General features: G+C 47.6%; 10 protein-coding genes across 19 annotated transcripts; 6 read left to right on the top strand and 4 right to left on the bottom strand.

Annotated features, from left to right (window-relative positions):
* Positions 1–8,117: 8,117 nt before the first annotated feature.
* LOC120846837 lies at positions 8,118–9,227 on the top strand. The gene has a single exon (XM_040218723.1). It carries the CDS (start codon positions 8,118–8,120, stop codon positions 9,225–9,227), a length of 1,110 nt encoding a protein of 369 aa, XP_040074657.1.
* Positions 9,228–45,925: 36,698 nt separating this feature from the next.
* On the top strand, positions 45,926–46,627 carry LOC120846835 (mitochondrial enolase superfamily member 1-like). The gene has a single exon (XM_040218721.3). The coding sequence runs from the start codon at positions 45,926–45,928 to the stop codon at positions 46,517–46,519; it is 594 nt and encodes a 197-aa protein (XP_040074655.1). The 3' UTR covers positions 46,520–46,627.
* A 5,216-nt stretch (positions 46,628–51,843) lies between these two features.
* LOC8051411 (RNA polymerase-associated protein RTF1 homolog) lies at positions 51,844–55,113 on the bottom strand. Its single transcript, XM_029971299.3, has one exon. The coding sequence runs from the start codon at positions 54,924–54,926 to the stop codon at positions 52,836–52,838; it is 2,091 nt and encodes a 696-aa protein (XP_029827159.2). The 5' UTR covers positions 54,927–55,113; the 3' UTR covers positions 51,844–52,835.
* A 168-nt stretch (positions 55,114–55,281) lies between these two features.
* Positions 55,282–67,319, top strand: LOC8051410 (V-type proton ATPase 21 kDa proteolipid subunit). Its single transcript, XM_029971297.3, has 6 exons — positions 55,282–55,483; positions 55,618–55,666; positions 59,606–59,689; positions 62,526–62,728; positions 62,842–63,032; positions 66,202–67,319. Exons 1-6 carry the CDS (start codon positions 55,417–55,419, stop codon positions 66,238–66,240), a joined length of 633 nt encoding a protein of 210 aa, XP_029827157.1. The 5' UTR covers positions 55,282–55,416; the 3' UTR covers positions 66,241–67,319.
* On the bottom strand, positions 62,943–113,557 carry LOC8051407 (NADH dehydrogenase [ubiquinone] 1 alpha subcomplex assembly factor 2). 2 transcript variants are annotated; one of them, XM_042289570.1, is made up of 7 exons: positions 113,113–113,396; positions 112,421–112,510; positions 112,264–112,304; positions 111,670–111,744; positions 109,754–109,799; positions 108,655–108,763; positions 62,943–63,049 (listed from the first exon to the last, which is right to left on the bottom strand). In XM_042289570.1, the coding sequence occupies exons 1-6, from the start codon at positions 113,249–113,251 to the stop codon at positions 108,669–108,671; spliced, it is 486 nt and encodes a 161-aa protein (XP_042145504.1). In that variant the 5' UTR covers positions 113,252–113,396; the 3' UTR covers positions 62,943–63,049; positions 108,655–108,668. The 2 variants fall into 2 exon arrangements, with proteins under 2 accessions (XP_042145504.1, XP_002435046.3); XM_002435001.5 differs by lacking the exon at positions 62,943–63,049 and having other exon boundaries at positions 106,446–108,763; positions 113,113–113,557.
* LOC8051409 (guanine nucleotide-binding protein G(q) subunit alpha-like) lies at positions 74,831–76,529 on the bottom strand. The gene is made up of 2 exons (XM_002435003.4): positions 75,450–76,529; positions 74,831–74,863 (listed from the first exon to the last, which is right to left on the bottom strand). Exons 1-2 carry the CDS (start codon positions 76,515–76,517, stop codon positions 74,831–74,833), a joined length of 1,101 nt encoding a protein of 366 aa, XP_002435048.4. The 5' UTR covers positions 76,518–76,529.
* LOC120846844 lies at positions 77,485–87,188 on the top strand. 8 transcript variants are annotated; one of them, XM_042289567.1, is made up of 6 exons: positions 77,518–77,685; positions 78,602–78,797; positions 79,876–80,089; positions 80,878–80,947; positions 81,240–81,425; positions 87,054–87,188. In XM_042289567.1, exons 2-6 carry the CDS (start codon positions 78,752–78,754, stop codon positions 87,165–87,167), a joined length of 630 nt encoding a protein of 209 aa, XP_042145501.1. In that variant the 5' UTR covers positions 77,518–77,685; positions 78,602–78,751; the 3' UTR covers positions 87,168–87,188. The 8 variants fall into 8 exon arrangements, 4 of the variants coding, with proteins under 4 accessions (XP_042145501.1, XP_042145503.1, XP_042145500.1 ...); XM_042289569.1 differs by lacking the exon at positions 77,518–77,685 and adding an exon at positions 77,729–78,138 and having other exon boundaries at positions 79,963–80,089; XM_042289566.1 differs by lacking the exon at positions 77,518–77,685 and adding an exon at positions 77,733–78,138.
* LOC120846845 lies at positions 94,306–101,793 on the bottom strand. 2 transcript variants are annotated; one of them, XM_042289565.1, is made up of 6 exons: positions 101,583–101,793; positions 100,471–100,666; positions 99,179–99,392; positions 98,321–98,390; positions 97,843–98,028; positions 94,306–94,400 (listed from the first exon to the last, which is right to left on the bottom strand). In XM_042289565.1, exons 2-6 carry the CDS (start codon positions 100,514–100,516, stop codon positions 94,329–94,331), a joined length of 588 nt encoding a protein of 195 aa, XP_042145499.1. In that variant the 5' UTR covers positions 100,517–100,666; positions 101,583–101,793; the 3' UTR covers positions 94,306–94,328. The 2 variants fall into 2 exon arrangements, with proteins under 2 accessions (XP_042145499.1, XP_042145498.1); XM_042289564.1 differs by lacking the exon at positions 94,306–94,400 and having other exon boundaries at positions 96,270–98,028.
* LOC8051408 (small integral membrane protein 15) lies at positions 102,110–105,974 on the top strand. The gene is made up of 2 exons (XM_040218738.2): positions 102,110–102,201; positions 104,790–105,974. The coding sequence occupies exons 1-2, from the start codon at positions 102,199–102,201 to the stop codon at positions 105,021–105,023; spliced, it is 237 nt and encodes a 78-aa protein (XP_040074672.1). The 5' UTR covers positions 102,110–102,198; the 3' UTR covers positions 105,024–105,974.
* An 86-nt stretch (positions 113,558–113,643) lies between the features above and the next one.
* LOC8051414 (telomerase RNA component interacting RNase) lies at positions 113,644–121,505 on the top strand. The gene is made up of 3 exons (XM_002435000.5): positions 113,644–113,989; positions 118,351–118,419; positions 120,259–121,505. The coding sequence occupies exons 1-3, from the start codon at positions 113,660–113,662 to the stop codon at positions 120,361–120,363; spliced, it is 504 nt and encodes a 167-aa protein (XP_002435045.2). The 5' UTR covers positions 113,644–113,659; the 3' UTR covers positions 120,364–121,505.
* The last annotated feature ends 391 nt before the right edge of the window (positions 121,506–121,896 follow it).

A 121,896-nucleotide genomic window follows, 5' to 3' on the forward strand; every position in this document is an offset into this window, starting at 1 on the left:
ATCGATTTGTAGAAGTGACAAAGAGTTTCTGTAGTTCTCTTACAGTCACATGTTGCCAAGTGCCTTTGTCTTATACCATTACCCGGAATGAACTGCCTTCCTTGTGCGTTTTTACTGCAAAAAAAAAAGGATTCAGACATAGTTCACGGCTGCCTTTGACTTCCTTCGCTATCTTGGTGATGCCTAGTTCTTAACACTGTCGACCCAATTGTGCTCTGGCGTTTTTCATACATCTTTCGTTGATGTCTTTCCGTTCCTCAAAGTTTTTTAGCATAGATTTTTTGGCTTTGTGCTTGTACATTTCTTGTTCTACGATGACAAACTCTCCTGTCTTGTCAGCAGGCAGGAGGCTGCAGTTGTTTCTTCTAAGCCAACGTACCATGTGGTTAGTGTTCAAACCTGGTTGCCTGGTTGTTTTTAGTCTGTCGGAAAAGTCTTCAATGCCGGCAGCTATGCATGCGGAAACCTTCCTCGCAACGTCATGCACCCTACCGATCAGGTCCACAGTTTTGGCCTTCGGCTCTGCTGCATATTTGGGCCTTTTCCCTTATGTCTTGGAGACGTTTTCTGGGATCATTAGATTGGTCATGTTGACGAAGCGTTTATTTTCGTCCTTCATCCTCTTTTTCTTTTTCGGCATGTGGTTTATACATGCCGTTCACTCTCTCTTGCCCTAGTTCTCCGCTAAATCAATGAAGTAGTTGTACATAAACTTGACTTGGGTCAGTGATAAAAATGCATCGCATACGTTCCTGATGTCGAGCTTGAAGAAGCGTACTTGCCTCCAAGTCTCGGAGCGTAGCATTTCGCAGCATCGCGTTGCTGTGGCTCAGCAGTCGACGCATCCTCATGAAGATATTTTTGATTATTTCTCAAATTTTCATTTTTTTCTTTTCAAACTCAGGCATGGGAAAACTCATACAAGGAAAAGGAGAAAAAAGAAAAGAATAAGCAGTTGTTAGGATTGCGCTCTCTTACAACGAGAAGACACCAAGTTGGCGTCATCTCTAAGGTGGCCCCCGGAACCGCATTTCATTGGAGTGAAGTTTCTGCACTATTCGCGAGATGAAATTTCCGCACTATCTATAAGAAATGGCGGTTGTCACATTAATAAAAGCTTTACAAGCCCATAGTAAAAAAAAAAAAAAAAAAACGATGCGCAAAAAAAAGCAAAAACAAAAAAAAACATACGGAAATTGCGAGTCTTCCACGTGTGGGGATTCCTGTGGTCTCCCTTCCCCGATGGCTGTAATAACAGCCGCGGGTCGGAACACTCGGCCTTCTTCGCCATTAGCTCCGACCTGTTCGTGAGGTGGAGGGCCGCCTGGCTTGGGGGGCCCTCCTCTCACTCTCTCCCAGGGGGACCTCTTTCCGTCCCCCCCTCGGATGCGAATCACTGCTGACAGTCGAGGAGGTTTCGCCTCTTGTTTTCCCACTTTCGGGAAACGGACTCGTTCGGGTGACCGCGAAAGAGATAGGACGTGTGTCGGCAACTTCTCCGATGCTTCCACGGTCTTGGCTCTCCGGAACCCCGCGTCTGGCCAAGTAAGGACGTTTTCTTACCTTGCCGGCGCGGGGGTCATTTTGGATGGGGACATTGTAGTTTGTTTTAAGAGTGTTCCAATAAATGCTCTTGGACTTTGTCCTTACTCTGGTACGTGTGTCTTCTCTTCCGCTATATTCGAGAGAGTGAGACAAGGTAGTCGATCATTGGCACCGACGGAGGTAATTTATCGAACCGACCCGCGGTAATGTGGCCCTAAACGCTCGTCGATATTGCCGCGGAGATGTGGGGACCGCGCTACTAGGTTTGACGTCTCCTTTGAGATCGCCACCGCTGTTGAAATAATCCTTTGGTTCCTCTATCGGTACCCGTGTTGGTAGCAATATCCCACACACGGTAGTCCGAAAGATGGCGCCAGGATGTTCGCTCGTCGTAAGAGATCACAAGACTGCACAACACACTCGGTTGTAACCCAAACGCAAGTGTGTGAACCAGCCTTTACTGGTTTACTTACCTGTACGGTTGTACGCCTTTACAGTGTCCGGGCTCGTCTGGACCTCGTCCAACTGGTACTCTGTTTGGCTAAAATCATATGACATTGATGAGAATGCGAATGCTCAAATATAGCGTGAAGCAACGCGGGAATTTGGGCAAATGGATTCATCGTTAGAGTTTGAAAGTAGCGGCAAATGACAAGTTCGGCGACAGGACGCCAGAGAAGCATGGGATGTTTTGTTGCTTTGGGTCAGTTCAAGACTTGTACGGTACTAATTACAAGTAATCAAATGACCTTTAATCAATCACTTTTTGGATCAATTTCGGATCTACCGTTACCAGTATTTCCTTCCCCTCCTAATGGTACCCTTTGTTTGTTAATGATTCCTACAAAGGAATCCTTGAAAACAATTTTCGACCGGAGAACAGTTTACCAAAGTTGGTGAATTAAAAAGATGAGTTTTTCATAATTCGTTGATTATAATCCAATAATGAACAGTAGGAAAGACCCGTGTTCAAACGGGCAGAAAAATCTGTTGTTTTGAAATTCTGAAGTAACCTAAAAGGTAACAGTTAGGTTGCCAAGTAACGGCCAATTACTTTTCTTCGCAAGTAATCTAATTAAATACTTTTTAACTAGGGTTAATTATAATTGTAGTTGGTTACATTTTTCGAGTAACGCGTAAAGACTGGTCAATTCACCTGTATTGAAATAGGTTGCTTCTGAAATAAGAAATATACATGTGAAAGATTGCCGTTTTATTGTTTTCCCCAATTGTAGGGTTCTCGTCCGATTCCCCAAGCCCCGGTCTACGAATGAACGTGACACAGCAAACGCACAGCTCTCGGCAGAAGGGGTTTATTCCACTCACATTCTGCTGGGGGTTTCGGGATCGGGAGAAGTGATCGAAGAGGCCTGGAAGGGGTGCGCCGCCACTGTATGCTGCATGCCGATCGTCCCTGCGGTGCTACTCCACACCGCATCCTGGGAACACCGTCGTCGAGGGTCGAATCCGGGGTCTAAGTCCGGACCATGTCACCGGGCCTCGCCCGAGCCGGCGGCGCGGTCACCACCAGCGCGAACGTCCGTCGTGGCCCGTTTCCCGCGCAAGAGTCCCCTTTGCCAATCTCCCATCGTCCCAGCTTCCCCCGCTGTTCTCGCCGTCATCCCGTACCAGACCCGGCCGGAGCCTCTTTTCCATCTTGGGCGGTCTCTCGCTGGAGCTCCCCGTCTGGCTCTGCCGTAGCACGTGCAGGGCCTCGGGCGCCGACGCTGTCCGGGAGGGGGGGTCCTGGATGTCCACCGCCAACGCCGCCAACGTCTTCAAGACGGGCCCCAAGCTGACAAGACCCCACACCCTTTATCTCATGATCCGATTACTCTAGTGTTATCAGCAGAAATAAGACTTTTGTTAGTATCATATTTCTTTTACAAAAAGAACGCATAAGTAGTATATCTGCAAGAATGGAGTGCAGCCCGAACGTCAAAAACATAACTTGGGACACCCTATTTAGTGTGTTTATTAAGTGCAATTATTTCTTTCGTAATACTCTAGCTACAATTTTACATAAAAAATGCAACAGGACGTTAATTACATTCTAATATTTATGGCTAGGAAGTAGTCATGCCGAAGATGAAGTTTGGCTCTAGATTACGAATATTCAATGCGGCGTGATTGCGACGGTACAGGTTATGGGCATAAATCTTTGTCAATGCCACAAGGTGGTGTTTAAATACATTTCGGAACCATTATAATGACGTGGTTTACGATTCTGAAGCTGATTCTGAAGGTTTCCAGCTGAACGTAGAAGTATAACAAACCTGCTACTGGAGCACGTGGTGGACGATGTCTACACCACATTCGGGTGTTAACGATCGAATTCGAACCTTTCAGCAGGAGACCCACAAACGAGTACGTTTGCAAAAGGCCACGCTGGTGGACGGAATGAAGCTAACTACAAGAATAAAGAAAGATCCATTGATGGATCCTGAGGAAATGCGTTAGCATGTCCCTTGGAAAACGCTATCGATGGCCCCTTCACCTTTCTGTTTGGCTTTCTTTTCTCCTTTTTTTGGCTTCGTTACGGGGTCAGTGTTAACGTTTCCCGAAAAGGGACGGACGTGTATGGCATTTCCCAACGGTCGTGCTAACGCATTCCCTAATGATTCACCAATGGATCTTCCTTTAATTTTTTGCCGCCTACTTGGACCAGTGCTAGTACTTGATTCAGACTCCATTTGGTGGCACAAACCAACCCGCACACCTGCAAGTTCAGACTCGGCCCAGCATCCGCGCGCGCATTGCCTTCTGCCCCATGACGTCGTCTCTCTCTCTCGCCTTTGTCCTTCACAGTTCTCCTCCTCCTCTCTATACGGCGCGATTGCCTTTCTACTGTTGGGTCCACAGAGGGACGCCGTCAGCTTTTCCCTGTCATGTGGCTACTAATGCTATTGCATTAATAATACTTTACAACAATGAAACATTTATTTTTATTGAAGTCAGTTTAAGAGTTCGTATTTTTCATGAATTCAAGATTATTAACTCTTGAAGCGGATTTCAATAAATGCTTTAAGGAGATCTGTCCACGGCTACAAATAGCAACTATTTGTAGCCGTGAACAGATATCTTTACAACATTTACTGAAAGCATACCGCGGATGTTTGAGAAGTAGTGCGCCTACCTTGGATTGAGTTGGGGCATTATAGTATCTGATAGAGCGAGAACGGCAGGGCGTTTCTTTCCAACGCCCTGCCTCTAGCAAGTTCTCCATGCCTTCCGCCGTGCTTTGGCTGCGCGCGTGCGCTCGGGATGGACGAGATGTCGAAGCGTTGTCGAAGGCAGGAAGCTCGCGCTGGAGGCGGTACAAGTGAAGCTCCTCCCTGCCGTTCTCACCTTCTCAGAGACTACACGGGCAGAAACTGAGGGAGAGGAGGAGGCGAGAGGGGACGTCAGAACACCGAGCTCTGGTTGGAACGATTAGGGGGTAGACGAAAAGCCGGCTGCCTTTGTCTCTATTCCCTGTTCGACCGCGTTCTAACAGTGAATGAAGACAGTCAGCTGGTTTTCCGTTTACCCTCTAAACATTCCAACCAGAGCTCGGGGGTCTAACGTCCCTTCGCGCCTCTCGCCTCCTTTTCTCCCTCAGATTCGGTTCGCGTGGACTGAAACTTTACCAGCTATTTAATTTTATTCGGAATGCGATCAACTTGGGGCATTACTTCGGCCGAGGGAAATAGCAACCTTCCCCGCTGTACTTAGCGGGCAAATATTTCCGCTAAATTTCGCGGAGATATTTTCCCGCAAAACTTAGCGAGGAAGTTTTTTCTGCTAAACTTAGCGGGAACACTTTTAGCCAAATTTAGCGGAAAATTTTTCTGCTAAATTTAGCGCGGAAATATAGCACAAACCTTTTTCTGCTAAATGTAGTGGGGAAATATTCCGCTAAATTGAGCGGGGAAATTTTCCTTCTAAATTTAGTGGGGACATATTCCCTAAATTTAGGGGGAAATTTTCTCGCTAAATTTAGCGGAGAAATATTTCCGATAAATTTTTCGGGGGCATTTTTCAGCTAGTTAGGATTTTTTTGGGGCTATATTTAGCGGGCAAATTTTTTGCTAAATTTAGCGGAGAACTTTTTACGATAAATTTTGCGGGGAAAGTTTTCCGATACATTCAGGATTAATCTTTCCACTAAATTTAGAAGGGGAAATTTCCCTGCTAAATTTAGCGGGAAACTTTTTCCGCTAAATTTAGGGGGATACGTTTTTGCAAAATTTAGGGGCAAATTTTTCTGCTTAATTTAGCGGGGATACTTTTCCGCTAAGTACAGCGGGGAAGGTTTTCCACAAACTTAGCGGTAAAATTTTCCCGCTAAATTTAGCGGAGAAATTTTTGTGGGAAAACATTTCCGCTAAACTTTGCAAAGAAATTTTCCGTTAAATTTAGTGGAGAAATGAGGAAGTTTTCGTAGATCGTTTTCGCCGTCCCACAATGCCCTTCGCAACCCGCTACGCCACCCGAAACTCTACAGTCACGGCTATCGGCGCGCAGGCGCAGTAGCGGCTTCTTCGTTGCGGAGGTCTACGAAAACTCCCTATTGTTTTGCTAAATTTAGCGGGGAGATTCTTCCGCTAAAAATTGTGGGGAATTGTTTCCGCTAATTGTAGCGATGAACGTTTTCCACTAAATTTAGCCGGTAAGTTTGCCGCTTAATTAAGCATGAAGAATTTTTTCCACCAAATTTGGCGGGGAAATTTTTCCGCTAAATTTAGGGGGTAATTCAGAGGGTTTTCACAGAGCGGTGATTGCGTTTTTGTACGGAGTACAGGTTGGTCTTTGCAGCACATTCTCCCCAAAAGTCGGCTGGAAAGTACTTCATGAAATATTGGTGAGGAGAGAGCCTATTCACCTTGGTGAAACGGCTCCGCTCGATCGTCATTGTCTGGAGTTTCCTTTGCTTGAATCCTGAAAGAAAAGATAGTGTCCCAAATTTATACCTAATATTATTAATAGTAACAAAAGTATGAATTTACGTAGCCTCCCTTCCAGGAACATCTCTTCTTTTCCGGAGGGCTGTGTGTCTCGTGTTAATCTTCGTCATCCATGTTAACTTCTTATTATAATGCAATTAAATGCGAAGGTGCAAGCGAGCTGGACAAGAATGACAAAAATAAACCCTTACAGCCTTAAATCGCAAGCTTCACCCTTGTTGGTGTTAGACTGGTGGCAGCTGATAAAACCGGTTTGCTCTACCGACGTCTAACCCCTGGTTAGCTCAGTTGGTAGAGCGCTCCACCGGTAGTGGAGAAGTCCCGGGTTCGATACCCGAACCCGGGACTTCTCGCTCACCAGTCACCTAGCTGTGTTTGGGGATTTCTGTTTGTCCTTTGTCCCTCTTGTTCCCCTTCTCCAGGGTTTATTTTCGTTAACTTCTTGATCGCTTGTATCACTGTGGACGCCAGATTCGTATTGGGCAGAAATACAAAACTCAGGGTCCTCTGCATCCAACAGATCCCCATCGCTTTCGTCCAGCATTGCTGCAATTTCTGCGTCTGTGAGAACCTCGCTGTAGAAAACCAAGATAAAAAAAAAAAGCTTTACACCACTCCCAACTTTTGTCCACGAACGTGGAGACGGAAATGAGAACACCATTATTTCGTCACAAAACATTCCCTCACCTTCAACTTATATTTCAGGCAGCTCCTTGGGGTATCAGATTTATGTACACTCAATCACACTTATACCAAAAACGGTAAAAGTAGATAGAAATGCTAAAAACTTACCACGTGGAAGCTTCACACCGCTCGAGGTAGAAGTCGCCATTTTGTATACATGGCATTCCGGGCACTTCCGGTCGCCATGACAGTGGGCAGAAATCTTTTCCGGTTCGGGTTTTGTTTACATGTTTTGCAATGGCAACGCGTTTAGCAGGTTGTGTTCGTTCGGTTATTCTGCCCACATATTTTGCGTTTTCTGGGTGTTTACCATTTACGAGGATGCCGCAGAGTTTAACAGTCGGCTTCACAATTTTGTTTCTGTATATTTCTGCGAAATGACGCCGCTGGACGTAAGTGCGTCGATTGCCTGACACAGGCAACTATGGGAGGGAGCTCTTGCGAGTAGCTCCCTGTGCTTCAGCATTTTATATTACCGTTTAGTCAGTTTAGTCTTCTGAACATCAGGTCACAGGGAAGATGCCACAGTGTTGTGCAGTTGGCTGCACAATGCAGGCCGGGACCAACAGACTGTCAAAAGTTAAATTATTTAGATTTCCGAGGAACGAGGGACGCCGCCAAGCTTGGGCCGTCGCTGTTAAACGCGTTGGGTTTGTGCCCAATAACGATACAAGGATTTGCAGCAAGCCTTTCACAACTGGTAAGTACGAGTGCTATGTATACTTGTAGAGAAGATTACCGCTTTATTTTGTAAAGCTGCCACGTCCTCAGGCCTTCGCGAGCAGCGCAGCCATAAGTTTCGTTTTGTTTCAACTTCCTCTAGGATCACCATCTGACGATCCCAATCACCCAGACTGGGTGCCACACATCTTTGCTCATAGGGCTTCTTCATCACGGCGGAGCCCTGCTGCACTGCGGCGGTATCATCGTGCGTCGTCACGGATGCGACCCGAAGTGGCCGACGCGCCTGACGCGGCCGGTGCCCCCGACGCGCCCGATGCACCAATGGATGAGGAAGAGATAACAGGTGTGTCGTGCGAAACAGATTTGTCTAGCGCTGACATTGACACTCTTCTGGAAGAAAATAGGAGGCTGCAAATGGAAAATCAAGCTCTCAAAGAAGAAACAAAAACTGTGTATGGTAACGTCGACCTCAAGAATGACTCGGAGGTGGAGTTCTTTACAGGATTACCAAGCAGCGGAATGTTCTGGGCTCTGCTCCATTACATTCTGGCACTCTACACTCCAAACTTCAGTGCCAAGATACCGCACTGGAGCCAACTCCTGATGGTGTTGATGAAGCTCCGCCTCGGCCTCCTCAACAAGGACCTATCGTCCAGGTTTGGAATTTCTCCTGGAACTGTATCAAAAGTCTTCCATGCCTGGATTAACATCCTCAGTGTTGAGCTGTCTCCATGCATTCTCTGGCCTAAAGCGGACACAGTTAGACAGCGGCTCCCAAAGCTGTGCACGGTACCAATGCTACGGAACCTTCGGTGCATCATTGATTGCTCGGAAATCTTCATAGAGCGACCATGCACCTTTAAGGCAAGGACGCAAACGTTCTCGTCTTACAAACATCATAACACGGTAAAGTTCTTAATCGCCATTTGTCCAAGTGGAGGGATCTGTTTCATTTCTAAATGCTGGGGTGGGAAGGTGAGCGATCTGGAGCTCACAAGACACTGTGGGTTTTTGGACTTCATTCAGAGCGGGGACCTCGTGATGGCCGATAGGGGATTTCCCATTGAAGAACTTCTAGCTATTCGTGGGGCTTCCCTGATAGTCCCGGCCTATACACGAGGGAAGACTCAGCTAACACGCCAAGAAGTTGAAGTGTCCCGAAGGATCTCCAGTGTTCGGATACAAGTCGAGAGAACCATTGGTCAGCTGAAGAAGTTCCACCTCCTGCAGCGCATCATTCCTGTCTCACTTCTGAAAAAAAAGGGGGACAGGGGCATGGCAACGATTGACAAAATCGTCGTTATATGTGCTGCCCTTGTAAATATGCGCAGTTCAATTTTTGGCAAGAAGAAGGATGGTGGTTCTTGATCTGTTCTTCAAAAAGCATGCAGGATCTTACAAATGCAAACAGCAATAAACAACTTTTTTATTCACATGAACACACAAAGAGCAGAATGCGTAACTGACAGAAGAGAATATTGCAAAAGAATTGGAACATGCAGTGAGAAGTGAGAGTTGCTAGTTAATGGTGGCTAAAAGGGGCCTCCAGATTGAAAAAATTGTGCAGTGACAATTCTTCTGTAGTAGGAAAAGTCACATGCTATCATGCGACCCTTCTCTGGCTTCTTACAAGTGCAGTACACTGTCACAGCAGAACGTCCGCCATCTGGATCTAGCCGCCGCGTGACCAGCTCGGGCAGAATGTGTCTTAAGAAAAAGGATTCCAGCTTTGTCAGAAGCTCCTCCTACAGCTGCTCATCTCTTTGTATCCTTATGGTCACCAGAGAGCACTCCGTCCACACTACAAAATACCCCATCTGAAGCCCAGTGAGAACCATCTGGCCTTGTAACTGGAAATAATGTGCATGGTTTTCCTTGAGTGTCATGTCTGCGTCAAGATAGAAATCTTTGTCCTTCACTGTGCTTAGATGCACGTGTCTGTATTTGTACGAGCACTTGATCTCGAGCGTAGCCTGGGGGCAACATGCACAGCTGACTATCCCATCTGGGCTAGCTCCCAGGTACGGCCACTGTGGATTAACTACGAGTCCCGCCTTTGCAACACTAAAGTCGGGTCCATATCACAAGAGCGAATGACATTTTAGCGAACAGCGACATTTGAGCGAATGGTCGTTTTAGCGAATAACGGGGGCGCGCGTTAACCCATCCGTCGCGCTGCGCTTTACGCCGCTTCGCGGCGACAGTCTGCGGCAACTCATTACAAAAATATGAACTCACTTGGCCCACCCGAAAACGCCGCTTCGCGGCGTCCGACTATTCGCTAAAGTGTCGTTCGATGAAACGTGGGCGTTCGCTAAAATGTCATTCGATCAAGTGAGTGCCTCCCGGCCACGTAACTTTCGGCAAAAGCACCAAATCGGATGAGAAAAGAGTCGCGTTCTTGGTGTCATATAGGGTCAGGGAGGCATACTGACATGGGCGTACCAACCGGGGGGGCAAGGGGGCACTTGCCCCCCCAGTTCTCAGAGTGGGGGGGGCAAGGCATGCGTTTTGCCCCCCCCCCCCCCCCTGAAACGGCCGCCACTGGGCAGAGCAGACACAGGCCGGCGGCGCCCAAGGAATACCAAGGGCACTGCCCCCCGACCCGCGCGGGCATATTTTTGACGCGCAGGCGATACAAACCCTAGCAACGGTGCTCACGCACGCCGGATTGGCTGGTTCGTAAAGCCTTGCTCCACGAACAAGGCTACACGGTAACCTTACGGAATCCATCCGCGAGACATGGGCCGGACGGGCCGTCCAGACCAGGACGTAGGCCCTTACACAAAATGAAGTTTTGCTTGCTTGCTTGGAGATAGGCGCTGCCGCCGTCAACATAGGCAGCGGATGCAATGCGAGTTTCCGAAGAGGTAGCGTAAAAAAAAGCGTGCCAACTAGGACCTTTTAGGGTTCTTTCGCTTGTCCAATGGGCGGCACCCTTAAAGGTGCAGAAAAGAACCCACAAAAAGGGTTCTTTCTAATGAACCCTATTTCGGGGTTCTTTTCGGATCGTTTATTGGTTCTTCTTAATGAACCCTATTTTTGGTTCTTTTCAGAACGCTTCTGGGTTCTATTTAACGAACCCTATTTAGGGGTTCTTCTAGGATCCTTTTTTGGTTCTTCCTAATCAACCCTATTTCGGGTTCTTTCCCGAACCCTTTTTGGTGCTCTTGATGAACCCCATTTCGGGTTCTTTCCAGAACCCTTTCTGGTGCTCTTAATGAACCCTATTTCAGGTTCGTTCCAGAACCCTTTTTGGTGCTCTTAATATACCCTATTTCAGGGTTCTTTTCGTATCCTTTATTGGTTCTTCTTAATGAACCCCATTTGGGTTCTTTCGAGAACCCTTCTTCGTGCTCTTAATGAACCTTATTTCGAGGTTCTTTACGGAACCTTCTTTGGTTTTTCTTTATGAACCCTATTTTATGTTTTATTCGGAACCCTCCTTGGTTCTTTCAATAAATGCCGAGTTCTTTAGATTATGTTGGCGTTATTTTAGTAAACCATATTTTGTACTTCTAACCCTCTCTTATGACAAATGAGTTTTTTTTACATTCCTAGTTAGTTTTTAGTAAATCGTATTTTGTATTTCTTGCTCCACAAGGTACATTTTTTTCTACCAACCAAAGTGTATTTAGATTGTTCATTAATCGCTAGCACTGGGCCTTTTCGACAGGTTGACAAACATCAGTCTGGCCAGAGTCAACACACTTCATTCCTGTACGTAATTAACTAGGTGACAGGCAGAACAGTAAACATCATGTCCAATCATATACTTTATTGGAGTAGCAAAAATTGATTCTTCTGTTCGCAGTAAAAAAGCTAACAAAATTCGAAACAGTTTCAAGACGAGACGGGTATCACTGCCAGCAATGTGCACACAGCTTCTACTGTCGTTCTGATGTCGCTCACTGTCAGGACACCGTCCAAAAAGATGTCAAATTCATTTTCCTGGAGATGGATGAGTGGCATCAGTGTCCGGACTTCCTACAACAAGAAAACAAGAATATGAACACATGTGTTTTCCTCTGTATTATTATGCTGCAAGTTGCTCATTCGCCGCGCTTTCAGAACAATTATAATTGTATAGGTTTCACTAAGCATTTTATTTCTCATTTAGCCTTACGCTCTAAAACATACCCGCAGATATGATTTCCTTCAAAACATTTAGTGGGTCAATCAGTGCGATCTAGAGAGCGCGACCAGCGGAAGACGAAGCGTCCCCTTCGAAGCCCCCTTCGCTACAACAATGTGTAAAAGCGAAAAATGGTACGCAGCATCAAGCGTTCCCTTTCCATCCAAGAAGTAGTAAAGGAAGAAAATCGGAAGTCAATGAATTACAATATATGTGCAGTACACACGTAAAACAATGCCCAACGTGCCACCGCATTTTCTCTGCTTTTAAAAATGCCCGTGCGTCCACTTCCCTTGAGAATACTCGAGGGGCCGATCAATGCAATCTACGAAGAAAACTCGGCCAATGGAGAAGCTGAAAATATGTTTGACTTAAAAATGAAGTCTGTAACGTGACACTGAGCATGAAGTCAGTACGTGAACCGTCATGCTCAGTGACATCTCTCGCTCATTCATATGTCTAAACATGCTTTGGCCTTTTTATTCGCCGAGCTCTCTTCGTGGATTGGTGTGATTGGCTTCTCGAGTGTTCTGCGGGAAGTAGATGCACAGGAATTTTAAGCATGTTTCAAGAAACGTTGGTTCTACCCATATTTAATCCTTCTTGCCCTACAGTCAGTAACAGGTTAAGAAAAAATCTACGAGCTGGAGAGGAGGAAGCGGACAGAAGCTTGTAGCGGAGAGGAGAAACCTTCTCTCCATTTCAAGCGTCCATCGGCTTTCTTCTTTTAGATTTTTCTTAACCTGTCATTGACTTTAGTCGCGTATATTTCCTCTATTTTATTTTTAGAAAATAAAGCAAGGATATGTTTTATATTACTAGCTCGTATATTGAAGATATAACCCTGACAAGTTTGCATTACCATCTGTGACAATGCACTATACTCGGGGGTGACTTGGGCAACTTTTTTGGCAATGTAGTCGAAGTTAAAAACGCCCGCGCATCTTAAGCGCCAATCAAGGCTATGCACACGCACTCTTCACTTCAGAAACGCCACAGAAAGTTGTTTCTGAGTATAAGTTAACCCTGTCTTAAACGAATGGCCCCGATAAGCGGTCATCAGTTCGTAATGAGGTAGTAAGTTAACCCAGCATATTTATGGTGGACGAAGGTAAACCTCTGCGTCGTCGCAGTCTGAAACTTGTGATAGATTACAAAAACACCAACTAAAGTATACCTTCAAGCAGCTCTTCGAGGTTCAGAGTGACGTTCTTTTCCTTTGAGGAACACCTGTGTAGAAGCTGTAAATGCCTCAATCTAGGCTCCCATGTCCTCCGGATGTCTTTGCCGAACGGCAGTTTAACGTCTTGTAGTAACTGAAAAATAAACGAATGGACAGTGTTGCTGGTTTACAAAAGTACATTTATACGCTATGAATTTGTACACACGGATTGTTTACACACACACACACACACACATATATATATATATATATATATATATATATATATATATATATATATATATATATATATATATATATATTAACTAAATGACCACTTACTGTCACTATAGTGGAGTAGGGCTTGGCGTCAATTAAAATAATTTCGATTTACGTTCTCTTTTATATTGACTAGTTAATCAATTTATAGGTCGCGCTGATCTCGAGGCAAGATATTGTGCCCAGAAAAGGCCTAGAACAACCGATTTTTTCTTTGACAAGTTTTTACTACGTCTTATAAGGCTTAGTACATAACAACTTGCCGTTGTGCTCATACACAAGAAAAGCATGGAAAACATTTAAAATAAAATATTCGTACGTTATTATTTAAACTTCAAAACCACTCTAGATAATAATCATATAAAACACTTAAGTAGCCATGAGAGACAATTGTGTTATAAACACACAAAAAGAATTAAATGAATATTCTTTTTACTTTTTTGTTTATAAGACTTTTCGTAACTCTAAATCCAACCAATATGCCAGTTAAACTCACTTGATTCAGAGTAAAACAATAGTTAATTAATCGGAATGTTAACTAATTGATTGCCTAGCCTTATTACGAGGTAAAATTATTTAATTTAGCACGTATCAAAAGCCCCTATCTCATTCACAGGCGATAAAACGGGTAGTAAGAAACTTTTGAAGTCCTGATGACCTGTAAAAATCGCGAAACTTCAAGTCTAAATATAAAGAAGACAATATTGAATTACCATTCCGGGAATCGTCATTGCTGGAAATTCAAGGACTGTGAGGACTCCAGCCTCGCTGAGGATCAATCAATTCTTGGCAAGACTGAAACGTCCGCATCATGCGGTCTTGTATCAGGTCGACGTTCAGGGGCACTTTAGTTATCTCTTCTTTCATGAGCAAGACATGACGGCGAACGCTCACGGCGTCTTCACATTTGTCCGTATCAACGAATCCCTAAAACAAAAGCAATTTGTTACGTTTATGCGCCGTTTACGCATGTAAGCTATTGACATAATAGTTGCAGCACTGAATATAGGACCAGGTAAAACAATTATTTTTATCAAAAATACATCCACATTTGTGCCAACACAAAAAGTTCGCGCCTGTCGATTTCCGCACAACACTCCGAGAGCCAATCGTTGCAACCTGCGAAGTCCCCTCAGCGAATGACGACGCGGAACATACGTTTAGACCAAGAAATGCAATCTGCGCTGTTACATTAAGCAAAGCAAGCGGGACGTTTTGCATTCCCTGATGTCGCAGACAGCATCTTTGGGTCTAATCAAATGTTCGGCATCCTCATTAGTTGAGCGGTGCCGTAAATTGCAGTGATTGGCTCTCAGAGTGCCATGTCCCTGGCCGGTCAAAAAACAAAAACGTTTACAGCACCTATTCGCTCACGTTTATTGGGGCCATAAATACGGATACATTAGCTAATTAAAGCCCGGTAACATACGTTTTTACATTTACGAAGAGATATCATTGCTCATTTCATTCGCGCTGTAAATTCGAAGTTCTGTTCTTGAGATCTTTCTGACGGAAAGCTTGAACTCAGTATTTTGTCATATTATATATAGTCAGTATTGTACTAATGAAATCAGTGTTCGCTTCAAAAACGTTTTTTTCTTGTGTAGTTCAACATACAAGACTGTAAAATAATGTTTTTTTTTTTTTTTGCAACGTGCTTGTTTGGACAACTCCAAGTTAAAATAGCATAAAAACAAATTTCAAACGACAAGTAGCTTAATTAATAAGAAGCCGCCCCCTGTCCTACTTATTCTACCTATGCATCAAACAATTTCCGGCCATATTGAGCACTACTGTACTTATAGCAATTTTCAAGATAAATTATAAATATTGCCTGATTAGAAGAAGTTTTACCTTGAAATGGTGAACAGGCCGATTGCAGTTCGTTTTCAAAAGCCACCAGCAGACGTCTCCAATCGTTCATGTGCTCACGTCCGCTGACATGTTGCAAGTGATGGCTAAGAGGAAAGGGAGGAAGGTGCTTCCTTCTATAGTCAGTTACAGGTTAAGAAGGTAGCGGCAAATGCCCCTCAAAGGGAATCAGATATCCCTCCGCCACCTTTGCATCCAATAGCGTCCCACCGTTTCCGTGACGTCGCAGACAACGCGCGAGGAGGGTCTTGCCTTTCTGTACATATTTGCTTTATCTTTCGACTTTGACTTAGCATTGTGGAAGCCACGAGAGGGAGATTAGAGTTCTCCCCCACCGACGGAAACAAATACGACTTTCGGGGATTAGCTTCCCCCCCGATGGATACAAAGGCTGCTTTCAGGGGCTCGGCTCCCTCTCCGATGAATACAAAGGTCGCTTTCTTAAAAAGTGGGATCGGAGACAAGTGGGAATCCATTGAAGCGGAACAAGGAGCGTTTCCAGTGAACTCTTCTTTCGACTGCGGAGAGATTTGAAACGGGCGCATCACACTTGTGGGAGGAGCTTCTCCTACCTTCTTGACTTGTAACCGACTATAGAGCTTCAAACCCAAAGGGAGAGGAGGTCAAACATTGTTCCGATCCGCCACTCGTACGAGCGAGTGTGGCACTCCCTCGAGCAACGAAACTAGATCCTGTTGGCTCTAGTGACCTTCAGCGACCCATTCCTGTTCACCGCTAAGCTGACAGCGCGGTGGAAGCTACGTGCTTGCCGGACCAATTAGTCGCCTGGTTTTTATCACCTGACACCTTTCTCTGCGGTTGTGATCACAGGGTGCAAGGCAGAAGGTTCACTGGTCAAACGAGCATGACGTTCCCAACGAACTGTCAGCCTAGTGGTGAGCAGATGAGCCCCCGAAACGTCGCTTTTGAACACATTACGGCTTATCTTCTGGGGTGCCGTTGAGCTGCCTGAACCATGGTTCGCTGGCGAAGATAATATGCAGATGTCATCGCTTTTCCGTCCTTGTCTGCCAGGAAACACGGCGATCACGTCACCAAGCATGTCCGTCAGCCGCCGGTAAAATTGTTGGCAGTTCACTCTCTTGCCAAAAATAAACACAAAATAAACAAGAGCGAAATTCTCGATTCGGCGTGACACCTTCCGGCAACGGAAACAATCAACACACTGTGTTGAGCAACGCGTGTAGGCCTATTTGGTGGCTGAGCGACTTTTGTGCCGGCAGTACGACAACGCACCTAGATTCGATGATTCCGTGTCCGGTCAGTGACGTGTTTTCTATAGGAATTTATCAAAATAGAGGGCCTGGAAACAAGATTGAATGATAATCGAGCCTATTTTGGAACTCGAAGGAGAAGTGATAACAAATCAATCAGAGAGAGCGAATTGATGTCGCTGACAAAGAATTTTTCTTCCAATCGGAGCCACCTCCGAACCGTCGATTGCCATTTCTGAACAAATATTAGCTCAGTTAAGCGCCACGTCACGAAAATGCTGGGCGTGCAGGCGGCGCTTATCCCTTTTACACTAGAAATGGGAATCGAAAACAAAATGGTTCAAATCAATTTTTTTCGTATTTTTTCTTGCTCCTTATTTTTATTAGCTTTAATTGGTACAATCCCAACATATAAAAAGATAAATATTCGTATAATGCAATACCTTTTTTTTTTTTCGTGAAATAAACATTTCATTACACAAAGAAACTAGTTGTGAATGTGTGCTACGTTTGGCTTCACTCAAAATCAAGAGGGAACTCCTTTAAAGTAAAACATTAAGTTCACAAAATGTAACTGTACCGCATCAATTTAAAGCTTCGAGCGGGAGATCGGAAAGAGTTGTATCAAGCAGTAAAATAGATTGTTGGGCTGTTGGTTGATCGGCATAATGAAAAAGAGTGCAAAATAAACGGTACAAAGTCGAAGAAAACACACACGAGACAGGTGCCTGCCCTGTGTGTGTGTGTTTCTCCAACATTGTCGCGTCTATATTGAGCTTCTTTTTATTTTTTTTTATAGTCTCTACAAAGGTTGCATTATAAGAGCATTGAATGTACTTAACAGAAGTTCAGAGTAGCACTTTATTAAAAGATGAGTGTCTAAAAATCACTTGGGACCATTCTCTCCGGGATTGCACTTGGGACCATTTTGTCCGGGGCCGTTTCGTCCAGGGCCATTTCGTCCGAGGCCATTTGTTCTGCATCCTGTCATGCCATATTGCTCGCGAAAACTACGAGAACAGCAACGACCACGTTTCTGTGTTGTTTTTTTTTTTTCCTCATGCCATCCCATTCTCCTAACTCTTGGTGGGCGACCTCAAAGTAGCGAGCGGGGTTCAACGGCGGACGGAGCACTCATTTCTTACACTGCACATAAATTTGAACGCACAACATATCGAAGTTTAGTTTTGCTTCACTCAAAACGCACTTATAGAATATGCCTATGGGATTATTTCGGGGTATCCTTCTAGACATAACTGCTCCTTGAAATCGAAAAACCACCATTTACAGACTGATTTATTTTTGAAGATAAAGATGACTGCAACACATCACTTGAACCTTCCGCGCAGCAGGATTTTTGATGCCCCTCGCGGATGGGTCCCAACTCTATTTTTGCGGCTTGACGCGTGCCGCGAACGGGTGGTGTCATGACTCATGACCACAAGCTAGGACAACTTCATTCTATACTAGAACAAAAAAACAAAAAAACGTTCCTCTGTTCTATTTTTTTTTCATTCATACGCGCAGTTATACGTATATTGTTTAAACACGAAAGCAAGTTAAAAAATAGCTTTTGTTACTAAAAAACACGACGCCGCTTAATCACCGTATCACTCATTCATCGCAACATGCACTTTTTTGTGTGTGTTGCTCATTCATCGAAGTTTTGCACCTTTGAAAATTTGTATGCATTTTGGGGGGTTGGGGGAAATAAACTACACAATCGATTTCCGGAGGTACAGATTTCTTCAAATAAACTTTAATTCAATGACCCGTTTGGTTTATACAAATGAGTACCTAAGAGTAGCTTTATACTAACATTTCTTACTAAATAAAACACGGCGAGCAGTTACGCTTGCAAACGAACGCCAGTGTTCAAACCGCTGAAGCAGGTGGCCCGGGAGTCAAAGGCATCGAAGCCTGTTTCATCTGTGGTCCGAGGCGAAGATTATCTCGGTTTGGTAAATAACACAACGCGACTTAGTAAATAACTACGACATTCCACCTCTCTAAGCTTTCAAGGACTTGACAGCTCGCACGGGCAGCTTTGTTTCCACAGAATGGCACACCCGATTTCTCGCGTGCAAAGCCTTTCGAGCCTGGTCATTGTGTCCCTCTATCCGGTAGAAGACTTAAGTGACCTCCTTTTTCCAAAGATCGCTTTATCTCTTTCCTGGCTGCAACAAGAACCCTTTTCGCTCTCTCCAGGCCGGAAACTAGCTCTGCATTTCTTTTTTTACTTTGCGAGGGGTGCTTTTGGTTGAGAAAGCACGCTTCTAAAGGATTACAATTGAAAACGAGCGTGTTGGTTAATAGATACAAAACTTGAAAGTATAAAACAAAGAGGACGAGGACGAGAACAGGACATCTTTTTTGAAAGATGTCCTGTTCTCGTCCTCGTCCTCTTTGTTTTATACTTTCAAGTTTTGTATTTGTTTCTAAAGGATCTTCCCCGAAATCGGTTCTTGTTTAGCGAAAAGAACCCTTTTTTGCTCATTTGGCTCCTTTTTTTCTGAGAGTGTAGTGGTGAGATGTCTGCCTCATACGTGTCAGACCCGGGTTCTATTTATGGTGTGGGCCGGCTTACTTCTTTTTATTTTTTTTTTCTCGAACATTTTGTTTTGTCGAGGCATTTGGCGATATTTACATTTCTTTTTTACCATTAACACTAAAAAAACGAATGTTGTTGACGAAACATCGCTAAACTAAATCGTATCGACTCTATTTACGGAAGTGCATGGGGGGCAGCGGGGCTTGGGTTGCCGACCGGACGCCGCAAAGCGGCGTGTACGGGGGGTGGGGGGGGCTAGGTGGGTTAATAGATTTGTAATTAGCAGCCGCACACCGTCACCGCGAAGCGGCGTGAACGCAGGCGCGGGGGTGGGTTAACGCGCTTCGAGTGATACACGAGCAGCCCATCCGGCGTGAGCGTCATTGTTAGGGGTTCTATCGCCTGCACCGTAAAAGGAGCAGTGTGTGCACCTCCTGTAGTGGGCAAGAATTCCTACATTGGAGAGAAGCGGGGACAAGCCCTTTCTTCAAATGCGTCAAGTCTCCTTGAGCTTCGGAATACAAAGAAACGCCACTATTCGGAGCTAATCCCACAGTTACTCGACCTCTCTTGCGTCGTGTCTGTTCGCTCCCCGCGCCTCGTAGCAGTGTTGTTGCAGTGGGGGGGCTCGTTAAAATTTTGGGGTTTTTTGGACTATCTAAATCACTTTCTTCCTTCCCATCCCCCCCTTTTCTACTCCGCATGCTTCCCCCTCTGCAAATATCAGCTGACCTTCCGACCTCTGTTCTCTGTTGATAGGCAAAACAACCACTAAAATTAGAAAGTAATTTGTAATTTGAGTGGAAGTCACTCGGAAAAGTAGTTAAAAAAAACTACTGATTACTAGAATAGAAATGTAATTAAAAGTTACTAAACTACCCAGAAAAGTAGTTAAACTACAGTAACTTGAGTAAAGTAGTTGAACTACGTACAAGTCTGGCCTGGCAAGCGCTCTGCGTAAGTGTTTTCACTGATCTGCCTAGCCCCGCACACCATCACATGGGCCAAGAAAGGTGTAGTTTTACTGCAGAGGAGAAATCAGCAGGGTCCAAGATGGTGACAATGGAGGATGGGGGACTGTTCCAGTGGCTGATGGCTTGAGAAAGGAATGACCAATTGAAAGCGTTCGTAGAGCCAGAAGTGTGTTTGATGGTGCAGACGTTGTTGAGGCGAGATGTTCGGTCGAGGGTTAATAACAAAGTGGTTTTGAGGTCGGGAATGTGGTAGTAGATTTTGTGAATAAGGCACAGCTGAGAGACTTTCCTGCGAAGCTGCAAAGAGGACATGGTTAGTTCAGTTTTTAGCGCCGAGACACTGAAAGAAAAGTCATAAGTGGATGAAATGAAGCGAGCAGCTCTGTTCTGAACTGCCTCTACAGCGTATTGATGAGGTACAGTCGATGGGTATTCCAGATGGTTGAAGCTTATTCTATTTTTGGTCTGACGTACGTGTTAAAGGTTAGCTTAGGGACAAAGGGTGGAGCGATTTTTTAAGTTACGTCTGCTTAGTCCAAGAGTTCCAGATGAATCGGCGGTAATGACTTCAATGTGGTTATTCCAGGGAAGGTCAGATGTTAGTCTTACACCAAGGTATTTATACACAGTAGCGGTCTCAATCAGATCGGAGTCCAAGAAGTAATTAAATGACAGAGTGTTTTTTTTCTTGGTGAAGTGGATTAGTTTGCGTTTATACTTGTTCGGTGACATAATCCACTCTTTGCACCAATTGTTAATTTTATCTAGATCTTCCTGAAGCTGGTTATTATTTTGCACACAAGTTACTTTGTTATGGATGACGCAGTCGTCGGCGAAAAAGCGTTTTTTTGAAGAAATCCCAATGGGAATGTCATTAATAAATATTAAAAAGAGTAAGGGCCCAAGTACGAACCCCAGGGGAACACCAGGAGATACATTTATTAAGGAAGATTCATGATCATCATGGACGTGACCTGTACACGGGAAAAAAGAAAGTCACGAATCCATGCAAACGGTTATTGGTCGAGGCAAAAAGATGATAGCTTAGAAAGAAGGCGTTGATGGAAGACACGGCCAAACGCTTTGGAAAAAAAAAAAAAAAAAAAACTGCGTCAGTTTGGACGTGACATTTAAGGTTAGTGTGCAAGTCATGGATGAAGTCGCAGAGTTGCGTTTCGCAGGAAAGTACCTTTTGAAAACCGTGCTGCTGTTTAAAGAAAAGAAATGGGATGATAGGTGCCTCATGATATTGGAGTAGAGGATATGCTCAAGTAGTTTGCAAGAAATTGAAGTCAATGAATTAGGGCGATAATTAGATGCGGAAGAGCGGCTGCCCTGTTTAAAGACTGGGAATTACCCTTCCCACTTTTTGGTCAGATGGAAGGCAGCTTTGAGATGAGGACTGAATGAAGATGAGTTTCAAATACTCACTAGAAATAACACGGGTGTTTCTTTTAAATTTTAGGGTTGATGTTATCGGTTCCAGCGGACGAAGTAGGTTTTAGTTTATCAATCAATGTTTTAATACCAGCGGAGTTAACGTTAATAGGATGCATGCGCTCGTAAAGCTCTTCAGGGAGAGTGGGGACGAAGTCCAAGCACTCGTTAGTAAACACTGATGAAAAGTATTCGTTAAACACAGAACTATCATGCTCGACGTTGCACATCCGACATTCCTAACTCTCCCCATCTTCCTAAACGTCCGTGTGTGTCCTAACACCACAAACCGGAATTTTAAAGGTTAAAAACGGCACGTTGCGAATATGGAACGCGCACTTTCATGCAAAGCTGACGTCAAGTGACTCAAATCGAAAAACATGCATATTTACAGTATTGTTATCTCTTCTGGTGAAGGCTAAACAACCGTTGTATCCGTTTTCGCGCACGAAACGGTGACTCCCAGAGAAAGTAAGAACGCAGTGATTGTCTTTATTTTAACAATGTAAACACACTTGCAGGCGTGCGCTGATGAAGCCTCAAAATCAAAACTCTCGTAGTGTGATTCGTGACTGCTCCGGCTACTACCCAACCTCATTGTCACGCCACTTTCTGCAAGCAAACACTAAAATTGCCAGTAAACACACAAAAGCGACATCGATACAATTATCTTGTAGAATATCACCTTATTTAATCATAACTGTTTCAATAGGCACTACAAGTTGTATTTATTTTAAGAAGAAGAAGCAAAATTTTTTTCGTTAGAAAAAACAAAATATCAATGTTAAGTCTGGTAACGTTGTAATTTTGCCGAATCATTGCCACATCTTTAGAAAACTTCGACAAAAGTTGCGCCGAATTTTCGATTAAGGGGGGGGGGGGGGGGGGGAAGAGGGTCGGGTTTGCCCCCCCCCCACTCAAAAACAAGTTGGTACGCCACTGCATACTGACCCATGGTAGGTTAGCTTCTCGATATACCGCCTCTTATTTTCTTCTGAAAGGCACTTAAAATATCCGCTGCTCATCTTCGCCCATCAAAACACACAGCGAGAGCGCCAGACCGGATGAGACGACTGCCCGCCGGAAGTTCCGCCATGTTTGTTATTGTTTACCTAGGAATACCATGTATTCCGACCGCTCCGGGCAGAGCTCCGGGGTACAGGCTGCGCCATCTCTCGGAGGGCGTGTAAAACAGGACGTCCACAAACTGGGACAGATGTTTTGGATGTCGACGAAGATTTTTTCGACAAGTTCGCGCTCATCTTAACATATCCACCTATGTGTACACGGGTAATGAAGAGGCTCAAACGAGACAAAAGCATTACCGTCAAACTGCACAAAACTTTTCATCCTCCACATTTTGATAGTGTTAACTATAAAATATAAAATATAGTTTATTTTACATTTTAACACAATAACTAAACCACCGGCCCTACAACGCTGCGAAATTATCAAATTCCAACAAGTATTGTTTGAAATTGGTGGCTGCTCGACGCGACCTCCCCTACACAACAGAGGCTGCGCGGTGCCTCCCATTAGCCCGCTTGGACAGGTGGCTCCGTTAAGTGCGCTTCGAGTCGGACAGCGGTGCAAAGCCGGAAAGCCACACCAGCGGAGTAGGCGCCGCCCGAGCGGGATGAATGAAGGTTTCCCTCGGGCAGAGGGCTGTGTAGTAGCCGTATCATGGGGTTATTGTAATGTACGCTAGAGGTTCAACTGGCGCTATACTCCGCGACAACTTTTCTTGGCAATGCAGTGGAAGGTACAGGCCGGCGTCCCCTCTCCCATTTTGAGTGTGCGCGGGCTCTCCTCCTCTCCCCGGAAATGGGGAGAGGAGGAGAGCCTGCGTACACTCAAAATGGGAGAGGGAACGCGGGCCTATACCTTCCACTGCATTGCCAAGAAAAGTTGTCGCGGAGTATAGTGTCTACGGGTTTTCCGGCTTCAAATTGAAGCATCTGGCGAACAGTCTACGTTTGCAGCACTCCGGTACATTCCTATGGGGAAAATGCGCGTGCCTTTTGTTTCTTCGCCAAAGAATAACAAAAATTAACTCTGTTACTTGAGTCTGAATAGTAGGTAACTTCATTAACATTATAAAAATGCAATTTTTTCAGTTAATATTTTTCTTTTTTAAGTCAGTGGGCGATAACTTGGAAGCAGGGATGGGCAAAATAATGCAAATATGTATCGAATACAAATACAAAATACTTCATCAAAAATGTATTTAATTACAAATCTAATTACATTTCCAAAAAAGCATTTAATTACAAGATAGAAATACAACCGAATGTATTTGGTCTCTTTCAAATACTTTTCCAAATACATTCCTCAAAATTTACGTCAGCGACTTCAGGGCACCTGCAACGGGTTTCTGGGTATCTCATTTTAATTTTGCATCGCACACTCGGGAGTTAGTGTGCGAGGCTCTAGTAGCGTAATAGAAATATAATCACAAAAAAATGTAACCAGCTTGGACGTAATAGGTGAAGAAAGTACAGAGCTTCAAGCAGCTCTTTTTGTCGATTACATTTTGGTATAGGCCAACAAAGAACCGAGACGACCAAGACGCGCAGCACTAGCTAGAGAATTTTTGTATTGTCGCAACTCGCACCAGTTACGAAAATCTGGACGACCCGCGCATTTAGAATGTTCCAGGCAAAAATATGCATGGAAATCAGGCTGGAAAGCATCACAAGTTGTCACAGGCACTTATTTAGCCAGTCTGGCTGTGAACGTCGATTTCGTCACTATTCATTCCCTAGACTGGCACCGTAATCAAAAAGTCACTAAACGCTTGTGCTTGATTGAGAGACACTGCATTCGGTGCAAAACGTAGTTTTCTTCCTGCTCTGGACAGTGACAATAAATTTGAGGAATGTATTTTCGCCCACAAAATTGTATTTAATTACAATTGTATTTGAAATACCTACGTTTCAGTATTTAAATACACACGTCAAATACATTACCCGATTTGTAATTAAATACAAATGCAAAATACACAAAGTATTTAAGATACGTATTTCAATTACTTGTATTTGAAATACTGCCCATCCCTGCTTGGAAGTATTTCAGGTTCAGGCCTACGTGAGGAGCAGGTGTGAAATGACAAACGACGAATCTAAGCAACATTAACAGTTGAAAGAAACAGACTTGCTCAAGGAGCGCCAACATCACGATGGCGCTAATATTGATTATTTGCGAGATTTATGTCATATGAAAATAAACCCGTCTTGCAATTCTAGGAGCGGTAAGAAACCACCGTAAAAATACGTCAACTATGAACTTTTTTTTATATATATATATATATATATATACGCAAACTACAAGCGTTTTGTGGCTTTCCCCTTTTTTGAAAGTTTTCGAGCAAGCGGACATGTTTTGAACTCTATGGAACGTCAGCAGAAAAAATAAACGAACATTATTTTTTTGTAAATTGCACAACTTACTTGCACATGCACAGATAGTTACTCATCCTGTGCTAACACGTAGTTCTAGACAGCTCTCGTAATTTTCTAGATGTCCTCGTTGCTTTGGGATATGTAATTTCCATCAACTCTAGATGGAAATATTTCCAAATATTTTCATCAACTTTTGATGGAAATAAACAATATTATTACTATTATTAAACCCTCCTGCAGAAAAGCGCCGATGCCGTGTTTGCGCTAACAGTGCCGGAAATTGTACATAAATACTTGTAGTGAATTTCTCTGCGTAAAATAAAAACGCCGTAACTAAGGAATAGTTTCGTCTATGTGCCTGAGAATGGTGTTCTGAGCTATTTAGTAATTAAGAACTAGTTGTAATATTTGCAACCAACGCAGATGTGTCAGCAGGGTAAAATTCAGCGACGGTAAAACGACTCGGTAATCACTTGACTGTATCCAACATTCGTCGCCATTAGTGAAAACAACTGATGCACCACCGATTAACCCTGGGATAATCCACACGAGTTTAAAAAGAAAACACTTTAGGGGAAAAAAAGGGCATCATGAAAAATTGTGTTAAAAAGTACTCGGGCTTTACTTTGAAAGTACATTCAAGTACGTTGCCGCTGGTGTACTTACTACTTTACTTGAAGTACATAATCCCTCATTTACTTTGCACGTTTACTTCCAGAACCTTTTAGATGTGCTTTACCCAATGTGACGACCCCAGTAGGGGTAGCACAAATACTTTGTGGTGGGTCCACGCTGAGGAGAAGAGGAGCGAGAAGACGATATTTAGTCTCTCAACAGAATAATCTTAATGTTAATATCCGTGCTGGGGCCGCCTGTTGCTCACCTCTCGCCCTGAGTGTTCTGGGTGTTCCGTCGCAGGGGTTCCTTGGGAGAAGGGACCTGGAAGGACCGGTCATCAACGTGGCTCTGGTTCGACGGGCAGGTTGAACCGAGGAGGCTCAGGATGCGGCGAATCGGGCTTGCTCGGATGTCCGTCGATGCACGCCGTCCTCTTGTGCTCTTGCGCTGGCTCTCACGTCTCACCGCGCACGTCGCGATCACTTTCACTTCTTCCTCGCTGCCCGCATCCCAAAAACCCGTCCTCCGCCTTCGACTCGCTTCCCTCCAAACTCCTCGTCTTTTCCCACGTTCCGCCTGGCTCGCCTCCCTCTCTCCCCGTCCCTCATCTGTTTCCAGTTTTCCCTGGCCCCCTCTGTCCATTTCCTGTCCGTGCCTTCCCCGCTCCCATGTGTCACCCCCAACCGCGCGCGTCCGAACTTGCTCGCGCCGCGCCGGCGTCTCCAACCATCACCCCGGACGACGTCACAACCGCTCCAACTTCAAAAAAATTTTCTTCCGCTTAGAAAAAATTCCGAAGTTCAGCAGCCAAGTAAATTGGCGGAAAAGAAGAGTACACACAGCAAAAATAACGAAGAGAGACGAACAGCAACGTAAGCCACCCCAGCACCGATAAGACCAAAAGAGCGAGGCGTTAAAGCGTTAAAATGGCGCACTAAGACACAGGTGGCTCAAGAAAAGGAAGAAAATTTTGCAAAAATGACATCAATTAAATTATATCTATACCCCCTACGACTGCTCGCTGCTGGCGATGACCGGAGACTCCCACCTATTCGCGGCTCCTGAGTGAGTACCCATGCGTCGCAATGGGCATCGGCATGCCAAATACCGCAGAGAACGGGTCGACGCCGGCCCCCAGTGTCGCATCAGCCTGCGATTCACGGAGAGTCACGTCTGCAGGGTTCGGCGCCCGCTGTCTCTCTGCTGCGGAAGGGGGGTCGTCTACCGGAGGAGTGCTCGCACTTTCGCTGGGAAAGGAAAGGTGCGCGGGTTTGAGCCTATTTACATGAACGATCTTTTCCTCTCGTTCCCCGATTCTCCGGATTCTACAGGTGATGTCGGAAAGCACCTCCACTATTCGGAAGGGCCCACACCAACTGGGGGCGAGCTTCCGCGCGGTTCCCCGCCTATGCGCTGCCACCTGTAGGTAGACTGGATCTCCTAATTTGTACTGAGGGTCCCTGCTCGTTTTGTCATGCCGAGTTTTTCTTGTTTGCGCCGCCTGAACAAGCGCGTCCGATGCCAGCTGGTGCGATATCGCCAGTCACTGTACGAGCTCGGATCTGTAGTTCTCCAGGGTCCCGTAGTTCGCTGCGGGTGCTGTGCGAGCCAGGCTGGGCACAACCGCATCTCTACCGTAGAGCAAGAAAAAAGGCGATTCCCTGGTTCCCTCGTGGGCGGCAGAGTTGTAAGCGAACAGCGCGAAGGGGAGCCAGAGGTCCCAATCACGCTGGTCATGCGCCACGAAGTGTCACAACATCCTGATAACGGTTTGATTCAGTCTTTCGACGGCACCGTTGCACTCAGGATGGTAGGCGGTCGTCTGCAGCTTGGAGATTCCCAATGACTCATACACCTCTTTCATTAGGCGCGAGGTGAAATTTGCACCCTGATCGGTTAAGAGTTGGTCCGGCACTCCGTGTCGTAACACTACGCCCTCGACGAACATTCTAGCCACAGTGTCGGCCTTTTGATCAGGCATGGGGAAAGCTTCTGCGAATCGAGTTAAGTGGTCCACAAAGACCAGGATGTATTTGCTCCCGGCAGTGGTGACGGGCAACGGCCCGACAATGTCCATAGCAGTGCGCTCGAACGGGCTGCTGAGCTGCCCGAATTCTTGAAAAGGTGCCGGCCTTCGACCCTTGGGTGTCTTCCGTAGACTGCACGACTTGCATGCTTTGCAGTACTCCACAATGTCTCGCCTCATGCCGCGCCAAAAGTACTGCTTTGCAACTCTTTGTCTCGTTTTCCTGGCGCCCGGGTGACCGGCGCAAGGGGCATCGTGGTGCACTCTGAGCAGTTCGCCAACCATCGATTTGGGGATCACCATCCTCCCAGTCACTCCTGGTTTGTCTGTTTGCAGTCTGAGCAGCCCACCCTGGTCGAGATAGAACTGCCCGTTGCTGTTCTCCTCTGAGGCCTCGCAGGCGGCAATCGCAGCGCGGAGGCAGGCGTCTTTCCGCTGCTCTTCCCTCACTCTCCACCCATCGGTTGACGGGAGGAACACGTTCACCTCTCTCACCACTGCCCGGCTCAACGCGTCAGCGTTCTGGTTTGTCTTCCCCGAACGGTGCACGATTTCGAAGTCGTACTCCTGTAGACGCAGGTTCCAACGCGCAAGCCGTGAGTTCTGGTCTCTCGTGCTCATAAGCCACTTCAGTGGCTGGCAGTCGGTCAAGATACGGAAACGGCGTCCATACAAATAACAGCGAAAGTGCTTCACGGCCCACACGACAGCGAGACACTCCTGTTCCGTAGCCCCGTAGGCCTGCTCCGCCCCGTTCAACTGCCGACTCGCGTATGCTACGGGGTGTTCTTGGCCGCCGAATTCTTGGGATAACACCGCTCCCACGGCGAACTTGGAGGCGTCCGTGGCCAGTGTGAACGGTCGCGAGAAGTCCGGGAATCGAAGGATAGGCGCCTCCGTCAACTTCTGTTTCATGACCTCGAAGGCCGCTCCGGCATCTGTTCCCCATGCGAACGGCTTCTTGCCGGTGAGCTGCGTTAAGGGCCGTGCCACCTCGGCGAAGTGCGGCACGTGTCGGCGGTAGTAGGTCATGAGGCCTAGGAACCGACGCACCCCCGTCTTGTTTTGGGGTGCAGGAAAATCACGAACGCACGCGATTTTAGCTGGGTCCGGCCGTACGCCTTCTGCTGACACAATGTGACCCAGGTATTTGACCTCGGGTTTCAGGAACTGGCACTTCGACGGCTTGAGCTTGAGACCAGCGGCCCTTACCCTTTGGAAAACAGTCTTTAAGTCCTCCAGATGCTCCTCTAGGCTGTTGCTGTAGATGATGATATCATCTAGATATACATAGCATATCTTACCTAGCAGGCCTGCGAGCACGACATCGGCTGTGCGTTGCCATACAGCCGCGCTGTTCACCAGCCCCATCGGCATCCTGGTCCAATGGTAATGTCCCGACGGCGTGTTGAAGGCCGTTTTTTCACGGTCACGAGGGTCCATCTCGATTTGCCAGTAGCCCGAGGTCATGTCAACTACCGTGAAACGTCGCGCAGATCCAAGCTGGGACAGGGTCTCCTGTATGTTCGGCAATGGATAAGGATCCACACGGGTGACCTTGTTTAGGTCGCGGTAGTCAACAACAAAACGATAAGAGCCATCGGGTTTCTCAACCAGCAAGGCAGGCGCACGCCAAGGAGACGTGGAATGTTCGATAATCCCTTTCGCGAGCAGTTGATCGACTTGGCCCTCCATCTCCTCTCTTTTCGAGTACGGGATTCTGTAGGCTCTCCGGTAAACGGGTGTTGCCTCCCCTGTCGAAATCCTGTGTTTCACGGCCTCACAACGACCCAGGTCTGACCGATTCGAGGAGAACACGTCTCGGTGCTGGTCGATGAGTCCGAGCAGGCGGGCCTTCTCCTCTGTCGTAATATGTGAGAAGTCGAAATCATCCAATAAGTCTACTTGTTCTATCCGGTTGCATGCCCAAGCATCTGGGCCGACAGGACCAGCCTCGTAAGCGTCTACGAGCGTCCCCACGACCTTATTTTGTGGGAGGCGTATCTCCTGACACGTGACGTTCACCAGTCGCACCGGAACCGTCGCGTCCTCCCACGTCTTCACGAGTGCGTGAGCGCCGACAACGCCATTTACCCCTAGGTCGTGAGTCTCGAGCACACCGAGTCTTCCCGCTACACCACCCAAACTTACTTTCCCCTGAAAAAGGCATTCGCTCAGAGGGGGCAGGACACAGGGCTTCAAAAGAGTCACTGTCGCCTGGGCCCCTCCTACCTCCTCCGGCTTTGGCTCGACCGCGTGCACCTGGTGGGCCCAGTTAGTGATCTCCACTCTTGCATTCCCAATGCGCAAGACGCCTTCACTGAGAAGCAAGTCGATGTCCTCTCCGCGGAGGCCGATGATTCCCGCGACAGGCAACACGAGCCCGTCTGTACAAACGAAGCACGCGGGTCTAATCTCATGACCGCCCAACGTGAGCGGGATCTCAAAACATCCGACCGTATCTAGTGCGTCGCCCGTGATTCCCACCAGCTTGCCCGCTCTGTCCCTTTTCGGAAGGACATTCTCCCAGTCCTTTAGAATGGCGTCTAGGGTTCCCTTCTTTACCAGGCTTACCCTTGACCCGGTGTCAATAAGGCAATGGACCGTGGCGCCACCGATTTTGCACGCAACAATGGGGCTCGTTTCTCCACAAACATTTACCACGAGCTCCTCTACTGCCCCTTCTCTGCGGTTTTCAGAGAGGGGCCGCTCTAGTTTCCCGGCTGATGGGCAGCCCGTGATCCCAGAGGTCTGTGATCTCCTGCTTCTCCCTGGTCCCCATTCTCAATCTGCCTTATGTCGGCTCGGCCGTCGCGGTGCCGATGTGGGCACGACCGCGCGAAGTGGCCAAACGTCCCACATACGAAACAACCTGAATTGGTCTTTCGCGGTGTTCTCGGTGGAGAACGCCTCTGACTGGTTCCAGCGGCACCACGAAGTGACAAGCTCTGTTCAAATAGCCTCTCGAGCCTGTCCAAGCGTTCGCGCACTTCGTCCTGAGCCTTATTGGGCTCTTCAACCCGCCGTACCGGCTGTGTGCCACCGTTAACGATGCGTTCGTTGCGTTCTTCTTTCACCGCGATCTCGATTGCCCCGTCAAACGTCTCGGGGTCCCGCGAAAGGGTGAACCTCCTAATAGGGTCTCGAAGTCCTCCGACGAACTGCGATAGCATCTGTTCACTGAGCAGTTGTCTCCGCATTTCCCGTTTTTCTTGGGCACCCTCTAACGCGTTCGTTCCCAGGGTGACATTTCCCAGTACGCGCAATCGACCGGCAAACGCGCGCACGTCCTCCCCCGCATTCTGCTTGGCCGCTAAGAATTTCGAGAGCTTCACGTTCTCGGGCTCAGTGTCGAACCGTTCAAAAGCCAAAGCTTTGAATGCCGTAAAGGTCGTGACCGCGGCCACACACTCATCTTGCCATGCGAAGGCGTACGCGGACCCGACCATCTTGCAGCGAGCAATCCCAATGAGTTGGCTATCTTGCCATCCCCCCATGCTACCTACTTGCTCTAGAATTTGAAAGAATTCCCTGACGCATACCGTGGTCCCGTCGCCCGTAAACGAGGGAACAAGACCCCCCAGAGCCAACATCCCTGCACCCAGGGCATTCGGCGGAGCCACCGGTGTCTGAGACATCGTCTCGCCTCTCCTCTCGGGTGAGGGCAAAAAGGTCTCACCGTTTTCCTCAGCGATTTAAGTTACGGGATCCCACCGCTGCCACCAATTGTGACGACCCCAGTAGGGGTAGCACAAATACTTTGTGGTGGGTCCACGCTGAGGAGAAGAGGAGCGAGAAGACGATATTTAGTCTCTCAACAGAATAATCTTAATGTTAATATCCGTGCTGGGGCCGCCTGTTGCTCACCTCTCGCCCGGAGTGTTCTGGGTGTTCCGTCGCAGGGGTTCCTTGGGAGAAGGGACCTGGAAGGACCGGTCATCAACGTGGCTCTGGTTCGACGGGCAGGTTGAACCGAGGAGGCTCAGGATGCGGCGAATCGGGCTTGCTCGGATGTCCGTCGATGCACGCCGTCCTCTTGTGCTCTTGCGCTGGCTCTCACGTCTCACCGCGCACGTCGCGATCACTTTCACTTCTTCCTCGCTGCCCGCATCCCAAAAACCCGTCCTCCGCCTTCGACTCGCTTCCCTCCAAACTCCTCGTCTTTTCCCACGTTCCGCCTGGCTCGCCTCCCTCTCTCCCCGTCCCTCATCTGTTTCCAGTTTTCCCTGGCCCCCTCTGTCCATTTCCTGTCCGTGCCTTCCCCGCTCCCATGTGTCACCCCCAACCGCGCGCGTCCGAACTTGCTCGCGCCGCGCCGGCGTCTCCAACCATCACCCCGGACGACGTCACACCAACACTGCCCATGAGCACTTGATCAGCCCTGATCGATGGTCTCTGTGCGCCGAAAATTCAAATTTGGTGCAAAGAACACGTTGCGCCCTCTTGTGGATAGTAAAAGAACTACTGTTTTGGTGGCAATAACAACACTGAAGAAGAAGAATGCAACGATACTCCTGCGTTGGATCCCGGGACACACGGGGATTAAGGGAAATGAGATTGCCAACAAAGTCGCGAAAGAGTATAGTCGTTCCCTCCTTTCCGACAGACCAGGCCAATCTCAACGAGATCACCCGTACTCTACTGTATTAAAAAGTTTGAGTAAAGAATATGATCCTATAGCTACCATAAATAAGGCAAAAAAACAACTACAGCAACAACTACGAAACAGGCATCCCGAAGAACAGGATCCTATCCCTTCTGGGCTCAAAAGATACCAAACAGTTCTTTTGAGAAGGGTAAGGACAGGAAGTGCTATAACCCCGCACCTCCTCAAGAAATGGGAAACACAAGAAAAGTTGAGACAGGACCCGAAATTCATACCAAAACCACCAGAGTGCAACTTTTGTAGAGAAAAGATCCCACCAAATATCGATCATCTCCTGTGGAACTGCAAACACTTCAGAAGAGAAAGGGAGGATGCACATGCGACAATAGATCCCGAAGATAAGCCCGAAAACCTTAATGAATGGATAAAACCAACAGGGAATTCCGGAAGAAGACTTCAACTGCTCAGATCCGTCATTTCCTACCTGGAGAAAACGGGCCTCAGTAAAACTTTTTGAATTTTTTTAGGCCATGCCGTAGAGCAATTGCCTGAGCCTTAATTAGGAAAGAAAATAAACGTATTTCATCATCATCATCATCATTCCGTTTTGCGCTTTTTTCCAGGCTGGTGACCACAGGTGACCTATCAGAAATAAATTACTTCGCGGTGGTGCTACATGTCAAAGATGGCGTCCTGATAGCATAAGGGACCGCTACAAATACGGCCTCAATCGCCGTATTTGTAGCGGAACAACGAAAACAAAATAATTGTTTTCGTTGTTCTTTTTTTGTATGTGTGTGTTTTTTAGGTGTGAGGATTGTGGATGTTGGGTCATTTTATTTGAGCTTCAAGGAGGAATATCGACAACAGGTGCTCGTTGGAGAGCTTCGTTCCAGCTTTCTGGGCTGTCCTGAGCCGGGGCACACATTTATTGTGCCACAAGCCATAAAAACAACTGCAGAGGAGATCTATATTTGCAAAAAAAAAAAAGTTGTATTTCTTTTTTTTTTTTTTTTTGTGTGTGTGTGTGGGGGGGGGGGGGGGGGGGGCACACGCATTTTCGCGAGCCACAACTTCTCTGAATTGTTTAATGCCACAAAAATACACTTGCCGATGGATAAGAAAAAAAGAAAAAAAAGTCATTGGCTTCGGTGGGTATACGCCTCGCAAGCGGGCTCATTTTCGTCTTCTGCGCATGAGAAAGGAAGTAGCGGTGACGTCAGAACGCCAAGCCCTGATTGGCTGATCGCGACCCCCTATCCGAACGTCGTCTGCTCCTTTGCAACGTCGTCTGCTCGCAACGTCGTCCGCGTCTGTCTTACCTTTCCTGCGACTTTCGGAAGTGCAGGTCTTTACGAGCGAGCTCGACTTCGCCTCTCAGAGAGGGCAGACGAAATAACTCGAGCGGTACGTTGTTTTTGTCTAACAACTAGCAGATGCGCATCAAGAAGGGAAGTCGAAGGGCTTACTGGCGAGGTGTCCCGAGGCGCCGAGGTTTGTTTGCTAAGAACCGAGAGGTGAGCGTGTTAGTGTCCGCAAGTTCCCTCCTAAATACGTTTTCCCTCCTTTCGTGTGCGGCGAGACCCCTCATTCTTTAACGGCGCCGGCGGGTTGGCGCAGTTAACGTCGTCTGCTCTACGTCTGCTAGTCAAAGCGATGGCTGCTTTACCTTTCCTGCGCCTGTCGGAGGTTCACTGCCTTTTCACCGGCGAGAGTCACCGTTGCCTCGGGAAACAAGGAGATAACAAGAGGAAGAAATTGACCTCTTAATCTAAAATTGAAGTCAGCGATCAAAGTATAATACGGGAAGGGTTCACAAGGGTCGCGCGGGCATATTCCATTCAGCACGCCAGCCGGTCGTAAGCAGACGGTCGCCGAGTCGCGGAGTGCCTGCTAGGCCTAACTGCTGTGCTCGTTTGGTCGCGTTCGGTGGAATCGTAGCCGTTGGAGCTTTTCCCGGGTGTTTGTGGATCCAGCGTTCTTGCTCGTCGTGGTCTGTTTAAAGTACTTTTTACTTTTTTCTTGCTACTTGAAGTCGGGACGCGTGAGAAGCGCACGTAGAAAAATAAACGTCCGTGGGTCGTCGCGAGTCGCCACCGCGACGCTGTCGGCCATGCTGATTTGATCGTAAGAAGTGCGTAGACAGCTTCGGAGCTCTCGTAGGATTTTGTCGTAACCTGCGCAAAATTTACGAACATTTTGTCTCGTGAATACGAATTTGTTCTTAACTTATGTATTACACACATTTTGGCGTAAGATCGTTTCGGGCCAGATTCACGAAACGATCTTACGCCAAAAATGTGCGTAAGACAAAACTTAAGAACAAATCCGTATTCACGAAACGAAATTTTCGTAAGTTTTGCGCAGGTTACGACGAAATCCTACGACAGCTCCGAAGCTGTCTTACGCACTTCTTACGATCAAATCAGCATGGCCGACAGCGTCGCTCAGTTGGTCGCGACAACCAGCGGATGTTTATTTTTCTACGTGCGCTCCTCACGCGTCCCGACTTCAAGCAGCAAGAAACAAGTAAAAAGTGCTTGAAACAGACCACGACGAACGAACAAGAACGCTGGATCCACAGACACCCGGGAAAGACTCCAAGGGCCACGAGTACGGACTCCGACCGATCGGCGGATAGGCCTAGCAGGCACTCCGACTCGGCGCAGCGATGATCTGACGGTCCTTGGCGAAGACCGTCTGCCCACGACCGGCTGGCGTGCTGAATGGAATATGCCCGCGCGACCCTTGTGAACCCTTCCCGTATTAGTTTGATCGCTGACCTCAATTCTAGATTAAGAGGTCAATCTCTTCCTCTTGTCATCTCCTTGTTTTCCGAGGCAACGGTGACGAACGCTGTCGTCGAAAAGGGGCTCTCATCGATTCTATCGCTGTTTTGTGTGATATCAAGCTCAAATAAACGCCGTATGGATTACCTTCGCAACATGGTATGTACATTTTGTTATTAGTATTTCATTTTATTCTGACACGACTGCATTTCACTGTCGATCGCTGTAAGAGTTCGTGGGTCGCAATGCCTGTCCAACCTTTCTTCGCCGGGTGTCACGTCAGCATCGAGTTGCAATTGTAAAGGATCGGTCCCGAAGCGCTTATCAATTCGCGGTCCAACAGCGCAAATCCAGCACTTCGATCAAACGCGCGCGTCCGCTCCGTAGTGTGAACGGGCATTTACGTGGCTCTTGCTTACACTGTCGTAGTTCAAACGTATCTTTTTTAACGTCGGCTCGCTCCTGCATCTCCGAGGCCGCAAAAAACGCCGCGGCAATTTGTTCCCACCTACGTCACTTTGCAAACGACTGCGGGCCGTCTTTTACAAACGATGACAGTTGTGTTGACTTGGTAGCGATCGAGTTCGTAGCAGTCAATGCGGGTGGTTACGCATCCCGGCCTCGGCATTCGGGCGAGTTTAAATCGTGTTAGCGTATAGAGTTGGTCGTGGTTAGCGTCGACATATCACTGCACGGATACGAACCCCAGACAAGCGGTGGCAGAAAGGCCGCCTGTGTTTGTTATGAAAAATCCACGTGCTCCGAACGGCTCCGAAGGGCTCCGGACAAATGCCGAGCTCTCCGATTGGTTGTTCGTGCTGCCGAAGACGCCGTCGCCATAGCAACAGCACCGGTAAGTTTTAGTTTTTCCGTACGACAACGTCGCTTTCCTCCTCTCACTTAAGAAAGCGTTCGTGAATACCGATTTCTCCTCTTCTTACGATGTTCTTAACTTAAGAACTTCTTAGCTAAGTTGTCGTAAACTAAGAAGCTCTTCGTGAAGATCAGAGGCCAGAGGCCGGATTCTCAAAGCGAACTTACGACGAAAAAAATGCGTACGACAAATTTGAGAGAAAATCCGTATTCTCGAAACGAAATTGTCGTAACTTTTGCGCAGGTTACGACAAAATCCTACGACAGCTCCGAAGCTGTCTTACGCACTTTCTACGATCAAATTTAACATGGCCGGCAACGTCGCTCAGTTGCTCGGTCGCGACGACCCATCGGACATTTATTTTTCTACCTGCTCTTCTTGCGCGTCCCGACTTCAAGCAGCAAGAAAAAAAATGAAGTGCTTGAAACCGACCACGACGAACGTGAACGCTGGATCCACAGGCACCCGGAAAAGGCAACAAAGGCGACGATCCCACCGACCAAGCGAGCTCGGCAGAATATATAGGCCTAGCAGGCACTCCGACCCGTTCCGGCGCAGCATTGCTCAGACGGTCCTTGGCCAAGACCGTCTGCCCGCGACCGGCTGGCTTGCTGAATGGAATATGCCCGCGCGATCCTTGTGGACCCTCCCCGTATGAATAGTTTGATAGCTGAACTAAATTTCAGAGGTCAACCGATTCCCCTTATCATCTCGATCACCTTGTTTTCTGAGGCAGCGGTGACGAACGCTGTCGTCGAAAAGGGACTCCTCGATTCTATCTCCTTGTTTTGTGTGATTTAGAGCTCAAATAAACGCCGTATGGATTACCTTCGCAACACGGTATGTACACTTTGTTATTAGTATGGCATTTTTAACTGTCGAGCTGTATCAGTTTGTGGGAGCTACGTGATGCCGGTCCAACCTTTCTTTGCCGAGTGTCACGTCAGTATCGAGTTGCAATCGTAGAAGATCGGTCCCGAAGCGCTTACCGAAACGCAGTCTGAATCCAGCACTTCGATCAAACGCACGCGTCCGCTCCGAGTGTGAACAGGTATTTGCGTGACTCTTGTTGACACTCTCGTAGTTCAAACGTATCTTTTTTAACGTCGGCTCACTCCTGCATTTCCGAGGCCGCGAGAAACGCCGCGGCGGTTTGTTTCCTTCTACGTCGCTTTGCAAACGACTGGCACGGGGCTTTTACCAACGATGACAGTCGTGTTGACTTCGTAGCGATCGAGTTTGTAGCAGTCAACGAAGCGTTTAAATCCTGTTAGCGTCGATATACCACTGCACGGACACGAACCCCAGACAAGCGGTGGTGGAAAGGTCGCCCGCGTTTATGAGAATCAGCTTGAACACTACACATTTACACACAGACAGGACAGGACATAAACGGAGCTGTCTATCAACGAGTGGTTAGCCTGTGTTTGTTATTAAAAATCCACGTGCTCCGAACTATGCCTAGCTCTCTAATTGGTTGTTCGTTTTGCCGAAGACGCCGTTGCCATAGCAACAGCACCGGAAGTCATCGTTTCTCCGTAGGAGGTCGTAACTTTCCTCCTCTCACTTAAGAACGCGTTTGTGAATACCGTTCTCGCCTCATCTTACGATGATCGTAACTTTACGAACTTCGTAGCTAAGTTGTCGTAGGTAAGAGGTTCTTTATGAATCTGGTCTCAGATTCATAAAGAACCTCTTACCTACGACAACTTAGCTACGAAGTTCGTAAAGTCACGATCATCGTAAGATGAGGTGAGAACGGTATTCACAAACGCATTCTTAAGTGAGTGGAGGAAAGTTACGACCTCTTACGGAGAAACGATGACTTCCGGTGCTGTTGCTATGGCAACGGCGTCTTCGGCAAAACGAACAACCAATTAGAGAGCTAGGCATAGTTCGGAGCACGTGGATTTTTAATAACAAACACAGGCTAACCACTCGTTGATAGACAGCTCCGTGTATGTCCTGTCCTGTCTGTGTGTAAATGTGTAGTGTTCAAGCTGATTCTCATAACACGGGCGACCTTTCCACCACCGCTTGTCTGGGGTTCGTGTCCGTGCAGTGGTATATCGACGCTAACAGGATTTAAACGCTTCGTTGACTGCTACAAACTCGATCGCTACGAAGTCAACACAACTGTCATCGTTGGTAAAAGCCCCGTGCCAGTCGTTTGCAAAGCGACGTAGAAGGAAACAAACCGCCGCGGCGTTTCTCGCAGGCTTGGAAATGCAGGAGTGAGCCGACGTTAAAAAAGATACGTTTGAACTACGAGAGTGTCAGCAAGAGCCACGCAAATACCTGTTCACACTCGGAGCGGACGCGTGCGTTTGATCGAAGTGCTGGATTCAGACTGCGTTTCGGTAAGCGCTTCGGGACCGATCTTCTACGATTGCAACTCGATACTGACGTGACACTCGGCAAAGAAAGGTTGGACCGGCATCGCGTAGCTCCCACAAACTGATACAGCTCGACAGTTAAAAATGGCATACTAATAACAAAGTGTACATACCGTGTTGCGAAGGTAATCCATACGGCGTTTATTTGAGCTCTATATCACACAAAACAAGGAAATAGAATCGAGGAGTCCCTTTTCGACGACAGCGTTCGTCACCGCTGCCTCGGAAAACAAGGTGATCGAGATGATAAGGGGAATCGGTTGACCTCTGAAATTTAGTTCAGCTATCAAACTATTCATACGGGGAGGGTCCACAAGGGTCGCGCGGGCATATTCCATTCAGCAAGCCAGCCGGCCGTGGGCAGACGGTCTTGGCCAAGGACCGTCTGAGCAATGCTGCGCCGGAACGGGTCGGAGTGCCTGCTAGGCCTATATATTCTGCCGAGCTCGCTTGGTCGGTGGGATCGTCGCCTTTGTTGCCTTTTCCGGGTGTCTGGATCCAGCGTTCATGTTCGTCGTGGTCGGTTTCAAGTACTTCTTCATTTTTTTCTTGCTGCTTGAAGTCGGGACGCGCAAGAAGAGCAGGTAGAAAAATAAATGTCCGTTGGGTCGTCGCGACCGAGCAACCGAGCGACGTTGTCGGCCATGTTAATTTGATCGTAGAAAGTGCGTAAGACAGCTTCGGAGCTGTCGTAGGATTTTGTCGTAACCTGCGCAAAAGTTACGACAATTTCGTTTCGAGAATACGGATTTTCTCTCAAATTTGTCGTACGCATTTTTTTCGTCGTAAGTTCGCTTTGAGAATCTGGCCTCTGCACTTCCGAAAGCCGCAGGAAAGGTAAGACAGACGCAGACTACGTTGCGAGCAGACGACGTTGCAAAGGAGCAGACGACGCTCAGATAGGGGGGTCGCGATCAGCCAATCAGAGCTCGGCGTTCTGACGTCACCGCTACCCCCTGCGCGAGAAGCAGACGAACTTGCCCTCCGCATAAAACATGCTTTGTATTTTTAGGCTTTTTTTTTTTTTAGTCACAGAATGAGCTGCAAATAGTTAAAATGTATGTTATCATTTTTGCACAAATTATAAGTTTAGCATTTAAATTTGACAAAAATTTTTTCAGACACGAGTGCAAACCTTTTTTTCTTACAAAGACCAGTTTATTGGCTATATTTTGAGATACCAGGCTAGCAGTCATAGTGAACTGCACTGCTAAATTTCTTATCTGGGTAACAATGTCGCCATACCCTGGCAGACTAAACTCCTCCTGTCTGAACAACTAACGACTAAGTTGTTTATTTGCTTTAAATGCATGTGCTGCTTTTTTTATATATAAATAACATATTTTGCCCATTTTTCAAGGGTCATTGCTTTTTTTCCATGGTTTCGGAAGGGCTTACGTCTGCTGAGCGTGATCGGCTGCAACGAGCCGACTGATGTTAGAGATGGTACTTCCTCCCCACAGAGCCGGTCACGTGACCTAAACATCTATCTTGCGGTTATTGTAATCCCCGGGGAAAATATCCAAATTCCAGCAATGTACTTTTTTTTTTTTTTTTTTTTAACATGCGCCACCATTTAGACAGGGCCAAGAAGCTCATCTGTTGCGCGCGGTATATTTCGAGAATAAAAGCGGACTCTTCAAGTCTCCCCTTCGAAAACTTGGTGGAGTAAACACAAGCTCAGATTTTACTATTGCCACCTCGTGGTGTTGGTAGTCAAATATAGCACGAGCACTGCGTCGTATGCACTCGAGCTGGACTCGAGTAAGCAGATGAGTGCTTACACGACTCGGGCATTCGTGTCCCTCTCGCGTCTACTCACTGCAGAATAACTCAACCTGCCAACTACTACAGTTTAAGCCTACCTCGTTGGTTTAAACCAACGTTACTAAAACACTCAGTTGGGAAACTCGCCGTCGAAACCTGGGCCGCTGGCGTCCACCGAGACCGAGCTAAATGCAACAACTGCGCCACTCTTTATCGCTTGTCTGTACTGTGGTCCCCTTGAGCTTTTTGAAAGCCTGTTTTTGCGTAAAAACAAACGGAAAAGACCCTTTTTGTATGGAATTTATTGGAGTTTAGTACCAAATGATGGGCGCGTGATGTTTTTATCATCGTTAGTTCGCAAGGTTTTGCGGAACAATTAATATTGTTTTCATACAACCATGCCTCAGCGGGCCTTACAGGTATAGTCAGTTACAGGTTAAGCGGCAAATGCCCCTCAAAGGGAATCGGATATCCCTCCGCCACCTCCGCATCCAATAGCGTCCCACCGTTTCCGTGACGTCGCGGCCAACGCGCGAGGAGGGTCTTGCCTTTCTGTACATATTTGCTTTATCTCTCGACTTTGACTTAGCATTGTGAAAGCCACGAGAGGGAGATTAGAGTTCCCCCCACCGACGGCAACAAATACGACCTTCGGGAATTAGCTTCCCCCCCAATGGATACAAAGGCAACTTTCAGGGGCTCGGTTCCCTCGCCGATGAATACAAAGGTCGCTTTCTTAAAAAGTGGGATCAGAGACAAGTGGGAATCCATTGAAGCGGAACAAGGAGCGTTTCCAGTGAACTCTTCTTTCGACTGCGGAGAGATTTGAAACGGGCGCATCACACTTGTGGGAGGAGCTTCTCCTACCTTCTTGACTTGTAACAGACTATAGCACGTCCTGACCTAGGTGCATTTTAACGTCAGTAGGTGAACGCGGCGCGTCCGCCGGGGAGACGGGGGTGGCACCCCTGTAACCTCTACCGCAGTATCTGTTCTTAAGCCAAAATAGAAGTCACGTGCAGTTCTTCGAGAGGCCGCTGCGGGAGAAATGGTGGCGTTGTGTTCGTCATTAGCTCGGTGCTCGGAGACAGATTGGGGCCACTTTTTCAAAGCTGTCTCTATGGGAGTTCCCGAACTGAGTGTTTTAGTAACGTTGGTTTAAACATTGGAGGCCATTTTGCGATCCCCAGGGTCTCGTCATCGAAAAGCTCGATGGCGAAACCCTGCGGATCGAACTGCTGACAACGCCAACAATATGATCCCCACAGCTTCGTCATCGAGTTTTGCGAAGGAGGGACTGAAAGAAAACATTTGCATTTATCCTCGAAATTATGCGGCGACGAAGAAGCTTTTTGGTCGGTGGCATTGAGTTTTAGCATAATTGGGTTACATTTCAGCCAGTAAGTTTGTTTCAAGTAAGAAATATTCCTGCTCAACATCGTAGCACTTAACTCAAGTTGAGGATCTCTAGAGGCCTGCGCGGATAACAGTGTGACCATCCGCATCCGATCAGCATCCGCAGATTTTGTATCCGCAAAATTCGGAACCGCATCCGACTCTCAATCCACGCATGCATTTTACATCATAAAATCAAGCATAAATAAAAATTAAAAAAAAAAAGTGAAAGCCGTTTACAACTCCCTGTAACGCCGAATTTGAGCGCAGCTCTTGAGGAGGAGGAGGGAAGGATACTGGGGGGAGGATATATTCCTCCTCCTCCCTCGTGATCCTGCCAGCTGCTTCTCCTCCCCTCATCCTCCTCCTCCACCCCCTCCTTCTCCTTCACCTCCTCCTCATCCTTGCTGGGGGGTTAAGTGACCTGGGGGGGTGACCTTACGGTTACGCCGACGGCGATGCCGCTCAAGCCGGAAACGGGCGCCAATGAAAGACGTTTACAAATCTTTGTAACGCAAAATTAAAGAGCAGCTCTTGACGAGGAAGAGGAGAGGGGACAGAAGGGAGGGTATGCCCCCTCCCCTCCTCCTTTCTCCCCTTCCTCTTCCTCCTGCTCCTCATCCGTACCTTCCCCTCCTCCCATGTACCCTGCCCTCCTCCCAGTTTCCCTGCTATATTAAGCTGAAAAACTGACGCCACGTGACCTCCACATCAATTTAATTCCCCGCTAAATTTGGCGGGGAATGGAATGTCTGCTCAGGTTACATGACGTCAATTTTCCCTTTAAATCTAGCGGAGACACTGGTTTTGTTCGTAGGTGACGTGACACCAAGTTATGTGACGTCATTTTCCCCGCTAACTTTAGCGGGGAAACTGAATTGTTGCTGAAGTCATGTGACATAAATTTTCCCACTAAATTTAGCGGGGAACGGAATTGCTGTCCAGGTCACGTAACGTCAATTTTTCCGCTAAATCTGGCGGAGAAACTGAATTTGTTCATAGGTGACATGACACTAAGTCATGTGACTTCATTTTTCCCGCTAAATTTAGGAGGGAAACTAAATTGGTGTTGAGGTCACGTGACGTCAATTTTGCCGCTAAATCTAGAAAAAAACTGAATGTGTTCATAGGTGACATGACGTACACAAAGTCATCTGACGTCAATTCCCCCTAAATTTAGCGGGGAAACTGAATTGTTGTTGAGGTCACGCAACGTCAATATTCCCGCTAAATTTAGCGCGGTTAGGCCAACGCCGACGTCGAAAACATGGAAACGGGCGCCTAAGAGCTGCACTCTAAAAACTCTGGATGGTATTTGCTCGTTACCTTTCTAAAAAGAACTTTATCGTATTCTGTTCATAAAATAAGCGATCAACCTTCCAGAGGATCTTCGCATTGCTCGAAAGATGATCGCAGTTATTAGATCGTCCTTGGGAGTCTGTGACACGCTCAAAAGAAAGGAAATTTATATTTATATTCCTTTTTGTTTTGTAAAACCCACTTCAAGGAGAGACTAATAACATTGTATCACTATTTTTAAACCAAACAATAAAAAAGTGGTAGAGGAAAGGTGCACACTTGTAGCAGCAAAATAATCGTGTATATGTTGTAAGGCACAAGTACACCACTCGTCACAATATTAAATAATGGCAACATCTCCTATCGGTTACAGTTTTAAACACGAACCCTCAACTACATGCTTGGAACTATATACTTAAAAACAAGACACTGGCCAACCAGGGTGATTTCACCCTGGTTGGCAGTGTCTTCACTGCAAACAAGTTGGCAGTGTCAAACAAGACACTGCCAACCACACCTAAACATGCTTGTATCAAGGCCTGGTCACACTGTCCACAAACTCGAATCGGTCGAATCTGGTTCAAAGTTCGAAGGTTCGTCGAACTGGTTCGACCCAGTCGGACCCCGAAAATACAACCTAAAAATGTGGTTTGACAAAAGTTTGCGACATCCTTCGACTTTGTGTACAGTGTGGCCAGACCTTGATGCAAGCATGTCTATGTTTGGAGAATTTTTTTTTATGCAAAGGATTATTTCCATTTTTTAACAATTCTAATCACTAAAGAAGTAGTAATAACTTAATTTTTGTAATAACCAAACAGTGCTGCCCTTAAAGGGCAACTCCGCTTCATTTTTGGTTTTGAAAAAACAATGCAGTCCTCTTCAGTATCGCCTAGGAAGACCACACGTGAAATGTTACGACGCAGTTCTGTCTAAATGTTTCTTAAACGGTCCGGCAAACTTTGCAACTCGCCAAGTTGCCGAGATCGGCTGACTTGAGCGGGCGAATTCAGGCGCAACCAACAGCGCAGTCAAGGCTACGGCATGGGCGGAGCCAACATTGAGCTAAACGTCATTATCATGGCCCCCTTTTGCTTGTTTCCACTTCTCCGGGCGAGCGTAGCGCATGACGTCAGCAACGTTGACTCTCGGCGCTCAGCGGTGTCCACGTGATTGGTGTAACGCGCCTGCGCAGCGCGTTTCTTGAGTGCCGTCCGGCCGCCCGCCGTGGTCCCGCCGTTACCGCCGTCTTCCGTGTCACAACCGCCGTCGTCGTCTCACCGATTGTGATTATTGTCTCTTGGAGTTTCGCCCACACTGCGGACACCACGTGCGCAGACTTATGCCGCAGTTGTGCAAACGTCGTCGAATGCCGTAGACACCAAAACGTGGCGAAGAGTGCGGTGCAGACGACACTCGTGCCTGCCACACGCCCGCCCCAATCCCACCCGTCGTTGGGCCGAGGATCACGTGACATCTCGTACCACGTTATGGCCATGTACTTGGCGACCCGAGGCCAATGTTGCCGGGCGGAGCCGAATTTTCGGTTTCGATTTCCGCTTGTGTTTAAAATTAGATTTAAAAATATATATCCCATTTTTCGCGAAGCAAACAACGTAGTGTGTTTTACTAGGGCTTTTTAATTCGAAATCAATCATTATCCTGAAATCTTCGGAATTGAGCGGAGTTGCCCTTTAATACATCGCTTAGCCATCACCATCCAATCCGAAGCCAACTGGCCAGCCTGTCGTGCATGTGCATAACAGTCGAACCTGAGTCGAACCTTCGTCGAATTTTCCGCAAGAAGGTCGAAAACGTTGAACCTGGTCCAGCTCGAACCTCGACCAAATCGCGACACCTTTAATTCGGACCCGTGGATATCCACATCTGATCCGCAATCCGTCAAATCTTATCCATCTTTACCCAAATCTGCCAGTTTACTGCGGATATCCATGGATAATTCGCGGATGCGCATTAATTGCTCTTAAGATCTAGTTAGGTACGGGTAGAGCGACTAAATAAACTCCACTTCAGAGTAATGACAGCCACCTTGTTGTTTTAAAATCATTTTTGTGCAGTTACCAATGTTACTAGAACCACTCAGTTGGGAAACTGCCATAGAGTCTGCTCTAAAAAAGTGGTCCCAATCTGTCCACCAGGACCGAGCTAATGGCGAACACAACGCCGCCATTTCTCCCGCAGCAGCCACTCGAGGAACTGCACATTACTTCTATTTTGGCTTTCATCGCCATTTTGGCGCCGAAACAGATACAGCGGAAGAGGTTACAGGGGTGCCACCCCCATCTCCCCAGCGGACGCGCCGCGAATTACTACCGAAGTTAAAATGCACCTAGGTCGGGGCGCGCTACCTGAAAGTACCGCTGAGGCATGGTTGTATAAAAACAATATTAATTGTTCCGCAAAACCTTGCAAACTAAAGATTATAGAAACATCATGCGCCCTTCATTTTGTACTAATCTCCAAAAAATTTCATACAAAAAGAGTATTTTCCGATTGTTTTTACGCAAAAACATGCTTTGTAAAAGCTCAAGGTGACCAGAGTACAGACAAATGATAAAGAGTGGCACTGTTGTCGTATTTAGCTCGGTCTCGGTGGACGCCAGCGACCCAAGTTTCGACGGCGAGTTTACTAACTGAGTGTTCTAGTAACGTTGGCAGTTACGTAAAGCTTCAACTGATACTACAAAAGAATGCTTTTCTGGCACTCAAGGAACATTAAAACAATCTGCGACAGAGCAAAATGAAATCACCAGAGGTTTCCGACACCGCATAACGATGTCGGGAAGTCACGTTTTCAAATCAAACTATCGCCAGTCCCATTCATTCTTCACAAGCACTGGCATCGCGTGGAAGAGGATGAAGAATGCAGTGTCGATACTCTAAAGCCGCAGCCACGCCACTAATGCATCATACAAAAGACAGTCAGCAGGCACTGTCTGAGACATGTTTCCTCCTTTTCTGTCGCATTGGTAAAAAAAAACTGTCTGCCGACATATTCAAAGCATACATATATGTCCGAAGCTAACGTGCTTGAAGCGTGTGTGCAGATACTTCTGTGAGCTTGATAAGTGTTGCCCATCTATTGTTACATAGTACAAATACTTATAACTCAGTGCTCACTCATGTGACAACAATTGGAGGCCACAGGAGAGAACAACTCACCTTTCCCTTTGCATTGTGTTCCACAGTACTCTGCCTTTGTCATGACGAGAGTGGCCAAGAAGAGAAGATGGTTGACGCCAATCAGTGCTGGGACGTCAAGGAGGCGATTTACTGGATGAAGGAGCTATCCGACTACCGAATCCACTGGATCGAGGAACCAACGTCGCCGGACGACATTCTGGGTCACGCCACCATTTCGAAGGCGCTCGCTCCGTTGGGCATCGGAGTGGCTACGGGGGAGCAGTGCCAGAACCGGGTCATGTTCAAGCAGTTCCTCCAGGCGGGGGCTCTGCAGTTCTGCCAGATCGACAGCTGTCGCCTCGGAGGCGTCAACGAGAACCTCGCCGTTATCCTCATGGCCGAAAAGTGCAAAGTTCCCGTGTGCCCGCACGCCGGAGGCGTCGGCCTGTGCGAGCTTGTGCAGCACCTTTCCTTCTGGGACTACATTTCTGTGTCTGGCACGATGGACAACAGGGAAATGGAATATGTCAACCAGCTGCACGAGCACTTCAAGACACCAGTGATCGTGAAGAATGGCCGATATATGCCACCCCATGCTCCTGGGTACAGTTGCGAGATGCTCCCTTCGTCCATCGAAAAGTTCAGGTTTCCTGACGGCTCCTTCTGGAAGGAGTCTGCAAACTTTAAGGGTGTCTTTTAGGTCCCTGTCCTAGACACCCTTAGGGCCAGCTGCTTGAGCAAACATTGGTGATTGAAGAACTTGAGAGCATGCCAGCATCGAAGTTCAAGGATAAATTTTCTGGGTTTTGCCATCTGAACAGTGAGAAAACGCTCGAACGAGTACGCTCGAGGTACTGGTGGTCAACACAACGCAAAGACATCGGAGTTTAAGTTCGGGGCTGTGAAGTATGTCAACAAACAAACCAAACCGTCGAACCATACTCGCGAATGGAAAATTAGAAGCCCTTCCGATTCCCTCAACACCATGGGAATGCGTCTCAGGCATCATGTAGTCTCACTGCCCCAAACGCTTATTCGTACAGATTGATCACGCCACTCGCTACCTTCTGGCAAGAGCCACATGCTCGTTGTAGGCAGCAGATGTCATCGAAAGCATCGAACAAGATGTCATTCAACGTTTTGGACCGCCATGCATGTACGTTTCCTACGATGGTCTATTGGCGCTAGGTAGAGATGCCGCAAACTTTTTGCGAACCTGAGGTTTGAAGATCGAACCAAAGGGTTCAAAAGGTACGCAAACTTTCGAGACGTCTAACCTATTACCTAAAAAATTAGACAATTTTTTAATTTTCAAATTTTTCACGCCGGGAAATTTGATTGTTCCAGAACTTCAGATTTTTCACGCCACAAAATTCAACATTTTCAAACTTTCAACGTTTTCTAACTTTCGAACCTGTTGAGTTCAAAAGGTCGACGAACTTCGAACTTCAGAATAAAAAGTTTCACGAAGTTCAAACCAATTTAACCCCCATAGGTTCCAGGCAACAAATAGAAATAACACAAGATGTCAATGTGTGAAGTGGAGTTGAACTCACACTCAGAGTTTTACCGTTAGCAGATTGGTTGCATGAAATCAGGGAGCATGAGCACCACGTGGTTTTGCCTTCTGGCACACTGAGCAGCTACGAGAGTATCGGAGCACATCCTGCCTCATGCCTGGCCAGGTAACAATTTGGGATAACTTTTCGTAAGTTGCTCCCACTGTTGTGTCCTACCAAGGCAGAGTCATGCATGTATTGAATGAAAAGCTTACATAGCTTGCAGGGTATCGCGATCTGGAACGCCAAGCCATCCGGATCGTCGTCGGCCTGGGGGATGTAGCGCAGCAGGACGTCGTCGCTCATCAAGTAGGAGTCAAACTTCTTGTCACTTGGGCGGTCGACTGGACATTTTGCTGCCAGCCAAGCAATCACGCGTTGGCACAGTATGTCATCCAGCTGCGTCTTGTGAAGCTCCTCGCGGATCACCAATGTACCCCACCGTGAATCTGGGGATCCTCGTGCCGTGGCCACGACGGTCACCAAGCCATGGGTATCCTGCGAGTGTCCCTCGGGAAGTGGAGCACGAGAGAGCGCATCAGCAACTTTGTCGGTTGACCCCGGGTGGTACACGATGGAGTTGTCATACTGTTGTAGTGTTAACGCCCAACAAGCAAGACATACAGCTGGATTCTTAAGTCCCCTAAGACATGAGAGCGTTAATTGATCAGATTTAATCTGGAACGTTGCGCCATCTAGGTACATGTTGAAGCGCTTCAAAGCATGAATAATGGCGAGACATTCACATTCTGCGATACTGTAGTTGTGCTCGGCCGGAGTTAGCGTGTGGCTCGTGAAAGCAACCGGCCGAAACACACAGTCACACTCCTGCAGCAAGACAGCACCCAGGACACAGTACAGCTTCCTGGCTTGCTCGAGCCTGGGAGCTGTAAACAAGCGTTGTCAGTAACGGCTTTTGAAAGGGCTGCGAATGCACATTGTTGTTGCCCGGCCCAACACCACTTGACGCCTTTTTTTAGAAGGTGGTAGTGCAGGTGAGATATCCCGGAACAGTGAGGGATGAAATCCCTGTAGAATGCAATAATTCCGAGGTATCTTTGGAGGCTCTTTACGTCACGTGGATTTGGGTATTCCGTTAACGCGCGCAACTTATCTTCGTTGGGGCGGAGCGTGCCATTATCCACAACGAATCCATGGAGGTTAACCTTGGCCACGGCCAACTGAACTTTTCTGGGGTGAATCGTGAGGCCAGCATTACGCATTCACTCAAGTATGATTCAAAGGTGTTTGGTATGATCCTTAATAGTTCTCGAGAAAATAACCACATCATCCATGTATGCCGTGGCAAATTCATACTTCGAGCTGCAGAGTACAACATTTATCAGGCGCTGAAAACTGGCTGGAGAGTTACACAAGCCAATTGGCAGTCAGGTGAACTCAAACAACTCTCTGTGGCAGATGAAAGCAGTTTTTAAAACGTCTGATGAGTGAATCTCAATCTAAGAAACCCGCGACTGCAATCCAGCTTCGTGAACATGGATGCATTACCGAGTGCGTGCCTCACAGAGGAAATGCTGGGGAAAGGGTAGCTGTCTCGTACGGACACATCCCCAAGCCGCCTGTAATTGACACAGAGTCTGGCTGTTCCATCTTTTTTCGAAGCGAGAACAACGGGGAACGCCCGAGGGCTCTTCGACTCACGTACTAAACCGGTGTCGATCAACTCCTCAAGCGCCACGTCTAGGAGTAACCTTTGGCGGACGCTGATGAGTCGAGGGTTGCACCTCTGAGGCCGCGCGTCACTGGTTTCAATGCAGTGCACCAAGATGTCAGTCTTTCCAGGCGTTTCGTAAACATTGGTGAGAAAGACTGCAGGACAGCTTGCAGCTCCTGCTTCTGCTGGCTGCTTGCAGGTCATTTTCGCAACGATTCTTGAACGCCGGCAGACAAGACGTTCGGCACCATTTTCGCAACGATTCTTGAACGCCGGCAGACAAGACGTTCGGCACCATTTTCGCAACGATTCTTGAACGCCGGCAGACAAGACGTTCGGCACCGTGGTGAAGTGGGCTGCAATGGGCGGGTTACGGGTGCAGTCCTCCTGTCTGGTAAACAGAGTCAGCTCGGGTTGTTGTCCCAGCCGGTATATGCCACCAAAAAAGTCAAGTGTCATGTTTTTGCCTGTAATGAAATCTTGGCCCAAAATCACGTGTACCACAAGTCTTGGCAGATAAAGAAATCACTGAAGCCACTTCTTTCCATTAAACAGTCTGCAGCCTTAAGGCTCCTCCAGCTATTATCGCTGCACCAGAAGCTAGCTGCAAACGTGTTTCGCATTCCCGGAGGCTTATCTTTTTTGCTTTGCGGTGTTCAAAAACGAAATCCTCTATAAGCGAGATAGCGGCCCCAGTATCCAAAAGTTTGGCAATGGGAACATCAAGCAGTGAAATCGTCATGCGCGGTTCAATGATGTTAAGCTCATTGGAACATACCAATGGAATCCGTGCCGGAGCCTCACTGCTCCCAGGGACTGTAACGGCCGTCGGCGAGTGGCTGTCTGGTTTCAGCATCGCTGGCCATAGTAGTTTCCTTGGTTGTTCTGGTTCCAGCCCTATGCCACCATCTCGTGCCACCTCTTGTTTGTAGTGTCCAGAAGTCTTGGACATTGGTTTCGGTAATGGCCGGACTGCTTGCACTCGTAACAGCAGTCCAACGACAGTTGCCTGCTTAGGCCACCCACACCGAGGTGTCTTTCGGACTGCCTCCAGTGATCGGATAAGGAACCACTATGGGAGGGCCTCCACCGGGCTTGCAACTGGCTATTGTAGGGAGGGCTTCTTCCGTTGTGGCGGCGGTCAATGCTGCATGGCTGCGGGATTCCGACTGCAGCGTGCCAGTTTTACCCAGCCCTTGCAGGAGCAGACTGACAAAGATGGCTAGCTTGAATGGTGATCTCTGTTGGACCCCAGCTTTCGACAGGCTGTGGCAAACAACCTCCCACATGTCGTGGCGACCCCCTCACGGGCCCCGCTGTGACTTTAGTTAGACAAACATCTGCTTATCCTGCACGGGAGAATGCCATGCATGCCATGCCAACTCTCCTGGTTAACGTGGTGGAGAAAAGAGGTCTCGTTTGGGCAGTCCACTTGCGTGGAGGCCTTGGGGCCCCACCATGCGCATGCCAGTTCGAGCGCATACTTGGCTGGTGGCACCGGCACGTAGTTCCGCTCGGCATGAAGAGCTTCCTCGATGAGGCGGCCACCACGGGTTAGCTCTTCAAGGGTCTCAAAATTGTGGTTGATGAGGTAGACATGGTATCTTGGGTGGCACTGTCTTCTGACCCAAGCTACTCTCTCCGACTCCGAGGTATTTGGATCCACCCTCTTGAAGAGCTTGTGCATGACCCAAACGTACTGGACCAGACTTTCGTTTGGGTGCTGCGTCCTTGCCTCAAGCTCTCGGAGAATCTGAGGAACTATTCTTGAAACCTTGTCTGGAAGTCAGCCAGGCTGGTGAAGGGCCCTGCGACTTCAACCAGCACCTGGCGCTGGCTTGCCCTGCAAGCGGCACGATGCAGTCCACAATGAAGGCTTCTGAGGCACCAGAGGCAAGGTGGTACGTCTGCAGCTCGTCAAGGAAGTCTGCCACGGACTTGACGTCATTGCACCCCGTGTAGACTGGAACAGTCAAGTGTGGCTGGGGCTCTCACAGTGGGGTCTCCTGGTGGCCAGGCATAAAGGCCAGGCACTGCATCACGGAGTCGCACATCTCCGTGACCTTCGTGAGCAGGTTCATTTGTGCCACTGTGGCCATTGCAGCTTCTTACTCCCCTGTGAGCATGGCTGCAAGCATACTACAAAAAAGAATTGCCCCCCAAGAAACCAACACAAGTGTGTAAAACGATTTCCGCGGTCACAAAACAAAGTCAGAAACACGCCAATACAACAAACGCAGACATGACGGAAGCACGGAACGATAGGAAACACGGGGAGTGAGAAAAAGGCTTACCAAAAGAAGAAACCAAGCCCCGTGAAATTCCTGCGAGTGGGTAGCATACCACAATAGGGAGCCATTGTGGTCGGTTTTCCAATGGTTTCAACAAGAGACTACATTTAATTGGACATGGACAAGACGATCAATACATCAACATCGTTACCCAGCGGCACTTAAGCCCAGTCCGTAAATACCTGTACGCCGCCTCTAATCTGCCTCGACATGGCGGCGCGCGTGGGCAGCTTGACTCCGCCGCTACGCGGGAAAGTTCACACCTTGTGCCCCGTAGTCGGACAACATGGCTGGGGAGCCACTAGGGTGCCCACACACTGTGCAACTGCCCAAATCGCGCACCACCCATGGCCGGAACTAAACTCCCTAGTAAATTATTTGAAAGTACTCCTTGCAGAAATTATAGGGATTTCCTTCTTTCTCAAACAGGAAGGAACCAGGGTCATTTTTTTCATTTCTGTCTTCTCGTCGGGCTCTAAAGGGCAACATGTTCGAGAGACAGAGGGGTGAAACGTGTTTATTCTGTGAATGAAAATCTACTGCCTAAACATTGATGAGGGGGCATGATTATGAGCTGCACAAGAGAGACACAGAACGGGCAAGCACCCGGTACATGCGAACACCATACGATTAGCAAGATTACAACAGTCCAGAGGTTTCCGCATGGTAACTATGTACAATGGCAAGTATTCAATGGCCTCTTTTAGAACCTAAATTGACCAAACTAGCAATCAAGAATGCAACTTCACATATGCAAAACAGTCATCACAATTGTAAATTTATGCATTTTACCATCTTTTAGGTTATAAGCCACAAACCAGGGTTTTTAGATTGTTATATGACAAACATTTGTAGATCAATCGTAGTAATTTGGTGAACACATCAAGGTCTAAAACCCTCCTGTTGCATTTTATATCAATCGAGTCTTCGTTCGGTTGCTTCCAGTTTGTCCCGCTAGCTGGAACAAGGCAGAAGTTTGCTAAAACAATCCCAGGCCTCAAAGGATGAAAGGAGGCATGCTTATGCTCCGACATGCATTGCCAGAGGAACCTTCACCCACAAGAGGCACGACACATTCGACTCCAGCTTGGCAAGTACGAACTTGAGTCACATACTTGCGGAAACGGGCAATTAAAGTCAAAGCTTAGAGATCCATTCAAGACAAAAAAACGGGGTCTAGAGAAGAAAAAAATGTGCAATGTGGCCAAGGGCAATTTAACGTGTCTCCACACAACAGTGGTAAAGCGTTCCATCAAACTTCCTGCCAGTCTCCAAACTTTCCATGGGCTTGTGCCAGGAAATGACAAATAATAGTAAATAAAAAGGAACGATGCAAGTTCTATTAACAATGTCCTTTGAACCTGCAGACCGAGAAACTAGAGGGGGCTTCCAATGACCCCAACAGGACCGTCCAACTGATGTAGGTCAACTCCGCGGACGACAGCAGGCACCCCAGCCCAGGTTCAGGGGCGCAAGGTAGTGAAAGTGACGTCAGATGAGCCCCCTCAGTTTCTTGTACTCCTCTAGGTTCAACGAACGTTTCGGCACAGCCGGCCGGGCTCCCGCCGAGGGCCTCACGACGGCAGACGGTGTCGTCGACGAAGAGATGTCCAGGTCGATCTTGATGTCGAAATCATGCGCCGAAAACATGTCCTGGTCACTGCGGTGCTGTGGCTCCTGGAGCTTGGTAGTCGCCGCCGGCGTGCCCACCACGACCCCCTCAGCCTTCTCTTCTGCAGCCGGTAGGGCCGCCGGCTTGACCTCCGCGGTCCTCGTCTTGGTGACCAGACTAGGAGCGCACTTGCGCCTCGTGAAGGGATCGTCCGCCTTCTCCTTGTTCAGCTTGGCCTCTTCCAGTATGGCCCGCTCGATCTCCACGATGTTCTTGAGCCGGTTGCGCTCATTGATGTAGCTGATGGCGCTGATGGTGCTCGTCCGCTGCTTGTCCAACTCGCGAGCTCGCTCCTCAAGCTGTTCCAGCTCCCCGGAGAGCTTGAGCGCCTCCTCGTGGTTGCCCGTCTGCTCAGCCATCTCCTTCTGCTTCATGAGCTGCGTCTTACGCACCGCATAGTTGTGCGGGTTGCGCCGGAAGCGCTGCTTCTCCGTTACTATCGTTTCCACGTCAGACTCCTTGTACTGGTAGTTGAGGGCTTCCTGGACGTCCTTGGCCTTGCGGGCCACCTCTTCCGCCGTGGGGAACGTGACCCCCTCGAGGTTCATCACCTCCTTCCACTTGCAGAACTCCGAGTCGGTGAAGTCCTGGTTGGAGACGAACTCGAGCCGGAAGACGCGCTCCTGCTTGCCGTGCTTGAGGCGCAGGCCCTTGTTAGTGCGCGAGCGTCCCAGTGCATACACCTTAGCTGTCTCCACCACGTCCGTGATCTGAGCCACGCGGTAGACGGCCCGGCCGTTGTGAGACCCGATGCCAATGCGCACAAAGCAGCCTACCACCGTCTTGGCAAAGAAGGGCGCATGGACCCAGCGCTCTAGCTTGTGCCGGGACAGCCGGATGCGCGACAGCTCCTCCTTGCTGGCGGCTGCCTTGGGCTTTGCCTCCTCTTCATCCTCGTCCGAAGAAGAGGACGACGAAGACGAGCGGCGGCGATCCGACGCGTCGCCCCGGTCCTCATGGTCGTCATCACCATCCCTGTCGGAGCCGTCGTCGTCATCATCGTCCGAGTATATGTCGGACGCCTTGAGCTTGCGCGACGTCTGGGCCAGGGCCTCCTCTTCCTCGGCAGACTTCTTGCGCTCCTCCTCCTCCTTCTGGAGCTGCTCCTGGAGCTGCTTGCGCTTCTTCTCGCGCTCTGCCTTGAGGTCCTTGATAGCCTGAGCCTTCTTGTCCAGTTTGTCCTTGCGCTCCTCCACCATCCGCCGGCGCTCCTTGCTCCGCGAGCTGGCCGACGCCCCGCCCTCGGCGCCGCCCTTGCCGCTCGCCCCGCCTTCTTCCTTCTTGGCCTTGCGCTTCTGCTCGTTGCGCTTGGCCAGCCGCAGCTTCTTCTCGATTTCGAAACGGGTTTTGAGCACCTCGCGCTTCTCGATCCGGTTGAAGAGCTCCTGCTCGCGCTCCTTCTCTGTCATCTGGGCGAGGCGGGCCTGGTCCTCCTCGTCACCCATTAGGTTCTCGTCGTAGCCGTCATTGAACTCTTCGTCCTCGGCGTCATCGTCACCCTCCTCGTCTTCATCGCCGCTGCCGGCCGCCGGCGACGACTCGCCTCCCGAGTCCGACACCTCGCCCTCTTCGGGCCCGGAGGACGAGGATGCCCCGCTCCCCTTGGTCTCACCTTCGCTGCCCGATGCCTTGCGGACAGCCTTCTTGGGGGACTTGGCCTTGCGCGCGGCTCCTCCCTTGGCGCCCTTGCCATCCACCGTCCAGTCATCGTCGCTCTCCGACGTCTCGGAGTCACTGTACGCGGCCGTCGGCTTGCTGGGCTCTTCCGACGGCTGTCTCGGTGGCGGACTCTCCGACTCTGACCGTTTCTTCTTGGCCAGCAGCAGGAGTTCCCCGTCCAGGTCGTCGGGGCTGTCACTGTCCCCGCTGCTCGACTCCAGCACGACCCGGTTCTTCTTGCGCTTCACCATGACGGAAATCGGGGAGGCACAACCCACTCACCGGCGACGCTTGGGGGCTTGGTCCTCCGAGACCGATTCAGTTCGGACCTCGACCACGGACTCGGCGGCTTTCACGCGGCCCACAACGTGCGCAACAAACACGGGCCGCTTACATCCACCATGATGGCCACTCCATAAGCTGCGCTTGTGCCCGGCGCGAATGCGACGCCGGCAAAATGCTTTCTTTCTTTTGCGAATAATTGATTTTTAAGCCATATAACATTGTTATCCTCTTTACGCGTCCTAATTAGTTTAAAATTTTAATATTTTCAGGCGGAGTGTATTATTGCACATTTTGTGACGTTTTCGCAACAACTTCCGCAGCGAGTCGTATCGCCTTTTCTCGGGTGTGACTTGTCATGGGACCTCATCTGTCTCTCTCTGGCCGCTGGTAGACCCGTAGAGCTTCGGTCTTTTAAAGTTTTGGGGGGCAGTCCGTTACCAAATATCCCGCCTAGCCATGGGACTTCTCGCCAATGCCCAATACACCGTCTACAGCATAACCAGCTTCATCGTACTGTGCATCGGTGAGTCCAGCGCCCCTTTTCCGCGGCAATACAGCTGCTTTGCGGCATCGCCGTATCGCCTCCGTTTCCGATACCACTGATGTTCCACCCGAATCTGCCCGCTTTTAAAATAATTACTCTTTCTTTCCGTCTAGGTGTCTTCTACATACTATCTGGCAAGGGACAGCGAATTGATTTCGGATGGTAAGTTTGGTTCGTGGCCTGACTGATTTCGCTCTTCGCACGCGATGCTGTTTGCACGGGACGTTTTTCAACCCGCACACTAAAGTTGTCGTCCCCAACTCTCCAATCATCTCGATATATTCCGTTACCTACGATGGATCCTAAGAAGTGAATGAGAGTTGAGTTAGGTGATCCGCGCTAGCAGAGACTACTCGGCGGTGACCGTCGTAACAGTGCCGAATGTGAACCCCAGAAACCTCAAAACCAGCTTATGCGATATACCTGCAGACGTAATTTTGTTTTAAGGGCGTATTTTGTTAATCTCGACAATGATCCCAAATTCGACAGGGTGCTTGAATTTAAAATAAAACCGAGCTGCTTCAGTCGCGCGCTTGCTACAATATTTTATGAGTCAAATTTACGAAGTTCTCTGTTGCCTCACGATGCGGGCCGTCGAGGCTCTGCAGGTATCCCGGAGATTTTAGCGAGTGCTCGAACCGCGATTCCAGATTTGTCGACGCCCACCGAGGGGTGCGCTCTGCTCGCTGGGAACTGTTAGTGTCATAAGATAGGTGGCGGAGCCGTCGCCCGTTTTCAAACGGTTCAAACAAAAAAAAACAAAAAAAAAACATATGCATCCATCCAACCGATCAGTGTTCCGTGATGTGTTCACTGGCTGCTTTCGTCCTTCCTCCACGCTACAAACTGGGTAAGATCACAACCATTCAGTGACGAAGTCATGTTCCTATGCGTAGTTGATCTGCCGTTTCGATGACTTAATGCAACCATCACGATTTTTCGCGCCAATGTTTGCAGAAACATTTAACGTAAACTGAAGTCTATGTGAGTATTCAAGCGAGCTGGTTGAGAACAGGCATCGTAGCTCTGGGATGTGGGGAGGGACACAGCTTTCTTTCCAATTTTATTGCACGGCTAAAATTGTACCATGAAAACTACCAGTAGACATAGTTTTCACTGACGTCACTGCCGGGGCTTATGGGATCTGCCGCCGCCATCACCAGGTACTGATATAGTTTCGGTTTCAGGCTGCCACCGGCAGTACTGGCCGCTGCTGCATCGTTTTGAATGCTCATTTCTTTCTTTCGTGTTATGTGCACTTGCGTTCACAGTGGTGCAGTACTGCCAATGTGCGCAATGTTTGGTTGCTGCAGCAGCAGCAAGTCCTCCGCAAACTAGAGTAACACAATGCCAAATAGAAGGCTGTCTTGTTTGCTGAAAGTGATAGGCAGTTTGGGTGCACAAAACTGCTGTTCGGGAAACACCGGAGCTTCTGACTTGCTCGCACACATAAGAAGGATTTGAAGAGCCTTGACAGTGACCGTGTTTGTGATTGTTGCTTCATTACCTCGGTAAGGAATATGTGTTTTATCCGTAATACATGGATTGCTAAAACCTTGCATTCATACTCTGTGCGCTTTGCCACTGTGACTAAGGCAGCTTTAGTGTCTGGTAGTGTCATGCTGCATGCTGCTCTTTGCTTTTACCTTTGTCGCCGAGCTTCCTTATCTCTGTGGTGTTCGTTGCCCACTTGTGTTCGTACTGCTTTGATGCTGCAACTTTTAATGTTTCAAGTACAGGCACATCTTTCGATGTACAGGCGAACCTTCGACTCTCATGGACGATACAAACCCTGACTGGGTGCCCACCCTGCGTCTCGGCCACGAACTACAAGCCTCGCCAGTTTGCATAATGCATTTTATGAATCTTTTGAGTTAAAATGTTCAGTTCAGCGCTCCTGCAATGCATGTGGATGCTGTGACATACACACGATACGCACACAGTAGCAATGTAGTCGAGCGGCGGCGTTTGCTTCTCAGTACCTGGTGATGGCAGTCATACGTATAGTGGAACTTGTGAATGTAAGTCATCAGTTCTTGGGTGATAAAATGTAAAATGAAGCACTAACATCTATGAGTAAAAAAAAAAAAATAATTAGTATTCTGGGTTTTCAGATTGGCTGCATTGAAAGGGGTGCTATTACTTGGAAGGGCACACCTTTCCGTGCTCCTGTGTATGTGTGTTGCTGTTAAAAATGTCTTCGTTTGACAACTTCGTTACATCTGGTTCGCACATTTGTGTTCGAGTGCGTTTAAGTGCGTTGCATTTCCTTGTAACCTAAGGCTTACGACAAGAGAGCAAGCTCTCGCCAACCATTGGGTATCGCTGGAACGCCTTTGCTCTTCGTAGAACTAGACGGAAGGTTTTGCGGCAGACTTGAACGGTACTCATACAAGCAATCAAATTACTCATAATTGGTTACTTTTTGGAATATTTTGTAATCATTACATTTATTAGGAAGTAATTGTGAGAGCAATCCGATTATTCTTGGAAATACTAAAATTACTCGTAACTGTTACTTTTGTTTTCCCTTTCGTTTCTAACGGTGCACTCTTTGTTCTTACAAGTCTCTACCACAGCGGCCTCGAACCGAATCTCCGGCGAGATGAGGGTTTACGAAAATTCATAAATTAATGAGATAAATTGTTCACAATTCGTGGATTCTATTCCAATAATTAATAGTACGAAGGACCCGTTTTCAAACAGGCAGAGCACCCTGTCGTTTTGGAAATCGGAAGTAACGGTTGCTTTTTCAAGTAACAGCCAATAGCTTTTCATTCGAGTAAGCTACTAATCTAATCAAATACTTTTTAAACAAGAGTGATTGCAATTGTAATGTTAGTTAAACATATAAAATAGCACAAAAAAGACAAGAACAAGAAATAAACAGGACAAGTGCTATAAACTACATTTCTTCTACAGTGGGCCCTTTTTTATGTTCTATGTTTAGTTAGGGCTTGTCCTGTTTACTTCTTGTCCTTTTGTTTTTTGCGCTACTTTATATGTTTTAACTAAGGTGTACGAGTCTGTTTTGCGGTATTTGCAAGACCACATCTTCGCACTATCAATGAGACGTTTATAGCATTGTCGTAATCATTTAGAGTGCACATTGAACGAGCGTGCGTAAAAAATTAAAGTGTGTATGCAGGTTTAAAGGGATACTGAACCGAAATTTGGATCTCGCAAAGCAAGGCTGCAGAAGTGTTGAACGGGACGCTACGAGCTCCAAAACATCACTCGTACATCAATATCTAAAACAAATGGCCGTACTTTTGGAAAAGAAGGGCGCAATTAAGCAAGTTCTTTGACCTAACTGTCCTCCGGGAGAATTTGAGAATGAGGAGAAGCGGCCTCGCTTCGGTTCACCAGCTTGACGGGATGTAGTGAGGAGGAGAGAGAATGGGAATCGTGACGTGCCTTGTCTTGTCGGCCGAGTTCAGTCGCGCACTTCTTTTCCAAAAAATACGGCGATCCGTTAGACATATCGCCGTATGAGTGATATTTTCTGGTTTTGCAGCTTGCCGCCTATCCGCCCGGCCTTGTTTAGCGAGCTTGAAATTTCAGTTCAGTATCCCTTTAAAGTGTTCCAAGGCCACCCGACAGATGGCACCAGTCTGTTCTCTTGTCCCAAGTCGCTCGACAAAATTCACGCTCAGAGTTTCTACAAATAGCAACAATCATTTGTTTGGCAAGTGTGCCTTGTTTTATTTACCTGCAGCTGCCTGCACTGTAGTTGGGTATGCACTTGGGCTAGTGGGTGATTCATAGTTCTGAAAGTAAAAGCACTGAGGGTAAATGCAGATGTCCTGATTTCACGGTGTATAGACGTATGTTTTTTCAGCAGTAAACTTCAGTGGCAAGTAGCACTCTGTGTTGTTCGTCTCTTTCACTTGTCCATTGTTTTTTATCGCTTTTTACCCTCAAAGCCTGCACCGCTGCAGAAAAGTGCACGCAGGGTATTTCCAGTGTGCGTTCGAAGATGGGCTGTGCTCGTAAATTGAATATGACGGCGTGCACGCGGCGCACCCAGCGCGAGAGGTGTGGTTGAATCAAGCGTAGTGACCTTATGAGTTGCGCCCGCCGCCGACGCCTTTCCCGCAGGTTCCTGGAGGGCATCTCCCCGTACATGTGGTGCTGTCTCGGCATCGGCCTCTCCATCTCCCTCTCCGTCGTGGGCGCCGCCAGGTGGGTACTACCTTTTCTCAGCGTTTCCCGCGCCTTTTGGCTTCTCGCGCCTCCTGAGGCTAGCAGGGAGCCGGCGGCGTGACCCTCGGTTTACACGAGCAGATGAGTTGTACTGCTAGTAATAGCAATTGTGTTGTGTGTATGTTTATACAACCTCAACTTAGTCTGCCTCAACCTTAGACTTGTCTCTCAGCTGTAGATGAGCAATTTAGCCAGTGCAGTAAAACCGCTAGCCTGGGGTCTTTAACGTGCATCACGCAGTAGTGCTATACGACCACAAGCCGGTACGATGCTCATCCAGATCGAAATGGGCAGGGGTGGGGATTGAACACAGGATCCTGGGTTCTGCAGCGCGAGCTTTTGCTCCACGTGCTCCAAGCTGGTGTGCGTCGACGCACCCTGCCATTGATCTCTCTTCCACGCTTAAACTGCGAGTTCTCGCGCCAGGTTTCTAGGAACCTATGGGTTTCCCTGAAGACACTTGCAGGTTCCACGAGCCCCCAAATTTCTTCGGCCGTCCCCGCCCCTAAGTGAAGCGTATTTACAGTTCAGGCACTCACCATTTTAGCAGCTTCAAGCCACCCGCTTGTACGCAACTACGAGGCTAACGCTCTCCACGTGCGTCATCATTTACGAGGTCTGCGGATTTCTGCGCCGTATTGCCTCGGTGCCGAGACCGGAAGGCGTTCCTCGGCCCAGTTCCTTGAGAAAGATTAAACCGACAACCCCCGTGGCATACCGACAGCATGGTGCCTGGACTGCGTCTCCGACCGACGCGTTTACTGGACCCACAAAAGCGGTCCCTCGATATCCGCCCAGTGACATCGTACAAGTGTCGCGCCGTCGCCGACTGCGATCCTTTTAGGGTCACGGCAGCGGTGATGGGTGTGGCAGATGTCCGTCCTGCTGCAGGTCGCTCTTCAGTGTGACAACACGCGGAAGTTTCGGCAGCCGAGAGTTGGGACACTGTGACGACGGCAACACACGAGTTCACACTTGCTTTTTGCCGGAACTTCTGCGACCGATCGCCGGGACTGCGACGTACGACGGCGCGACACTCCGGCTCTTGTGACGTCCTTTCTTGCCACTTCGGGACTACTTTTGATGCATTGGGAGAATGGGACGTTAAACGCACCAGTTGGAGACTCATTCCAGGCACCGCACCATGGGTGCCGCCATTTTGGTGCTTCTTGCGGCAACCGTTACGATTCAAAAATGCGACTTACCTAGATTTAGATACAGCGTTGGGAAGCTCGAGCGACGTCGTTTTGCTCCGTCGCCGGGCGTTTTAAAGTATCCGGAGGACAACCGACCTAGATGAAGTGTCGGATAGCTGGCAACAATGGTTTCGAGCACCAAGATGGTGTCAACACTCTGAAGCGCAGCTTGTGTGGTGGCTCTAGGTTGTGCGTAAAGGGCAACTCTGGTCAATATTCTTTTAATTTGGGATTACGACAGTTTTCGGCTGAGGCAGTGTTCCTGAATTACGAGGTATAATTTTTTTTTTTTCTCGATATTGTGCATAGTCTTATAAATATTGCGGCTCGACGTGTAGTTTCCGGCGCCTGCGGCAAAACCAAAAATATCTGCTAGAGGGATGGCAACGCTGATTGTCAGTCGTACGACCGCGACAAGACATCACAGGGTTGCTGTGCCAGTGTTCCTCGACTAAGAGCTAACCCGCTTGCCACCTGCTAAAGACCAGCTGGTCACATCCTTAAAATCGGCTTAAGTGAAGTTTGAGGCTTCACTTTGACGTAATATTTCGGCTGTGAATATGTTTCGTGCCACTAAAGCGATACCAGTTAGTTTGGTTTCGTTTTCGACTGGAGGTAGGGGTACCCGGCGATTTTTCGAATTACCTAAACACACTATATTTTCTGAACCCCAACCTTTACCCCCTCTGGTATGCTATATAGTATTGCGAAATTCAGTGTAGTTACAGTGAAATCGGCAACTGAAAATGATGCCGAAACCAGTTCAAATATACCCGCGCTTTTCAGCGCCACGACGTCGGTGGCAGGCAGGCTCGTCGTTCGAGAAGGCAGTCTTAAAAGTGTACTATGCCGAGCATTTGTTTCGTGCTTCTGCGCAGGTGTTAGAGCAAGGTTCCAAGCCATTCATTTGAGACCATGAAACTGCTCGTAATCAGTTAAGAACAAATCCTATAGTTCAAAGAGTCAATTCCTGCCTGCTGCTGGTGTCACTTTTTCGTTGTTGCCAATAGACTTTCGCTTTGAAAAGCACTGTGAGGACCAAAAGTGTAAATTCAATAACTGCAACAACATCAAAAAAATATTTGGGATACTATTTCAGTGATGTTTGTTGGAGTGTTTAACAAATTTTCAGACAAATCGGGGACCATGAAAAAAAAACTGACTACCCCTTTAAAGACACTGAAGGATGGCCAGTTCTGCTTAATTAATTATAATGAATTAATAGCGATAATTAATAATTATGTGATAAATATATCCACGTCTTTCCAACGCCCACTCTAAATTAAAGAATAATCTTTCCCTCTTTTTTGTTGTTACTTGTTGAGCAGTGTAATCGGGTAGCAGGGCCATATCAGGCAGAGCACATCTGCCTTTTACCATGACTGTGCTCCAAATATTACTCGAGCAGATCCGAATTTTTCCCGCGGCTCATGTCGCATGACAACGCAGAGGGGCGCTGGATGCGAGTAGGTTTTCGAACGCCAAGATACAAAACCTTTAATCTGAAGTGAGACGAAGTCCATTCTGGCAGACGGCACTTGCGTTTAAATAAACCAAAGGAGCGAAGCAGAGTCCCTCCCGCGGGGTGGTGACGTGGCCCTCTGGCGACTTCTTCGCAGCGGCATCTTCACGACGGGGGTGAGCATCGTTGGGGGTGGGGTGAAGGCTCCCCGCATCCGCACCAAGAACCTGGTGTCAATCATCTTCTGCGAGGCGGTGGCCATCTACGGCATCATCATGGCCATCGTGCTGCAGGGGCAGATCAACCGCTTCAATGACGACTCTATGGACTACAAGAGCCGGGCACTAAACTACATGTCAGGTGAGCCTGGATACATAGACGCTGGGAAGCACTAGGCTCCGGGGTTATTTCTGGGAGTTTATCGATTAGTGCTGACAACAGGGAAGCCTATTTATGATGGTCTGTCTCTGCAGGCTACATCATGTTTGGGGCGGGACTGACGGTGGGGCTGGGCAACCTGTTCTGCGGCATGTCGGTGGGCATCGTGGGCTCGGGGGCGGCCCTGGCAGACGCGGCCAACCCGGCCCTCTTCGTCAAGCTGCTCATCGTTGAAATCTTCGCCAGCGCCATCGGGCTCTTCGGACTCATCGTGGCCGTCATCATGGTGGGTACCGCGTAGAGTTCATAAAATATTCTAGTGGAAAAAAAGTTGCACACATATTGGCTGCCTCAGAACGGCGGAGCGCATACTTATACGTCGGTGGTCCCAATGAAACCATAATGCAGGCGAAACTCTAATATACAGTCAAACCCTGCAGTAATGAAACCGTCGGAGTAGAACAATTTTTTCGTTCTTGGAAAAATTGTATTGTTGAGAAAATGGATAAATAAGCACACCTATTACATTCCAGAACCAAAATTGATGCCGTCCTTAGATTTAAAAATCTTAGAAAGTGGGCTGTACGGGATACTGAACTCCTCCGCAATATCTGACTTCTTTCTGCCTTTCACAGCTTTGGCAATGATTGCAGACTCCTCCTGAAGCGTCGCAAGCTTACGCTTTTTAACGGCAGGTGGCATCTTTCCTACACGGTAAACAAACGGTAGTAAACAAGGCACGGGCGATCTCGGCGTGCACGCGGCAGACGGTGAAATGGCATCGGGCCGTTGGCGGTGGCGTCACGTGAAACGTCACATGCCTATGTAGTTGCCAACGGATGAGTTAACAAAACGCTGTTTTCAGCGACCAAAAAAAAAAAAAATCTCGTAGCTATTATTATTTGAACGAATGTAAACAGCAATGGCTGCGCCAATGCTTGTTGGAAACAAATGTGCCCAGCTTGTCGGATGAGTGTGCTGCTCCACTTTTCATACTTCTGGTTTCCGAACTGGCCCATGTGCCGAAAAAATGTTGCAGATCACTACCTCAAACTTTTTTTAATGCGGGACTGCTTTTTAAAAACACTTCGCTGTTGAGAGGGCGCAAATGCATTGAGCTCTATTATGGACGTTCACCGGGACTGCCAGATTTCTTTGTTGCCGAGAGAATTTTGTTCTTGAGGGCTTTCAGTGTTGAGGGGTTCAACTTTACACGAAGAAGCAGCAGAACACCAGTTGCGAGGTCTGTACCTACCGTAAAATTACAAGAGATGCCCCACCCCTGGAAGATAGCCCATCCCTATGTTTGGCTCGATTTGCTATATTTTTTTTTTAAACACCGAAAGATAGCCCACTTTTAGTAATAGTAGTGTTGGGATCAATGACGGCTTCGGCGTAAAAGCGACTAGTTATCTTTGGCGGTATATATAGCAAACATTGCTGACTGGGAAATACAGTCATCCTTGCTTTGTTGCCCTTTCCACAATAGCAAGCTTGGAAGAAACACGACATTAAAATAACATTTTTTTTTTTCAGCTTTTCTCTATTGTACATTGAAAGATAGCCCACTTCATATTTTCACCCGATTTGCTCTCGATTTTAGGTGGGCTATCTCTCGGGATGTTACAGTAGTCTCTTCCTAGCTTATTTTGCGGGAAAACATTGGCATCGCGCATTGTATTAAAAAGCTAACGTCCACAAGAACTTGAGCAACTTTAACTTATTGCATCAAGATGAGGCCCAACCTATCGTCTGCTTCCTTTCTCCGCTTTTCTCTCACTCTCTTTCTTATTCTTTCGGGACCACTAACGTAGGCGTTTTCGATTTGCTGCGGTCTTTACTCCCCCCGAGGACTGGGCCCTCACTCATTCATAGATCTACGGAACGCGTCTCCAACCAGCTCGTGTGGCCGCGTCCCCAAATGTGGTCCCTCAACTTCCGCCCGACAATGTGACAGAAGTGTCTCGCCGTCGTCTGCCGCGACTCTGGCGGTGCACGGTGGCTGAGGGCAGACGTGGCAGACGCCCGTTCCGCCGTAGCTTGCTTTCGGCTCGACGGTCCACAGAAGTTTGAGCATCCCGGACCGGTGACGCTACGACGACGGCGACGTTTGTGTTTGCTCATACTTTTTGCTGGAACTTCTGCGACCGTTTGGCCGCGTGATGTGCCGGCTCTTGCGACGTTGTTTGTTGCCACTTCGGATCCACTTTGGATGCATGGGCGGGATGGGACGCTAAGCACGACAGTCAGAGGCGCATTCTGGACATCTTGGTAGAGCCTTTGTAAGGGACACCCTACTCCCAAAACGCAATTTCAGCCACAATACGTTCATAGGCTGATTTTGCTATCTTGTGACACGGCTTTTCCCACTCAATTTAGCGGAGAGGTAAGACATACAATGCTTTATCTGTGTGTTAGCCTCTCAAACAGGCCTGAAAGTTGCCGAAAGTGAGAGAGCAATACTAATGAAATAGGTCTAAATTTGTAGAAAAAGAGGTCCAAGACCATTACACACATGAGGTTTTAGAAGTATCAAAAATCTGGAGGCCAGGACTCGCACGACGCTTACGTCATTTCTCTACTTTATATGAAGATTTGATGCAAGTTTTATTTTTAAAACCTGCCTAGGTTGGCCACATTTGTCAGAAGGTGCACTTTCCTTTGAGACAAATTATTAATGCAATATTTATTCTTTGAGATGCATTTTTTAGCTCGAATAAGGATGTATATCGGCCAAAAATGACTCCTACTTTAATGTAATGGTGACATCAGAATGAAATCCACTTCTTGAGCCCCTCACCCCCTTCACAATCAGAGGGAAGAAGCACAAAGGAGAGGTGTGCACATATCGCTGCCAACACCTCCAATCACAACCAGTTGTGAGATGATCAATTCTGGAAAGATCAGTTGTGAAACAATAATTTAATACTAGATTTTAATCAGTTGTGAAACAATGAGTTACATAGCAGTAGATTTTCAATTGTGTTAAGTCCGCATATTTGCAACCTGTTTATTAACTTAGCTCCATAGTTCTTTGTATTTTTGCTCGGTGTTTGTTATCTAACCAAGTATTTACACCCTCGTCCTTTATTCTGAGATTTAAATGTTTTAATACCTTCGGGGCCACAGGCAGTTGAAATTATGTTAGGCTGTGAAACGAGACCGAGGCAAGCAGCAACAGCCAGACATAGTACACACTTGTTAGAACTTGGGAAGGTAGGCACCACTCTTGAAAGATAGTTTTCGTTATTGCCTCGCAACACTATGTTGCTGACGGTCCTACCACACAAAACAATAGGTTTTATGGTTTCTGGCTTTAGAAAAAAAAGTTAAGTGTCGTCACATATTGTGGCAGTTCTCTCTACAAGAACAAAGTCGAGGCACTGCACACTTTTCAGCCAATTGTGTGGAGAGGAGAGGAGTGTTTTCTCACGTTCGCACCTCTTTCCCCACAGTCGTCCAAGATCAGCATGGGTGATTCGATCAAGGCCTAGCAACAGCCCAGTATGTGCCCGGCCTTCACGCGGACCCCAGAGCCCACGGTGGAGGAGAATCCACGCCCTTCGCCCTAGTCTGTGCTGTCAGTGTTGTATGTGTGGCAACTGTGCAAAATGTGCACCCATCCCGACGATTCGCACATTCCTTGGTCCGACGTGTGTCTGCGTGGGGTACACGTGCGAGAATACTGCCACAAACGTTTGGGTACCTTTTTTGATCCCTTAGGGGTCTTTCGTCTGTTAGTCTGCGGGATAGCGCTGTGAAAGACGGTGTTACGATTTTAGTTGCGGGGGTATGCTTTGGTCGGAGATGTTTGCGCTCGGTTGAATTCCCCGTTTCAGATTTGCCGAAATTGGTTTTGTGGGGTTCAGCACCACGATTTGTCACAAAGGTGTAGCTAAGTGGTGCGCTTGTTTTGTGATGAAAGTGTGCGACGAAAACCTGCCTCGTTGAAAAGTAATGTTTTGAAAGTATTCTTTTCCTTTGAGGAGCTGCCTTTGCTTTCTGCCCAAGGTAAGAGACTCCTATGGTCTCTTATCTCCAGTTAACAAACACAAGAATGAAGTAAGAGATTTAATTACTTTGTTCTCTTTCCTTGTTTTGTGAAATCAAACTGCTCAAGGCCCACTGCAATATTTTTTTTTCAATTTGATGTGAATTAGGCATAATCCATTGGAAAAGGGCTTCATTCTTTGCTCTTTCGACCGAAGTAAGACTTGCCCCGGACATTCTCACAAAACAGAGTCCGATCTAGCTGCACCCTGTGAAACCAATTTCTTTGATTTACCTCGAGTAGGTTTTGATCTATCAGCCCATGCCATAGAATGATTCTTCTATTATTGAATGAGTGGATGTTCTTCCGAAGCGACTCTCATGTTTGCTCACTTAACCTAGAGGAAACTGAGTGGAGGTGTAACTGTAGGGACAGTTGTATGCAGCAGCTGTTGAGTGGCTGCAAGTTGTTGTTCCCTTGTCTGGCAATGACATTTGCAGACTAATTTATTTGTACATAAATGTGCCACTTTTCTGTTCCCGTGTAGCCCGATTCATGGAATAAAGTTGTAATGAATGTTAACTTAGTCTCTGGTCTCTGCATGCCTGGCTAATTTCAGTAGGCCTCGCACATATTTGCCTCGCCAATAAATTGCAGTGTTTGGTAACAGTATCAAACATTAGGAAGTGTTAGCTTCTCCATGTTTGTTTCTTTAATTACTTCTATGCTAATAATCTGCTGAATTGTAAACATAATAAAGCCCTCAAATAAAAAAATAAAAAATCAAAGTGGTGCAGTAAAGGTGCTGATAATATTTCATTTTCGCCTTCCAGCATTTTCAAAAAGCGATCAGTACTTTCTTTTTGGGAACAGCAACCTCTCGAAGCAAGTGACTACGCCAAATCGTGAGAGACCCTCACCCTCCCGCAAAGCCCCCACTCTTTCCACTTTGCAGAGCAAATGCCGGAGAGGAGATGAGGCGAGGGGGACGGGGGGACTCGCATACTCTTTCCTCTCTGACGTTTGCTCTGCTAAGCAGAAAAGGAGGAGAGGTTTAAATGCAGAGGGGAAGCAAGGAGGAATCGTTTTAGTTTGCACTCTAGGTGGCGCATCCATCCAAGTTCGGCAGCGCTGTTTCGTTTTCGTGTTTCGTCTGTTACCCGACGATACGCGACAGGTCAAAGGCCAGGTCCGTCGTCGTCGTAGCGCGCGAGATTCGTGTATTCGCCGGGCGTCGTGAAATCCAAACTTTTAATACATTGCTTCTATGGAGAGTTCACCGGGCCCGCCTCCAAACGACGTAAAATGCGGCCGCATCCCATGAACCGGGGAGAGACGCATAACGGCTCCATTCTATTCTCACTTATCTTAGCGTTTCATGAAGACTAGTCTGCCTGTCTGGAAATTGCCTTTTAAATGTGTTAGAATTTACTGCCCTACTTGGTGCATACAGCCGTCTTTGGTTGGGGCGGTTGTGGTTTGGACTGGACGGCAATGGTTTCGTGAGGCCGCGGCACAGTTTCCCTCGTGCCCTTAGCTTCATTTGTTCCGCTAACTTTCCCTCTTACAGGAGGGAGCGGGGTCTTCTCGCACGCTTCCAATGACTCTAAACGGGGGAGAAGGGAATTGAGCGGCCCTCGCATGACGTACGTGACAACGCAAAACCGAGGTGCAGCGACGAAGCCGTTTGTGCGAAACCGTCGACACCCGGGAGGAACGATGGGAGATTTCGTAGATCGTTCCGAAGATTCCGATAACGATACCCGGTACACCGCCGCCACCTTTGCGCATGCATTGTGTCCTTATCAGGGATATCGAAGGTATTGGAACGATCTACTAAAACTATTAGGGAGTTTGGAGAGCCGTTTTTTTAAGCACACGGTTCCGAAATCATGGAACGGTGCAGCTAGTCCGTTTCGTGAAACCGCACGTGAAATTTGACATATTTTAGCGAATCGTACATGAAACTGGCACAACCATGTAAACATGAAAACAATGATTGCGTTTGACCGGCAGCGGCATATTCTAATAACCATGTGAAACGTTCCGCAGCGTGCAAATCCTTGGCGGCTTGAGTTTACGGTGTACGACTGATGTAAATAAGACGGCCAGCGTAACACTTACCGGTCGGAATTTCAAGACCTGCGACGCTAGATGGAGTAAAATGTGCGAGAACGACCGCAAAGGTAGGTGGTGCCTCTCCATCATCTTGAACTTGAACGGCCGTTCACGTCGTGTCCCGTCGTCGAAACAAATATTTTTTAGAGCGCAGCTCTTAGGGGCCCGTTTCCGGCTTGAGCGGCGTCGGCGTCGCCGTCGCCGTCGCCGTCGGCGTAACCGCGCGGTGCATCATGGGAAATATCCCATAATGCACCGCGCGAGCCCCCCACCGGGGTCACGTGACTTCGTGGGGAGGCACGTGACCCCCCCGAGGTCACGTGACCCCCCGAAGTCACGTGACTCCCCTGAGGTCACGTGACCCCCCGAGGTCACGTGACCCCCGCCGATGTCGCGTGATCCCCCGATGACGTCATCAGTGATGATGACGATGCGGATGCCGGTGACGTCATCAGTGATGATGACGATGACGATGTGGATGCCGGTGACGTCATCAGTGATGATGACGATGACGATGTGGATGCCGGTGACGTCATCAGTGATGATGACGATGTGGATGCCGGTGACGTTATCGACATCCGCATCGTCATCGTCATCATCACTGATGACGTCATCAGTGACGTCACTGATGTCGTCACCGGCATCCGCATCGTCATCGTCATCATCACTGATGACGTCGTCAGCGACGTCACTGATGACGTCACCGACATTCGCATCGTCATCATCACTGATGAAGTCATCAGTGACGTCACTAATGACGCCATCAGTGACGTCAGTTATGACATCATCGGCATTGGGGGTCATGTGACCCCCCAAGGTCACGTGACCCCCCCTGGTTAGTCTAACCCCCCCCCCCCCCAGCGCCCTTCCCTCCTCCTCAAGAGCTGCGCTCCAATTCGGCGTTACAGGGAGTTGTAAGCGGCTTTCACTTTTTTTCTGCTCGTGGTCGCCGCGGCAGCTAGTCTGCCTGCAGATCGCAAAAATGCGTAGCATGCGTAGTTTAAAGCATTCATAATTGCTTACCCTTGTGAGCAGTCCTCGAAATGATTTGGTTCAACCTCTCAAATGAAGCAGGGTGGCGCGCTTTGCAGTTTCAGTTTCGTTTTTGAGCCGGGTACGAGATTGACATTTCTCGTCCCGTAGCGCACGCAACAGATTTTTCAATAACAGTTTAATTATTTTTTTTAACTACCTACAACAATACAAATGTAAAAAAAGTTAATTTCGAGATTTCCGAGGCAGGAATAGACCTATTGCTATATTATCCAGGCATCAAGAAGAATGCAGGGAATGGTGTTCCACGCGCCGCACATGCTGGCCTCAGCAGTAGTAAATTCTCTAAAGCAAAAACCTAAAAATTGTATCTTGCACGCGCGTTCGTCGACGCTTTATTTTGGTTATTTACTTCGAATCTTTTATACGGGGAAGGCGTGCGCGTGTGGCGCGTGGAACACCAATCCCTGCATTCTCCTTGATGCTTGGGGAATATAGCAAATGGTCTATTGTAGTTACAGGAATGTGTTCAGCGCTTCACCCATTTCACGAAGCAGGTCGGGGAAAAGGCGGAATGGAAGACCGAAGGATTCGGATTACAGAGAAACCCTTATTAAAATATGAAAATCCACACGGGTCAAGGGTGTGAAGGGGTACAACAGAGTTCGAAGAACGGGCGTGTATTTTTCATGATGCTCGCTTTTTCCCACAACCTAAATTCAATTTAGCTAAATTTAATTCACTAACTCTATAGTCGTGGAGAACGATACAGGGGGTAAAGCTACACAGTGTAGCCTTGACAAGACCCTGCATCTTAACAGATCTGACAGGTTTGTCAGCATATAAATTAATAAAAGTAAAAGTGAACGCTCGAACAAAAATGCTCGGGGTAAATACAGAAAGTATTCGTGTATCTCTCGTTTAAACAAGGCAGTGTGAATGTCAGAAGATACGTCGCGGAAAGTCGGTACCAAATGAAAACGGCGTAATTTATGAAGTATACCTTTAGCTCGTGGGTTTTACTGACTTAAAAAAAAAAATGTAAATGATAGCTAGATTAACCGAACATAAACACAAAGCGAGAAACAAACCCAGCTAAAAATTCCGAAATAAGATCCAAGTGGAATTCGAACTGGTTTTAATTGGAACCAATTGGTTTTTGGTGGGTTCCAACTGGAAGCACTGGCTAAGTGAGTTGGAACCTAAATGGGTTCCAAATGGTTCCCTTTGGTTCCCTTTGGCAGTTACCAGCTGCAAGGTTGTCCGAAAACCTAACTGGTACCGACGGGGAAATTCCAGTTGGAACCTATAATGGGAATTTTTAACTGGGAATGCAGATTAGAACTTCTCTTTAGCGTACTCTTTGCTAAAGTGAAAAGAGGTGGGAGGAGCTTCTCCTGGACTCTATAATGTAACGAATGAAAAGTGAACTGGTCTGAAACTTAAGTGATGTTCACAGAGAGTTTAATGACATCAAAAGGTGTTGTACGAGAAACAGTTCGGGAACGGGTCCCAACAATTTTTTTTTCGATATATTTTTTTTTAATGTTTTAATATATATCGCTTTACGGTGCGAGAGTTGTTTGCAAGGTCATGGGTGGTTTTGCTTGTTTTGTTGCGCGATTGAGTCTGAAACTGAGGACTTCCACCGTGTGAATGAAAGTGTAACATTCGGATTGCGTGCGCCCCTATATATATTTTTATTTATTTATTTATTATTTGTTGAGGGAGGAATAGTTAATAAATAATTGAAATAATGGCTAATCCACGCTTTTGCATCTTGCATGTTCCCTTTGTTAAGGTTGTAAAATGCATGTATTTCGTGGAGAGGAAATAAAGAACTATTTTTATAAGTGCGCGTTATTTTACGTTGATGACGTCTCTCATTTTGTTCTGGTTCTTTCACAGTGTGCATTTTTCTTTTTCGTTTTCCATCGTAGTTTTAGGCTTTAACATCACGATGAATCAAAAGCGTGTATGAATGGTGAGATTGGGTAGGAAACGAAGGGCGATACAAAAAGGCATTGTACTGTAATAGTTTTAGAGCAAAATAGTTGCATCAAAAAACGCCATAAAATGTACAATTCTGTGGTAGGTTATAAAATCAATTTCATGTCATTTGACATTGTCACACTGTGACACGCAAAAGCACATGGCAATAAAGGTTAAAAACGCAGACCAACTGGTGTACGACTTTCACACCCGCGACTATAAAAAGGTATGCACATGTTATTTTTATCAATATGTTCATTCTTCCTGGTATAGGCCTACACTCGTGTTGGTCTCTCTTTTGATCGTCTTCAGCACACACGTCCGTGGTCGTTTCTACTGGTCCTCTGTCCGTTTAGTCAGTGTGTAGTGTTTTTCTTTCTACGTTGGCAATATACAGGGTGTTTCACGAAAGGTGGGAAAATTCGATATTGCGAAAACTACGCGTCGCAACAAAAAAAGGCTTGTGCCGTTTTGGTCCTGGGTCAGGGTCCTATTTAGGAAAATGATTAAAGTCCGGGATAATTAGTTCGTTAATTATTTTTGCGTAATTAACTTTTTTAATATTGCGTTTAAGGGCCTGGTTTATATCAGAAAATTTCTCAGCATCATTGAAAAACACTAAATCAACAAATTGCAGAACGATAGAAGGCACGCGAAGCATCTCACGACTTTCTGAAAAAACCGCACAATTTCAATGTTTTTTTTTTTTTTTTTTTTTTTTTGTTTCGGTTTGCTATCGGAGCGCATCTCGGCCCCGGCGGCACCGCGCCCCGTGGAAAGATAATGCAACCAGCCTCTGCTGCGTCGCGCGATGACGGCGCATCAGAGGTTGGTTGCACTATCTCTCCACGGGGCGCGGTATTGCCAGGTCCGAGATGCACTCCGATAGAAAACCTAAACTTAAAAACCCGTCGAATTTGTGCGGCTTTTCAGAAAGCCGTAAGATGCTTCGCGTTCCTTCTATCATTCAGCAATTTGTTGATTTAGTGTTTTTCGCTGAAGCTGAGCAATTTTCTAATATAAACCAGGCCCTTAAACGCAATTTTAAAAAAAGTTAATTACGCAAAAATAATTAACACTCTAATTATCCGGAACTTTAATAATTTTCTTAAATAGGCCCCTGGTCCAGAACCAAAATGACACAAGCCTTTTTTTTTTTTCTTTTTTTGTAGCGACGCGTAGTTTTCGTAATATCGAATTTGTCCACCTTTCGTGAAACACCCTGTATCTGCATTAAATAAAATCTTGAGCTGAAGCCGCTGAGGGCCTTCTTAAAAGCCGCTATCATACACCTCGAAAGTCTAATGCCTAGATGGAGGTGATAAGTAAACGACGCATTAGTATAAAAGATCAACTTATAGCGCAGCCCAGCTATACACAGTCGAGGGAGATTAAAAATTACCTCTCGCTATGCACCAATCTCGAATCATAAAAAACAAGAAAATACGTCAGAACATCCCAGGCTATCCTATAATAATTGTACAAAAGCTATATTGTCACAGCAAGGTACATTTCTCACATTAGAATAGACCCGTTGCAGAACGCCCTACCGAAGAGAATTCTGGGAACTGACTGTGTAAAACATGCTGCAGCAGGTCACGGAGACAATAACACAGACGAGCGCAGACGGGCAACAGTGCGCCGTCCTTTTTCTCGCTTCCTTCAGTGTCACACATGGTAGATGATGCGGGAGCAAGGAGGAGCATACAGGACGTTCCCATCATTCAACGCGCGCTTCGCAGGTGCCCTTTTAGGAGTTTTGCGACTGCTCTATTCAACAAGTTCAGTTTATTGTCGTCTTTTTCTTTCTTTTTTTTTTTTTTTTTAAATTCCCGGATCCGGCATCTGCGACAGCTCTCGACTGCTCTCGAGGAGCGTATACTCTCAGGGAGAGGATGAGATGACGTCAGGGCGCCGAGCTCTGATTGGTAGGATTAGTGGGTAGACCCGCCGTCCAATCGGAGCGAAGAAGAGCGCGGTCTGCTCCTAACGCAGCACTCGAGCGCCAAACGCCAACTTTCGAACGCCACATTCCGCGCGAAAAGCAGACGACGATTTCTGGTTAGCTCCGATTGGATGGAGGCACCGACGCCACCGCACGCTTTCGTCTCGTCTCCATGAGTTTCTCCCAACTTTCTGTGGCATTTTCGACGAGAGGATACAGCGCTCGCGTGCACAGCTTTCATCATCGGCCTTCATGCACGCGCCCCCACACCCTTGATCGGAGCCCACTGCGCGTACACAGAAAGTTGACTGCAAACACGGTTTTCGTTCCGATGATACGAAAAGGACGACGGTTTGCTCCCGGAGTTGCACACAGACCGAAGAAAGCACGCTCGCGCGGTACGAAACTGTTAACGCGAACAAGCAATCGCGTTTTTTTTTTTCCCCGTTTTTTTTTCCTTCAAATTAAAGCCTTCAAAATAGTCAGTTACAGGCTAAAAAAAAAAAAAAGTATTTGAGGGAAAGTAGGGCTGGGGAGGAGGAAGCAAACGGAATGCTGGAGAGGAGAGAAGGAAACCTCCTCCTCTCTCCAGCGTTGCATCTGCTTCCCCCTCCTCAGCCTTTCTGCCCCTCGAAAACTAGAATGTGTTCACGTAGCACACTAACCTAAACGCTCAAATCTGGTGCCCGAGAACAAACAATCTTTTAAAATAAATCCGAAGAAAAAGAAATCGCTGATGTCGCGTTCGCGTTAACCGAGTCGCCCGGTGTACAATAGTAATACAGCACGCAGTGTAAACGAGCACGCCTTGCTTCGTAGACGTAAAGCACGAACTGTCCCGATCGAGCGGCGTCCAATACGCGGATGTGGCTTCCCCGCAATGTACCAGTGACGGCGGAGAAGAGCCCTTACGGAGCTAGCACGCCCAGACGCTCCTCGAAGTATCGGGGAAAGTTCGGAGCACATCGCAACATTCCCGTGCAAAGGTCAGTTCGAATGGTACGCTATTCAGATCGATAACCGAGCCGAGAGAATTCGCGCATGCCTACATTTCCTCGTAATGTTCGTCCACCATTATCTATTTCTTATTGCATTTCCAAAATGTTCATATGCGACGACACAATCTTCATAATGTCGGCTGCCATCTATATCCCTCTTCCTGCTGGGAAAGGTGACAGACAAAAAAAAAAAAAAAAAAAGTGAACGGCCAAGTAAATTAAAATTCATCCTGCGCTCCATTCGCAGAGCACGCGTTTTGCACTATCAGTGTCGAACAGAATTGTTCTTCTTGGTGGTCCCTGGGCCTGCCACTGAGCTACGAGGGACTGCACCCAAAGCTACGAGCCGCCAGCTCCAATCCCGAGCCAGCGAGCGAACCATCTGGTCGCTCGCTTGCCAACTGAAACGCTCACATCGGAGCAATGTACCTTCTACGCTAGCTCGTGATTGGGCGTAGCGGCACGTCTGCAGTCCGTCGCAAGGTGGACAGACAGCGTACAGTCACCGAGTCGTGCGTTCACGTCCTCAGCGGCGTCTGCTCGCCCTCGCCTCCAAGCCCGCCGTCAGCCGTCGTCCGGCGCGTCGGCGGGGTCCTCCGTCCATCAGGCGGTGTGAGGCAGCTGGAAAGCGGCGGTAGCGGCGGTGGCTGCAGTGACCGCTGCCGCAGCGGCGTTGCTGGCCGTCGACGCGTCGGACGGCTGCCGGCCCCTGCTCGGGCACGACCGGAGGCAGGCGATCTCGCGGAGCGTGGGCAGCACGTACTTGACGTCGTCCGTGTCCACGGCGCACGTGAAGAAGAAGTACACCGGGCGCTCGGGTTTGAGGTCGGCGAACAAGCGACGCAGGAACTCCCTGGCCGCCTTGGGGTCTCCCGGAGGCCCCCGGAAGGCGGGGAAGTAGGCCCCCAACGGGTGCCGCTCGATCTTCTGCTCGAGCAGGTCCTTCTTGTTCAGCAGCAGCAGGAGGTGCGACTCGGCGAACCAGGGGCTGGACACGATGGTGCTGAAGAGGTCCCGGGTCCGCTCCATCTTGGCAGGGTCGTCGTAGTCCGACAGCGGCGCCACGAAGATCACTCCGCTCACGTCCTCGAAGCAGTGGATCCATTTCTTGGGCTCGGAGCGCTGCTCGCCCACGTCCACCAGGCGCACGGGAAACTCGTCCAGCTGGAAGGCGTACTCCAAGACGCCCCGGGACGGCGTCCGCACGCGCAGGTAATCCTCGCGCGACGGCACGTAGCCCGGCCGCGTGACCCGCTGCACGTCGGGCAGGAACGGGGGCAGTCCGCCGTACTCGGAGCGCCGGGCGTAGCACTCGCGCACGCCGTCGTCCTCCCAGAGCCGGCGCAGGGCCTCGGAGACCGGCTCCGTGAGCGGCGGCTCGAGGGACTCGCAACGCACGGCGGCCAGCAGCATGGCGTTCTCGGCGTTGGACGGGTCGCTGTACGCGATGCCCAGGGCGTCCATGGCGCGCACGATGCGCTGCATGGCGCCCAGCAGCGCCTGGAAGACGCTGCGCACGTGATCGGCCCGGTCGGCCCGCGCGTCGCCTTCCTGGATGAGGCGGATCTGCTTGAGGAAGGTCGTCTTGCCGGCCTCTTCGGGCCCCAGGAGCAGGAACTTGCTCTCGCGGCCAGCCTCGAAGCGCTCGCGGCTCAGCTGCCGCTCGATGCGCTCGTTGACGCGCTTCTGCAGCTTGGCCTCCTCGCTCAGGCAGCACGGCACCGGCGGAGCCATCGGCGCCGAGCAACAGGTGCTCGCTGCTCCCGGGCCTCAGCAACCGGCGTCGAGCGCGTCGTCTGCTGCGGGGGCGGATGCCGTTGGTGGAACGCGAGGAAGCCGCCGCTCAGTACCGCAGTCCTCGCCGTCAAACGCACACCTTTCCCAAACACCGCCTGAGAAAAAGCTACTAGCGCGATGAGCACCGAAGGGGAATAAGAAGTTCTCTATTACAGGTGATGGAGAGCGCAGACGTCGGAGATAGCGGAGAGGTGCGCCAGCGCCGAAGCGCGGTCGGCGCGGCTGGGAGTTACAGGTACACATAAACACACACGTACGTCATCGTTAGTAGTATACCCGACCCGCCCCAAGCGGCCAACACACTAAACTCGACGAGAGTAGGCGGCGAAGTAGCAGACGCGCGCGTCGAGGTGTCACCGTCTGCTAGCATAGTGCTCGTTGTTGTGAGACGCTGCAAACGACGCGCGTGCGGCAACGCGGACGCGGGCTAGGCGGCGCTGCGTAAACTTCTACTGACGACGTTACAGGTGAACTGCGCTAAACTACGGCGTCGGCCTGACATGGGAGCGGAGCTTGTTGTACATCGTAGCTGTAAAGTTGCGGGGACAAAGGCGTTCGATCAATTACCGCCGAGAATTCTGTTTAATGCAAGAAAGAGCACTGCGAGTTAAATCTGAACGCCTTTTGTCGCCTGCGAGCGCGGCGAACGTGTAGAGTAATGAGCCTGACAACATTGAGCGACGCGCTGCCGTATACGAGCGATTCGGAGGAGGAATAATGGCAGGTCGCGTGACCCGACGTCACCGGAAGTGACGTCACAAATATAACGTCACGTGACAAAGAAATTTTGTTTTGCTTGTTTTTGTTTGTTTTGTTTTCTGTGACGTCACGGTTTTTAGCGAGGAAACTTTTTCTTATTTTTACTTTGTTGACGTATTATTTTTTTTTTTTTTTTTTTCTTGCTTTTTGCAACCGCGGGACCGCGTTTCTGCGCTTCAGATTGCGTTTCTCTGACTCCTTTGTTTGATATCGTGTCGTATCGTCGTATTTATGTAGTTATTAGGAACGGCAAGGCCTACGTTGTTGCGTCCTTTACCTGAATATCGTGACCGAATCGAGTGTCGTCGATTTGAATCGTGTCTTGCGAACCATCGTCGAACAAAAGGTGAGTGATTTGCGTTTTCCTGTGATGTGATTTCGATGTGTTCGTTCCACGTGTCCGAGCTGCTTCTTCGTTTCAAATACATTTGGCGCCGCTGCCTATTGTTTGAGCCTGTGCTCACGATGAAAACACGCATCGCAGAAACCTGAAAGCCCGCCAAAAGAGCTCTAAAAACCGCATCCCAGACCTGCCGGCAGACTTCCGAGCTAAGCCTGATTAAACAAAAACGTTTGATCCGGCGGAATAATGTGTTTGATATTACATCCCATGTCAACAAGGAACTGCGCTGTCTGTCTTCGCCCCCAACAGGTTTTATTCTTCCGGGTTTTTCAAATCTTTACCAACCCGCGTCCGATCGTAATACCCCGATCACAACAAATAGTTGATCGTGCTCCGATGGCTCCAAACATCAGCCGGCAAGGAAGTTACGTTTTTCGCTTCTATATTTTGACCCAAGTAAACTCATGTTCTCAAACTATGTCATTCTGTCACCACCTCCAGTTGCACATTCTGGCGCACTTGCAGCCTCGTGCACCCTTGCGAGGTTTCCTGCTATCGTACCCTGGATATCATGGATTTCTCGCCGTACGCGAGTGCTCACGGAGGCGTGCTATACACTCTGTATCATAAGTTGTGTGCAGCAGAGGCGCAGGCCCGAGCACATGACAGTAAAAAGCGCCTTTTTTGCACGAGTACCCGCGCAAAAGGACATTCTGCAGAGCTGTGCCCTCGCACCCGTGCCTTTGCTGCACACAACTTACGAGGCAGTATAATAACCGAGCCGTTTTTGTTTCTTTTGCACATTACTGTGAAAGAAGTGTCATTGCTGTTTTCTTCTCAAAGAAAACTCAGAGACGTTAGACAAAAGCAAACAGATAGGAGACTGCACATTCATATGTTTTTCCCCCTTGTGCTACAGGTGATGGCTGGTCGTGGTTCATCAGCGTTTGTTTTGAAACTGATGGGTACCACAAGGCATGAAGGAGGTGACTTGCAGCAGCAAGGCACTGCAAGCCTTCGCAGCAACTGGCTAGCCAGTGCTGCTCTGTTCTGAACTGCACTGCGTGTCATGCGGAGGTTTTGTGCAAGCTCTCTGGGCGGCGACGCTAGCCACGGTAAGTGCATTCTATGCAGCTTCCTTTTAGGGATATATGTGGCTCGCAGGCCATGTCGTGCCAGCGAAATATGTGCCACCCGAGTGACAGCAGTGCTAGTGGCAAGGCTGCGCTGACAGTAATCAACACTGCACTGTGTTTTCATTCAATAACTAGTGACAAGGAACCAAATACTCCCGAGAGAGTCTCGGTTGTGCTTTGATAAACTCCAGCTCGCTTATGAACAGGTGGATGGCACAGATGGCTTTTCCTGGTGGACTTGGTGTCCGTGTTAACATTGCAACCAGACTTTCTTTCAGTTTGTGGCGTTTTTTCGTTGCGGGTGACCAGCATTGCAGTAGAAAAAGATGCAAAATAGTATAATGTTTGCATTCGTTACCTAAATTAATGGCAAGAACAACTGACATACATTTCCACCGACTGCATTTCTCGGAGGAATAGCCTGGACTAAAAAGCTCGCTACACTATGTCGTTCCCTCTTCGCCTGTACAACTCTGCGTCTTCCCTCGATCGTCTCATGTGGCTGCTTCTGTGTCTGCCTAGGCACTCGGTTGAAATGGGGAAAGCTGTCTGCGTTGCACATAACCGCCATTAGAGCCAGCGTGGGCGTAGCTGGGGTAGCCCCCACTATGGCTTCTCCAGCTCGACACAAGTAACATTCCTACCGCTGTTGTGTTAGCAGAAAACAGACCTGCTTAAAACGTACAGTGCACATAGCACACAATGGAGAGGTTGCTCGCCAATCATTTTCTTGGAAGTGTGAGTTGAGCCCTTTCGAGGCAGTTTGCTTCCGCACCGTGCACTATAATCCGCCCGAGAAGAGAAAACAAGATGAATAACCAGTAGGATTTCTTTGTTCCAAGGCTTCTTGACGCAGAAAAAGACTAGGGAGCCAGTATTGTTGCTTTTTTGCTACCCCGTGCGAGACTCAAACCCGACATGCAAGGAAGTGGAAAGGCCTCTTCCTTTCTGCTTTCTTGTGCCTTGGGTTTTAGCTGTGTTCAGAATTCACAGCTCGCCTGCATGCCTACTCTTTTGTTCACTGTGTTACTAAAGTTTTCTGTCGTTGCTGTCCCAGATTGGCTTCGTGGATGCACAGAAATACTCAAGGCGCTTGACGTCTGTGGCTCATCTGTATTGTTTTTCCCGGTACCACGGCATGAAGGAGCTGGCCTCCCTCCCTTCCATCAGCTGCGAGATACTACAAGCACTGGGCTACAGCTGCAGCTAGCCCATGGGTACCGTTCTGCGTCCTGTACTGCATCTAGTTCGAAAGGCCATGTGAAAGGCAGGTGTGGTCTTTATGGGCTCTGTCACTATGTGCATTTTCTGCAGCTTTTTCGGGGCAACTTCATATTAAGATTCAATACGGACTCGAGTGAGAGGGGGGCATTCTGAGAAAGCCAGCCTCTTTGTTAAACCATTGGGACTGGTATTATATCTACAGAGTTTATTTACACCTTTTGTTATGTACTTTTTTATTTATTTTTATTTTACTAGTTACTTATACTTCAATCTGACACGACAGCCACCAAAAATGGGGAAAGGACAAAAATGTTGACATATTGGCCTTTTTGTTTTCTGGCAGTTTGTTTGAAGAGCCAATGTTGGGGGCCGTCATTCGTGTTATTTTTCCCACACGCACGTCCAGCCTATGTTTACGTAAAGCCCCAATTGCCCCTTAGCAACAAAAATAATTTATGCGACAGACTAGGCGGCAGCATTGTGGACGAAAACAGGCCAGATTATATCTGCCATGTTTAAAAACTACATTCGGTGACAGGTTATGAATTCAGTGACAAGAATGCACACCGCCTGCCAATCCCTGCTGTCAGTTGTCGTGACGTCACGTCCTGCTAAGAAACTAGTATATATTTTTTTTAAATGGCAGGTTTTGGTTGCTGATGCCTCGTAGCACGTCAGCACTCTAAGCAATTCTTCTGCTCTTGGCCTCTCCGGTTTTACTTTGCAAAGTCATGACGGCGTCTGCTTTTGTTTGCAGTATTTCCCGTGTGTCGACGTGAGAAGGCAGCGATTGTATCGCCAAGGAAGTAACGATCAATCTGCGCATTTATTCCAGCGGCACAGCGTTTACAAACCGGACTTTGCCCTTCACCGAGGGGAAAGTCTACCGACTGGCCCTACAGTTGGCGAGCATTGTGCAGCCGTGAGCGCGTAACTTGTCCGAATGCTTTCGTCTGTATACAGTGACAAAATGACTCGCTGAAATGCGAAGTACCATACAGTACCATGCCGTACAGCAAACCATCGATCACTTGCTGCAGCAACTTTGCGTTTTAAGTCGTAATAATAAAGTGATTTTTAGGCTAAAATCATTTTTTCATACTGCTCAATTATTCGGAATTCTGCACGATCCCCATCGGGTCTGCAATATCGGTCGGTGGCTGTATAACCTTTAAACACAATGGTTACACACCACAGGTACCGGGGACCATGACATCAGTGAGCTGGCTTTCACCTTGTCCAAGGCAGCAGCGGAACACTACGGGCGGGACCCTGGATCACTGCACCATGGATGCCGTCCTGTACCCTGCACGGCACTGCGTGTGGCTTAAGTGGCCAAGCAGAGGGTCATTGCATGACTTTTATGAGGCGCCGCTAGCCATTGTAAGTACATTTTGGACACTCATGTCTGGTGATGTACTTTTGTGCTCTACCGCAGAGCACATTTGGTGGCGGTTCAGTCTTGCCAATTACACCATTTTGAAACGGAACACATTTAGTGGTGGCTCGGTTTAGGTTTCCTGGCTCGGTGATCTTGCAACAGTGTCTAGACTTGGCGTAAACCTTTTTGTACTTCATTGTCAAGGCTAGTGTAATTTCTGCAATGCCGTTGAAGCCACTTCTGCACGCAAACAAGATAAAAGTCGAAGCCACATGCTCGTGCACAGTGTATGACTACATGTATGCATGGGCACTCGTGCCCATGCGTACCCACTCGCAACATGGAGCATGTTTGTTTCGGCCGACACTCCACGCGTTCATTTCGGCGTCGCCACTCCACACGTCTATGCACTCGCTGCACCTTGAGAATCAAGTGTGCACCAGAATGCACTCCCGTCATGCATCACTCGGGAGAGGAACAAGAGCAGACGACTGGGGTTTTTCCGCCATAAGGAACGAGAACCGAAAAAAAGGGGATTTTCTGCTAAGAAACTGCGTCCCACGGGCAGCAAAATCGGACGCGAGCTGGGCTATTTATTCTGTGAAGCAAGCAATCGACAACCTGTGCTTCATTTTCAATTTTTCTTTCAGTTTGTTGCCACACACTTTTTTATTTTATTTATTTATTTATCAATACTGCCGGCCCAATATTGGGCCAAGGCAGGAGTGGGGTGATAGTGTCATACCTGCAAATTATAAACACAACAGTTCTAAACAAAAAGCAATCTTAGCACTGAAAAATATCTACGACTTAATCGAAAGAAGAAAATCAATCAATATCAACAGTAATACAGTAACCAAATGTAAGGCTAGTAATAACAGTAGCAGTAAATGTAACAGCAGTAATAACTAATAAAATAAAGACAGTAAAAATAATGTCATAACAGCAATAAATGCAATCTTAGCACTGAAAAATAATATCTACGGCTCTTCCGAAAGAAGAAAGTGAATCAATATCGATAACATCACCGGGAAGGCTGTTCCAAAAATCAATTGTATGCACAAAAAAAAGATTCTTTATAGCTATTTATTCGAGCTTTAATAGGGGCTACGGTCTGTGAGTGATGCAAGCGGTCCGAGTAAAAACTTTTCGTTTTTAGGTAAATCACGCTATCAATTTTTATACTACTCTTGAAAATCTGAAAGAACAGCTTCAAACGTTGGCTCTCTCTTCTGTTTGACAGCGAGCTTATATTGGCTCTCCTTTTACGTTCGGTCACAGACATAGTTTGTCTGAAATCTGAAAAAACTATATGCACTGCTAGCAATTGAATATCTTCGAGTTCACTGACCAGAGAGCTCTGCCATGGGCTCCACACTCCAGACACATATTCTAACACAGGTCTAATAATTGTCTTATAAGCAAGAATTTCAACGGAAGGGGGAGATTTACCCAGCGTTCCCCTCACGTACCACAATTTGTTAGTTGCCCGCTTCTTAACATACTGTACATGCCTTTTCCACCCAAGGTCACAAGACAAAATCACTCCCAAATATTTGTAGCTGTCTACTTCAGTCAATCCTATGCCAGCAACCTCATAGCTAAAATTTAAGATAGTTCTTTTTGTTGTAATATGCATGTACTGAGTTTTGCTAATATTAATATCTTCATGTTATTTTCATGACACCAAGATGCAATGTTAGCCAATGTGTCACTCACTTTTATCTGGTCTGTAAAGTTTATATTCATCTCGTCTCGTCTCGTGACATGAAGTCGCTCGTCTTCGGGTCTGTGCTGACGGTGTTGTCGCCGATTGCCAGTCAAGGGTTTTAGTGATGTCGGGATCATAGACTTAGGGTTGAATAACTTGGCTTAATATACAGGTGTTATACACAAAAATTACAGCATAGTTAGAGTTCGCTAGTTCTCAAAACTCAATGGCCTCTGCCGTCTAACTCTCTAAGTGACACCCCTGCACTTTATCCACTTGATTTTTTTCCGCATCACTCTTGATGGGCCTTTTATCTCAACTCCTGCTGCATCGCTCTCGATGTGTCTCCTCTCAAGTCTCTCAGTCAACTCCCCCTACTCAACTCTCCCGCTCCCAACATAGCTACCCTCGTCTCTCTCTTTCACTCTCTCCCTCTAACATGCATTCTCGTCCCTGTGGTAGGGCTACACATATCCCGACAAGCAAAATAATAAATGAGTTCAGTTGGCGCTATCCAAAACAAAACGGCCCACCGCCGCCGACTCTGTAAACATTCCAATCATAGACCCCTACAAACGCATTTACAAGTCCTTAATATACCTCTCATGTTTACAATAGCCGATTCCCCGTACAACCTCGAAAGGTCGACAACACGGGATGGGACATGCCATCAACGGCATAATGCGGCACAATGTGCGTCAAGGGCAGCTAAAATAATACAAAGTACCTTTGTAGGCAAAGAAGTTATATGCGGAGTTCTATATAAACAGGTGTAAGGTTATAATGTTCACGTTGGCGCCTCCACTTGGGGCCCATCGACCCCGGGAGGGGGCACGCAAGGTGTAGTAAAGATGCTCGAACCCCCGATGAAGGCAAAAAGATACAAAATTACGCAACACGCCCCTTTAACCGAAATGATAACATAAAAAAACAAGATTTGCGAGCCTCTGCTTACGAAACGCCCATTGTTTTCATTGCACAGTGCAACTCCTCCTGTAATACTGCTTTATAAAACTAAGCATCCGAAGCAGACACGCACAAGTGAAATGCTCTAAATACAATAAACTTTTTTTTTTTTTTTTTTTTCACATTTTCAATGTTTAGGTTTGTAAAAATAAAAGAAAAATCTTTGCGACTACATGTTCAGTGGAGAAGCAGATCGCAAGCCTTGGCAGGGCACTACATTCTGATCATAGTGCCCATAGATACGCGACAAGGCGTCCGCATTCGAATGCAAGCAACCCTGTTTGTAGTCTATCTTAATCTGGTAGGCCTGCAGCAACAGGCTCCAACTTTGTAGACGGTCATTGTTCTGCCTGCTGTTGTTTAGCCATCGGAGCGCGTTGTGGTCCGACTGGACTGTGACATTTTGTCCATCAACATACACATGAAAATGTTTCATGGCCCACACAATTGCCAGACACTTCTCAATTGTTGCATACTTCTTCTCACAAAGAAGTAGCTTACGGCTGGCGTACGCAACGGGGTGCTTGACGCCCTCGCTAGTTTGAGCTAGAATGGCCCCGATCACCCTGTTGCTAGCGTCTACTTGGAGTATATAGGGTCGACTCGGGTCTGGGCTCCGCAGCACTGGACTGCTGCATATTCTCTCCTTCAGTGCGCTGAATGCGCTCTCGCATGACAGCGTCCACACTACTTGCTTAGGTTCAGCCTTATGTGGGAGGTCGGTCAGCGGTGCGGCCAGCTCCACGAAGTTTTCAATGAAATTCCGGTAGAAGTTAACTAGGTCCAAGAAGGAACGGACTTCTGTCTTCGTGTGGGGCCTCTCGATCGCCTGGATGGTCTCAATCCTTTCAGGGTCAGGTTGTGCTTGCCCATCCCTAATCACGTGCCCCAGGTAGTGCACTTCCCACCTCCCAAACTGGCACTTGTTTATTTTTTAGAGCCAGGCCTTCCTGACGCAACTTCTTTAGGATGGTGCACGAATGAAGCAGGTGTTGCTGAACACCTGCCACGTGTTGCTGAACACCGCTATGTCATCTAAGTATGCCCGAGCGAAGTCTCGGTGCTCTTTCAGGAGGTCGTCCACCAACCTTTGGAATGTCGCCAGTGCTCCTTTCAGTCCGAACGGCATCACCGTAAATTCGTACAAGCCGGTGTCCGTACGGAATGCTGTCTTAAAAAAAGCTTCCTCTGATAAAGCGATTTGCCAGTAGCCTTGGGACATGTCAAGGGTGCCGATTATTTTGGCTCTCCCCACAGTCTCGATCATCTCAGGGAGTGAAGGCATGGGGTAGGCATCATCCTGTGTTGTCGCGTTCAGCTTCCTGAAGTCGACACAGATCCTCATGCTGTTGTCTTTCTTCACGCATACTATCGGGGATGCCCACGGACTTGTCGATGTCCGTATGATGCACCATTTCCAGCATTTCCATCAGTTGTTCCTGTACCCCCACCTTGATACTGTACAGAACCCTGTACGCTTTCGACGCAATCGGGTCGGCGCTCTTTGGGATCTCGTGGTTCTACCTGGCCTATCGTCGAAGACATCACCGTAGGACCGAATCAACTCGTCCAGTTCTTGAACCTCGTGAGCCTGAACTTCAGCGTCCATGTTCAGCCCTCCGCTTGACCCGTTCTCTCGGGTCCGTACATCAAAACACGCCATTTCGTCACCGATTTCGTCGGGTGCTTCCATTACAAAGGACATCTCTCGGGTAATGTTTTCGGTCATGACCGCTTTTATTTGATACGGGTATTGAAGAAGTCTTGACAAGATCATTAGAGAAAAACCGAGTGACTTGCGGGAGCCACTGGTTTCCCTCCCCTGAGAAGGTGTAAGCTGCAGACATTCCGGCCGGAGTCGCCTGGCTTCGAGCCTGCTCGTTCTGTATCATGTCGGGGAGAGTATGCCACCCTTCTGGCCTACTCTCACACTTCCCTACACGTTTCCCGTTTTCAACGGACCAGCCAGATCACACGGGACGGTCCCTCCTCCGAGTGGACGTTGCCCGGAGTCCTGAAGTGGACTCTGGGCGACGGGTAGGGTGCGAAGAGATCCTATGAATGCTATGCAATTTAGAACACCTTTGGGAAATGCCAAAGAAAGCTATTTTTTTGTGGATGTGGTGCTGTCTGTTGGATTTTTCGCTAGCCATTGTTAAACTCCCAGAACTCTGTGCCGAAAAACTGAGGGAGAGGAGGAGACAAGAGTGCGGGGACGTCAGAACGCAGAGCTCCGATTGGAACGATTAGTGGGTAGACCTAAAGCTAGCTGCCTTTGTCTGTTCTGCACATGCGGAACGACGGTGTCTGGCTTTTGGTTTTTGCATTTGAATGCGTTCGACGAGTGCAGTGGAGACAGATAGCTTCTGTCTCTGCTGCAGTCGTCGAACACATTTGAAGATGGAACGCCGGCATCCAGCGTTTTGTTCTCTCATTCGAACACGTTAGAACGCGGAACGCTGGTGTCCAGGGTATGGCTTTCACATTCAAACGCCTTTGATGAGTGCAGTGGATACATAGGCAGCTAGGTCTACCCTCTAATCATTCCAACCAGAGCTCTGTATTCTGACGTCCCCACATGCTCTCGTCTCCTCCTCTCCCTCAGTTTCTCGGTGTATACTCAAGTGCTCTGCATCATGTGCAGATTTTTTTTTGTGGGGGGGAGTCACATTCCCCCCCCCCCCCCCCCCCCCCCTTGAGGTTAACTTCTTAATGAAAAATCAACATACTCCAGCTTTTCTTAGGAAGAAATTATTAGTTTTTGGTGACATAACAAATATTAGGTCAACAAAACACACCTGGGCAACATTTTGCCCGTGATATCATCTTGCAAACCGCCCCCACTCCAACCAGCCTGACAAATTCGCCCCTGCTGTTCATTGCCTTGCATGTTTGGGTCAGATATTGTTGCTGTTGACCTGATGGACTCCCTTGTTCTCTTCATTCATCATAGGTTTCAAACCGTCCTGAATCACGGACCAAGCCTTGCAAGACCTCACTCTTATGCCCTCTCCTTTTTGGTGGATCGGGTCTTGCCATCTTCCCCTCTCGTGGTTCCCTGTCATAAATAAATTGTATATTTTTCTGATGACGGTGTATACCTCTTGCTACACTTCACAAAAGGAGTGTGGTAAATCCATGCCACAGATTACTGCGAAACATGTGAGGAGGTAATTATTAAAAAGATGAAGCTCCGAAAAGTTTGATGGAAAGAAGATGGATATCCCTGTTTAATTTTTCTTGCCACCTTAACATGCTATGTCCGAAGTATTTCAGCCTTTCGTAGCATTGGCTTTTGACCATTCACACTTTTAAGGAAAGGCTTTTAGCAAGAAAAGTTCCCAAGTCTGTGTTTTTTTTGCAATTAATTACTGAGAAAAGGTTCATGTGGAGCGCAGGTTCGTCTGCTTGTGGTTACGTCGAAATGCGGAGCTCTGATTGAAAGATGGTGGGTAAACGATGCTAGCTGCTTAAAGGTCCATCCACTATCCTTAATCACAGGTTTAGCTGCTTTGAGGTCTATCCTTAAATCGGAGGTTGGCATTCTTGCATCGCCACAACCCATGCAAAAGAAAAACTCGCTCCACGTGGACATTGCCAAGTGTATTTCAAAACGTCTATTACCATTATTTTAACGAAATCTTGCTAGGGGAAGTAAGTTTTCCAAAGTTTTTGCAATTGCCATACATAAATCTGAAGAAAAATCAGGAAAAAAAAAAAAACATTGAGTGCATTTGTCCTCAGAGTTTTTACAGAATACACATCGCTATCACCATCACTGTTTTTATTTTTTCAAGATGGCCGTTCCGTTTCGTCTTTCGTGAACGTTCTGTGATTTCGGCGATTTACGTGATTTACGAACAGCACTGCCCAATTGGTACGTTAATTTTGGTGGCTATTTATCGCGTAATATTGTGGGTATCTTGTATTTGTACTGAAAGTAGTATTTGAGGTTTAGATTCGTACAGAGCATTAGCTCGGTGGGTCGTCGTCTCCTAAATTGCTTGTTTGCCTTTTGTCCACGTTTCTTTCCCTTACCAACCCATCACACACTCGTTCATTTCCCTGTTTTCAGTACCTACAATTTTGCTAACGACAGTCTGGTTATGTATGAATCCGGATACGTAGGAAGTGACCAATGTCGCTGTTCGCTAAAATGCAATTCGCTCATGTGATACGGATCCGCTCTACCTGCACTGTTCTTTTTATGCTGCGCAATTGCAAGATACGCTTTTACTGTTTTGAAAATATTAACTTACGGCGTTCTATAATATCGTTTGGAAGCCGAGTTATGTTCGTAAAGAACACGTGGTTAAACGGTGGATAGCACCTGTGCTGAGATGTTTTATTTTCGAATGTCCGGAAAGCATCCTCGCAGGGGCAGCTGTCAACAATCTAGGGACTAGCCGAAGCGGGACGGTAATGTTAAGAGATATGAAACTGAATAGCACTCAGTGTAAAATATTTCTATGTTCGCTGATCTCCTAGGCATCACTGAGGTGCTTTGTTTGACTGTGTGCCTTTATTTTATGCTAATAGAATGTGCTGTACCTACAACTGCTGCTCAGTTGCACTCGTGCAGGGGTCTATGGCAGTTGACCGAACACCATATCATAGAAGCGTGTTTTCGAGGACAGGCACATTTTATCGAAGCTCAGTTTACAGCAGCATTTATTGAAAAAGGGTCGCAGTTTAGTGAATCCCTTCGATTGAATTAAGATAAGCAAATCTGGAAGCACCTAAAGGCTAGCACATGATTCACTGAGGCATGATTTAAGTTGTAAAACAAACAGAACGTAAAAGTACTATTTTCGAAAACAGCAGGGTAGTGACATGCACGAAAACTGTCCATCATACTCTGAATATGCTGCCGCCCAAGCGAGCAACTCGCTGACTGGCTCAGCTTCACCGTCAGCGAAGACAGAACAAGCGAATGCTGGAGCAAGCAGTCGAGTTCGGTGAATTGTTTTCTTAAAAATAAATTTGCTGAAAGGAGGTTCGTTGCCGTTTTCTCTAAACTGGGCGTCTTTTTGAAAGGATTCAATAAAATGGGGGTTTCTAAACCGGTGCTTTGGAAAATAGATGCCTCCCCTTGGGCCATACATGCCAACGTTCTTGGATCTATCAGTTGACAAGCTCCACGGAAAAGCAGCATTCAAAAACAGTTTTCTGTTGCCGGCATGCAAGCAGGTAAGGGTGGATAATGTTCTTAGCGCCACAGCGTCAATGCCTCCACGGTCAGCAAAAACACATTTTTTTAATGCTCTTTTTGCGTTAAGTATTGTGCAGACCTTATGTTTACTATAAGAACCACAATAAAACCACTTTCCACCGCAGGTAATGTGCATCCAACGTTCTACCGGATCTGTCCATAGGACGAGCTGATAGTGTAGCAGATGCCATTGAGTGGATGTGCCGCAAAAGGGTGTCGGGCATTTTCCAAGTGTGTGAACTGACCTAGATCTAAGAACATTTGTACACACATTGTTACCATTGCCAAGCAGGTCCAGATATTGTTGGAGATCTGCTGTTTGCTGAGGAATGTGTTCACAACATTCACACTTTCATCAATGCAAGCACATCTTTTTTTCAGTAATATTGAGGAACATTTCAGCAATCAAGGAAGTTGACACCGAAATGTTAAAAGCAATAAAGAAATTAAAGCGAGGCTGTTCTTGGGTGCAGATTTTATATCTTGTTTTATTGTTAAGGGCAGCACTGATTTGTTTGCCCCATTATTGAAGCATGCATATCACCTAAGGAATCATGCTCTTCCATCGTTGTGGAGAAAGTCTACTGTAGTACCGGTATACATGAACTCAGCTCTCCTACGTCACGCCACGGTGGTGGCGCGTCGGGCACACTTCCGGTCTGGGGTGGTGGGCAGAAGTCGCGGTGCGAGACATGCATTCCTGCGTTCTTTTGGGAGAAACCAGACAAAAAACCTGCCTTCTCGTCAAAATGCTGCGACGGAACTGTACCAAGAGACTCTGGAAAGGTTTGAAGATCAGTTTTCATGTGTTTCTGCCCCTCCATTCGTCCAAAAACGTGGATAGTATTCGTGACAAGGGCTAACCAGACGCTGTCGAACTACGATTGCTTATGCTGGCAACACTTTGTGCTCGACAGATGTAGTTGTGTTCCAACATGAACGAGAGAAAACCGCCAAGTTGTCCGGACCACCCGGAGGTTCAGCGAGTCTTCAAATTCACACAGCCGCCTGATCGTTCAAACTTGTCTGCTTTTAGAGCGCAGCTTTTAGGGGCCCGTTCCCGGCTTGAGCGGCGTCAGCGTAACCAAGGTCACGTGGCCCCCCAAGGTCATTCTAAGGTCACATGACCCCTCCCCCAGGGTCACGTGACCCCCCCAATGACGTCACCGGCATCCGCATCGTCGTCATCGCTGATAACGATGCGATGACGCCATCATCACTGATGACGTCACCGGCATCGTCATCATCACCCCCCCCCGCCCCCAGTACCCTTCCCTCCTCCTCAAGAGCTGCGCTCTAATTCGGCGTTACAGGGAGTTAGTTGTAAACGGCTTTCACTTTTTTGTCGTCTGCTCGTTCAAACAAAAGCGGCCCGCAGACCAAACTTTGACCCGGTGATTGTAATAAGAAGTAATTGCAAGCCTCAAAAGATTTAAGTTGGCTCGGTGAAAACAGTAGATAAAAGATGTTGATCATTGGTACCAGTGGCCATCGCCGACTTGTTACGCTCGCTGTGTTCCAGCTTCCTATTTTCAGTATTGACGTCGATCATCGCCGCTACCTTTTACACGTTTGCAGCACGAACGTTGCGACCAAAAATAGCTAGAAGAATCTCATCATGGTTTCGGCGTCCATTCTACGGCGTTCATGCGAATGAATCTCTGCACGTCAAATTATTTACGCAAACTTCAGCGTCGTAACAAACCTTGATAATTTCGCTCAGGCGATTAAAGTGGTAAGGCATTGTTATGAGGACGTAGAATTGACAATTCCAACACGAAAAAGAGTATGCAAACTCACACAGAAGCTGACGCGACATTCCAATGGTTTGTTGACGCGGGACGCGGTGCTTCTTGCCTGCACTCCATTGCGCATCCGTTCGAACTGTCGTCGGCTCTTTCAAACGACAGCTGCCCGTAAACCAAGTTTTGACCTGGTAATTGTGATAAGAAGTAAGTGCAGGCCTCAAAACACTTTTGAGGGTTGGTTGGGGTAAGTAGGCCAAGTGTAAGTAGATACATATTGATCATTGCTACCAGCGGCCGTCACCGACTTGTAATGCCCGATTCTACTTGCCGTTTTCAATATTGACGTCCACCATCTCAGCTACGGTCCACGCTTTTACAGCCCGAGCGACGTCGCGACTGAAAATAGCGAGATGACTCATCGTGGGAGTCGGGCTTTTGCGCTCATTCTGCGGCGTCCACGTGAAATGAATCGCCGCACGTTGCATTATTTATGCAGTTTTGCGGTGCAACGAGCCTCATTAATTTTGCTGAAGCCGCTCAAGTAGTCGACATCGTTAGGAGGACGTAGAATAAACAATTCCAATGGAAAAAGAGCACGGGGTCTCACACCGACGCCGACAACGCAATTCAATGGTTTGATTATGGGCGACGGCGAGCTTCTTGCCTACCAACCACCGCGCGGCGTCCGTTAGGGGCACTCTGGTTTGTTTTTAAACATGAGTTGGTGTGTAGGAGGTGGGTGACATGTCTAGGGTAGACAATCACTGCCCCATTTCCTTTCTGTATGTTCGTTTGAAAGTGTTTGAGATAGTTATACACAGACATGGGTCTTTTTACTCCAGTTTTGAACAGAGCACCATTGAACGCAATTTTTTTTAGAAAGTTGCTTAGTAAAAATTGGATTTTGTAAGCTTGAATACACAGTGCCATTTGTTCTCTCTTGGAAGCAAGTTAATATTATTCATTTTGATTTATAACGAGCTTTTGATAAGATGAACCACAAATTACTTTTGTAAAAACCGTTATTGTATGGTGTAGCATTGCCACATTTAAAATGGATTAATAACTAGCAACTTGCAAGATGAGGACAGCAGGGTGAAGCTTCAGTTGCCCTCACTTTAGCACGAATTTCCTACCTTCGGCAATGCTTTGAGCCCGAGCATTTGCAAGACACGCCCATACGTTCTCATTCCGTTAGGGACTATATCTAGCATATTGCCCGAATCGTGTACAGGTGTTGAATAGACTATCGCATGTTTTTCTACCAACCTGGGGTGTGCCTTGAGGATCAAATGTAGGACAACAAGAATTTCAGGGAGGAGCCTCCTACATTTGGCAATGCTTTGGCGTCTTGCAAGCCTCAACAATGCATGCGCAGACAAAGCATGAGAAAAGGCAACAAGTGCTTGCTGGAGGCCGGGCATTAAGAGATGCCCTGCGTTTCCCACCTTGTCGGCGACTATTAGCACCGAGATGTTCTGGTGGCATCTTTTTTTGCTCGCAACATCAGAGGCAGTTTGAAACTTCAGCACCATGTTCCAGATAAAAAGAAAAAGAAAAAAAAGAAAATGTTTAGCCTTTCCACTTTGGTGAAGAAGGAAGAGCAGCGGAGCTGTAGCTTCTGTTTTCGGTGGTGGCTTTTCAGGCGAGCGATCTGCTCTTCTTTCGTAAAGGAATCTGAAGCGCTTGACGCAGTGGAACTTTAGGTAATAGCAGAACCATTCGCGCTGCTGCGCACATCGCTGCTCGTTCCGTTCCCGCTCTTCTTCCTCCCAAGAAATGTTGCCGCCATCTATCAGCGATGGCAGCAACCAGTTCTCTGGTTGCCAAGGCTGGAAAGGCTGCCTGCCGCGATCTATGAGCGACGGCGGCAAACAGTGTTGTGTCGACCACAGGTGTTGACTTTTGTTTGGTACCGGGACATGATTCTGGGGAAACTAGCCCTTAACAGCTCTGCTGTAAGAAACTCCTTTCATGCAAGGCTTGTCAAAATATTAGGTGCTGGAAAATATTGGCCATACACATTCAGTCCTTTTCATGTCCTGCAGCCACATTGAAAAGCACTGCAAACAAGTACAATCATGCTCCTGATCTCGTCACAACTGTCTCTCCTCCTGTACAATAAATTCTGCATGCTATGGTCACCAAATGTCAATAGATGCATATGCCAATGCAGCAACTGAAGCCAGCTACAGCCACATCATCTTCCTAATGCCAAATTCCTACCAATGCAACAGTAGCTTGGGCTCGAGCTAGGCAGTCCCCCCTGCAAATGGCTTTATGTTATCCCTTCAATTTATTTCTAAAATTCTATAGACCTTTTCACCCTCCGTCGCATGGGTGCTGCGATCTTGAAATCACGTGACACAGCGGTCATTAGGTGGCTTCAAATTGTCACTCGTTTCTCCCCTTCGCGTTCTATTCGTTTTTTCGTCGCATTTTACTGCAATTTTACAGTGAAGCTGTATATGACTCCGTTGGTCAGGTTTTTTTTCCGTCTGTTAACAGAACAGTAGTGGACAGAAAAGCATTGTGAGGCGCACCTTGTCTTCTATCGCATAGTTTTGACACTTGTAGTTTTCAACAAGAAAACCACAAGTGTCAAAACCACAAGATAGATGACAAGCCATGCACAAACAATGTGAAGTACATAGCTCCCCGCATGCGTCTCGGTAAAAATTGCGGTTGCGTAAGCTGCCGTGGCAACGGCAACGTACAGCCGTTTATCTAGGCCCTTTTGCTGTTTACAAACATGAACTGCCGCTTGTGTCCCAAGTGACTTCCGGTCGCTCAGTCTTTGCAAGCCTGTTGAGCTTGTTCATGTCACCAGTACTAGAAAGCATAATCTCCAACATACATCAAAGTTGGAGATTTAATGAGGGCATTTGCCTGTACAATTTAATGTCTTGGAGGAGGCAAGTTGGTGTACAAAATATTTGAAACATTTTAAGATATCTGCCGTTTCTTCATTCTTTTGGTGCTCACCTGGAGAATTGGTGGTTACACGTTTTATCGACATTTTAGGCAGCAGTGTCAAAGTGGGTTTTGTTCATTCTTGTTATGAATCAGAAGTTTGCTGAGACATCAAACAAACTGAAGCACCGCCTGGTGACGCTTGCAAAGAAAGGGGTCTATATAAAAAAAGTTTCGGTACGCTGCGTTTCGACTGTAAAACGTGGTCCGCAGGTAACGTGCACTGTCATAAAAGAAATACCAACAATTTACTTATATGAAAGACATGAGGGAATGGGGTACAAGACTTGATCCATCAAGAGGCGCTGGGCCTAAAGAGAACTTCCATCTTGCAAGGCTTGATCCACGATTCAGGGTGGTTTGAAACCTATGGTGCATATGCAGAGAACGAAAGTGCCTATTAGGTAAACAGAAACAGTACCTTACCCGAACATGTAGGGCAACGCACAGTAGTCGGATGCAATAAACTCGCACTTGAGCAAATGTCGGTTAACAAGTATTTCAGAATAACAAACTTTCAAAAATCTATGGTGGTTTTCCTTTGCATTCTATGCAAAAATGTTTGCTCTACGAAAAACGAATTTCGGAATAGCGAATATTTCAGTTCAACGAACTTGATCGGTGGACCCAGGATTACTGTTGTGATCAGTTCAACAAAGTTTTGTGCTCTGCAGTGCTGGCGTAGCTGATGGCCGCCGCCGCCTTTGCAGCAGCGGTGCGGTAGACAAAAACGAACCATGCGGTGCATATTTTCTTTTCTTTATTATTGGTTCCTTTCGGCCATCTTAGTTTTGGGTAACAACGGCAGTTTGTGCGCCCACTTACGTAATAAATATAACGAAATGGAAGCGGTTGTCTCTCAGACAAATTGAAATACTTTCAGCGTCTGGGCAACGGTCAAAGGCAAGTGAATGTTGCGAAGGACTATCGGATGCTACCGTCGACGTTGTCAACGTTAGTGAAGCAAAAGTCGAAGCTTGAAAGAGAAACTGCGTTCAATCCCAACAGGGAACGGCTCTGCACTGAATATTTCAAGCCAGTGGACAGTGCCGTTGCGGTATGACTTCCTCACAGCAACTAGCTGTGCCAGAGGATATGCAAAAAAAAAAAAAAGATACTCTCTGGGCAACTTTGTTACTTCATGCGCTTTCAGAGCGCCGGTGCAAATGAAAATTATTGACTATATTCAAAATGAGAAAGGCAGCAGCGTAACTGCAATACACTTTGTATATATCAATGTACATGACTCCATAAATTGCATTTCACCCTTTTGACTCAATGTATGCTGTGCCCTATGCTGTTCCCTAATCCAGTGAATATATTCAGTTTAGTGGACTCCTAGTTAAGGGAACTATTTCTTTGAGTCCCTAGAAGTTTGCTCAAGTGGGAGTTTACTGTATAGAGTTCTAGAACTTAAACGATACTGGCTATTGAAGAATATAACAGGCAGCAAAACATTCACCACAACAGAGATCTTGAAACATGCATTGGTAGTCCAGCAAGTTATGTTTCAAAACAAATTTGTGCGCACAAACAAGAAAATTGCCCTTTTACCACACTATTGAGGCAAAGGCACTGGTAAGGCCTCATTCATACAAAAATTGATCACTAACCCGTAAGAATGTCCAGCAATAGGTTTCGTGGCACTTTAGATTCCGATCGTTGTATACACTTCTGATTTTATCCCTTATGGGAGGGGTGAGGATGAGAGCTTTCTCAAACAAAATATAATGGTGCAAGGTAACTAGTGTAGGTAAATGTTAAAGGGGTCATGAATCGATTCTTCAACTTCCTTCTTAGCTTTCCTCAACTTACAAATTGTGCAGTGTTACCAAAGGTACAGGGGCATAAGTATACCTCTAGCAGTTCAAGAGGAGGAAAAGGAGGAACTCCCCTCTTGCTCATGGCGCTTGGATCCTCATTTTTGTACTCGCACGTCACCATTCTCCCCCTAGGAAATTGGCCCTTGATGCTCGTCGCTCAACATTCAGACAAAAGTTGCTAATCCCCCCCTCCCCAGCCTGTGGCTTCCACAGTACTATGCACAACTAGCATATAAACCGGAATATAGGTCGAATTTATTCTTGAAATTGGACCTGAAAAAGTCGACCCTCGTCTTATATGACGGTCATTAGCGGAAAAACAAAAATAATCTCGCAACACTCAGTGCCTGAAGACGCCATTTTGTTTTATATTGCAATGGCCTAGCACTCGTCCACTTGTCACAATGGTCACGATTAACTTTTACTTGTGCTCCTTGGTTTGTTACATCTACCGCAGCAATAATGAGCGGAAGTAGAAGACAGTTCACAGTAGCCTTTTAGAACAAGGCAATCGCCTATGCAGAGATCCACCGGAATCTTGCAGCGCAGCGAGAGTTCAGTGTATCGGAGAAAAGCATATGCTACTGGCAAAACCAGAGACAAAAACCGGCGGCGTGCAGCAAGGCGAGGAAAACTTAATTTCGTGGAAGGACTGCAGTGTACCCCGAATTGGAAACAAAGGCGGCAAACTTTATTCGGGATCTGTGCGCCAGATCGATACCTGTGATGTCGGAGAGCATCCATATAAAAGGCGTTGAGGTTGCTCGTGCCTCCGAGCTTTCGAGGGCGCAATTCAAAGGGACGGCATCGTCCCTTTAAATTGTGTTAGTGAACTCGTCGTCGGACGAAGGCTCTGAGGAATCTGAGTAGTAACACTCGCATACTTCCTGTTTTATTGAGTGCAAAACAATTAAATAAATCTGCCGTGTTTTCTCGTCCTTTCATATACTTGGACAATTTTGTCACCAAGGTAAGGTTGCGTTTTCTTGCCATAAAAACTTCTTTTGCATCTTGCAACTTGTAAATTAAGGGGTCGACCTATATTCCAGTTTATACAGTATCTTCCGTGCACCCCTAAGCCGACAGTGCTGTGGAAACTATGTGCTCGTTGGGCCGGTCACACTTGTATCTTCAGCCACATGATCACGCTCCCTTGCACATACCCACATATGCAGAATGGGGTCAGGTGATGATGGACAGGAGGGCGGGCGAGGTTTGTCAACTGAAGTCCCAATTTTTCAACCCCGCAAGGATGGTGAGAGATCTCACGGTAGCTGATGTTGGTTCTGAACCTTACTTTATCCCATTGATGTATTTCAATGTCTGTGTGGCAACAAGCTGAAAGAAAACTTGAAAATGAAGCACAGGTTGTCGATTGCTTGCTTCACAGAATAAATAGCCCAGCTCGCGTCCGATTTTGCTGCCCGTGGGACGCAGTTTCTTAGCAGAAAATCCTCTTTTTTTCGGTTCTCGTTCCTTATGGCGGAAAAACCCCAGTCGTCTGCTCTTGTTCCTCTCCCGAGTGATGCATGACGGGAGTGCATTCTGGTGCACACTTGATTCTCAAGGTGCAGCGAGTGCATAGACGTGTGGAGTGGCGACGCCGAAATGAACGCGTGGAGTGTCGGCCGAAACAAACATGCTCCATGTTGCGAGTGGGTACGCATGGGCACGAGTGCCCATGCATACATGTAGTCATACACTGTGCACGAGCATGTGGCTTCGACTTTTATCTTGTTTGCGTGCAGAAGTGGCTTCAACGGCATTGCAGAAATTACACTAGCCTTGACAATGAAGTACAAAAAGGTTTACGCCAAGTCTAGACACTGTTGCAAGATCACCGAGCCAGGAAACCTAAACCGAGCCACCACTAAATGTGTTCCGTTTCAAAATGGTGTAATTGGCAAGACTGAACCGCCACCAAATGTGCTCTGCGGTAGAGCACAAAAGTACATCACCAGACATGAGTGTCCAAAATGTACTTACAATGGCTAGCGGCGCCTCATAAAAGTCATGCAATGACCCTCTGCTTGGCCACTTAAGCCACACGCAGTGCCGTGCAGGGTACAGGACGGCATCCATGGTGCAGTGATCCAGGGTCCCGCCCGTAGTGTTCCGCTGCTGCCTTGGACAAGGTGAAAGCCAGCTCACTGATGTCATGGTCCCCGGTACCTGTGGTGTGTAACCATTGTGTTTAAAGGTTATACAGCCACCGACCGATATTGCAGACCCGATGGGGATCGTGCAGAATTCCGAATAATTGAGCAGTATGAAAAAATGATTTTAGCCTAAAAATCACTTTATTATTACGACTTAAAACGCAAAGTTGCTGCAGCAAGTGATCGATGGTTTGCTGTACGGCATGGTACTGTATGGTACTTCGCATTTCAGCGAGTCATTTTGTCACTGTATACAGACGAAAGCATTCGGACAAGTTACACGCTCACGGCTGCACAATGCTCGCCAACTGTAGGGCCAGTCGGTAGACTTTCCCCTCGGTGAAGGGCAAAGTCCGGTTTGTAAACGCTGTGCCGCTGGAATAAATGCGCAGATTGATCGCTACTTCCTTGGCGATACAATCGCTGCCTTCTCACGTCGACACACGGGAAATACCGCAAACAAAAGCAGACGCCGTCATGACTTTGCAAAGTAAAACCGGAGAGGCCAAGAGCAGAAGAATTGCTTAGAGTGCTGACGTGCTACGAGGCATCAGCAACCAAAACCTGCCATTTAAAAAAAATATATACTAGTTTCTTAGCAGGACGTGACGTCACGACAACTGACAGCAGTGATTGGCAGGCGGTGTGCATTCTTGCCACTGAATTCATAACCTGTCACCGAATGTAGTTTTTAAACATGGCAGATATAATCTGGCCTGTTTTCGTCCACAATGCTGCCGCCTAGTCTGTCGCATAAATTATTTTTGTTGCTAAGGGGCAATTGGGGCTTTACGTAAACATAGGCTGGACGTGCGTGTGGGAAAAATAACACGAATGACGGCCCCCAACATTGGCTCTTCAAACAAACTGCCAGAAAACAAAAAGGCCAATATGTCAACATTTTTGTCCTTTCCCCATTTTTGGTGGCTGTCGTGTCAGATTGAAGTATAAGTAACTAGTAAAATAAAAATAAATAAAAAAGTACATAACAAAAGGTGTAAATAAACTCTGTAGATATAATACCAGTCCCAATGGTTTAACAAAGAGGCTGGCTTTCTCAGAATGCCCCCCTCTCACTCGAGTCCGTATTGAATCTTAATATGAAGTTGCCCCGAAAAAGCTGCAGAAAATGCACATAGTGACAGAGCCCATAAAGACCACACCTGCCTTTCACATGGCCTTTCGAACTAGATGCAGTACAGGACGCAGAACGGTACCCATGGGCTAGCTGCAGCTGTAGCCCAGTGCTTGTAGTATCTCGCAGCTGATGGAAGGGAGGGAGGCCAGCTCCTTCATGCCGTGGTACCGGGAAAAACAATACAGATGAGCCACAGACGTCAAGCGCCTTGAGTATTTCTGTGCATCCACGAAGCCAATCTGGGACAGCAACGACAGAAAACTTTAGTAACACAGTGAACAAAAGAGTAGGCATGCAGGCGAGCTGTGAATTCTGAACACAGCTAAAACCCAAGGCACAAGAAAGCAGAAAGGAAGAGGCCTTTCCACTTCCTTGCATGTCGGGTTTGAGTCTCGCACGGGGTAGCAAAAAAGCAACAATACTGGCTCCCTAGTCTTTTTCTGCGTCAAGAAGCCTTGGAACAAAGAAATCCTACTGGTTATTCATCTTGTTTTCTCTTCTCGGGCGGATTATAGTGCACGGTGCGGAAGCAAACTGCCTCGAAAGGGCTCAACTCACACTTCCAAGAAAATGATTGGCGAGCAACCTCTCCATTGTGTGCTATGTGCACTGTACGTTTTAAGCAGGTCTGTTTTCTGCTAACACAACAGCGGTAGGAATGTTACTTGTGTCGAGCTGGAGAAGCCATAGTGGGGGCTACCCCAGCTACGCCCACGCTGGCTCTAATGGCGGTTATGTGCAACGCAGACAGCTTTCCCCATTTCAACCGAGTGCCTAGGCAGACACAGAAGCAGCCACATGAGACGATCGAGGGAAGACGCAGAGTTGTACAGGCGAAGAGGGAACGACATAGTGTAGCGAGCTTTTTAGTCCAGGCTATTCCTCCGAGAAATGCAGTCGGTGGAAATGTATGTCAGTTGTTCTTGCCATTAATTTAGGTAACGAATGCAAACATTATACTATTTTGCATCTTTTTCTACTGCAATGCTGGTCACCCGCAACGAAAAAACGCCACAAACTGAAAGAAAGTCTGGTTGCAATGTTAACACGGACACCAAGTCCACCAGGAAAAGCCATCTGTGCCATCCACCTGTTCATAAGCGAGCTGGAGTTTATCAAAGCACAACCGAGACTCTCTCGGGAGTATTCGGTTCCTTGTCACTAGTTATTGAATGAAAACACAGTGCAGTGTTGATTACTGTCAGCGCAGCCTTGCCACTAGCACTGCTGTCACTCGGGTGGCACATATTTCGCTGGCACGACATGGCCTGCGAGCCACATATATCCCTAAAAGGAAGCTGCATAGAATGCACTTACCGTGGCTAGCGTCGCCGCCCAGAGAGCTTGCACAAAACCTCCGCATGACACGCAGTGCAGTTCAGAACAGAGCAGCACTGGCTAGCCAGTTGCTGCGAAGGCTTGCAGTGCCTTGCTGCTGCAAGTCACCTCCTTCATGCCTTGTGGTACCCATCAGTTTCAAAACAAACGCTGATGAACCACGACCAGCCATCACCTGTAGCACAAGGGGGAAAAACATATGAATGTGCAGTCTCCTATCTGTTTGCTTTTGTCTAACGTCTCTGAGTTTTCTTTGAGAAGAAAACAGCAATGACACTTCTTTCACAGTAATGTGCAAAAGAAACAAAAACGGCTCGGTTATTATACTGCCTCGTAAGTTGTGTGCAGCAAAGGCACGGGTGCGAGGGCACAGCTCTGCAGAATGTCCTTTTGCGCGGGTACTCGTGCAAAAAAGGCGCTTTTTACTGTCATGTGCTCGGGCCTGCGCCTCTGCTGCACACAACTTATGATACAGAGTGTATAGCACGCCTCCGTGAGCACTCGCGTACGGCGAGAAATCCATGATATCCAGGGTACGATAGCAGGAAACCTCGCAAGGGTGCACGAGGCTGCAAGTGCGCCAGAATGTGCAACTGGAGGTGGTGACAGAATGACATAGTTTGAGAACATGAGTTTACTTGGGTCAAAATATAGAAGCGAAAAACGTAACTTCCTTGCCGGCTGATGTTTGGAGCCATCGGAGCACGATCAACTATTTGTTGTGATCGGGGTATTACGATCGGACGCGGGTTGGTAAAGATTTGAAAAACCCGGAAGAATAAAACCTGTTGGTGGCGAAGACAGACAGCGCAGTTCCTTGTTGACATGGGATGTAATATCAAACACATTATTCCGCCGGATCAAACGTTTTTGTTTAATCAGGCTTAGCTCGGAAGTCTGCCGGCAGGTCTGGGATGCGGTTTTTAGAGCTCTTTTGGCGGGCTTTCAGGTTTCTGCGATGCGTGTTTTCATCGTGAGCACAGGCTCAAACAATAGGCAGCGGCGCCAAATGTATTTGAAACGAAGAAGCAGCTCGGACACGTGGAACGAACACATCGAAATCACATCACAGGAAAACGCAAATCACTCACCTTTTGTTCGACGATGGTTCGCAAGACACGATTCAAATCGACGACACTCGATTCGGTCACGATATTCAGGTAAAGGACGCAACAACGTAGGCCTTGCCGTTCCTAATAACTACATAAATACGACGATACGACACGATATCAAACAAAGGAGTCGGAGAAACGCAATCTGAAGCGCAGAAACGCGGTCCCGCGGTTGCAAAAAGCAAGAAAATAAACAAAAAAAAAAATAATAGTCAACAAAGTAAAAATAAGAAAAAGTTTCCTCGCTAAAAACCGTGACGTCACAGAAAACAAAACAAACAAAAACAAGCAAAACAAAATTTCTTTGTCACGTGACGTTATATTTCGTTATATTTGTGACGTCACTTCCGGTGACGTCGGGTCACGTGACCTTCCATTATTCCTCCTCCGAATCGCTCGTTGCCGTATGCGCTGCCGCCAAACTGTGCCGCCAGGTGGCCAGGCCACTGACGCTGATACGGCGATAATACGATTCCCAGGTCCCAGGCACGTCCCTCGTTGACAGATCTCCACCCAAGGTAGAGTAAAGCCGTTTAATTATCTCGGTATAATTCTGGTCCAGTTGATTTCGGGCATATACGCGTCTCACGCTGCAATGGTAAGCTTTCGTGTAGCTTGGCGAGCTGGTCCAGATCGGCTCCGCGATCGGAGGCACATCGGGTAGATTTGACGATGGATGCTTGGATTGCCGATCACTGCATGCCCCCAACGACACACCCCGACGCTGTTATCTTCCCCGTAGAAATCAGTGATAAGCACCCGCGTCCAGCCGTTTGCACCTTCCTCCCTCTGAGGGACCATCGGACAGACGGACGGCTGCGGTAGTGCGGGCCTGTCAATGCGCCGCGCCCATCTCCCGTAAAAGCTTTTTTTTTTTTTTGTCCGACTCGTTTTTTAGGCGTTCCTTTCGATCGCGCGGAGATGTAGTCAGAGGCAGAAAACCGCGTATCAGAAGTGCCTCAAGTCCGATCGATGGAAAGTTCCACTAAGCGGGAAAACGTATGCATCGAGGCGCGGCCTCGTTCGTCCGTCCTCCCTGCTTGTAGCGGAGAAGCAGACGTAGTGAGGCAATGCAGGATGGTTGGATTTTCCACAGCAGCCAGTTGCAGGTTGCTCCTCCCACAAAGCCTTCCACTCGTTCCACTTTAACAGAGTGAACGCTGGAGAGGAGGTGAGTTCCTCCTCACCTTCTTTCCAGCATTCACACTGCTAAAGTGGACAGAGTGGGGCACAAAGCACTTTTAGCATGTCCCTGACCGTACCTGGTGTTTCTGCGAATACTTTTAAAAATTCCTACAGATATGGTGCTTGAGAAGAAAAAGAGACTCTTAGAGAAGAAACTGACAGCCACGGCAGATGTCGGGGATTGCAAAAGAACACAGTAATCAGTAAAATAATTACCTTTTTAATTAATGAAGATAAATATATGGTTCCAATTAGAAACTTGCTGAGTATCAACGAAAACCCCTAAAGTAAGTCAATTTTAGGAAGACGAAGCACGCGCAAAGTGTGTGTGCTAAAGTTCTTACTCATGCAGCAGGCGAAAGGCTGACGATGCAAAAAAGCAAATGATTCAATACTGCATTTTCGCGTTGCCAGCCTTTCGCCTGCTGTACAAGTAGAAACGTTAGCACAACTTCACGCTTCACACATGCTTCTTTCTCCTAAAATTGTGTGACTTTGGGCCCGCTTCAGACAGGTCAGCTTTCCCTGGTACAATGCGAATTGCGTGGATCGCGTCCGGCTCGAAAAGGACGAACAATTCGGAGACGTCTGAAGCGGCAGCAGCTAATGAGGGACGCAATGTTTTCACATGACACCTCATGCCTATGATGATAACAACTAAAAACTTGGTTCTAGTTTGAAATCAATTGTTTTTAAGAATAAACCATTTCAGAAAGAGGAGTTAGTATTCTCAACGCCATTTAAATGTACAAAAGCATGTTTATAGCACGTAACTGTATGTTTAAAGTGTGTGACAGAAATAAAATTTAACGATAATGGCAACTGGAAGCAATTGGTTGCTGCGTGTGAACGCGGGCGGCCTTTGTTGCTTGTGTTGTGACGTCAGGTTGCTGGGAGAAATTGCGCCATCTGAAGCAGCAACCAATTAAAGGTACAAAAACATGCTTATAGGGCGTAACTGTGTGTCTAAATAGTGCAAGAAAAATAAAATTTAATAGCAATGATGGCAAATCGTAGCAATTGGTTGCTGCATGTGAAAGCGGGCAGCCAGTGTTGCTGGTGTAGCGACGTCAAGTCCCGACGTTCGCCATGGCTGGCAGTTTGTTCCAGAAAAGTGTTTCTTTTTTCTCAGCCAGCCTATTTGTAGGGGTTTTCGAAAGTAGTCTCAGAAACACCCCGTAGGTCAACTCAGGTCCGCCTCCCATAGTTAGACACACTACTGTTTTGGGGAACAGTTGCTATGGTGACCTCAGTGTACTCTATGGAATACACAGACTTCAAAGCACAGTGTAATGGTGGCACTTTGCCATACTCTATGTAATTCACCTCGAGATTCGATCGGCACGGCTCATCTGGTAGAAAGCAGAACTACACTTTGTTTTACGCTTACTTAGAGCAAAACGAATGCTACGGACGTGAGGCCAAGCCATGGGAGGCACCAATGCAGCGTTCACGCACTGGAGTCAACTGCTAAGAGCTCGTGCTCTGTACCCTTAACCATGCTCCGTGCCGTTAGTGTGGATGCTTTGTCTCCACCCCCATTGTGGACAGAAGGAATCACCACATGCCTTATAGAGAGCCATGGATAAACAAGAGCACACTTCCCCTAAATTGAGTCTGGGTCTCGAGGTGAATACCCCCTTCATGTCAGTGTTACCAACTGTTTTTCGCAAAAAGAACCTACAGCCACCTTTCAAAAACCCTACATGCTGACTGAAATGGTGTTACTTAGCCACGGAGATAAGCGAACATTGCTGACTGGGAAGGACAGTCGTCTTTGGCTCCATCGTCCCTCCCTGCAATCGCAAGCCATTGCCAATCACAAGATTTTTTTTTTTTTTTTTAAAGCATTCTTTTTCAACTTTTTTTTTTATTGGATGTTGAAAATTAGCTTCCCTGTTATTTGAACCCGATTTGCCTTCGATTTTAGGTGGGCTATCACTTGGCATATTACGGTACTTTACAACCCTGCTAAGGACCGCCCTTGCCTCCCCTGTGCAGAGGATGCAGTTGGTGGACGTGAAGGCGTGGCTGGACACGGTGGTGCGGTGGGCGGCCGAGAGCCCCGGGGAGTTCATCTACTACGTGCTGCTGGGTCTGTCACCCTTCTTCCTCATAAGTGCCTTCCTCTCCTGGAAGCTGGCCAAGCACCTCGAGGCAGAGGACAAGCGCAAGAAGCAACGCTCCAAGAAGAAGGCCAACGTTGCCGAGACCAGGAGAACCAAGTCGGACTAGGTTCGGTCCCCTTGGATGACCGGGACCAGGTGTCAGGGCCTCTTGGAGAAGAACTTGGATCAGGATGTCCAATTCTGACTAGACTAGTAGACTTGGCCCTCTTGGAAGACCGGGACAAAGTACCAGGACCAAGTGCCAGGGTCTGACCAGTCTTGATCCTCTTGGTTGACCAATACCAAGTACCAGGACTTCTTGGCCAGGATGACAGAGTCTGACTAGGCTCGACCCCCAGGACAAGGACTTGGACTAGGAGGACCAAGTTTGACTAGACTCGGCCCTCTTGGATGTCTGGGACAAAGTGCAAGGACCAAGTGCCAGAACCTCTTGTACCAGGAGGCTTGAGTCTGACTAGAGTTGATCCTCTTGGAAGACCAGGACGAAGCACTGGGACTATGTACGAGGACCTTTTGTACCAGGAGGCCCAGTGCTCTTGGTTGACCAGTGATCCTCTTGGTTGACCAGGACCAAGTACCAGAACTTCTTGGCCAGGAGGATCAAGTCTGACTTGGCTTGATCCTTTTAAAAGATAAGGACTTGGACTAAAAGGATCAAGTCTGACTAGACTCTGTCCTCCTGGTCAACCTTCAGGCTGCCACTGCACTGGTCCAAGCTGCACTGTGAATTGGCTTGGTGGTGACACCTCTTGACCGCCACCACTGGGCTGGCTTGCCTTACATGGAAGGCGCCTCCCTTTTCATACCACTTCAGAGACTGCGTTGTCGAGGCTTGGACACCCACAAATTGCCATATTTACTCAAATAATTTTAGCGCCGTTTACGAACAATGCCAATGCACCCACTTCTGCGTGTAGTATCAGTTTCTTGAAGTCTACCAAAGAAGCTTAACTAATGATGAGGCAGAGATGTAGGTTCCCTCAGAGAAATGATATCTGCATTTCAACACTGAGCACAGAGTTTCAATTGTCTAGAATTTAGTGGAGATATCATTTTCGGGAAGGAACATTTTCTGAGGCTCATTCTGTTGATATCAATGAATAGCTACAAGTGGGGGGTATGTGCGTAAACAGTGTTGATTAGAGTCAACATGGCAATCTGTGCAGACTATGCCCCTTCTGTTCTTGCCTTGGAAGCACTATGTCCAAGACTGTCTCAAACGAGATTGTGGCTCACTTAATTTTGTGCAAGCCAACCCAGCCACTTGATGGGGGACCCTTGACCGCCCATCTCTGTGCTTTGGCAAGGCACAGTGTCGTGGGACTTTATGGACTACCGCAAAACGTTTTGACAACCCTGGAGCCACGCAATACGAAATGCCACACCTTGCCACTGGTCAAATGTAAGCTTTGTGGCTTCACTGCTGCAGTGGTCAGGAGGTACAAAGACTAGCACAAACGGAATGAGAAACTATAGTTGGGAACACATCCATGCTCTATCCTGTCCATCAGTTTCATGCATTTTGTAATATTTTGTTTACTTCAGAAGCAGCTTGGTAATCTTTTTAGCATGGGCTTGAAGAGTCTAGACTGGCTAGCCCTTCAAGGTTGGATGCAAGGGTGCTTGGAAGACTTAGAAAGGACTGCTGAGAATCGTCTCTGCCCAGCCTCCAAAGTATCCATGAGTGTCTTTGGAGGGAGGGTGCCACTAAAGGGGTGTCCAAACAGGACACTACAAAACGCACGACTCCGTGCGTTTTGTGAAAATTGAAGCGGACGCACCCACTTCAATTTTCATGATTTGTCGGAGTCGTGCGTTTTGTAGTGTCCTGTTTGGACACCCCTCAAGCCAGTCTGATATTTCAGTTGCACAGAACAGATACACCCAAGCAAATGTCAAATGTTATTGATTGGGACAAACGCTTTACATTTCTGCTGCACATTTTTTTTACCATCTCCGATACATTTTAGAAGGCTTGAATGTGAAAGGGTGTGCCAGACTTGAAAGTCACTCTTTTCTTTTGTACATTTTGCATTCCATGGAGCTACTTCTACGCTGCTTTTTGTTTCTGCAATGTTTCGAGAGAAGCCTTTGAGTCAGATCTTTTTACATTTAATGCTGGAAACGTTTGAGGCGTGTTGGTGGCAGGTTGGAGGTCATATGCCGCTCTTTGCGTGAATCATTTGTGTGGGATGTGCTTTTGCTCTTATTTGAACACTAGATTTTGAGGTGGCAAGTGGCAGGAGAATGGACAGTACTAGCCAAGGCACCGGGGAAACGACCCGAACGAAGAATACTGCTACAGTATTGGCGCGATTTCTTGGCACATAGCCTCAACATTGTTTCCACTTTTGTAGACGCCATTCACACTCTCGCAATAAGGCAGACATTACCAAACTAGATTGCACTTCAGCAGTCTGCCTAGAAAAGAGTGGCAATCTGGTCGGAACGTTGCTGTTCTTTGTCAGATAAAAGTGCCGAGCCTCAACGAATGATGGGCTTTGAAAGCTGAACAACTTTAGCGATAACGAGAAATTCCAAATGTGGGGGGCCGCGAGGAAACGTGCTTCGCAAATAGATCTACAGTTACTACGTTCGATTTACCTTCACTGGGTGCACACAGTCATATCTGATTCACGAACGCAGCCAGTCTTAAATCGCACGCCGGAAGTATACACTGCCCCGCATTTTTGTGCACCGATGTAGGCTGCTGCAGGCGAATCAAATGCAGCGAGGGTTGCAATTTTTGTGCGGATGTTGGAAACATTGTGGTTCGGCAACAGTCCGAGACGCACTGGGTGTATGAAGCACCGATTAAACGCCGTTTTACAACCGCTGTCTCTTACTCTCGCTACTCGACACCCTACTTGATAAAAAGTGCCGGCAGCACAATGACTGTGTCCACTGACAAAGCGAGAACAGCAGGGTGTGCCTCTCGAATGCCGGCTTCCAGCACACGCGATACGCCTTCTGCCATGCTTTGACTGCGCTTGCACGCTCAAGCGTTGTCTAAGGTACAAAGCTCGTGCCGGAGGCGGGACAACCGAAGCTCGATCCCTGCCATGCCGTTCTCAACATGTTAGTGACAAACTTTGTGCTTTACGATGAGTCACTCTTATGCAGAATTGCAACACTATAAACAAAATATACCATAGTTCATTTTAACTTTTGTTTATTTACAGTACTTTATATTGCTAGGGGCTCATGAGCCAGTAGTGATCATAGTCCTTCCAAGATTAAAAACACAGTTTCAATCAATCAATTGGTATCTTACAGTTCTGCATCTTTGGGAAAATATTAAATTTCAGACTTGTAGCCAGAAATTTTGTGTTTCTAATAATATACTAAGCTCTAAGGAGAGCGACTGGAATTTCACTGCCCCAAAGCTCGTCGGCCCTCCTTTTTGCTTTTTCTAAGTGCCACTCTTTTTTTTTTTTTTTTTTTAATGTACAAGAACTGCATTACAACTTAGACTACTAGACAAGTTATAGAATCCAATTCCTTGTTTTCATTAAAAACCATACTGAAGCTAACGCACACAAAATAATAAGAGCATGTTGCATGTGGTCTGGAACAACACAGCATAGCTGGAGAGCTCATCAGATTCAAGGAACATACATCATTTTGTGCAACCCACTCTCCAGACAAACGAGTTTTCGGAAATTAATTGTGAAAAAATACAACCGCGGCTGTCGTCAAGCTACTGCAACGTTTTTAAAATGGAGGCCATCTGGTACCCTGGACTGCCCTGTCACGTGCTGGGAGGAGGCGGCGGCTTCGGAAGGTCCTCTTCGGCTTGGGCTTGTATCCGGTACTCCGGGTACTGAGGAAAGCTGGTCGGGGCGGCTGCGGACATGAGCGCGTGGTGTCACTACCGCTCAAGAGTAAAGCACAAGCCACGAGATTACTGCAAAGGACGTTTGCATACTGTGCACTCCTTCATTAAAGGTGTACTCTGGCTGTTTTTCGAGCTACCCAAACGAATTTCATTTTCTGAATACCCCGATTTCAGTCTTTACGGTATGCTATTTAGCGTCTCGAAATTCAAAATGGCTATTGAGAAAACCATAATTGAAGATGATGCCGAAATCAACGTTTAAATTTCTGTGCGCTCTCCGGTGGTGTTACGTCACAAATGATACAGACTTCCAGGTCACACAGGTAGTCTTAAACGGAATACGTCGAGCATTTTTTCGTTCTTCTCGGTGAATGAGCTTCCAATCATTCTTTTCCCACCATTAAACGTCTCGTGATCAGTTGGGAACGCGGTTTACCGCCCACTTTGTACCATTTCTGTCGTCACATTTCAGTGTTGCCAGTAGGGGCTATCGGTTTGAGAAATACGACGAGAACAAAATTATAAACGCAATAACTTCGCAAATTTTTTTTTTTTTTTTTAACACAATTTTGGAGTGTTTGGTACAGCCATGTTTATTGGCGTGTTGAGCCAATTTCGAGGCAAATCTTGAGAGAGTGGGAACTTTAGTGCACCCCCGTGCTCACCACGTGTTCAAAGTCTTTCACACGATCTGCTGTACAGATCGCATTATTCTATCCTATATATGCCTTTTTTTTTTTTAAATAAATGTGTTTAAATTAAAATTAGATGCCCTTTATACAACGCTTTCTCCCAGGTTAAGTGTAACAATGCCCTTAATCTCTTATCTCTCTATTGCCAGAGACAGAACCAATATGGCAATCTTACAGCAAGCACTAGCTGTACTCGGTAGGCAGTAAGATGTGTAAGGCATATGACTCGTGGACCTTGCAAAGACCTCCGTAGACCAAGGCCACTACCTCCGTTCGAAACCATGCGATGCTAGTTCAACCGCTCACCTGATTCTGCACTAGTGATGGCTCCACCAGTCCTTTCTTCCCGTTCCTGAAAGAGGAACGCACGGGCAGATGAGAATTAAAGAGAGTGAGCTTTAACCCGACGTGCTGGAAGGAAGCACAAGCGCTCCCGAAGTGGCAACAAATGATGTTTTAGAAGCCATTCGGTCATGCTGTTGGATGTCGCGATCCCGGCGGTCGGTGCTAAGTCCCGGCAAATGGTACGGGCGATTGCGTGTTGTCTGTCGTTTCGGCGTCCCAACTCCTGACTGTCGAATCCTCCGGGGATCGTCATACTGCAGGGCGACCCACAGAAGAATGGGCATCTGCTGCACCTACCACCGCTGTTGCGACACCAGCAGTGTCGCGGCCAGCAAGGGCAGGACACTTCAATCGAGTCATCGGGTGGAAATCGTGGGACCGCCTTTTGAGAACGCGGAAAACACGCCAGTCGGAGTCACTTCACCGGGTTCCGAGCTGGCTAGCTAGAAAGGCACAGGGCTACCAACAAGGGAGGCCCATTCGTTTGCACGCTCGCTTAAAGAGCATGGAACGCCGACGTAATAGGAGCTACGGAGACACCGCTTGCCGGTAAGCTCGTCGTTCTACTCCGACAAGTGGGTGAGTGGGCAAGGCCCCACAAAACATTACTGGCATTATCGCGACGTCATTACTCGGTGCGACCTGCTCGACCTCAACTCCACGGCCACTTACCCACCACTTGTGGCCACAAGCGGTCGCTCTCCGACGAAGGGACCGTCGAGCGATTTTGAGCCAATTGTCTGCTTCCGTGTTTGCCAAGTTAAAGGGCACATGGAAGTACTTTTCGCATGTACGAAATGTCAAACGCTGGCTGGGACTCGCGGATTTCGGGGGTTGCAAATAAAGCCCCCATGGCAGACTCTCAAACATCTTGGTCTCTGCAAACAAGAGTGGTACGGTGCCTCATGCAATGTGGCACAAGCACGATGCCCCACGATTCTGCTAAGGAAGCGTTACACCAAAACGAAAGCAGTCCACTTCCTGATCCGAAAGCGCACAAAGCTTTGAGCCACCACATCAGCCGAACGCCCGCCGACGAAACCGTGTGCCGTCGTATTGTGTGTTTTATATCTCGCCAGCCGACTCTAGTGTGTGCCATAATCTTTGACCTTTTGCAGGGCCACTGCCCACTTTCGATGCGAGATTATGGAAGGGGGCATTGTCCACCTCGGCAGAATTCGAGTCGACGGACCTTTTTCGAGTAACGAGCGCCATCTGGGGGATTGTTTGCGAACCACAAATGAGGGGCAGCCCAACGTGCCTCTGCCCGTCGCAACATGTTGGCAAGGTACCATTGCGTCAGCTTTCGTTGTTTTTTATGCCGCATGTAACCGGTGCTCGAAAAAGAATTGTCAGGAAACACGAAATACGTGCAAACATAGGTGCTGAATATGTTGGTCGTGCGGGACGGTGCCCTCCAAAAGTGGAGACAGTGGGAGGCAAGGCCAGGGAAAAGGTGTACGCATGCATCGAGGATTACTGGAAAAAGGTCTACTGTGCTGTGACACTTCAAGGACCCCACTGAGAGGTTTAGGTTGCACTTTTACTAATGCAACTTTGGATTGAAACAAAGGCTCTTTCACCACTTCACTTTGAAAAAAAAAAGAAAAATCTTTTGCAGATGGCCACGAAAATTTGGAAGGCAATTGTAAACTATAGCACTATAACTAGGCACTGTGTGTCTCGTTACAGAGTCTGCAAGCTTGTGGCATTCTTACCCTAAAGTGCCACACACATAAAAATAAATGTTGGATGCATCAGACGTTTCGTCGTGCGTGTCTCTGGCACTTAAATGATGTTCTCTGCCGAGGCAAAACAGTGGTTGTAGAAGCTACAGCACATAGTCCGATCGACAAGAGGTTGGAACATGGAAATACCTTTTGAGCTGCCTCTTTGAGAAGAGCAGCACTCTTCTTCTTCGCTTCCATAATGGCGATGTTCCGAAGAATCTCCTGCAATGTGAAAAAGTGATCGCCATACAAACCTGCCATGCTGCCCTCTCAAATGGAGAGCATCTGTTAAGGGCTGTCCAAACAGGACACAACAGATGCTGTGCACGGCGTTTGATATACCGGAAGTGGAGGTCTTCCTCCGGTTCCAGTCCGCTTTAGGATGTTTTTCTTTTTCTCAGGGGCTAAGCTACCCTTTACCTGCGTCCTTGAACAGAGGCTTGGCGTGTGTTCATCACGAGAGCTTGGACAGCCACTTGCACACTCTGCCGGCTGTCGTCAAAGCCTCCGCTGTTGTTGCCAGTCCTCAACCTCCCAAAAACAAGGAAGGGGAGGAGACAATAGGGAGGAGGAAAGCCGTGCTGTTCGTGTGATTGAAGTCCTCACCAAACAAGTATGCGCGTGTCAAACCTTTCACGTTTTTCGAGAAGTGCAGACATTTACTTTTATGCCTACTCTGCACGGCATTTGTTGGGTCCTGTTTGGACAGTCCTTTAGTCGAAAAATGGGTGGAAGTGTCACCTCTTGGGTGGGCGGGTCCTGCCGTCTGCCCCGTAGCCACGCTACACGAAATTTTGGGGGCAAAGGAAGGAAGCTTAGCACCACAAATGCAACGAAACCATCTCCTATCGAAAGGAATGACAAGTGCACAGATTTATTGTTTTTTTGCTAGGCTTACCATCCCACTCGACTGGCACCTCTTGGTCAAGCTTGTCCTTAATGTATGGCTCAAACCACCTAACTGGCCGCCGCTTTCCCCTGCTTGGCTCTGGAAGAAAAAAGAGCCAAAAGGTTCAAGCCGAAAAAGAAAAAAAAAAAAATGCAACCATCACCCAACGTGTCAGCCTGCTGCAATGTGAAGTGGAATTTATGTGCAGTCAGCTGTGGGCGAAATTTGATAGTTTTGTATGCTTTGTTTCACCGTAACTTGGCCAAGAGCGATTGCTATAACCCATTCAAGAGGCAAAGCAAGTGACAAACGTTACCAAAGGTACGGGGTCGTGAGTTTAACCCTAGCAGATGGAGAAGAGAGGAAGAAGGAAATACCCCCTTACCTTCTTTTGACGTCGTTCTTCTCCTAGCTGAGGACGCTACGAGCCATCGAAGCCAATGCGATGTCGTGTGAGTGTCACGTGACCTTAGGGAAAAGCTCAGCGACGCAAAGGCTAGCCACCTTCGTCTCACCGTCGACTAGTGAGTAGAAACAAAGGCAGGCAGCTAGCCTTGCGTGTACCCACTAATCCTTCCAATCACAGCTCAACGCGCTCTGACCTCCACTCGTGCTCTCTCTCCTCCAGTCAGTTGCCGGTTAGTACGGGCGGTCAAGGTGTTCCCCGAGGACAGGGTGGTCACCGACAAGCGTTCGCTCACCGGCAGGGATCTCGAAGTACTTGTTTCCCAGGTGGTCGCTCCCCATTTCGTTGGCCGGCAGCTTCTTGGACGCGATCGAGGCCCAAAAGTTCTTCCAGATCTGGAGGACAAGCCTCCTGCCGCCACCGTTGCTCGCCATCACTCTGCCAAGACAAACTGCCAATCTCGAAAATAGATATGTAAATATGTATCTGCATATAAACTAAACTTTACGGTCGCGCAGTATGCGACTGGCCATCGCACCTCCGATTTCGGAGAAGCAGAAAAAGCAGAACTGACCAAAATTGACTTTGGCTATGATATGTCCTTACAAAGCAAGTATTCGAGCCAATTTGAGCCACGTTTGAAAGGTATGGTTTGGTATGGTTTGGCAGGACTCTTAGTATTAAAAATATCTATTTTCAATCTTATTTTAACGAAAAAAAAAAGCCTTCAAGAGCCATTTGTTACGTTTATTTTTTATTTATTACGTTGGTGTACCTGCGGTAACTGCGGCGACATCGGATAATGGGGTAACGGCCGAAATTCCTCCCAAACGGACACGAAAATGGCTGACAGGCATCGTTCTTCGGGTTCTTCGCGGCCGTCCAAGCCGTCCAAAACCGCCGCCGTCGTTCACGAAAGGGACAGCGATAGCAGTAGCAGTAGCTCGGGACAGAGCGACGATGGATCCAACTCTAATTCCAACTCCCTGAACGCCTTCGCGAACGACGGCAGCTTTCTGGCGCGCTTCAAGCAGATGCAAGAGGCCTGTCAGCAGCAGGCGCAGTCCCAGGCCGACGACGCGCAGTTCGCGGCCCCGGCGCCCCAGGTCACGGTGAAGACGGAGCGGGACGCCGACGACAGCGGTGCGGCCAAGAAACGGGCGCTCCCCTTTGTAAGAGACTCCCCGGTGGCCGCAGCCACGCTGCGCGATGCCTGTCTTAGCGTGACTCGCCATTAGAACTGCCCGAATTTTCGAACGAATGATTCATCGGCAGTGATATACGGCCTTGATGTTACGGGGTGACTCATATTTAACCGACCCACAAGCCGCGCTCGTTACGAACTCCCCCGCTGAGCAGTGTTGGGGCGTGCTGCTTGCAGTCACGGTCAAAAGATGCAAAGGGAAATTGCGTAACGGTGGGACAAGGAAGAGCTGAAGCTGGGTGCAAGTTCTGAGCTTCCATAGGCCCGCACTTTTGTGCACTGTAGTCATGCACATCAGCGCCGATGGCACAACGTGAGCACGGGACGTTCACGTCACGGATTAGGACAAAGTTTAAAGGGGAGGACGTGTAAATGTTTCTACGCTAGGTGGCGCCAGGTGCCACCCTATATAGGTTGCACCAGCAATCGCCAGATACAGTGACGTTTCGTTAATATGGCCACCTCCATTCCCCCCCTCCCCCAACCAAGGCATCCATAATGTCTGTTGCCCATAATAACCAAACATAAATGCATGTATTTACTCAGTTCATCCTCGAAATATATTAACTGGATTAATGAGACATGGCTGGATTCAGTTTGTAGCCACCTCCATTCATGCATCCAATTATCTAGCCTCAAAACGGAGAAGCACGTTGCAAAGACCCGAGACTGCGACGTGGCGTGCAAGAAGAGTAGGCATGACGTTTGGGAGGGCAGGTGCAGTTCTGCGGGTTTGTCTACCGACCGGGATGTAGTCGAGATGTGGGGTGGCAGGGCCCCCTTGCGCTCGTATGCTCCATTCACCCCAGGATGACAAGGTGGTGGAAGTTACATGCTCGTTGAACCATTCAACAGCCGGTTATGCTCCAGATGATCATGCCTTCTCCACATACTAATGTTCAGAGAGCAACGTCCGGCGGTGAGAGGCAGGCGATTGATTGGTCCGGCGAAAGCAGTTTCTACTGCCCCGTCAGCTCGGCGGTGTTGTAGGTGGGCAGACGCTCCCTTCGCCAAGCGGGAGAGAGTTTACGGGTGGAAAGGCAAGCGTAGGCTGATATAACTTTAGCTCGGACAGGAAAAGAAAAAAAAGACACATAAAAAGAAGAAAGAAAAAAAGAATTGCAAATGCAGTGAGGAGGGTCTTCGTGGTACTGCATATAATATTGCAATGAGATAGGCATGAAGCGTGGGACCACTCTGCCTCTGGTAGAAGAGAGCGATCGTCAAACCTCTCCCCTTTGCGCCCAGCATAGCGGCGCCTGGAGCCCCTGCATAGCGTGCGAGCCCCCTGTGTCTGCCAACAAGAGGGCATAGAGTCCCCAGGAGGACGTGGCCATACCGAGTTTAGCGGGGCACTGTGCCCCTGTCGCACTAGATCATTTGTGTTTCTTTTTACAGTGACTGTTCTTGAAGGGGTACTTCGAGTATCTTTCGGTGCTTCCGTTCCACTTCCAAGTTTGTAGCCATTTTTCTAGCCGAGTGACCGACCTGCAATGGTCGACTTGGAGTACATTTCCCCAATCCACCATTTTTTGAATTCCCGGTTTGAGGTTTTTTTGGCAAGAAGCTGCATGGGCATGGGCATGGCACGAGCAAGTGTAAACATTCCTTAGAGTGGCGATGTTAGATCCTATTGGGCCCCCTCGCGCTAAAGTGACCTAGACTGAGCTTTGTAATCATTGCTTTTGTACCCACTGTGGCTTACCATTTGCCCCCAGGTTCATACGGCTTCTCCCCTCCCCTTTCTACCAGCACCTTTTTTTTTCCATGAGTTCCATAACAAGAAATCCTAGAACCTAGAACCAGGGGGCAGCAGTTCTGAAAGAAGGTGCTTTGGTCTGTGCTTGACACTCGAAACCTTCACGTTTCACATTTGGAGGGTTTTAATCCCTGCCAAGGGCTCTTAAATTTAATTGGGGCTTATGGTAGAAAAAGTGTTGTGTATCTTAAGTCGGAAGATCCCCGGGTAGTCCAAATTAATCCTCACTCCTTCATTCGGTTATGCCAGCTACCCTCCAATGGTTTGGTTGGTGAAACCCCATATTATGGGAGGGAGAAGGTGGGGTTCACGAATCCCCTATACTCCATTTCACCTTGCGTCCGGATGCAGCAGACGCTACGAGTAGGGCTCCGCATTTTTGGTTTTTATTATTTTGGAAATTCGGCATACTTTTTTCAATTTTTATTTTAAAATTCAATTTTCGGTGTATATTTGTGCCCACAAAAGTTTATCTTTTTTTTTTTTTCCGGTGAATATAAAATAAACTCCAAAGGACACCGGTTCAGATGATCCTTGTAGTTCTGATATTTGTGATCACTCAAAAAATAACGGCACAGATACCTTGAAAAAGAAATGGACTCTTCATTTGGCAAATGTGTGCAGCTGTAAAAGAAACAAAGAGAAAAGAACACAAAAGTACAAACATCCAATATGAAGTCTATGCCCAAAAGACATGGGACTTCACCTTCTGTACATCAAAATTATGTGATCTTATTATAGCAGTAAACACACATGTACTTTCCCAGGTTCTCCTCATTGATCCACACTCTTTCTTTCCTGTTAATATGACCCTGAGCTTCGAGGATGCTCTCTCGGCGCTAGCACTGTACACTGGCAGGCTGATGAAATGAAGCGCTGCCTGAGTCAAAATCGGCCAATCAACCAAATGTGACCGCCAAAAGAGACACGGTGCAACGTTTTGAAGCACAACATATTTCGTGTACTCACTAAACTCTGGCTGCAGAGCTTGCATCAAGTCAGTCTTCCTTACGAGTTTGAAAACACGCTCGTGCGTGGTGAAGTCGTAAAGCATTTCGGGCTTCACGTTCCAATCGATGATGCGCACATTAAACCAAAACGTCGTGATGGCATTCAGGTATCTCACATTCGGGCACATTTCGATAGACACTGTCGTCCCACCTTTTCGCCGCGGCTCTGCGGTACAACTGGAAGGTCAAAGTGACCTTTTTCGGTTAAGACCGCATTTTAGAAAATGAACTTGACGTATTTTTATCGGTTTAAATCGAAAACGCCGCACCTGCAAACTGACCTTTTTCGGTTAAAACCGAATTTCCGAAAATGCATTCGGCGTACTTTTATCGGTTTAAACCGAAAACTCTGAACCCTAGCTATGAGCTATCCTAGCCAATCCCGCTCTGTTGACGTAGACCGTGATATGCTTTCTGCACATTTCTGTGCCCTCTCCAAGGTCATGTGACACTCGCAGAGCTTTGGATTGACTCCGATGGCTCGTAGTGTCCGCTGCGCTCGGACGTAAGGTGAAACGGAGTATAGTGAGGTATAGGACGTAAGTGGGATACATTACTGGGAGTAAATACCGGAAATCCGCCTCATCTGCCAGAGACATAATTATTAGAGAAATGCCACACGAGACGGTGCTAGCTTCTGCGATGAAAACCTGGGACATTACTGGGCACACCGCCCCTCTGGGTGGTGGGCCCAGTATTGTCGGTATAATATGTATAATATGGTTAGCTCACCTTTCTCGAATTAAAAAGCGCCCAACACTCCAGGTCATCACGGCATTCGCTAGTGCCTTCTCTGCACTTCGCACTCGGAGCAAACACTTGTCGGTTTCAAAGCCTTTGTGTTTGACATTACCGTTTGCTCATTATTGTGAGCAGCCCTTAGTAGGAAACTGGTGGTGAGCAGTACTTGCACGCAGTGTACACGGGACCAATTTCCGGCTCAGCACGGCTATGTTCGGGCAAATTGAGAAGGTATGAGGAACGGTTACGTAAAAGAAGTAAACTCGATGTGTGTTTCGCCAACGTACAGTCTTCACCGATATGTAAGACCCTTTCGTCAAGGCAGTTTATGTGGCATGAGGCACTCTATTTTTAGAGAGAGAACAAAGGCCTACATACTTCCTCATGCCAAGAAATGGGGGCCTGGCCGTGAATCCTGCACGGTCGCTCGATACTGCCTCGTCAAGCGGGCCTTTCGTATCGGTGGAGGCTGTACTTACCTTTGACATCACCCGAGGCATAAAATCCAAAGTCACTGACAAAATGAGAATGGCAGACACCACAGCGTTGTCGGAGCTTGCATCGGAGGAGTAATCGGTGCTCTTCTGTATTTTATTGTCCCGCCTTCAGCTTGTGCTGGAGGCAGGACAACCGAAGCTCCTCCCTGCCCTTTTCACCTTGTTGATGACTCTAGCATTTAATTTGTGCGTTACTCAAAGTACCCCGCTTTTTCCAACTTTACCCCCCGGGGTTCCGACGCGGCTTGTCGGGGTCGGGTCGACACGGCGGTGCCGGTTGGCGCAGCCAAGTGTCTAACGTGCTAGTACTTATTTCCTTTAGGTGGGTAAGAGAAGGGGTGGCAAAGTGCTAAAGACGGGCGTTGTCCACAAGCCCAAGGTGGACGATGAGGTAAGCCTAACGTTCTGCGTTCCTTTCCTTCTCTAGCCCGCACTGTGCTTCGTAGCCACGCTAGCGGTGCGGTCACGAAATCCGCACGTAGGTCTCCTCGTTTTCGTTTCCACAATTGCTCGTGAAGGAGGGGACGTTCAAACGAAGCGGGAATTTCCCTCTAGACTCCTAACGTATTACGACTGTCTTGGGCGTCTCCGTCGGCTTGCGAGTGGCTTCTTGTCAGCCGTTTCGGTTGGCTCGGTCAGTGCTACCCAAACTTTGAAGTTCCCGTCGAGAAGTGCCGACGCTCAATGAAACGGCCGCATTTTTGTCTCCGATGTTGCTGGCAATCCTGCAATTTTAAGCGATCTGGTTGTCAGACGCTCCTAGCCGTATTTATTTGCCTTTGTTGCTCAGCCTACGATGACTCAACACTTTTGTCCTTTTCTGGGGAACGGGCCTCACTACAGTTTGGGAAGCACTGGTCTATGCAGCCTTTCCGTAAAGCTTTCGAAGTAGAGGGCGAACGCGAAATATGGTCAAATTACTTTGGTTTTCTCGTTTGGCGTAGGCCTCGGAGGAGGTATTGCTAACTGCCCTGGAGTTGCATTCATTTATCAGTGTTCCTTATGCCTTTCAATTGTTAGGAAATTGCTAAAGCAAAACACGTTGGTTTGAAGCCTTAGTCCAAAGTGAGTGTTACTTCAGTGGCTATTCAAACTTCCATGTTACAGACCAAAGAAAGCCTTAGATGTGCCTAAATTTATGTGGTAAACACAGCCCCTTGAAAGATTTTTTTTTCAGGAACTTGACATGTGGAATTACGTCTGGCACAAAACTAGCTTCAGCTTTTATTTGACTAATTTTCTGTGTTTTTGAAGCACAGCAGATGTCGCAAGAATATCACGTGGGGCATTCCTTAGAAAAGAGGCGTGTTTTTGGTCCCGGGTAAATAACCTATGCATCACAGAAAGCTCAAACTCTGCAAGAATGGGACGCTAGCGGTTGGGATGGAACGCGGAAGTTTGAGAACATGACACGACCTGGATCAGAAGATAGTTGAGAAAGACGAAATCTCTCTTACACGATGAGCCGAACCTAATGTCCTCAAAACAAGAAATGACATTGTGGATGTTTTCAGTGAATAAAAACTTCTTCGCAAGAAAGAAAACTATTCTTTCTCTTGCTGACAATTTTTTTTTTTCATCTAAATAGATTTTACAGGAGCCCACGACGTCATTCCTTGTTTTGACAATATTGGGCTTAGGTGGACGTTGAATCACAAATAAATTTCTTGTTTCTCAGTTATCCTTTGATTCGGGACAACACCACATTCTCAAACTTTCGCATTCTATCCTAATTGCTAGCGTCACATTCTCACAAAGCGTGAGAATTCTGCGATGCAAAGATTATATTTTCTTGGGCCGAAAAACACGGTTCTCTTTTTTTCAGGAACGCCCGGTATGTTGCACCACGAGCTGGTTGGCTTGCTTAGTGTAAAATTTGCCACACTCCTTGTCCCTTGCTGCCCCATTATTGTCCCGTTATAAATCTGTTTTGCAAGCATCCAATTGCTGCCGGTAGCTCCGTACAAATTCTTTACGCAGCTTTTGTTTAGTTGGAAGTCGGTAGGTAGCCTTTGGCTACCGCTTGTACATAGATACGTGCGGCAAGCTTGCTTTATGAAGAAAATTTAGTAAGGCACCATATTGCCTAAAAACGGGGCGCTCGAACGTGCCAGAGCATTGGTGAGCTCGGCAGTCATCCCAAGACAATCCGCTATGGGGCGGGTGGTTTTGCCTCGGGCTTGGCTTGGCTCGGCGGTGGCTACAGGAGGCGAGCCACTTTGGTTTCCAGGAGGAGCTCCCCAAAGACGCCTGGTCGCGTTACCTGGCCGAGGTGCGCAAGTACCGGGAACGATCGTGCGACGACGAGGAGAAGACGCGGCCGCTGGTCAAGTGATCGGCCGTCTGCTGCCGATCGGCCCTTCTTGTAAATAATGGCTGGATAGGACTGCCCTCTGTCTCTTTCTTTCTCTCTCCCTCTTCCCTCGACCCCTTTCTCTTTGTGTTGACTTTGTTTGGGAATGTGTTGACCTCGTTTTATATAGCTACTACTCGTCTCGAAGAGCACAATCTTGTGCGGAAATCCTGCTGCGTGGGAATGGGCGAAGCTTACTCTTCCAGCCTGTACTACCTTAACGTCCTGCAGGGACACATCCAAGTGTAGAAAATGGACATTCTATTATAGCGTCGGAATGTGGCAACTCATCCGTGCGTACTTGTGCGGTATTTCTTACCCATTTGCTGTATTGCTAAAAGATTGGAAACCCATTGCTAGCAAGTCAGTACTGTTGCTTAAAGGTATTTTGTTAGTGGTTGATTTCTCCTGGTGAAACTTGAGAGCACAACTTTGTCTTGGCCGACAGCAGTTTCGGCCAAGAATTCACTCTAGAATTTTGTCGGGAAAAATGAATCACTGAAAGATACATTAGAATTGTTTTTCAATCGACACACTTTAACATTTGGATGCCCATTGTGCTTATGCTTGGGCAAACCATGTATTTACTGCTTACTGACCGAGCTTGTGTGGAATCTACTTCCAGTAAGGCAGGCTATGTCACTTGAATTGATGTCACATAACTGGGCCATAGGATGCTACTGTTGCAGGTCTTGTGGTCCAGAAACAAAATCGAATTGGTGACTTTCTCCAAGAATGCATGAGCTTAGAGAGCCAGATTTGTAAAGCTTGTTCAAAGAATGGATTTTTCTTTTTAAAGACATTGTCTTTTGTTTAGTTCTTCCAAATTGCAGTTGCCAACTCACGGAGCTCTAAATACTATGTAGTGGGGGAATTCCGAATGTTTCTTCTCCATTGTAGTGGTTACAGAGGAATTTTGTGGGCTTCAAAACTTTAATTGTGAACCACGAATGTATTTTGCGCCACATGGATGCTGGGACTGGTGCCTTGCAAGATCCCACTCAAGATGTTTTGTAGAGACCGTTTGCTTGTACAAAGTTTGTCTTGCCAGTGCAGTTTGTGTGTGCTCCAACTGCTACAACTCTAAATAAAGAAAAAAAGGCATTAAACCCGTGTAAACCTTCTTTGTTGTCCGTTTCTTCAAAATTGTGCCCACTTTGAACTTATATATGTACAATGGTCACCAAACTTAGTACCATCACGAGCTGGTCAGTTTTTGTCACTTCCTGTGCTATTCCTGGGTTTACTGGCCGAAAATTTTGACACCCCGATCCCAACCCAGCCTGGGGAAAACATTCCAGCTGCCGCAGTGACCAATTTGGCTTGGAGTAGCCAGAAATAGATAGTTTGAGTAGCCGGGCAGCGGCACTAAGTTCAAGGAGCATTGTATGTCTACAACAAAGTAAAAAAAAAAAAAAAGTGATTTAAAAACAGCCTTTCCACTCTGGTGAAGAAGGAAAACCAGTGAAGCTCTACTATGATGAGACGACCTCAAGGACGCCGCCTAGAGGACAG

The sequence above is a fragment of the Ixodes scapularis genome, unplaced genomic scaffold (genome assembly GCF_016920785.2).
Source record: "Ixodes scapularis isolate PalLabHiFi unplaced genomic scaffold, ASM1692078v2 PGA_scaffold12__126_contigs__length_90152505, whole genome shotgun sequence".
NCBI classification, from domain to species: Eukaryota; Metazoa; Arthropoda; class Arachnida; order Ixodida; family Ixodidae; genus Ixodes; species Ixodes scapularis.

Coding starts and splice junctions, on each gene's coding strand:
- LOC8051407 (XM_042289570.1), bottom strand. CDS start 113,251: ATGGCGAGCAACGGTGGCGGCAGGAGGCTTGTCCTCCAGATCTGGAAG. Junction 112,305..112,420: donor GGTGCCAGTCGAGTGGGATG/GTAAGCCTAGCA, acceptor AATTTCGTGTAG/CGTGGCTACGGGGCAGACGG. Junction 111,745..112,263: donor AGGACCCGCCCACCCAAGAG/GTGACACTTCCA, acceptor TTCACATTGCAG/GAGATTCTTCGGAACATCGC.
- LOC120846837 (XM_040218723.1), top strand. CDS start 8,118: ATGCGACCCGAAGTGGCCGACGCGCCTGACGCGGCCGGTGCCCCCGAC.
- LOC120846845 (XM_042289564.1), bottom strand. CDS start 100,516: ATGCGGAGGTTTTGTGCAAGCTCTCTGGGCGGCGACGCTAGCCACG. Junction 98,391..99,178: donor AAAGGCCATGTGAAAGGCAG/GTGTGGTCTTTA, acceptor CATTTATTCCAG/CGGCACAGCGTTTACAAACC. Junction 98,029..98,320: donor ACCGACTGGCCCTACAGTTG/GCGAGCATTGTG, acceptor TACACACCACAG/GTACCGGGGACCATGACATC.
- LOC120846835 (XM_040218721.3), top strand. CDS start 45,926: ATGGTTGACGCCAATCAGTGCTGGGACGTCAAGGAGGCGATTTACTGG.
- LOC8051414 (XM_002435000.5), top strand. CDS start 113,660: ATGGCTGACAGGCATCGTTCTTCGGGTTCTTCGCGGCCGTCCAAGCCG. Junction 113,990..118,350: donor AGAAACGGGCGCTCCCCTTT/GTAAGAGACTCC, acceptor TATTTCCTTTAG/GTGGGTAAGAGAAGGGGTGG. Junction 118,420..120,258: donor AGCCCAAGGTGGACGATGAG/GTAAGCCTAACG, acceptor TTTGGTTTCCAG/GAGGAGCTCCCCAAAGACGC.
- LOC8051410 (XM_029971297.3), top strand. CDS start 55,417: ATGGGACTTCTCGCCAATGCCCAATACACCGTCTACAGCATAACCAGC. Junction 55,484..55,617: donor CTTCATCGTACTGTGCATCG/GTGAGTCCAGCG, acceptor CTTTCCGTCTAG/GTGTCTTCTACATACTATCT. Junction 62,729..62,841: donor GGCACTAAACTACATGTCAG/GTGAGCCTGGAT, acceptor CTGTCTCTGCAG/GCTACATCATGTTTGGGGCG.
- LOC120846844 (XM_042289567.1), top strand. CDS start 78,752: ATGCGGAGGTTTTGTGCAAGCTCTCTGGGCGGCGACGCTAGCCACG. Junction 78,798..79,875: donor GGGCGGCGACGCTAGCCACG/GTAAGTGCATTC, acceptor TTGCTGTCCCAG/ATTGGCTTCGTGGATGCACA. Junction 80,948..81,239: donor ACCGACTGGCCCTACAGTTG/GCGAGCATTGTG, acceptor TACACACCACAG/GTACCGGGGACCATGACATC.
- LOC8051411 (XM_029971299.3), bottom strand. CDS start 54,926: ATGGTGAAGCGCAAGAAGAACCGGGTCGTGCTGGAGTCGAGCAGCGGG.
- LOC8051409 (XM_002435003.4), bottom strand. CDS start 76,517: ATGGCTCCGCCGGTGCCGTGCTGCCTGAGCGAGGAGGCCAAGCTGCAG. Junction 74,864..75,449: donor CGACGGCCAGCAACGCCGCT/GCGGCAGCGGTC, acceptor AATAAGAAATAG/ATAATGGTGGACGAACATTA.